The 144179-nt window shown below is 41.2% G+C and overlaps 2 protein-coding genes across 3 annotated transcripts; both read left to right on the plus strand.

Annotated features, from left to right (window-relative positions):
* The first annotated feature begins 48696 nt into the window (after positions 1-48696).
* Positions 48697-61560, plus strand: CNEP1R1 (CTD nuclear envelope phosphatase 1 regulatory subunit 1). Its single transcript, XM_081274026.1, has 6 exons — positions 48697-48837; positions 49919-49990; positions 52886-52959; positions 56314-56423; positions 56547-56601; positions 60208-61560. Exons 1-6 carry the CDS (start codon positions 48813-48815, stop codon positions 60247-60249), a joined length of 378 nt encoding a protein of 125 aa, XP_081130152.1. The 5' UTR covers positions 48697-48812; the 3' UTR covers positions 60250-61560.
* A 13210-nt stretch (positions 61561-74770) lies between these two features.
* HEATR3 (HEAT repeat containing 3) lies at positions 74771-109359 on the plus strand. Of its 2 annotated transcripts, none has more exons than XM_081273771.1 (15): positions 74771-75086; positions 75214-75386; positions 77266-77353; positions 79727-79839; positions 81741-81850; positions 84874-85014; positions 86646-86923; positions 90896-90986; positions 91086-91243; positions 91498-91580; positions 92340-92476; positions 98878-98966; positions 103029-103172; positions 105554-105636; positions 108513-108649. In XM_081273771.1, the coding sequence occupies exons 1-14, from the start codon at positions 74955-74957 to the stop codon at positions 105605-105607; spliced, it is 1791 nt and encodes a 596-aa protein (XP_081129897.1). In that variant the 5' UTR covers positions 74771-74954; the 3' UTR covers positions 105608-105636; positions 108513-108649. The 2 variants fall into 2 exon arrangements, with proteins under 2 accessions (XP_081129897.1, XP_081129896.1); XM_081273770.1 differs by having other exon boundaries at positions 74772-75086; positions 105460-105636; positions 108513-109359.
* Positions 109360-144179: the final 34820 nt, after the last annotated feature.

The following is a 144179-nucleotide window of genomic DNA, read 5'->3' on the forward strand; positions in this document are numbered from 1 at the left end:
ATGCATTTGCATTACTACGAAAGCTTTTAGCAAATTGAGCCACGACAATAAAATCTTACCTTAGCATGTCTTCACCCTCCTTTAAGTAGCCCTCTTGGGGAGAATAAGAAGTTGGCAGAAAAGGTTTATATGGCTTATTGCTAAAAAGAAAAAGAAAGAAAAAAAAACAGACAAAATTACACCTGAGAAGAAATTATTTCTCAGATTTCATACATTAGCTTCCACAGCTCTGCTATACTCAAAGGTGATTAAATCTTCAGTTAAACTGAGTTTCAAAAACTCGAAAATGGCTTTCTTGAAGTTTTTTTTTTTCTTTCAGGATCTCTATTTTGTAATACCTATTTCTTTCTTTTTTTTTTTTTTCTCAGTGTGTGTGTCCAACAGCTTTTGCACAAGTGACATCTGAAGGAACAGATTTGTCACAGGAAAAGACCATTATAATTCACCAATAGAAGGGACTTCTGCACACTGAATCCGATTTGCCCAACTGAACCGAACTACGCCTAGAAGCAAATATGTAATGCTGGCCATATTTGGCAATTATAAAAACAAGAATCACTGATTTTATTTTAAGCTTCTTTTTGATAGATGCTCCACCAACCTCACCACAGATTTTCATGGATTACCTGCCACCTTTATCTGTATCCAACCCGGACCCCACCATGGAGCTGGTGAAAGACACATTCTTCAGTGATCTGTGTGCATCGATCCCCAGTGCTAAGCATCCTCCAGGGAGATCACTGTTGCAATAAATATTAACACACCAGAGACACTTTGCACACTCACAACCACCATCTCCTCCTTTCAGCACTGCACGATTAACGTAGTCAACGTCTAAGACAAAACGAAGAAAACGTCCACTCCAGATTGTTAGCTGGAGCGAGAGGGGGCTCAGCAAGATGGGCTGCTAGGGATTGGGCTGAGAGGGTTAAGGAGTTGGTAGGAAGCTTTCCATTTCCAAAAAGGATGAGCACAGATGCTCCGCTCGACCCTCTTCTCCACGATCCTGGCCAAGTTTGGAGGCCATGAGAAGGAACAGCAGATGGTTCGATGTGAGTGAGTCAAAAGGAAGTTGCTGTGCCGTCAGCTCCCTAGCAACTGAACTACAGGATGCCAAGAAAGCCAGGCGGCTCTAAGGAGCAGTGCGGCAGGGTGCTGGAACCCAGCGGTCAGGAGAGCAGAGAAGCCTGGAGACCCCCACCCGGCAGGACGATCCCGTGCCCACCCACACCCGCCCTTCCTGTCCCCCCTGGGTTCCTGTGCCAGCCTACCTGACCGTACTAATGCCAGTCACCTGGCTGCTCATTTCAGGATCACCTTTCGAATTCCAGTGACACAGCTGAAGAGCATCCTGGCCCAGAGTCAAAGAATAACACCCCCTGCTTCCCGGGAGAAGGCCCTCAGCTCTCGACACACTTGGACCAGCTGGACAAAGGACTCTGCAGGCCAAGAGGCAGCGTCCCCGCCACCCAGGGTCAAAGGAGGCAGCCCAAATGGTGAGACAAGCAGGTGGCACACACTGGCCAGGACTCCAGAAGCCTGGGGAACATCCCTCCTGGAGCCATGGTGTGTTCTGTTCTCCTGCTTAAAAACCAGCTTAGTGGCCAGCAAGGAGGCTGGGGATTCCGGATGGGCTGCACCAGGAGTCACACTCTGGCAGGAATGCCTTGGCGGAAGTGTGTGAGTTTACCCCGGGGACACACCCCACTACAGCTCAAATGGCCAAGGTCACCCTGAGCCTGGCAACTCACTGGATTTTGCCATATTCTCATGAATCCCCTCTAACTGGTGGCACCAGTAAGACGGCAGTTCCTCTCCTCCTCACTCTGTGGGTCCATCACTGTCCGGTAGAAAATAGAACTCACGGTGGCAAAGCTAGCTGGGAAATAAACACGGCCTCCAGGTATCCAATGAATGAAGCTGCTTCAGAGCATTGTATTTAAACATTTATAACAATAGCACCAGTTGGGCAATATCAACTTCACACACGTTTTAAAGACAGATGAGGAAACCGAGGCTCAGGTTATGTGACCTCTCACACAGCTAAGGTGTGAAGCCCAGATTCAACTCCAGGTGGATCCGACTCTAAAACCTTGGCTCCCTTTAACAACAGACAGCCCAGAAACTTTGAGCTTTACCCAAGAAAACAAAGCAAACACAAAGGAAGAGCAGTGAAAGAAAGAAAATAAGAGCTGGGCACGGGGCACGCACCTGTGATCCCAGCAGCTTGGGAGGCTGAGGCAGGAGGATCACAAGTTCAAGGCCAGCCTCAGCAACTTAGCAAGTCCCTGCCTCAAAATAAAAAAAAAAATAATTAAGTTTAAAAAAAAAAAAGAAAATATGGGCTGGGGATGTGACTCAGTGGTTAAGTGCTCCTGGGTTCAATCCCTAATATCAAAATAAATAAATGAATAAATAAACAAAACAAAGTAAGAGCGGGAAGATACTGTCATTCTAAATTTTATGAAAAGTGATTGTACGCGGGCATTAAAAAAAGAAATTCTCACATGAAAAGCATGAGGGAGGATCCAAAGTGACACAGTGCCCATTCATGCCTTTCCTGGCCACGTTGTAGCAAGTGATGAGCCTTCTGGTGAACTCCTCAGTAAGAGCAACTTGAAACTCAGGCCTCAAGACTGAGATGGAGGAAATGGAACTACAATGCTGCTGGTGGGAACAAAATATGCTACCATCATCAGAAAAATTCAGCAATTTCTTAAAAAGTAAAACACACACCTCACAGCCAGGCTACCCCTAGGTATTTACCCAATAAAAACAAAGGCTTGTTTTCTCATTGCTGTAATGAAATACCTGAGGCTGGGTAACTTCATAAAGAAAAGAGGTTTATTTAGCTCAGTTTAAAAAGCTGAACGTCCATTAGCATAGCTCCATGGCAAGGGTCCCATAATAAATGGAAGGAGCAAGAGTTTACGTGGCCCAAAGGAATCGAGAGAGAGAGAGAGAGAGAGAGAGAGAGAGAGAGAGAGAGAGAGAGAGCGCATGAGCGCATGCCAGGTTGGGCTTAGGCATTCATAACAACTGACTCTCACCAGCACTCATTCCAAGAGACCATCTGGTCTCAGTGTTCCCAATGACCCAAGCAAGGGCTTTCACTAGACCCCTGCCCTGGAGGGCAACATTGCCACCTGGGAACCAGGCTTCTCACACTTGAACCTTTGGGAGACCCTCAAGCCATATCCAAACCCCAGCAGACATGACACTCCAAGGCTTGGACACGCCTGGGCTCAGCAGCTTTATCTGTAGAAGCCAAAACTGGAGAAAACAACCAGAATGTCCGTCCACGGGGGAATGAAAATACAAAGCGCAGTGTGTCCAGGCCTGGGTTGGCCTGGGCTGCCCAAGACGCCGCAGGCCAGGAGGTTGGAACAGCAGAAGTCTGTCTTCTCCGGATCCTCTCGAGGGCTGTCTTCAAGCTTCTCACTGTGTCCTCACTCAGCAAAAGGATCTCTCTCCCCCCTCCTTCCCCGCTTCTGCTAAGGCCACCAACCCTGTAGGATTAGGACCCATCCTTATGACCTGATTCATTCTTAATTACCTCCTAAAAGCCCTGTCTCCAAATACAGTCACCGTGGGGACTAGAGTGTCCACAGGAGTCAGGGGGTGAGGGCGGGGACACAATTTAGTCCACAGCACCCGACCACTGACTCGGCAAGAAAGGAAGGGACCGATCGTCCCAACTTCATGGAGGACTCTCAAAATAATTATGCTGAAAAAAAGCCAAAAAAACTACACCGAGAACATATTCTATAAGATTCCCATTTACATATTTTCAATAAAATTATATACAACGTGTATATAGATGTACGTTCACATGAAATTCTATAGTGCAAACTAATTTCAAGTGGTAGCAGTCACATTTCAGCTGTTGCCTGAGGCTAGAGCGAGGGGAGGCTGGGTTACCAGGAGGCCCAAGAACACTCTGGGAGGTGACAGGTGTTCATTATCTTGGAAAGACAGTTTTGACATCCATAGGCCCAAACTCAAATTTTGCCTTTTTAACATGCACATCTTATTATCATAGACCCATATTATAGAACAATAGTTATAAATTCATCATTTTATAATTTAAAATTATTTTAAAAAACCGGAATAAAAAAGACCACTTCAACCTCTTTCCTATTCTGTTTTTCCCCCCTCTCCTTTGACATCAGTAATAGGCTTGAGTGTGTTTCAATCTTTTATGCTGGTCAGAAATAATTTAGATTCTGATGTGGTTACAAGGAAGAACCAATATGTACCTCTGGAAAGAGACTTCGCTGAAACGCTCCTCGAAGTTTCAAATTGAATGTACATGTCACTCCCAAAGCCTCCAGGAATGCTAGTATGACTATTTTTAACTTTTTACTGTTGTATCTCAATTACCTCAACTTCTAAGACAGCTGATCTATTAAATTCTCTGGGTAGGACTCTCTAGGGATTCACTGAAAATTAAAAAGATTTTTAAAGATCTACTCTTAGAAGTTCCATCATAATTTCAAATTTCCCTGAAAACAATTTGAATTTTAACACTCCTCTAGAGAAATTTCCGCCAAGCCTCCAGAAATAGCAAAGAGTAAAGTGGAACTGCCAAAGGGTCACAGACCTAAAGCAGCCACAGTTCCCTCCCTTAATCTAGAATAAAGCTGGGGTTGATACACAGCTAAATGTAGTCGTTCCACTATGCCAGTTACACTCCTAGCTACTTACACAATGGATGTGTAAACTTATATCTAGGGGGGAAAAAACCTTGCAAAGTAATTTTTATATCAGCTTTATTCATATGCAGAAACTGGAAGCAACGGATGCCCTTCAATGGGTAAAAGGATAAGCTGTGGTATATCCATTCAGTGGAATATTACTGACTGATAAAAAGAAATGAGCCATATGCCCCCCCCCCCAAAAAAAACATGAATGAGTCTTTAATGCATGCTATAAGGTGAAAGAGGCCAATCCAAACAGACTACGTGGTGCATGATTCCAATTAGACGACAGTCTAGAAAAGGTAAAACTATAAAGATGGGGAAAAGATTAGTATGTGGCTGAGGGGAAGAAGAGGAGTTGAATGGGTGAAGCACGGGGCTGTGGTTTGGATATGGTTTGAGGGTGTCCTCAAAGATTCATGTGTTGAGGACCTGGTCCCAACAGTGTGGCAGTGAGTGCTAAGCGGTAGTGAGATCTTGGAGAGGTGGGACCTGGTGGGAGTCCTTAGGTCACTGGGGGATCAAGGTAGCTCTATGAGACTTCCAAGTTCCCAAGGGAGAGCTGTTACAAGAGCAAGCCCAACGCTGAATTGCTCTCTGGCTCCCTGTTTGGTGATGTGATCTTGTCTTCCCACCACCTGCCACATGGTTTGGGTTTGTTTATCTGTTTGAGGTGCTGAGGCTGGAACCCAGGGCCCTGCACATGCGAGGTGAGGGCTCTACCTCTGAACTACACCTCGAAGCCTGCCAGGAGGCCCTTAAGAGAGCCAAGCTGATGGGGGCACCAGTGCCCTTGAATCTCCATGACTATGAGCTAAGTAAACCTCTTTTCTTCACAGTTAGCCTGCCTTAGGTATTTCATCACAGTAACGGAATATGGACTAATAAATACAGGGTGGGGGGGGGTGAAATTATTCTGTAGACACAGTAATGATGAGCACATGACACTACACGGTTACCAAGGCCCATTGACCTTGATAGCACAAAGACTCAATCTTGATGTATGCGATTTTTTAAAAGTCATTTTGGAAACTAGGAGGATCCCAGGACAGAGTAACGCACATACAAACCAATTACAAAGTGTGTTACAGATGCATGAAACCATCTCTGAGCAGGTGCAGGGAGGCGGGTGCCTTGCACACCTTTGTAGAAAAGCCAGAGGCAGGTGTTGGCCCAGAGGCTTGGTTTCGGCCTCTGCTCTGAAGCCTAACAATGTTCTCTAATGATTCCTTCAGAAGCCTGTGGAAGGCGGGCTGTGGTGACTGGGGCTATGCACCGCAGGAAGAGGGCCAGACCCACGACTTGGCGGGCATCTGGCTCAAAGGCCCAAGTCCTCAACAGGACGTAGAAGGTTCCCGATGATCTGAAGCCTTGGTGTTCCTCCCCTTAACCTTCACTAATGCCACCTCTCTGACCTCATTCCCTACCTCGACCTCACTCTCCCAACTGTCTCACAGTCTCCCCAGTAGGACCTTGTCCTTGCTGTCCCCTCTGTCATGAACAGGTGTCCCCAAGATACCACATGGGATGCTCCTTCCTTTCCACCTGAGGCCCTACCCAGATGTGACCTTCTCAGTAGGGCTCCCTCCTGGCCCTCCACCCAGGCGCCCTCCCTGGCCCGGCACCAGCTGCGCTCAACATCTGACTTACAGCACACACAAACCCTGGTCCTCAACAGAGTCCGTGCTCCGTGCAAGGCTCCTGCTTCTACCGAGTGTCTTTCTTCTCACTCAGGACAGCATGGCAGCTCGTCGCCATGCCTCCTTGGGCTTTCGGCTGTGGCAGCTTCCGGGGTGTCCTTGGACGACCTTGGCAGCCTGAAGAGCACACATTTTCCCATGTTTGTTACCTCATCCCTGGGGGAAGGAACACTCCTAGAGGGCGGGGACGTGTCTGTTCACTGCTGCTACTGGTAGCTGGAGCAACGCCGGCCCCTCCCGGGTGTGCAAGATGTGCAATGCACAAGTGTGGCAGGAGCATGTGGCTGGGGGGACGATGTAGATCTTCAGGTTTTGGAGCCTGCCCTTCTCATGTTGTCCACGAAGACAGCTAGGTCTGCAGGGGTGCGGTAACCTGCTCCTTAGAGGAATCAGAATGGGAACCTCCTTGACCTGTGGCTGCCACATCCAGAAAACCCTCACCGCTGGACCACGCCGGGACCCTGGACCGCCACCAGCCCCACGCTTCCATCTGCCGCCCAGGGAGATGCAGACTCAGCCACTGACAGCTTTTTCTGCCCAACACAGTTTATTTGGGTCACTGACTTGACTATTTTATTACATTTTGTCCTTATTATTTTGTAAATATAAGTGGAAAAAATAGAAAAAAAAAAAAAGATGTGCTGACGCTAGTCGTTGGGAGAAGTCATCCAGGGAATGCAGAAGATGAGCAAGAATTGGAACTTTCTGGACAAATCACGTACTGCTGAGGCCCTGGCAGATCCGCTGAAACCTGTGAAAAGTGCTGGAAACCCCGCCCAAGGCTGGGGATAAGTGGGAGGGGTGTGGACAGCGTCAGACCATCCTCTGAAACCCCCCATTGCGTAAGATAGATGGACGGGTCTACTTTTTACTCATTCCACCTTCAAGACACCTGTGTGAGCTGGAAATCCAATTTTATTAACAAATAAGTAGAAATAGTGGCTGAGCATCAAAAATCTACTGAGCATGTACTTCAAAGTGTGTCCCCAGCACGGTCTAAACACACATTCACAGAACACGTGGAAAAGGTCACTGCTCCAACAACAGAGGCCTCCACTGGCCTCGAGACAAATCTGCATATTCCTCTAAAATTCTAACCTTCAAAAAAATCATCAAATTGACATAACTAGCCCAGACCTTGATCTTAATTATATCATATGCCATAATTAAGAGGTGTTCTAAGTGGGAATTTTAATGCCTTTCTCTCCAAAACTAAAACAAACAGTGAAAACTACTGCAAGATATTTTTTTTTTTCTTGGAAGGAGAAAAACAATAGAACAATTCAAACCTTTATCAGAAATGAACAATGTGGAAAGCATCAGTGGGATCAGATTACTCCTTCGCTGAGTGATCTTAAACATCAACAGAGCTGGCTACTGGGTGGGACTCTGGCTCAGTGGAGGAGCACTTGTCTAGCACATGGGAGGCAGTGGGTTCCATCCTCAGCACCACAGAAAAAAATAAAATAAATGTATTGTGTCCATCTACAACAACAACAAAAAGAGCCAGCTACTACACCCTTCTCTGCTCTGTTACACATACTACAACAGGGTGTGTGACTTGAGTCTTTAGCAAGGACACTCAGTTTTCTGTAAGGTAAAATTTCCAAGCTTCACTGTAAATATTCAGTTTATTCTATTCAGGGTGAACTGTGTCTCCCCTCAAAAGACGTTGAAGTTCTACCCTCTGATATCTGGGAATGTGACCTTACAGGAATCTCCACTTATCTGTGGGAGATTTGTTCCAAGACCCCCAGTGGATGCCTGAAACCAAGGATGGAAGTGAACTCCAAATGTACCAGGGCTTCCCTGTACGTATGCACATATCCATAAAGTTTAATTTATAAATTAGGCATGGTAAGAGGTTAACAACTGTTTTAGCCAGCTTTTTGCTGCTGTGACCAAAAGACCCAACAAGAACAATTTTAAGGAGGAAAAGTTTATTTGGGGCTTATGGATTCAGAGGTCTCAGTCTGTAGATGGCTGACTCCATTCCTCAAGGCAGAACATCACGGTGGAAGAAGGTTGTGGCAGAGAAAAGCAGCTCAGGACATGGAACCAGGAAGGAAAGAGAGAGAGAAGGAGAGAGGAATGGGGGGGTGGGGGGAGAGAGAGAGAGAGAGAGAGAGAGAGAGAGAGAGAGAGAGAGAGAGAGAGAGATGTGTGCACAAAGAGAGCTCTCCTCATCATGACAAAATATAAGCCCCAAAGGTATGTTCCCAATGATCCACCTCCTCCAGGTACAACCTACCCACCTATAGTAACCACCTAGTTTTAATCCTTATGAAGGATTAATGCACTGATTGGGTTAAACTCTCACAACCCAATCATTTCACCTCTAAACTTTTTTGCATTGTCTTGCACATGAGCTTTTGGAGGATACAGTATATCTACACCATAATAACAACAATAACTAATAAGAAAAATAGAACAATATTACCAACATGCTGTAATAAAAGTTGTATGAATGTAGTCTCTCTCTGTGTCTCTGTCTCTCTCTCTCAAAATACCTTATTGCGCTTTCACCTTTTCTATTAAAGGGAAGCCTTTTACAACTTCTCTTTGGTATATCTGAATTGCCAACATCACTACTCTTATACTTTGGAGTCAATATTAACTAAAATAAGGGTTAATTGAACACAAGCACTGCAATACCACAACAATCAACCTGATAACTGAGACAGCTGCTCCGTTACTACCAGGGGAGTAGTATATCTAGAGTGGAAACACTGCACAAAGGGATGATTCATGTCCTGGATAAGACAGAGGAGGAAGGGCTGAGATCGCACCACACCTCTCAGAATGTTGTACAACTTGAAATTTATCAATTGTTTATTTCTGGAATAGTCCCTTTAGTATCTTTGGTTCATGGGTAACTCTGAGTAACTCAAACTGCAGAAAGCAGACCACGGATAATGAGGGTGGGAAGCACAACTCCATTTGAAAATAAGATCTTTACAGGTGTAATCAAATTAAAACAAGGTCCTTCTAGATTAGGTTGGGTCCCAGTGCAAGGACTAATATCACTAAGAAATCTGGACACAGAAACAGGTGAACACCATATGACAGTAGATCCTGGAGGGAGGCAACTGTGAGCCAGGAAACACTAAGGATGGCTGGCATCAACTAGAAACCAGGAAGGAGGATGGGACAGATTCTCCCAAGGGAACCGCCCAGCCAACCCCCTGATTTCAGACTTCTATCTCCCAGAAGAGTAAGAGAATACATTTCTATTGTGATGTGCCACCCAGTTATGGTTGCCCTAGGAAACTAACGTACGAATAACTAATTCAGGGTCCTGTGGGTATTGGAAAAAAAATAAAGATACTAAAACGAGACTGGAGGGGTAGAAGATCTGAATACCATGTTCTTCAAACCAGTTAATATTAGCTGAACAGTTGCTTCGGCATGTTTGACTTACAAACTCTCCCTTCATGAATCATTGTAACTAGAAATGATTCACGTATACATAAATATACGTGTGTATGTACACACATCTACTGTATTCAGATTAATCTAATGAAGAAAATCTCATTCAAGGGCACTGAGAAGTATTTGAGGAATACACACCAGGGAATTTGTCTTGATGGACAATTTCTGATTCTGTAACTTCTGATGTCAGAAGATTTCCCAGGGAAACTCGTCACTGTCGTTTTAAGATGGCCAGTGTGAAAGACCATGCCAGGCTGAGGAGGCCCCAGGAGACAGCTTGACTTTGGTGAAGGTCCCCACAGGTCCTCCGCTTTGCAAGTTCAGGAGCCTCCGATTTTCTCAAATCAGGCAGGTGTGATCAAGTCCAGGAAACCAATTCACCCAACCCATAGAGTCAGATTGACAAAACAAAGGATCAACCTGTCAACTTCCAACAAACTTTTCAGTACCCAGAATACTGTACAAACTTTTCAGTACTACAGAATACTGTAGGTAGCAGTACCTGGAGGTCTCTCCCTTCATTCCTGATGACAAATTACCAAAAAACTAAAATGAAAATTGGGAGACGGCTTGGTTAACACATAACAAGGAGCTGATGGTTCAACCTAGAATCCAGAACATTCTACCTCCTAGGTCAATACAAGACTTAACCAGGACTGTATGATATTTTCTATCCACTATTCCAACTCTTCTCACTACTACCCTGTGGGGTCCACACTGTCATCTGTGTTTTTCAGGTGAGAAACCAATGCTGAGAGAGGAAAGAAGGTAGTTGATTCATTAATTAAACCAGTACTTAGGAAGTTCCAGGTCTCAAGGTAAGTAGTAGGCAGCACTTAACTCCACTCTTCTGACCCTCAGTCGAATGCTCTCTTCACTGTAAGCCGCTGAAATTTTGAAACATGACTTTCCAGGAACCTAGAATAGTTACATCTGCCAGAGTATATGTCTCTTTCTCAGAAAATGCTGCATAAATATAGAAAGGCTGCTCTGTCCGGGGCTTTTATTCTCCTCTTCTTCCATATATAACATGCAGAGGTCAATGTATTAATACCTTTCCAATAACTAAAACAAATTTTAAGAAGATCACAGGTGACCTCATACTGTTTACATTTTAGTTTCTTTGAAGCGACTTAGAAGACTCTCTTTGGACAAGAGAATATACTCTTAGGTTTCATCAGCAACACATTTATCAATTTTGCATGCAGAATCTTAAACATTTGTTGTTGACCTTATTAGTTTAAACCATAGGTCTCTCCAAATCCTAGCAATACAATAGTTAAGACTTTGCTACCCACTTAATATGTAATAAATAAATATCTGCTTTACCCCATCCAGCTGTCTTGGTGACATTTCTCAAATGTGGGAATTACTCTAACAACCCACGTATATTAAAACCCTCCCTTGGGCTGGAGTTGTAGCTCAGTGGTAGAGCTACATGTGAGGCACTGGGTTCGAACCTCAGCACCACATAAATAAATAAAATAAAGGTATTGTGTCCATCTACAACTAAAATATTTTTTTAAAAACCCTTCCTCAATCCTCAGCACCACATAAAAATAAATTTAAAGAAAAATATTGTGTTCGTCTATAACTTAAAAAAATTAAAGATAAATGTCTTATCTTTCAAATTGGAACTATATTTTAGAGAAACTAGAGAATTGATAAAGGGTATTAAGAAGTAGGCTGACTGATAAATAATAGAAGAATAAATAGATTATGAAGCATCTTCAACTCAATGAATTATGACGTGCTCCACCCTGCTGTTTGGGTGACATTTTTCAAATGTGGGGGTTATTCTGTCCAGTACTTTAAAACAAGATATTTTAAAAAGAAAAAAAATTAGGGGACCTCTAGATTAAGAGGGCTTTCTTACCTCAACCACTGCAGAACAGCGTCCCCACCAACAGCAAAACACACATATATAAAATGCTCATTGAACACTCTCTGGGGTAGACCACATCCAGGCCCACAGACAAATTTTAGAACATTTTATTATTTTTTAAAAACAGTCTAAAACACTGAAATCACATAAATTGTCTTTGATGATTACAATAGAATGAAACTAGAAATCAACAGTAGAAAGAAAACCCACAAGTATGTAGAAATTAAATAACGCACTCTTAAACAAGAAGCTAAAGAGAAAAATCATAAGGGCAATTAGAAAATATCTTGAGACAGAATAAAATAAAAATGGCACTTATCAACACTTAAGGAGATGCAGTAAAAACAATGCTAAAGGGAAACTTAGAGCTGGAAATGTTTACACAAGAAAAGAAAGATCTGAAGTCAACCTCCGTTCACACCTGAAAAAAACTAGAAAAAGAAAAGCAAACAAAATCTAAAAATAACAGAAGTAAAGAAATCATAAAGATGTAATAGGCGATAAATAAATCAAAGCATCGAAAAACATCATCAAACCAAGAGTTAGTTCTTCAAAAAGATCAACAGAATTGACAAAGCTTCAGCTAGGCAGACAAAGGAAAAAACAGAGATTACACAAATAACTAAAATTAAATATGAAAAAGAGACAATAAATACAAATCTTGCAGAAGTAAAAAGAATTATAAGGTAGTACTTTGAACAACTGTGTATCAAAAAAACTGGATGACCAGCCAGGCACCGTGGCACATGGTCTTTAATTCCTATGGCTCAGAAGAGTGAGGCAGGAGGATCGAAAGTTCAAAGCCGGCCTCAGCAATATAGTTAGGCCCCAAGCAACTTAGCAAGACCCTGTCTCAAAATAAAAAATAAGGGGCTGGGGTTGTGGCTCAGTGATAGGGCACTTGCCTAGCATGTGTGAGGCCCTGGGTTTGATCCTCAGCAATGCATATAAACAAATAAATAAAGATTCATCCACAACTCTGTGCCAGGCAGACAACCAGATAAACTCCAGGAATGTAATGGGGGCCAGTCTGAGAGTCCAATATGTGTATCCAGATCTATAGCAGCACCTACCCAGACTGGCTTTTATTATAAGTAACCTGACTGCTATGGAACAACCAGCCCAATGTCCCAAGCACCTGCAGCTGTGCTTAGCAGGCTGCAAGGTTTCCCAGAGAGCTGGCACCAGCAATTTGATGGTGCAAGATTTTTAAAATGGTTCCAAGACTTATAACACGAGTCACCTGAGCTAGGTTGATTAGAAATGCAGGTCCCTGGGCCTCAGGCCTTTAAAAACAGCAGGGCTGGGGCTCAGGAAATTGACTTTGGCAGGTGGTGGGGGTACCAGGGATTGAACTCAGAAGGGCTCAACCACTGATCCACATCCCCAGTCCTATTTTGTATTTCTTTAGAGACAGAGTCTCACTGAGTTGCTTAACGCCTCACTTTTGTTGAGGCTGACTTTGAATTCTCAATCCTCCTACCTCAGCCTCCCAAGTTGCTGGGAAGACAGGCATGCGCCATCATGCCCAGCAGAGAATTGCACTTTTAAATCTCTTCCCAGGTGTTTCTTAGGCATTCTAAAGTTTGAGAAGCATGCCACAGTGGGGTGGTGGGCCCAGCTTAGGTTCTTTGGGAGCAACTAAGTTCTGAGTGAGGACCACAGAGCTTGTAAATAATGTATAAAAACAATACTAAAAATATTTGATGGTATCTACTTTGGCATTTGCAAGAGGTGAATGTTAATGCACATTCATAAGAAATGAAGCTTGCAAACTCTCTTCAAATAGGAGAATGGATGATTCATCTACAAATTTACCAACAGTATAATAAAACTTTTGAAGCAAATACACCAAGGGTTGGGGATGTAGCTCAGTGGTAGAGCTCTTGCCTAGTATGCATGAGGCCCTGTGTTCAATCCCTAGTACTTTGAAACAAAAACAAAACCCAAAAATCAAACTGTTAACCCTGGCAAAAGTTTAAGACAGGTGCAGAGAGAGAATAATGTGCTATTTTCTATTACCCATTCAGTGTTGCTACCTCTTTTGAGTCTATAATTATTCCAAAATGGAAAGTTCTTTTAAAATGTGTGTTACTTATGCCATCAGGAAAGAATTAAAAGATGTCAGTTTTCTAATTATACAAACTAAAAATGAAATCAGCAACAATTGCCAAAATTAAATTTTGATATGTACATGTGTGTCTTCACCTAAAAACCAAGACATACATTTAAAGAATATTTTGCTTTACCTTTTAACTACGGACTGTCTTCCATATTGTCTTCTATGGAGCCTGGCCAGGGAAGACATCTGACGTCCTAGGGAAACAATATTTTTTTAGGATTAAATTAGAAAACCATTTTCTCAGTATCAGCAGCTCTGGGAAGCATTAAGCGATGCTTGCTTCCAACCCCGTCTCCTATCCCATTATAGCCAATTTACAAGCAAACATACAACCAAGAGACACCTTGCCAGCTCTAGCTCTCTCCTGGGAGCAGGGGTCTAGCGCTGAGGATGTGGCTCCGTCGTAGAGCACTTGCCTAGCATGCACGAGGCCTGGTTCAATTCTCAGCGACATGAGAAAAGGAAAAAGAAAAAGTTTAAGTCAAGCAAACCATTGAAGGGCTGGGTGTGGGTGTGGTGGTGCACACCTGTAATCCCAGCAACTCAGGAGGCTGAGGCAAGAGGATCAAAAGTTCAGCAAGTTCAATACCAGGCTCAGCAACTCAGTGAGACCCTGTCTTTTTTTTTTTTTTTTTTTTTTTTGTGTGTGTGTGTGTGTGTGTGGTGCTGGGGATGGAACCAAGGGCCTTGTGCATGCCAGGCAAGCACTTTACCAACTGAGCCACATCCCCAGCCCCAAGTCCCTGTCTTAAAATAATAATTTTAAAAAAGTGCTGGGATATAGCTCAGTGGTACAGTGCTCCTGGGTTCAATCCCTGGTACCAAGGAGGGGTGGAGAATTTAAGGAAGATCAAGGAAACAGGGGCAGGATGTCACAAGGATTGGAAAAGAGGTAAGGAGGAACTAAAAAAACATGTAAATTAAAGACAAAAAAGCACCATAGGGTGTAGCTCAGTGGCAGAGTGCTCGCCTAGCACGCACGAGGCCCTGGGTCTGAACCCCAACACAACAACAAATAATGACACACTTTTTTAAAAACGGGTTTTACTTGACTGATTTCAGTTCCCCTTTGATACCTATCCCTTCCTTTAGCAGCACCATATGTCTGGCATCTCTGCCACCAAATAAAGGAGCCAGAAAAAAGCCAAATCACTGGTATCTGGGGCCAGCAGGGATGTTTTTGGCTTAATGAATTGATTTATTAACCAACCTCCTGAAAGACGCTGAGCTCTTTAAGACTAAAAGGTAGAAACAATAAAGGGAGTGGGGAGGAAACACTAAGTTAAGGAACATTTTTTAAAAGGTAAATTTTATGGTATGTACCCTTTAGTACATTCATGAAGTTGTGCAATCACCCCCCCACACCAAAAAAAAAAAAAAAAAAAAAAAAACTAGTAACAATCACACTCAGCCTCTGACCACCACTGATCTACCTGCAGGGTCAGGCACTTGTCTACTCTGGACGTGTCGTGTAAGTGGAATACACCAAACGTCCTCTCGTGGGTCTGCTTCTTCTGTTTAGCACATCAAGCTCGTCCACCTCGGGGCTGTGTTTGTCAGCCTTCCATTAATGTGACACAACACCTGAGACACTCAACTTGAAGAAAAGTTTATTTGGCTTAAGGTTTCAGCAGTTGCTAGTCCATCATGGCGGGAGCACAGGATGGAAGAGGCCGATCCACCTCGTGGTGGTTAGGTTTCAGAGACATGGGAAATGTGGGGCTGTAAGGGTCCGGCGAAGCATCAGAGGAAGAGACCACACAAGAGACTGACTTCATGCAATCGGCAAAGGGGATTTATTAATTCAGCATGCTGAGGTTCCAGGCTCACTCAGGAAGATAGAGCAGCCCAGAGCCCAGAGCAGAGGTCAAGCAGAGCTTAAGTACACTTTTTGGAGAGGGCGGGGGGCTTTGCATACATCAGAACAAATCATCATGAGGCGCGGGAAAATTGAACAACAACTCTGAGACATGATTAGTACATTCATTGGCGGGAACAGGCTGGGCAGGGGTGATTGGTCACTCCTAAGCGGAGTACATATTCAAACTGATTGGTTTTAGGGCCTCAAGGACTACGTGACATACTACACAGAATCCCAGGTTATTAGACAACCAGTGGAAACAGTGGAAATATTTACTGGGCAGTTCCAGTATTGTCCTAACAGCTACAGGGATTACAGATTTTGGGGGTAGCAGAGGAATTTTAACAATACCTAGTCTTTTCCTTTTTAACCCAAGCCCTGCAGCTTGGAAACTTTACAATGCCCGGTTTCTTACACTTTAACTCAGGCTTTGCAGCTTAGAATCAGCTTAGAAATTTTACCTTTACAGGGCTTCCAATAAAACTTTTAGGGACACGCCCCCAATAACTGCTAGGCTGCAGGTCCCAAGGGTTCCACAACCTCCCAATAGAGCCACGGGCTAGGGACCAATCAGCACCTGGGCTTCAGGGAACATTCAAAATCTACAGCACAAAATCTGTCTTCCTTGGAAAGGCTAATACTCCACTACATGGCTATGCACCCTCTGTCCATCCACTCACCAACTGGAGGTCATTTGGTTGTTTCCTCTTTTGCTATTATGAATAAAAGCTGTTGGGAACACTTGCAGGATAATTCTTTCTTTCTTTCTTTCTTTTTGGTGCTAGGGATTTAACCAGGTGCGTTACCACTGAGCCACATCCCCAGTCCTTTTTGTTTTTTTAATTTTCAGACAGGGTCTTGCTAGGTTGCTTAGGTCCTCACTAAGTTGCTGAGGCTGGCTTTGAACTCATGATCCTGCTGCCTCAGCCTCCTGAGCTGCTGGGATTACAGGCATGCACCACCGTGCCTGGCTGTAGCACAATTCTTTGGGTGAACATGAATTTTCACTTTTTGGGGGTGTACATTCAGAAGAATCCTGGGTCATGTAATAACTGTATGTTTGACTTTCTGAGAAATTGCCAGAGTGTTTTTCACAGGGGCTGTACCATTTTACATTCGCACTAGCAATATAAGAATACCAATTTATCCACATCTTTTTTTGAAATCGTTTTTAATGGTCAATGGATCTTTATTTTATTTACTTATTTACTTTTATGTGGTGTGGAGAATTTAATCAGTGCCTCACACATGTAGACACTCTACCACTGAGCTACAATCCCAGACCCTCCACATCTTTAACAACACTGTCATTCTCTGTTTTATCATTACTATGGGCAAATGCTTTGTGTTGCTACAATGTTGAAACCTAATCCCCAAGGTGATGGTGCTGAGAGGTAGGGTCTTTGGGAGATGATTAGGACTTAGTTCCCTAAAGAGACCCCAAGAACTAGTAGCCCCTTTACCATGGGAGGACACAGTGGGAAGGTACCATCTATGAACCAGGAAATCAGGCCCTCTCCAGACAATGTGTGTGTGTGCTGGTACCTTGTTCTCCGACTTCCCAGCCTTCAGTACTGAGGGAAATAGATGTTTGTTGTTTAAAAGCTACCCAGCATGCAGTATATTGTTATACAAACTCATATTATCATTATTATTATTATCATTATTACAACCCCAACAGGTGTTAAGTGGTATCTCATTGTGGTTTTGATGTGGATTTCTCTAGCCACTAATAATGCTGGTCATCTTTTCATGTGCGTATTGACCATTTGCATAGAGAAATGTCTACTCAAATCTTTTGTTAATTTTTTTTTTTGTACTACCAGGAATTTAACCCAGGGGTGTTTTGCCACATCCACATCCATATCCACAGCCCTTTTTACTTTTTTATTTTGAGACAGGGTCTTGCTAAGTTGCTTAGGGCCTCACTAAGTTGCCCAAGCCAACCTCAAACTTGCAATCCTCCTGCCCCAGCCTCCCGAGTCTCTAGGATTACAGGTATGCACCAGGGAGCCCTGCTTTTGCCCATTTTTAACTAGGGCTGTTTTCTTTTGGTTGTTAAGTTTTAAGAATTCCTTATATTCTGGAGGCTAGACTCTTTTTAGATATAATATTTACAAGTAAATATTTTTTCACATTCTATGGATTGCTTTTTCACTTTCTTGATAGTGCCCTTGGAAGCATAATTTTTAAAAATTTGATGAAATTCAGTTTATCTACTTTTTCTTTGGCTGCTTATGATTTGGGTGTCATATAAAAGAAAACACTGTCTAATCCAAGGTCACAGCTCTATTTTCTTAAATTTTTGGTCTGAGTTTTAAAAGTCTATAATGAAGAATATAAGTGAAAGCCTTTTTTAAGTCCTTAAACCCTAAGAAGAGCACCCATTTCTTAACTGTCAGCTCACCCCATTAACCTGGTAGCTCCTGGGAACTCTGGAGCCAGCTCAGGGCCTTTGCACATGCTGACACCTCCACCAGAAATGTCTATCCATGCACCAACTTCCACTCATACCTCATTGCCCTTCCTTCAACTCAGCTAAGTCTCGTCTGCTCAGAAAGGCCTTCCCATCCCTCCCAACAATTCAGGGCACTTTCTCTTCTGAGAGTTCATGTTACACGAGTTTTATGTACCCAAAATTTTCCATTTGTCCATGTGACTATTTAATAACACTATCTCTTCCACTGGACTGAATGCTCCAGGAAGGGAGAAATGACCTATTTCTTTGCTTGCCATAACATCTAAGTGCCAAATGCAGCACCTGGCATATAGCAGGCATTAAACATTTGTGGTTGAATGAACGAACGAACGAACGAATACAGATTTAGGTAGCAAAACAAAAGGTCATGTGCAAGGTTGTTTTGGGGAGAGATGAAGGAACACAGAGGTGCCCGAGGGAAATCAGTGCCTGGAAACAGGGATACCTGAGCCGGATTTTGATCTGCAGTCTTGAAGTGGGCACGCAGTCCTCAGGGTGGGAAGACCTTCTGTGGGGTTCAGGAGCACACCTCCTGAGACGACAACCAACGCAGACCCTCCGCTTCCATCAGGGCTCGCTCCAAACCCAGCCAACGCCAACAGGCTGAGAAAGGACCAGCAACCTCCTTCTCCTCACCCCACTGTACAAAAGAAAGACCCGCCTCTCACTGCTCAGAACAAGATGAAAGAAAGTGGAGAAGGCAGAGTAAAGCAAATGTGTTCAGCCAGAAGTGCCGCTGGGAACAGAGCCTTATGTCACCAGTGCCTATCGCATGAAGGTCCATTTACCTGGGGACTGGAGCGCTCTTCATGAGAATGGACACTGACAAGTCTGTTTCAGCTACAAGTAAGATCACACCCTACACAAAAATCAACCCAAAATGCATCTTAGCACCGGGCCACTGTGGCCTGTGCCTGTGATCCCAGAGGCTCAGGAGGCTGAGGCAAGAAGATCACAAAGTTTGAGTTCAGCCTCAGCAACTTAGTGAGAGCCTGTCTCCACATTTTTAAAAGAAAAGGGCAGGGGATGTGGCTCAGGGTCACCCCTGGGTTCTATTCCCAGTACTACAAAATAAATAAATTAATCATAGATCTAAATGAGCAAGTCAAACCTCTTAGAAGAAACCACAGGAATAAATATTCATAGCCTAAGGTTGGGAAGATTTCTCATATTGGCAACAAAAACAAACATTAAAAAAAATCAACAAGTAAAAATTCAACAAAATTTCAAAACTCTGTTTCAAAAGATACAATTAAGAAAATATCTGTAAATCATATATGTGATAAAGAACCTGTATTCAGTGCAAGCACAGTAAGTTAAAAATGAGTCTGTTTTATGATACATAAAATAATACCTCAATAAAGCTTTCTTTTAAAAAAAAAAAAGTCAAAGCAGGGTACGGTGACACATGACTATAATCTCTGCTACTCGAGAGGCTGAGGCAGGAGAATTGCAAGTTAGAGACCATCCTGAGAAAGTTAGCAAGATCCCACCTCAAAGTAAGAAATAAAAAGGGCTGGGGATGTAGCTCAGTGATAGAGTTCCCTGGATTTAATGTCTGGTACAAAAAAAAAAAAAAAAAGAAGAAGTAGAAGCCAGACTTCTGGATTCGACAGTAAGGCCTAAGGCCCAAGTTAGCCAATTAGGTGCTTGGCCAGACAATTTTTATAAACCAACAAACTAAATCTGCAACTTAGATTTTGCTCAAAATATAGTTAAAACATATATGCGATAAACAGAATAGGTTGGTACGGATATCCTTTGCAACTCTTTAGAACTATAATGAAAAAAATACTTCAGCTGTCAATTTACAAAGGGAAAATTTGTTTTTCCACCAGGAGCTTGGGAAGAGGGGCACCCCACCTGTCAGTCCACGGCCTCAGAACTGGCAAAATGAGACCTCCTCCTAGAAGACAGTGATGGTCATCTGCCCAAGAGCATATGCCGCAGATTCTAGCACATTCTGTATACCGAGGGAAGCCAACACTGAATTGCACATTTCCTCTTTTCTGCTCTCATTCTCACTATGGAAAAGCCATGGCAGGGGCAGTCTTAGCTTCTGCTGCCTCTGAGAGTGCAGCAAAATACAAAGATAACAAAAACATTTTTTTTTTTTAAATTGGGAGGCTTTCAAGAATCCAGGTCTTTCAAGAGTGATAGTGACTTGATAGATTCCTTCAGGCATTTAGCTCCAAAACAAACCTAACCCTGCTATACCTGCTGAAATTACTCTTTAAGACTGGGCAGAACCCTCAAGCTCATCTCTTAACCCAAGAGCAGCCAACACTGGCCTCCAACGCCCCAACTCAGGCACGGTGCTAGGCGCTAGTTCAGAGTGTGCACAGCTATCCTTGCTCTGAACTTTGCTTTGTCCTGCTTTCCCGGAAAATAATTCTGTGTGTGTGTGTGTGTGTGTGTGTGTGTGTGTGTGTGTGTGTGTGTTGCTGGGATCAAACCATCCCCAATCCTTTTTTATTTTTATTTTGAGACAGAGTCTTACTAAATCGCTCAGGCTGGCCTCAAACTTGCGATCCTCCTGCCTCTACTTCCCAAGTCATTTGGGTTAGAGGTGTGTGCCACCATGCCCTGTTTGCTCTCCCTTCTCCTTCTCTTTCTCTTCCTCTCTTCCTTTCTTGGTTTGGAGCTCAGGGCCTCCCATACACACTCTAGCACTGTTCTGTACCCACCCAGCCTCCTTTGCGTGTTAACTTTTCTCTTCCCTGTCTATTTCAATCACTACTTTCCCTTCTTTCGTTTCATTTCCTTTGTCTTTTTATTTTCCTTTTTTTTTTTCCGCAATCAGATCACTCTCTCATTTACTCAATATTCAGTATTTGTGTGCCAGCCAAGCAGGCAAAGGGATGCACACCCGTAATCCCAGAGACAGGAGGGTTGCAAGTTAAAGGCCAGCCTGGACAACTTAGCAGGACCCTGTCTCAAAATAAAAAATAATGGGGAGACTAGACCCAATAATAGGGCGCAATGGAAGGAAGACCACGAAGCAAAAGGGAATGGGAATGTAGTTCAGTGTTAAGTGCCCCTGGGTTCACACCCCAGTACCAAAATCAATTGTGCACGTGTGTGTACATGTGTGCAGAAACTGTTCAAAACGTGGAGTGTATGGCAGAGAAGACGAAATTTCTGCACCTGTCAGCTGATGTTCTGACATCAGAGAGATGTCCCCAAAGCCGTGGCCACCATCCACGGTTGCTAGAGATCTTATGTCACTCCCAGGACACACACAGATAGATAAATATACACATGCTCATGTTTTGCAAATCAAGGCTTCCCTTGAAGATAGTCAGTTCCTCAAAAGACTGCCAGAAAACCTGTGATCAAGCAAAGGTAGCTGCGTTAGATCTTCTGTGGTAATGGAGAAACCATACCTTGCCAATCTTAGCAGTTTCTCATAAGGGGGAGCGGGGAGCAAAGAGAAACAATTTATAGGGTTGGGTCTGGGCTCAAGTGGTTCACGGCAGTCTTTCATGGCAGGAATTCATTGGCATTGGCCAAATTTCATTGCATGATATTTTAGGATTGGTGAACACAGCAAGGCTGGGTCTTAAAGCAAGTCTTAATAAGTAAAACTGCTGTTTGATGGGCAGCTATTTTCCCCAGGAGCTATCTATTGTCCTGATAGGAGAGCTCATTCAGCAAACTGTCCAGACAAATTGGTTTGGATGAGTTCCCTAAAGCAGAGAGTTCAGTTATTGCCTGGTTTACAGCCCTACCTTACAGCACACGACGATCATTATGGCCCTACTCCATAGATCAAAGCATCAGCCAAGACTCAAGAGAAGGGGACGTAGACCCTGCCCCTCGATGTAAGGGATGTCAAAGACGCTGGGGCCATCTTAAATTCTGCACATCCTGGGGTTATTTGGAAAATGAAGAGTTCTTTTTTCCTGAGCTAAAGAAATGAGGGACCAGGAGGAGGAAGCCCCATGATCTGGCAGCTAAGCTTCCTTCCCGTGTGAAACCTGAAGCTAACTTGTTTTGTGTTTGTGTGGACGCAGATCTTAGGACTGGGTCTAGTCTCTTTCATTTCCTGGGAATCACACTGTCAGATGGATCAGGCTGGAGTTTCTATGATTACACTGACCTTCAAAGAAGAGCTTTTTGGTTTATTCCTGCTGCCCGTATGTCCTCCTATCTAAGAGGGTGAGTTCTTGGTCTGATTGGGGAACAGGCACAATGGAAGGAAGACCATGAAGCAAAATGGAAACACACACAGAGCATCTGTTGCTTTTGCTTTCTTTTTTGTTGTTGTTGGTTTGGGGTTTTTTTTGGTTTTTGTTTTTTAATTTTTTTAGTGTTTTTATTTTATGATAATAGTGATTTGTGATTGCCCCCCCCCCAGGACTGGCTGTTGAATCAGCTATTTGTAACCAGCTATAAATATCACACCCAGAAAAAAAAATAAGCATTGAAGTTCTTAAACCTAGAAGAAAGGTTAACATAAAAGAAATTCTTTCCATCTCGACCATAAAGTAAGAGGACAGACAACAAAGAGCAGAATGACAGAATGAGCCAAAGAAGCTTTTAAAAGCAAAACAAGAATGACGGGGGAGGTTTTGATCCAGAATTTTGCACGGAAGCTATTTTGCATCTACTCAAACTGATAGCCCTGCATAGCTATTCCCCACCCCCACCCCACCACCGCCTCCTGTTGTCTGTTTCTGGATGAATCTGAGCATCCTCCAGGGCCTTCCAACAGTCAGAGGGTGAAACCGTCTTCCCAGCTGAGAGATGTGAGTCTAGGGATGGGTACCCGGGAGTTTGTGCAGTGGTCAGAAGCACCTGATGGACTAAGAGGACTCAGACCCATTTCTCCCCACTCCTCCCCTCTAAGCAGAACTGTAATCCCTGGAAATGACAAAAGAGGCAACCGAAGGAGGACTCTGAATGGTAGGAAGGCCAGTAGATGGGGGATTGCAGTTCCTCCCAGAGGTAACCTAGACCTGGCGTTTCCCTCAGACCCTGCTACGGAAAACAGCTCAGGCGTGCTCTTTTCTCCCCCAGACTAAGCAGGCCAACCTCTAACCACACCAAGTGAGCCCCACCCACCAGCAAGGGGGTAGATGGGTCCCCAACAAGTGACCAGGTCTTATTGGTTTGAATATGGCTTGTCCTCCCAAGGTCCATGTGTGGAAGCTGAATCTCCCACGTGGTGGAGCTGAGCTGACGGAAACTCTAAGAGAAGGGGCCTCATGGAAGTAGTTAGGTCCTGGAGGTGCACCCTCTGGATGGATTAGTGCTATTTTGCATGGGTCAGCTCTCTCAGATCTCACAGGAGTGGATGCATTCTCTCCAGAGCACGTTGTTTATTAAAAAAAAAAAAAAAAGCTAACCTGGCCACTCTCTGCTTCCTCATGGCACATGTGCTCCTTTCTGCTTCTGTGTACAATATCCACCTCTCCACCAAGCCCAGGGGACCCTCATCAGACACTAGCACCAGTTTGTACTTTTTAGCCAGCAGAATCATAAGCCAAATGAACCTTTTTTCTTTATACCCTCAGGTTATACAGAATCTCGGGTATTCTGTTATAGCAATGCAGAATGGACTGAGACAGAGGCCACTTTCTTCACTGAGCCTGAGACTGGCCTTTGTGGCCAAGAGATACCAAAGCATGCAGCAGGGACCAGACACACACACACACACACACACACACACACACACACATACACACACACGCAGTCTGAAACAGGAAGCCTCTTTGTCCCAGAGGAACTAAGACTCCATTCCCCTACAGAGACACATCTGGGCAAGAATGAAGAAGAAGGACCCAGCCAGAAAAGTCTCTGGAAGCCTCTAATCTCGTGTGTCCAACACCCCCCACCCCTGACCAGAAGAAACTCTGAGGCAGCCCTGGCAGGGGGATCCCCGCACAGCACACCCCAGCTCAGGAGAGACTCTAGTACCCACAAGCAGGTGGTGTTCTCTCCAGGTGGCCTTCCAGGAAAGCGTTTGTCCCATGAGCTGAGATGTCCCTCTCCTGTCCCCATAGGCCACACCAGCAGTCACTAGGGGCAGCTCCAGTGGCAAAGAAAACCAAGCAGCTCTCTAAGACATGGAAAATCAGACCATCGTCGAAACCACAGCCCGTGAAGTCAGGCCAAGACCTGGGTACTAAATACGAAGAAGAATGACCGCCGCTAAATGAAGGAGTTAAACAGGACCCAGAGTTTTCTAATACGATCTCTGGTTTACGGTGCAAAGTCACCAGTCACACCAGGAACCAAGAAAGGCCAATTTGGATGAGAAAAGACCATCAACCGACATCAGCACTAAGGTGAATCAGATGCTGGAACTATTCAACAAGGATTTTAGGCAGCCAACAAAATCATAAAAATTCTCTTAAAATAAATGATAAAAATTTTTTAAAAATCTCAGCAAAGAAATAGAAGTTACTAAAAAAAACAAACGGGCTCCCCTCTGGATGTACACAAAAGGAGGGAAAGCCCAGAGTGACATGGTGGCATTGAGTGCATACACATTGTGTCACCACCACCATCTCCAGAACTCTTCCTTTTACAAAACTGAATCTCTTTATGCATTAAACAGCAGCTCCCTGTTGTCCTCGCCCCATCCCTGGCAGCCACCATCCCATTTTCTTGGTTTTTGTTTGGTTTAGTACTGGGCATTGAACTCAGAGGCACTTTACCACTGAGCCACATCCCCAGCCCTTTTTTATTTTTTATTTTGAGACAGGATCTTGCTAAGTTCCTTAGGACCTCACTAAGTTACTGAAGTCGGCTTTGAACTTGAGATCTTCCTGCCTCAGCCTCCAAAGCTGCTGGGATTACGGGTGTGTGCTATCACACCTGACTCATTCTATTTTCTGTCTCTATGAATTTGACCTCTCTGGATACTTCACATAAGTGGAATCATTCAATGATTGGCCTTTTGTATCTGGCTTATCTCAGCATCACATTCTCAATGTGGTTCAGCCATATTGTAACCTGTGTCAGAATCTCCCTTTTTTTGAAGCTGGATAATATTCTATTGTACATTGCGATGGACTGAGGGAATGAGTCCTGGTCCTTTGTTCAGTGAGATTTTATAGGTTTTGGGGGGATACTCTATGCTTCACAACATCACACAGCAGATCATTCCATACTGTGGGAAAATAAAAAACAACTCTTAACATTGATTAGCACATTCAATGGCGGGAACAAGTTGGGTAGGGCTGATTGGTTAGTACAAGAGGAGGATTCATTTGAACTGATCGGTTTAGGCCACGAGGGGTGTACGTGCTAAACTACATGGTTTCCCAACATGTTATCAACCACCATAAACTACTGGGAGGTCATCTGGCATCCCAGGTATTTTCCCTGTCTCATGCTGATTGGTGGTTGCTAGGGGGTTGCTATGGGTCCTCACCTAGCCTGACTGAGTCAGGGACACCTGGCACAGCCGATCTCTCCTGTTAGTTGTAGACAAACAACTCAGCAGGGTGGGTATATGCCTAGGAGTGCTCTGTGGGTTTTTCCAAGGACAAGGGTCACGCCCCCTTTCTTTGGCCAGGCCTTGAGGTAGAAGCTGCTGTTATTTATTTTTTTCAAAAATGGAGTCACATCAGTTTCTCAGGAGACAAAAGGAAGGACAGTGTGGAGGTCTCTAGGCTCAGGATGGGATTGGCACGGACAGGGCCTAAAAGAGACAAGTCTTAAATTCTTCACATTTTTCATTTGCCTGGACCAAGAAATCTTTGAAGGAAGCAATTTTGAAATCTTAGTTTCTTTTGGAAGCTTCCACATAACAATGAAAAACAAATGGAAATGATTAGATGATAGAGTTTGGTTGCCTTTGGGGTCTGAGTCCCTTTTTGCATGGTGGGGTTGTTGCTGGGGATCAAACCCAGGGCTTCCCTGTGCTGAGCTGTGCTCTGCTAAGTGTGCTCTGCCACTGAGCTCCACCTCCAGTCTGTCCCCTTTTCATTCTAAGTTCCCCAAAATGGTTCAAGTAATTCTAAGAGCCCATTGAAATTCTAAAGTCTCTGGGTAAAATTATAGTATTTAGAAAGATAAGCTCAGAAAATAGTTATGTTGTAAACACACGCAGAAGACAACGACCAACCAGACTGAGATAAGCTCAACAGTCGCAGGTTGCTTTGGAGAACCATCTAATGATTGGCTCTCTCCCATCGCGCAGATCCATCAGTTATTCATCTCTTGGAGAATAAAAGGCTTGGAGAGAAGATTTTTCCCAGAACCAGACTCTCATGTAAAATCAAGATAAGACTTGGGAAACTGAGGTTTTCATAGGTTAAACTAAGACAAAAACGTACCTATAAGGATGCCATCTCACCAACTTTCTCAACTGGTCGGCCCTCCTGGCCAGCCTGAGAGCAGAATTATCAGACCTATGTTTGTCCTCTTTTCTTATGAACTTTCTCTTACAGGCTGACAAAAAGTGACGGCAGTGGGCTCCATGGTGCATCCCTGTAATCCCAGTAGCTCAGGAGGCTGAGGCAGCAGGATTCCAAGTTCAAGGCTGTCCCGGGCAACTTAGCAAAACCCTGTCTCAAAATAAAATTTTAAAAAGGTATGGGATGTAGCTCAGAGGCAGAGCACTCCTGGGTTCAATCCCAGAACTACAAAAAATAAAAAGAAAAAATGTGATAAGATAATTATAACACAGTAAAATTGTCAGTAATAAGGAAGGTTTCCACCAAGGAGAGAAAGTTCAAATAGGGTCCTAATTAGAATAAGATATGCTCCTTGGGGCTGAGGTTGTGACTCAGTGGTAGAGCACTTGCCTAGCATGTGTGAGGCACTGGGTTTGATTCTCAGCACCACATATAAGCAAATAAATAAGTAAAGGTCCATCAATAACAAATACAAATATTTTAAATATATATATATATATATATATATATATATATATATATATATATATATATTCTTTGCTTGTATAATTCTATAAAAAATCATCCTAATCATCCTGCTGTCATATATAACTAAAAAGAGCCAAGAAAATAAAACTTCTGAAACTGTTTTCTCATTCCAATGAGACAAAATAAGTTCAACATTTAGGAACTCAACAAAAGGAAATCAGAGTTAAAATCCATTGTAAGACAGAGGTGACTGTCAAGGTTGGAAATGCTCCTAAGCAACAGAGACCTTGGGAGCATACATTGCTTCCTAGTTGAGAGTTTGAAATTCTGCTGGAAACTCCAGAATTATTGAATGGCAGTCTTGAAATGACCACCAGAAAACACGTTAACCAAACTTGAGGATCACAAGTTCAAAGCCAGCCTCAGCAACTTGGCGAGGCCCTCAGCAACTTAATGAGACCCTGACTCAAAATAAAAAATTAGAGCTGAGGTGTGGTTCAGTGGTAGAGCCCTTGCCTAGCATGTGTGAGGCACTGTGTTCGATTCTCAGCACTGCATACAAATAAATAAAATAAAGGTCCATCGACAACTAAATAAATATTTAAAAAATTAGAAATTAAAAATGTCTAAGAGGGGGCGGCGCTGGCTGCGGAGGCCGCAGCGGAGCAAGGCGCAGGAGCCCAAGGCTGAGACTCACCAGAGGGAGCAGCGCGAGCGCCCTGCCATCATCCCGGGGCAGAGCAGAGCCACCACCCGCGCCCGGAACAGGCCCAGCGACCCGCCGGTGTGGTAGTCACGTCACCCCAATTGGAGTAGGGGCAGAGCAGAGCCGCCGCCCGCGCCCGCAAGGTAGGCAGACCTGCGACCGACCGGAGGAACAGGCCCAGCGGCCTGCTGGCATGGTAGACTCGTCACCCCAATTGGAGTAGGGGCAGAGCAGAGCCGCCGCCCGCACCCAGAACAGGCCCAGCGACCCACTGGCATGGTAGACACGTCACCCCAATTGGAGTAAGGGCAGAGCAGAGCCGCCGCCCGCACCTGCAAGGTAGGCAGACATGCGACCGGCCGGCAGAACAGGCCCAGCGGCCCATCAGCGTGGTAGACAGATCACCCCAATTTGGAGGAGGAGCACAGCCGCTGCCCACCCTGCAAGGGAGACTTTTCAACTATACAAGAGCAATATAAATATATAGGGGGAAAATTCAATAACACAACAGTTTCACCAAGCAGAAAGAAACGTGAGCAGTATGAAAAGACAAGGAAAGAAAGGACCACAAGCAATGCAGGTCAACTCAACTTTAGAAGAGGTAATAGCTGCAGCAGATGGAATGTCAGATAAAGAATTCAGGATATACATGCTTCAGATGATCTGGAGTCTCAAGGAAGACATGAGACAGCAAAATCAGACAATGAAAGATCACTTCAACAATGAATTACATAAACAAATCCAAGAAGCAAAAGATCAACTATACAGGGAGATAGAGGTTATAAAAAACAAACAGAAATCCTAGAAATGTAGGAAGCAATAAACCAACTTAAAAACTCAATTGAGAATACTACCAGCAGAGTAGAACACTTAGAAGATAGAACATCAGACAATGAAGACAAAGTATTTCAACTTGAAAAGAACATAGACAGCTCAGCAAGACTGTTAAGAAACCATGAGCAGAACATCCAAGAAATATGGGATAACATAAAGAGACCAAACTTAAGAGTCATTGGGATACAGGAAGGCACAGAGCTCCAAACCAAAGGAATAAACAATCTATTCAATGAAATAATTCGAGAAAACTTCCCAGACTTGAAGAATGAGACAGAATCCCAAATCCTAGAAGCCTACAGGATGCCGAATGTGCAAAATCATAAGAGATCCACACCTAGACACATTATAATGAAGATGCCCAATATACAGAATAAGGAGAGAATTTTAAAAGCTACAAGAGAAAGGAAGCAGATTACATTTAGGGGTAAACCAATCAGGATAACAGCTGATCTTTCAACACAGACTCTGAAAGCTAGAAGATCCTGGAATAACATATTTCAAACACTGAAAGAAAATGGGTTCCAACCAAGAATTGTGTATCCAGCGAAATTAAGCTTCAGGATGGAAAATGAAATTAAAACCTTTCACAATAAACAAAAGTTAAAAGAATTTTCAGCTAGAAAACCATCTCTTCAAAACATCCTCGGCAAAATATTATAGGAAGAGGAAATGGAAAATAACAATGAAAACCAACAGCGGGAGGTAGTACAGTAAAGGGGGGGGGGGAAATAATCAAAGAGGAAAACAAACCATGTTTAGTAACATAAATAAACAAATATGGCTGGAAGAACAACCCATATCTCAGTAATAACCCTAAATGTTAATGGCTTAAACTCACCAATTAAGAGACACAGGCTAGTAGAATGGATCACAAAACAAGACCCAACAATATGCTGCCTACAGGAGACCCATTTGATAGGAAAAGACATACATAGACTGAAGGTGAAAGGTTGGGAAAAATCATATCACTCATATGGAAACAAGCAGGAGTGTCCATACTCATATCAAATAAAATAGATTTCAAGCCAAAGTTAATCAAAAGGGATAAAGAGGGACACTACATACTGCTCAAGGGAACCATACACCAACAAGACATAACAATCATAAATATATATGCCCCAAACAATGGTGCAGCTATGTTCATCAAACAAACTCTTCTCAAGTTCAAGAGTCTAATAGATCACCATACAATAATCATGGGAGACTTCAACACACCTCTATCACCACTGGACAGATCTTCCAAACAAAAGTTGAATAAGGAAACTATAGAACTCAATAACACAATTAACAACCTAGACTTAATTGACATATATAGAATATACCACCCAACATCAAGCAGTTACACTTTTTTCTCAGCAGCACATGGATCCTTCTCAAAAATAGATCATATATTATGTCACAGGGCAACTCTTAGACAATATAAAGGAGTAGAGATAATACCATGCATCTTATCTGATCATAATGGAATGAAACTGAAAATCAACGATAAAAGAAGGAAGGAAAAATTATGCATCACTTGGAGAATGAACAATAGGTTACTGAATGATCAATGGGTTATAGAAGACATCAAGGAGGAAATTAAAAAATTCTTAGAGATAAATGAAAACACAGACACAACATATCAGAATCTATGGGACACATTGAAAGCAGCTCTAAGAGGAAAATTCATTGCTTGGAGTTCATTCCTTAAAAAAAGAAAAAAACCAACAAATAAGTGATCTCATACTTCATCTCAAAATCCTAGAAAAAGAAGAGCAAAACAACAGCAAAAGAAGTAGAAGACAAGAAATAATTAAAATCAGAGCTGAAATTAATGAAATCGAAACAAAAGAAACAATTGAAAAATTGACAAAACTAAAAGTTGGTTCTTTGAAAAAATAAATAAAATCGACAGACCCTTAGCCATGCTAACGAAGAGAAGAAAAGAGAGAACTCAAATTACTAGCATACGGGATGAAAAAGGCAATATCACAACAGACACTTCAGAAATACAGAAGATAATCAGAAATTATTTTGAATCCTTATACTCCAATAAAATAGAAGATAGTGAAGGCATCGATAAATTTCTTAAGTCATATGATCTGCCCAGATTGAGTCAGGAGGATATAGACAACCTAAACAGAGTAATATCAATTGAGGAAATAGAAGAAACCATCAAAAGACTACCAACTAAGAAAAGCCCAGGACCTGATGGGTATAGAGCAGAGTTTTACAAAACCTTTAAAGAGGAACTAATACCAATACTTTTCAAGCTATTTCAGGAAATAGAAAAAGAGAGAGAACTTCCAAATTCATTCTACGAGGCCAACATCACCCTGATTCCTAAACCAGACAAAGACACTTCAAAGAAAGAAAACTACAGACCAATATCTCTAATGAACCTAGATGCAAAAATCCTCAATAAAATTCTGGCGCATCGGATACAAAGACACATCAAAAAAATTGTGCACCATGATCAAGTAGGATTCATCCCTGGGATGCAAGGATGATTCAATATACGGAAATCAATAAATGTTATTCACCACATCAATAGACTTAAAAATAAGAACCATATGATCATCTCGATAGATGCAGAAAAAGCATTCGACAAAGTACAGCATCCCTTTTTGTTCAAAACTCTAGAAAAACTAGGGATAACAGGAACATACCTCAATATTGTAAAAGCTATCTATGCTAAGCCTCAGGCTAGCATCATTCTGAATGGAGAAAAATTGAAGGCATTCCCTCTAAAATCTGGAACAAGACAGGGATGCCCTCTCTCACCACTTCTGTTCAACATAGTTCTCGAAACACTGGCCAGAGCAATTAGACAGACGAAAGAAATTAGAGGCATAAAAATAGGAAAAGAAGAACTCAAATTATCACTATTTGCAGATGACATGATTCTATACCTAGCAGACCCAAAAGGGTCTACAAAGAAACTATTAGAGCTAATAAATGAATTCAGCAAAGTGGCAGGATATAAAATCAACATGCATAAATCAAAGGCATTTCTGTATATCAGCGACAAATCCTCTGAAATGGAAATGAGGACAACCACTCCATTCACAATATCCTCAAAAAAAATAAAATACTTGGGAATCAACCTAACAAAAGAGGTGAAAGACTTATACAATGAAAACTACAGAACCCTAAAGAGAGAAATAGAAGAAGGTCTTAGAAGATGGGAAAATATACCCTGTTCATGGATAGGCAGAACTAACATCATCAAAATGGCGATATTGCCAAAAGTTAATGCAATGCCAATCAAAATCCCAACGGCATTTCTTGTAGAAATAGAGAAAGCAATCATGAAACTCATATGGAAAAATAAAAGACCCAGAATAGCAAAAACAATGCTAAGCAGGAAGTGTGAATCAGGCAGTATAGCAATACCAGACTTCAAACTATGCTACAGAGCAATAGTAACAAAAACAGCATGGTACTGGTACCAAAACAGGCAGGTGGACCAATGGTACAGAATAGAGGACACAGAAACCAATCCACAAAACTACAACTATCTTATATTTGATAAAGGGGCTAAAAGCATGCAATGGAGGAAGGATAGCATCTTCAACAAATGGTGCTGGGAAAACTGGAAATCCATATGCAACAAAATGAAACTGAATCCCTTTCTCTCACCATGGACAAAAGTTAACTCAAAAGGGATCAAGGAGCTTGATATCAAATCAGAGAAACAGCATCTGATAGAAGAAAAAGTTGGCTACGATCTACATACTATGGGGTCGGGCTCCAAATTCCTCAATAGAACACCCATAGCACAAGAGTTAATAACAAGAATCAACAAATGGGACTTACTCAAACTACATCCTTGGAACAAATCTTTACTCCTCACACTTCAGATAGAGCCCTAATATCCAGAGTATACAAAGAACTCAAAAAATTAGACAATAAGATAACAAATAACCCAATCAACAAATGGGCCAAGGACCTGAACAGACACTTCTCAGAGGAGGACATACAATCAATCAACAAGTACATGAAAAAATGCTCACCATCTCTAGCAGTCAGAGAAATGCAAATCAAAACCACCCTAAGATACCATCTCACTCCAGTAAGATTGGCAGCCATTAGGAAGTCAAACAACAACAAGTGCTGGCGAGGATGTGGGGGAAAGGGTACACTTGTACATTGCTGGTGGGACTGCAAATTGGTGCGGCCAATTTGGAAAGCAGTATGGAGATTTCTTGGAAAGCTGGGAATGGAACCATCATTTTACCCAGCTATTCCCTTTCTCGGTCTATTCCCTAAAGACCTAAAAAGAGCATACTACAGGGATACTGCTACATCGATGTTCATAGCAGCACAATTCACAATAGCAAGACTGTGGAACCAACCTAGATGTCCTTCAATAGACGAATGGATTAAAAAAATGTGGCATTTATACACAATGGAGTATTACTCTGCATTCAAAAATGAAAAAATCATAGAATTTGCAGGGAAATGGATGGCATTAGAGCAGATTATGCTAAGTGAAGCCAGCCAATCCCTAAAAAACAAATGCCAAATGTCTTCTTTGATATAAGGATAGTAACTAAGAACAGAGTTGGGACAAAGAGCATGAGAAGAAGATTAACATTAAACAGGGATGAGAGGTGGGAGGGAAAGGGATCGAGGAGGGAAATTGCATGGAAATGGAAGGAGACCCTCAGGGGTATACAAAATTACAAGAGGAAGTGAGGGGAAAGGGAAAAAATACAAGGGGGAGAAATGAATTACAGTAGAGAGGGTAGAGAGAGAAGAGGGGAGGGAAGGGGAGGGGAGGGGGGATAGTAGAGGATAGGAAAGGCAGCAGAATACAACAGACACTAGAATGGCAATATGTAAATCAATGGAAGTGTAACTGATGTGATTCTGCAATCTGTATATGGGGTAAAAATGGGAGTTCATAACCCACTTGAATCAAAGTGTGAAATATGATGTATCAAGAACTATGTAATATTTTGAACAACCAACAATAAAAATTTAAAAAAAATTTAAAAAAATCAAAAAAAAGAAAAAAAATGTCTAAGAGGGCTGGGGTTGTGGCTCAGCAGTAGAGCACTCACCTAGCACTATGAGGCCCTGGGTTCGATCCTCAGCACCACATATACATAAATAAATAAATAAATAAAATAAAGGCATTGTGTCCAAGTATAACTAAAAAATAAATATTAAAAAATGTCTAGGGATAGAGTTCTAGCTAGCAGGAAAACAGGTCAGGGAGAGAGGTGGGGCAGGGAGTGGAGGAACCCAGAAGGAGGGACGGTGTGGAATCTCGGGGCTCAGGATGGGATCGGTGCAGACAGGGCCAAAAAGAGACAAGTCTTAAATTCTTCACATTTTTCATTTGCTTGGACCAAGAAATCTTTGAAGGAAGCAATTTTGAAATCTTAGTTTCTTTTGGAATCTTCCACATAACAATGAAAAACAAGTGGAAATGATGATGATGGAGTTTGGTTCTCTTTTGGGTCTGAGTTCCTGGATTTGATTTGATTCCTGAAACACCCTGGATTCAGTCCACAGTAAAAAAAGAAAAAAAAAAAATAAGACCTAGTGGGTGGCTGGGGATGGAGCTCAGAGCTCAGAGGCAGAGCCTTGCCTAGCGTGTGGAGGCTCTAGGTTTGATCTCAGCACTGCACAAAGAGGGGCGATGGGGAGAAAGAAGGAAAGTGGAAGGTTTTTACCAAGTTATGATCAGGGCAGGGAGGAGGGCTAACTTACATCTTAAACATACAATAAGGTAACTGAGCATGTAGCTCAAGTGGTACAGTGTTTGCCTAGCATGTGTGAGGCCCTGGGTTTGGTCCTCATTGCAGCAACATCAAAGCAAAAAGAGAAAAAAAAAATCCTGGACTGGAGATATAGCTCTGTTGGTAAAGCGCTTGCCTTGCATGCACAAGGCCCTGGGTTCAATCCCCAGCACCATCAAAAGAAAACAAAAAAAATATCCTACAGTATGGTCAAGTCATTTCTATAGGACTTTAAAGAAGATCTAAATAAATGAGATTACTGATGGAATAATCAATATCATAGAGATGTCAATTCCTCAAAATAATTTCCAGAGTTAGTGCAACTCCTGAGTTTTGACAGAGCTTCTCATGAAACTTGCCCAGCTGAGTCTAAAGTGGATATGAAGAACAGAGGGCCGCGATTACTCAAGATGCTCCTTAGCAGGAGTGTGATGTTGGACAGGGACAGACACATGAACAAAGGGAACCACGTACGGTGCCAAAATGGACCTATGCACTCCGATATAACGCTTTTATAGCACTCATGTGCACGGGCACTTGGCATGTGTCACCCCAGACAGCCCTCAGGACAATCCTGTAAGCAGGCTTCTTGGCTGCTAAATGCCACAGTTTGGTCCCCCTGCGGAGATCCTGTGCTGCCTGGGAGAGTGACAAAACCAGACATCAGAGCTCAGCCTGAGGCCGACTCACCTGAGCTAGTGGATTAGGACGCAGCCTCTCAGAGCACTCCAGCCTTGCAGGGTCTCCTGGGACTCCCTCCCTGTCCCTCAGTCCCCTAGGAGGGTGCGCCTGCCAATGAGAAGTAATGGTGGAGTATCAGCCACCGCCTCTCAGGAGCCCGCAGGCTCAGAATAAGCTTTTTTTTTTTTTTTTAACAAGCAAAGTCATTGAATTTTACTAGGTGACATCAGTGTTGTTTTTTTAACCATGGTGAATATACATAACATAAAATGTATATATAAATTTACCATATTTTTCAAATTTTTAAAATCTAAACAATTTTTGTTTTCACTTAAATTTATTTTTAGACTGAAAAATTGTACATATTAGTGGGAAACTTTTTTTTTTTAACTCTTGTTTTTGTTTTTTGCAGTACTGGGCATTGAACCCAGGGGCACTTTATCACTGAGCTACATCCCCAGCCCTCTTTACTGTTTATTTTGAGACAGGGTCTTACTATTTGCCAAGTCTTATGATCCTCAGCCTCCCCAGGTGCTGAGATTACAGGTGTTTGTCACCACATAAGGCCAACATTTGATGTACCAATGAATGTATACTTTGTGTAGTATTTGAATTAGGTTAAATATGACTATTTCCTCTAATATTTACCATTTATTTATTGTAAAAACTTTCAAAATTCTTTCTTCTAGCTTTTTGAAATATAGAGTATATTATTGTTATTTATGATCACCCTCCTCTTCAATAGCACACGAGAGCTTCTTGCTCCCAACTGTGACATTGAACAACCTACCTCACCTCCACCCTTTCCAGCCTCTGGCAACCACCACTCTGCTCTCACCTTTTCTATAAGGTCAAATTTTTTTTTTTTTAGATTCTACATATTAGTGAGATCATGTGTCACATTTGTCTTTCTGTGCCTGTCTTATTTCACGTTATATAATGATCTCTAGTTCCATCCACGTTATTGCAAACAACAGGATTTCATCTTTTTTATGACTGAATAATATTCCACTATATGTATATACCACATTTTCTTTATCCATTCATTCACTGATGGACACTTAAGCTGTTCCCATTTCTTAGCTGTTGTGAATGGTGCTGCATGAACATGAGAATGCAGATGTCTCTTTGCCATACTGACTTCACTTCCTTTGGAGATACACCCAGGAGTGGGACTGCTGGGTCATATGGTAGTTCTATTTTTATATTTGTTTGTGTTCTTGCAGTCCTGGGAATCAAATCCAGGGCCTCATGCATAGGAGGCTTGCGCTGTACCTCTGAGTTACATCCTCAGCCCTATGTGTAACTTTCTGGGGAAACTCCATGCTGTTTTCTATAGTGACTATTCTACTTCACCCTTCCGCCAAAAGTGTGTAAGGAAGTCCCCTTCCTCCACATCCTCGCCAGCACTTGTTGACCTTGGCTGTTGGTAATGGCTGTCCTTACTGGGGTGAGGGTGGTATCTCATTATGGTTCTGATCTGCATTTCCCTGAAGATTAGTGATGTTGAATATCCATCTTAACCCTTTTTTTCTTTTCAAGATTTATGTTTTTTTCTTTTTCAAAATTTATGCTTTTATTAGTGCTTTATAGTCTTAAATAATTGTGGGGTTCATTTTGACATAATCGTGAATGCATATAACATAATTTGCTCCATTTCAATCCCCAGTACAATCCCTTCTCTTCCCTCCTCCCTCCCTCCATCTCTACCTCCACTCTATTGGCATTCCTTCTATTAATTTTTTTAATTGATGCATTATTACACATAAAAATGGAATATATTATCCTAACTATTTTTAAGTGTGGGCTCAGTGACATTAATTACATTCACGTGCTTGTGTGGTCATCAAGTTCCTGAGGGACGTAAAATAGATCTTGGCCTTAAAGCAGTCCACATTCGCACTGGAGAGATGGACATTCAACATGGAGGAAATTCATGTGATTCTATCAGATATTCACAGGTACTAAGGGGAAGGGGGACGGGGCAATCTTTACAGATAACACAAAGCACTTATGATGATCTAGAAATGATCGCGGGCCTGGCAAGGTATCTCCGCAGTCCTTTGAGGATGGCACCTGACTCTATTTTGTGGGAGAGAACAGTGAGGCACAGAGACCTTCAAATTCCACAGCACGAAGTACTGAAGCTGGGGCCACCCAACGCCTCTTTGAGGAGGGTGCCCTGAGCCGAAGCCTGGTTACATGAACAAGCCGGACAAGGAAGGGCCAAACAGATCAACCAGCAAGTGCAAGATCCAGAGACAAGCACGGGTCTTTCAAGGAACCCATGGGGCTGGAGCCCAGCAAGCCTGGGGGGGCAGGTGGGTAGGGAGAAGAGGAGTAGGCGGGGCGGGATTCACAGGGCAGGTAGGATCAGAGCCTGCAGGCCTGGAGCAGAGTGACCAGCTGTTCTGGTTTGCCCAGGACAACTTGGTCATTCTGCAAGGTCAGATATTATTCAGATTTTATTCTAAGTGCCAAGAAAACAATGGGAACTGAGGAGGGGCAGGAGGTCACTGGGTGAAGGAGGATTAGCAGAGGGACCAGAGGCAACGTGAGGAGACACTATTGGAATCTTCTAGGAATTAGATATGGAAAATGACAAACCCCCAAATAGTCAGGCCTGGGAAAAGGGGAGTGAGAAGGAAAGCTGGACATGGAGAGCATAGATCCCTTCCCAGTACATTCTTTCCCGGTGACAAAGCCCTAGGGAGGAGGTGTCCATCAAACCTAGAAAGGCAGCCTCTGGGAAGAGGCCAAAGCATAGATCCTTCCCTAAACAAATCCTTTCCCCAGGCCCTCCACCCGGTCCAGTAAGATAACTCCCAGAGACTGACCGCTGACCCCAGACCCCACTCCCATTTCACCCAGTCAAACTGACCCCAGTGTTCCTGAGTGCCCAAGCTGACTGCTCACTAAATAAGTCACCTCTTGGCATAACTATGTAATCCAGTCCCCTCCTTTGTTCAGTAACTCGTCTTCCACCAGGATGGCGGGTCCACCAGAGGCATGACTCTGCTCCTGAACAAAGGCTTTTGGCTGATCCTCCGTCCGACCTGGTCCTTCTGTGCTGACCCTAGGCAACAGTGATCGTCGGAAGCCTGCACTGAGGTGATTGTGGGGGAGGTGGCAGTGACCAGCTGTGGGATTGATCTGGGATGTAATAGAATCATGCATGTGAGGTTAAGAACGGAAGCAAGGACAACCCCTGGGTTCTTGCTGAGGGACTGTCAAGATGCTGGGTCATTTACTAAAACCATGAAGATGGGTGAAGAGCAGGCTTAGGAGACTTAAGCGCCATGTCCTTTGAGATGGCTTCCCTGGGCCTCCTGACGGAGGGAGGGAGGAAGACCATGACTCCTAGATCCTGCCCTCTGGGACCTTGGGTCTTCCACTGCCCCGTCACAACCCCCTTTGACTCCACAAGAGAAAGGCCCCCTCTCACCATGACTGACGATGGGGCCCGGCCCTGGTCACAGGAGAGGGGACCCAGCTGCAGGAAGAATAGGACATCTTATTTGATGGACACCTTCAACCCATCCATCCTACATCCGTGGTCTACTGGTCTGGTACAGATTTTCTGTTAGGAGCCAAGAAATTGCTTTGGAGACGAACAATTTGGGCTCATGTAGATTTTCATGGGGATTTGTATCGAAAACTGAAGCAAAATTTCTGACAAAAACAAAGTCTGATTCCACTGACGGATTTGACGATAAGGACTGGCTTTGCCAATTAGAGTCTATGGTGAGCAGTGTCTATCAATTAAATGAGCAAAATCAGCTCCTTCAAGCTTTTGATGAAAATATAAGACATAAAATACGACTGGGTTGTAGCGGAGGGGTAGGGTGCTTGCATGTGCAAGCCCATATGCTCAGGAGCAGTGGGGAACACTGTCATACTGTGACTTAAATGCATCTTTGCTAACAGTTTTTTGGAAGATAAAAAGCATTCATCTTATGGGTTATCCCCCCGCCCCCTGGTGCTGGCTCTAGAACCCAGGGCCTTGTGCATGCTACACTCTTTCTATCCCTGAGCTACATCCCCATCCCTTATCCATGTTTAAACCTAACAGTGGTATCAGAGACATGTATAGGGTACAACCATCACCACTGTTTATAGGAGGCATTGGTTTGGACTGAGCTTCTGCACGAGGCCCAGCAGAACAAAACGGAGTCCCTCCTGCTAAAGTTTCATGTCACCAAACCAAAACAAGTTGGTTCTCTGACCTTCTGAAAAATCAGGAGGATGAGAGATAACAGCCCTATCAGCAAGCAACGCAATTTCAGCGCGCCTGGCAGGTCCTCCCTACTTTAGCCTTTCCAAGGATAACAACTTCCAAACAACCAAGCTAGTTTCTGTTCTCTGTTTCTGCCTTCCTCAGCCCCTTTCTGTCTATAAAACCAAACTCCTCTGCTCAGCTCATCAGAGCACTCATTCTATTTTATAGAGTGAAGTATTCCTCTAGTCTAGAACCACAAATAAAAGCCAAGAAAGATCTTGAAATCTGTTGTAATTTTTGTCTTTTAACACCCATGTCCAACCAGAGAACGCTTTTCTTCTTGCAAAACTGAAAGTCTACAGCTATTAAACCATAACTCTCCTCTTCTCCTGCCCCTGGCAACCTGCATTCAATTCCTATCTTCACGAATTTGAGGACTCTCTAGGTCTTTGGTGCAAGGAGCCTCACACAGGGTTTGTCACCTTGTGACCGGATTATTTTACAGAGCACAATGTCCTCAAGGTTCGTCCATGTTGTGGAGTCTCCAAAGAAGGGTCTGAGGAGTTCCCAGACAGAAGGGGGAACGAAACTCAGAACCAGTGGAGTCCTTGGCTCACCTGATAGAAAAGAATTTCAGCACGCACCAGTCAGAGGCATAGACAGAGGTTTATTTAGGAAAGTAGATTCCTGTTAAAGAAGAATGAGGGCATTCTCAAGAGAGAGATGCCTTTTGGGGTAAATTAAGGAATACACTCATTCAAGGGAGAATGAGGGCCTTCTCCACATGGAGAGATTCATTTTGGGGGGTTCCAGGCTCTTTTTTAAAGTCAACCTGATATAGTGAGAGGTGGGTATGGGAAGGTATATAGGAAAGATATCAGTCTGGTGGTCTCAAGAGGATTTATGGTGGTCTGGCCAATCAGGATCTTCAGTTGTATAGACAGGTCTTCCTTATCTGATGGATCATTTTGTAATGTTAGAAATTCCCCTAAATTATAAGTTCCCCAAGATATTGCATCTTTCTTCCTTTAATCTATTTGTTGGTGGGGGTGATTAACAGTGTACAGATAGATTTACTGAGTTTCCAGGAATTTGGGAGCAACAGCCTCCAGGAAATACTGTGGCTTAGGGAGTCACACTGGAAAATGATGTGGAACTTCTGAATTCATATCTCATTACCTTTACATCTCCCCTCTACCTATTTCTTATTCCTTCTATCCTACCTCAGTAGCATCGGCCAAAACTTCTTTTTATTGCTGAATAATATTCCATTCATTGGCCTGTGGACATCTGTTCTACTTTTTTACTATTAGAAATAATGCTACATATTAGTCTTTTTTGTTTGTTTCAATTTTTGTCAGTGTTGGAGATTGAACCCAGGGACATTCTACCACTGAGATACCCCCAATCTCTTTTTATTTTTTATTTTGAAACAGGGTCCCCACAAAATTGCCCAGGCTGGCCTTGAACTTGAGATGCTCCTGTCTTAGCCTCCTGAGTCACTAGGATTATAGGCATGTGCCACCACACCTGGTACATGTAAGTCTTTGTGTGAATGTATGTTTTGCTTTTCACAGGTAGGTAGGAGTTGGATTGCTGCGTCACACAGTGATTTTATGCTTAACTGTTTAAGAAACTGCCAAACTATTTTTTTCAATGAGGCTACACCATTTTAAATTACTAAATGCAATATTTAAGTGTTCCAATTTCTTTATATCCTCCACAACACTTGTTGTTTTTTGTTATTTTCTTGTTGTCACTATAATACTCATCTTAATAAATATTAAGTAATATTTCACTGTGTTGTAATTTGATTTGCATCTCCCTGATGGTTAATGATGTTGAGCCTCTTTTCATCTGATTGTTGGCCTTTTGTACATCTTCTTTTGAAGAAATATTTATTCAGATTCTCTGTGTTTTAATTGGGTTACTTGTCTTTTCGTTGTTGAGTTGTATGAGGGTTTCTTTTCTTTTTTAAATAAATTCTGAGTGAGTCCCTTATCAGATGCATGATTCACAAATGTATTCTCAGATTTTGTGATTTCTATTTTCTTTTTCTCAGTGAAAACCTTTGATGCACAAAGTTCTTAATTTTTTCCCCTAGTACTTGGTATTGAACTACAGGTTAGGGTTAGGGTCAGGGTTAAATGTCCAGGACAGATATACCCCCCTGTTATTTTTTATTTCGAGACAGTGTCTCACCAAATTGCCTAGGCTGGCCTTCAATCTGCAGTCCTCCTGCTTCAGCCTCCTCAGTCACTGGGATTATAATCATGCACTGTAGTGCCTGGCAAGTTTTAACTTGGTTGAAGTTCCGTTTATGCATTTTTCTTTTGCTCCCTCACTTTTGGTATTGTATCTGAGAAAGCTTTGCCCAGCTCCAAGTCAAAAAGATTTACTCCTAAGTTTTCTTCTAAATGACTTATTAGTTTTAGCTTCTACTTGATCCACTGGGCATTGACTTTTGTGTATGGTGTGAGGAAGGGGTTCAACTCATTCTTATGCATATGGACATTCAGTTGTCCCAATATCAGTTGTTGAAAGGACTATTCTTTCCCCACTGAATTATCTCTGCACTCTTGTCAAGAATTAGTTGATCATAAATACAGAGTTTGTTTCTAAACCCTCAAGTCCATTCCATTGATTCCTATGTCCAGCCATACATTTGCATGGTACAGGCCAGCACCACAGTCTTGATTACTATAGCTTTGTAGTAAGTTTTGAAATTGAGAAGTGTGAGACTTCCATCTTCATTTGTTTTCTCCAAAATTATTTTGGCTGTTTTAGATCCCTTGCATGTCCACATGAAATTTAGAATCAATTTGTCAATGTCTACAAAACAAACGAAAAAATCTTATGTTTTAATTGGGATTGCACTGATCATTTTGAGGAGCAGTGCCATCTTGACAATGTCTTCTAATCTAGGAATGTGATCTGCCTTTACATTTATTTAGGAATGGTCATTTTCTTTCAGTGTAATTATAATGTTTTTGTAGTTTTGCCTTTCTTTTGCTAAATTTACTTATTTTTTTATACTGGAGTTTGAACCTGGGGTGCTCTATCACTGAACTACATCCCGATCCTTTTTATCTCTTATGTTGAGACAGGGCCTAAGTTTTACCAAGGCTGACCTCAGACTTGCAATCCTCCTGCCTCAATTCCCCAAGTTGCTGGGATTACAGGTGTGTGCCACCACTCAATTCATTCTTTTTTTTTTTTATAAAGAGAGAGAGAGAGAGAGAGAGAGAGAGAGAGAGAGAGAGAGAGGGAGAGTTTTATTAATATTTATTTTTCAATTTTCAGCGAACACAACATCTTTCTTTGTATGTGGTGCTGAGGATCGAACCCAGGCCGCACACATGCCAGGTGAGCACGCTACCGCTTGAGCCACATCCCCAGCCCACTCAATTTATTCTTAAGTGGTTTATTCTCAGTGATGACAAGAATTTTTTTGTTAATTTCATCTTTGGACTGTTCATTGGTAGTGTAGAGAAATGCAATTGATTTCGTGTGCTGATCTTGTACCCTGCAACACTGCAAGTTCATGTGCTAGTTCTTATTTGTTAATTTCTTGGGTTTTATAGAAAAGATCATGTCGTCTACAGAGTTTTACTTCTTTCTTCTGATCAGAGTTCTTTTGATCCATTTTCTTGCCTAAACTACCCTGGCAAGAACCTCCAGTACAATGTTGAACAATAGTGGATAATCTTGTCTTGTTCCTGATCTTAGAGGAAAGCATCCAGTCTTACACCTTAAGTGTGAAGCTAAGGGCTAGGGTGGTAGCTCAGTGGTAGAGGGCTTGCCTAGCACACGAAAGGCACTAGGTTTAACACTCAGCACTATATAAATGAATAAATAAAATAAAGGTATTTTGTCTACCCATAACTAAATTTTTAAAGTGTGTTGCTAAGTGTGGGTTTTATAGATGTCTTTTATCACATAGAAGAAGTTTCCTTCTATTCCTACTCTGTCAAGTGATTTTTTTTATCATGAGAGTTGGATTTTATCAAATGATTATTCTGCAGCTATTAATATAATTGGGAGATTCCCCCCCATATTTAAAAATTGAGATATAATTTACAAGCCATAAAATTCACCCTTCTAACGTGTACAATTTAGTGGTTTTAAGTATATTTATAAAGTTGTGCAACCATTTTGTCTATGTAATTCCTGTACGTTTGCATTCCCCTGGGAAGGAATCTATTACTCTTTGTCAACATTCCCCATTTTCTTTTTTCCCAAATGGCTGGCAACCATGAGTCCACCATCTCTGTGGACTTACCTACTCTGGATATTTCACATAAATGGAAACATATAGTATGTTGTCTTTTGTATTTGACCTCTTTCACTTACCATGCTTCCAAGGTTCATCCATTTAGCAACATGTATCAGAAATTCATTCCTTTTTATTATTGAATACTATTCCATTGCCTAACATGGAGCTTCATGTGTTCATCCATTCATTAGTTGCTGAACATTTCAGTTGTTTCCATTCTTTGGCTACTATAAACAGTTCTTCTCTACACATCCACAGCTGAGTTTTTGCATGAATGTGTTTTCAATTCTGCTGGGTATATACATAGGAGTGAAATTGCAGGTTCATATAATAACTGTGGGTTTATCTTTTTGAGGGACTGCCAAAGCGTTTTCCAAAGTGGCTGCACCATTTTAAATTGATATTAGCAATGTATGAGCGCCCCCAATTCTTGACATCCTCATCAAATCATGGGATTGTTGTCCTCTATTCTGTTGCTATTTTGAATGACAAATTTTCTGATGCTAAACCAACTTTGCATTCCTGCAATAAATCACATTTCACTGTGGTGTATAATCCTGCCGCAGGTTCAAACAGCAACTCTTTATTCCCGAACTCTCACCGGCAGTCTACACACACTTCCCGGGAACATACTCCCTCCACCGGGCTCTGTGAGCCAATTCTCTCACAACGCCCCCCCACCCCAGAACTCCACAAGAATTCCAAAGTAGCGGCACCTGAGGCAGCAGGATCCACCCTAATCCCAGCAGGATCCGCCCTAATCCCAGAGCAGGGACACCTTTCAACCATTCCCTCTAGCAAAATGCCAGGCATCATTCCGACTAAACTGTGGCTCTTAACATAATCCTGTTTTTATATTGTTAAAGTTGATTTGATAACAGTTTTCTAAAAGGGTTTTTGTATCTATATTCATAAGACATAATCATATATATTCATAGACATAATCATATATTTTTAAAGGGATGATGGTTGATATCAAATTGCCATAGTGTTTAGATGCCTTTGAATACTTCATAAAAATAATAAAATCTGGGGGCTGGGGATATAGCTCAGTTGGTAGAGTGTCTTGCATGTACAAGGCCCTGGGTTCAATCCACAGCACTGCAAAAAAAAAGAGAAAAAAAATGAAATTGCTTTATTTCTGAAAGTCAGTATCTACCCTGTACCAGAAATCACATCTTTTTATAAATTTTGAAATCTATGATGAAATTTTTAGATGTCACCTAAAAAGTGTGTGAGGAGTTTGTCAAAATTATTTTATTTAGTTATTTATCTGCAGCACTGGGGATTGAACCTAGGTTTGTTGTTGTTGTTGTTGTTCTTGTTGTTTATCATGGAGCCACACTCCCAGCCCTTCTAATTTTTTATCTTGAGACAGAGTCCCGCTAAGCTGCTTAGAGCCTGGCTACACTGCTGAGCTTAGCCTTGAAATTTCCATCTGCCTGCCTCGGCCTCCTGATTCAACAGGATCACATGCATGCAGCACCAGGCCCAGCTTGCAAATTTTTTTGAGGAGGAAAACAGTATGATAAAACATAGTCAGAGTAACTTTGCAGAGCCAGTGAGGGAGTTCTAAGCTGAAGAGAGAAACAGTATCTTTTGGTGTTTTACAAACCACTACTGGGAACAAGGATGGAAGCGGAGGACCAGTGACAGGCCCTTGTAGTAATAGGACCTATGTGGTGGTGTGGTGGCCGCAGTGCTGGTGGTAAGAAGGGATAGAACATTAATCCGCGTGGAGGGTGGAGCCCACTGACTGTTAGACCAGGACGCAAGAAAAGACCACTGACTCCATTTAAAATCAAATTAAAGCAAGTTTATTATGTCTACCGGCCGGCCTGCCTCTCCCTCCCAAAACGGCGGGAACAAGACAGCAACCCCAGCTTTCCTGCAGCCCAGCTTTATAGCCCAGAAAGTTACACAAAGGGGGTTACAGATAACAGAACTCTGAGGAGCAACACACAAATGGTAGTTTACATTTTTGTTGGCCCCAACATCAAAATTTATGAGGACCATTAGAGCCTCAGAGAGGGTCGTTGTCTGGCCAGGAAAGGCCAATATTTATGAGGTGTCACTAAAGTTTCAGAGAGGGCTGCTATCTGGTCAGAGAGCCAGGCATGGGTGAGGTCAAGGCACGGGCAGGCATTCCAAGCAGGTTCAGAATTTGCAGTAATTTATAGTAAAGCCGAAATTAGCTTTTCATGGCTTTGTGGCGAGATGGCTCCCAATTTTAAGAAAAGATCAGGTTGAGTCTATCATTGACCTTCTGCACCAGGTGGAGAAGGTGGATGAGAAGAGCTCCAGCTAGGGGTTTGGGGACTAGTCAACTCATTTGCTAATCTATCCTTATCTCTGAAGTGGTGTGATAGCACCCCGTGGCCACAGAGCTCCCTCTCAAAAACAGAGTGCCAGACCCCCCAATGAAAGATCACAAACCTTAGCTATTTCTTTAGCTGTCCCTCTTAGAAGCCTACTTTCATCTTACCACCAGGGTTCAAGGTCTTTGGTGTTTGGTCTTGGTGTGTGTCTGTGTGTTTTACTGGGATTGAACCCAGGGGCGCTCAAACACTGAGCTACATGCCCAGCCCTTCTTATTTTATATTTTGAGACAGGGTCCTTTTAAGTTGCCCAGGCTGGCCCTGAGCTATTGATCCTCCTGCCTCAACCTCTCCAGTTGTTGGGATTACAGGCAGTCCTAGTACCCTCAGCTCACATCCCAGGGTCTGGAACTATCTTCTTGTGAAATCGTATCAATATGATGTTTCTATAAATCTGTTCCCTTTGGTCTCCCCATTGCTATAGGTTCCAAATTCCTTAGTGGGACTCTGGGTTCTATTTTCCTCTACTCCTCCCCTACTCAAGTCCTATTGAAGCCAGATTTAAAATTAGGTAGTCAGTGTAGTTAGGTAAATCGGGTCTAATATCGAGTGAAATCTAAAATGGAGGCCATGTTGAGAATGAATTTCTGGAAAAGTTAAGCAACTTTCGGAATGTTAATGAAGTCCAGGAAACAGCCCCCAACAGATTTGAAGATATCCCATCCCAAAGAAATGTTAATGAACAGCAAACTTGACTCAGAAGTGCCCAGATTACTTCTTTGGCCCATCTGTGTCCCAACCCTTCCGGCCTTCCCACCTACATTCCATCACCAAAAACTATAAAAAGGGGAACACATTCATCCTTCAACGGATTACACCTCTTGGGTCCCCTTCTTCCTCCGGGAGAAGTCTTTTCTGCTGTCCTTTAATAAACTTCTAATTTTCCACTCTGACCTTGCCTCGGCGTGCTTCTCTGGTGTTATTCTTCAACATTGGGGAAGCAAGGACTCGTCACCGGTCAACAACGGTCACACTATGATCCATACAGATAGAGGTCCATGATGGGCTAATAAAATTCACCTCTGCAAAGGCAATGCTCAACATTTGTTTGAGCATAGTTGAAAACAAAGAATGGAGAGGGAAGAGGCCAGGAGACAGCCCTTCCTCTTCCCTCTCTTATCCCAGGCTCTTGCTCAAAATTTGCACACGCCACTCAGGCAAACAAAAGCCCTGCAAAGATCACAGTTGCCTCTTTTGAAGGCAAATTAGCAAACCTCCCACTTATCCTCTTCCTCAGTTTGTCTCACTGCTCACCTCCCCAGCATCTAGCCCAGGTGAGCCTGTCATAAAACGGATGTTCAATGGCGGTTCTCTAAGCACTGCTTGGTGCCAAAGAGAAATGTGATGAACTGGACTTTGAGATAGAGAAATGGAACATTGAGCAAGAAGTCAAAAGGGGTAGTTTGACTTAAGGCCTCCATCCGGGCTATGATGGTAATTGTAAGACCTGGGCTCATTTTGCTTTTCTTAGTGGTAAACTGGCCTATGAATACCTGCCTTTCAAATTTTCAAAAAACCTTTTGTTTACTGGAACCCTCAGTTAGGTATATACAATTTACGTTTTGATAAGAACACAAAGCCCTATACACACGGCTAAAACAAATGACCAGGAAACTAAATATGTCCTCATTACCGATGATGTTACTTTAAAATTTTAGTTTAGTTCATTAAAAAATAATGGTTATGGGTCATTAAATGGATTTCTTGACCTAAGGGGTTTGACCCACAGTTTAAAAAATATCACTGTGCAAGTTTAAATAAGATAATGCACGAAAAGGGTTTGGTCCAGAGGCAGTCTCCCTAAATGGAAAACGTGGAAAAGTGCTACAGTAGAGGAACCTACCAAATGAAATAATAGTGGGTATGTCAATGAATGCTGCTGGAAAGGGAGGAAGTAGAAAGTTGAGAGTGAATAAAATACACAAAATACCGGTAGTGCGGGCGGGGGAGGCCAGCTGCTTCGAACCTTCTTAGTCCTCATCTTTGCACGGCTGGATACTTCTCTGTCATCTTGGTGTTCTCAGTTCAAATACTACTCCTGTTAACCTACTTTATCTCATATCTTATTCCCCTGCTATTTCCTTCATAAAATTATCCTTATCTGAAATAAATTACTTATTTACATGTTTATTGCTTGCTATAACTCCTACACTTTGAGGGCAGGAATCTTGTCTATCTTGCTCATAACTGTATAAAGTGCCTAGCACGTCATGCAATAAATCACTCTTGAATGAATGAATCATCACCATGAAATAGGCAAGAATGCACAGTCATCAAATATAAGTGTACCCAACCCCTTACAGATCTTTTTTTTTTAAAGTTATAGATACTGAGATTTCTTTATGGCTTATAAAAGATAGGTGACGTCAGAAGAAAGCAAGAAAGAAATGCTTAAGGGGTTGGGTATCTGGGAAAGAGGTGCCATAATTAAGAGAATCCACCATTTGGAGTTCTACCTAGTTCTGTGCATATTTGATTTCTCCTTGAGCTCCTGGAGGGGAGGGGAAAACCTGTGGATTTCTATATCCCTCCATACCGACCAGAATATTGCCCGGAAGGTAGTGGGCGATCAATCGCTATTTGATGAATGAAAGAAGCAAGCAGGGAATTAGGAAGGAGTGTAAGAATGAACGAAACGATTCGGGTAACTTGCAGTTCCTCCCCGGGGCAGGAGGCGGCATCAGCGTTACATCAGTCCGGCCTCCAGCAGTTCTTGGTCCCTCCGGCGGACCGTCCAACGCTGGATCCCGAGGCTAGTGCGAAAATTAGCCAATAGAAAATCGTCTTAGTTGGCGAGTCGGGCAGAGGTACCCAATGAGCGCAGCGGACCTAGGTAAGGGGCGGTGCGACGGGGAGGGGTAGAAGGGAGCGGTTAGAGGTGGGAGTTGGCGCTGTGGGCCGGGCGGGGGCCGCTGGGCTGCGATGCGGACGGGGCAGCGGCGGTGACCGGAGTTGCCGCCCGAAATGAACTCGTTGGAGCAGGCGGAAGGTAAGGCGGGTCACCCAGGATGGTCCTGGGGCTCCTCCCGGTAACCGGCGAGGCTCGGGGGTGGGGGCGGCGTCGCGGAGACCCCCCCCCCCGGACAGCGGAGGCCGTGGAGGATGGAGTGATGCGGCCCGGAGCTTCTGGGGGTGCGCAGGGGCCGGCGAGGTGGCCCCACGCCGGGGGCGGCGCGTCAGCTCTCTCCTCCCCCGCGCCCCCTCTCTGGCCACCCCGGCCACCCCGGCCTGGACCGCGGAGCTCCTGCAGGGCGGTACTTTTATTTTCTGTTCATTGGCGAATGCTTCCCCCTCGCAGGTTACGGGGTGCTGACTCGGTTTCATTCCATACCCGATAACCTCACGAGCTGAGAGCAGAATCCCTCGTTGGTTCCGTGGTTTCCGGTAACTTTCGGGGTTAGGAAGTGCTTCGAGGTCTGAAGGTTTAAAAACACCAGCGTGGAAATGAAACCCTATCTCTTTTACAGAGCAAGCACCTCGGGCGCCCGGTCTTAGAGCAAGGTGTAGGCGCTTTGATGGTGCCACCCAGATCACCTTTTAACCCTTGCAGAGGGATAAGGATAAAGGCTAGAGTCTTTACACACACACACACACGCGCACACACACATACATACATACATATGCACGCACACACACGTTACAAGTGTCAATAAGTCTAGTAAAGAAATAGACTTAGAAGGCGCAACCGGATAATGGCAGTCCTCGAAGGTTTTGGTGGTGTTCTAGTAGAAAGTTCTTGGTTCCAAGAGAATTAGAACTTGACAACTTCTTTTTAATTCTTTGATTTGCAGCCTTCCGCCCTTGGGTTTTGGTGCCCGTTGAAGTTGCTGATTTTCCACCTACCAGTTTTTGAAGCTTCTAAAAGTGAACCAGCCAATTTCCTCAACGTGAAATTGGAAATCTAATGTTTTTGTCACGTGGTTAAAACTGTTACAGTAAACAAACAGAGCAGTGATACACATAAGTTGGTGTGTGAGATCTGAAGCACTTAGTCTATCTAAAATTTCCTTTTGATAGATTCAAAAATAGTTGGAGTGGCTAATTAGAGAACCGAAATCTTTTTAACCTAGATCTCAAGGCTTTCGAGAGGAGACTTACTGAATATATTCATTGTTTGCAACCTGCCACTGGACGTTGGAGAAGTAAGTTCCTCAATGTTTTGTATGGGAGGATAAACTGATAGTTGATCTTTTATCCCTTAGAAGGACTGATTTGCTTTTACATAAAACTTCTGATTAACAAATGCTTGCTTTACTAATTCATAAGATTTTTCTTTAAACAATTTTAAACTTTATTTAACATCACAAACAATGCATTACAAAGAAATATTTAAGAAAAGTAACATTATAACTGGCTACTCTAAAAGAACACTATATTTTTTATGGATGAATTTTAATTTTTCCATAAAAATACATACACTTTAATTTGTTATAAAAGATACTATAACTATTTAGATAAGAACACAAGTAATACAAATTTTATTACCCTTTTTAACAGTTTTACAATTTGCCTACAAAGTATTGAAATAAATTTTAAGAAAAGGCAGCTGGGTACAGTGGAGTGAATTTGTAATCCCAGCTACCACCAAGACTGGGACAAGAGAACTCAGAGTTTAAGGCCAGCTGAGCAATATCATGAGAACCTATCTAAAAATGAAAAGGGCTGGGGATATAGCTCACTGGTAGACTGTTCCTGGGTTCAATCCCCAGCGCTCAAAAAAAAAAAAAAAAAAAAAAAAAAAAAGCTTGATAGAGTGGCACACACCTGTAATTCTAGCAACTCAAGAGGCCTAGGCAGGAGGATCAAAAGTTTGAGGCCAACCTCAGCAACTTAGCAAGCTTGTCTCAAAATAAAATGAAAAGGGCTGGGAATGTAGCCCAGTGGTAGTGCACCCCAGTTTCAATCCCCAATAGTAGAAAAAGAAAAACTACATTTTGGCTGGAACTTATAACTTAGTGGTAGAGTATGTGCTTAGTTTGTGCCAGGCCTTTGGTTCAGTCCCCAGCATCAAAAAATTTAAAATCATAATATTAAAATCATAAAGTGTGTATCTGCCAAGATTATTAAATTTCTTAGTTGAATTTTACTGCATAATTGCACTGCTTTGGAGCCTGACCCAGACAAGCAATTCACATTATTACTATCTATTCATAAATATCAGTGCTGCAAAATATTATTTGAATGAATTATAGTTACTGCCCCATTTAAAAATACTATGTAGGAAATATGGACAAATACATAAGTGAAGAGATATCAAACAAAAAGCTTTGCTAACTTGTGTTAGGACCAGTTCTTTTTTTTCAGTGGGGTCTCATGTTATCCAGGCTGGTCTCAAGTGATCCTCCTGTCCCTGCCTCTCTAATAACTGAATGTGCCACCATGCTGGCTGTGGACCAGTCTTAATTCATTAAGTACTAAGTTTTCAAATTCTGTATAAGACCACGGGACATAATGAGCTAATATCTTGGATGTTCACAATTGAAATTTAATTCCTGCCTAGAAGAAAGTACAGTAGCATACATTGAGGTCATACTTTTTTTATGGTGGTACTGGGGATGGAACCCAGGGCCTCAAGCTTGCTAGGCAAGTACTCTACCTCTGAGCTATATCCGCACCCCCAAAACACAATTCATTTCTAATTGTAACTTAGTTTGCAGGACCAAAAAAGAAATGTTGAAGTTAAGGGTTTTTCCTTCCACATCAGAATTTTTTATGAAATTTTTATTAGATCTATTTGTGAAGTTTTAATCATATACTTCAATTCTGGTAGGTCAGAATCCTGAAGTAATGATTTTATCATATTCTCTGGTTTAACTAGGAATTGCTCCACAAAAAATTTGTTTCACTGTTATTTGAGAATCTTTTAAAATGCATATGATGCTGCTGTTTTATAAAATGATACAATGAATACACTTTACTCTTCCTCTGACATGTGTCTCAGTGCTGAAATATAAAAGACATCAGATCTTGGTTAATGCACCAATCAAATAAAAAGCATGTGTATGAGGTTCTTTCTGGTATTTTAATTTTGGTTTTACTTCATTTGAAGAAAATTGGGTGATATTGTATATTTGTTTCTAGAAATACAGAATTATAAGAAATTGAGTTTAATTAGAATAAATAAAAAATAAAATATCCACATTTAAAAAAAGAAATTGAAATTTCTTTTAGCTCAGAACATAAATTTGAAATTTTGATTTTGTTATTAAATTAATTTTTTTCAGTGATTTAACTCTTCCAACTCTGGAAGAAATAAGGTTTTAGTATTTTTTTTGATCTGCATATTTGAAAGTTTTATGTATCCTAACTGAAAGATATGCAGCTGTCCTCACCTTCAGAATATAAACTAGCTCTTCATGCCCATTTACAGTTCTTTAGTAACACCATTCATTCTTAAGTTTTATTTCTGATCTATTTAGAATTTCTAAAATAAGTCTAGCTTAGTAGGAAAAAATAAACCTTTTACAAGCTCTAAACTAGCTGTAATTTCTATGCTCACTTTCCTTTAAGTCCTTATGGGAAATCTGATATTGATTGGTCTGCTCCACGCTGACTCCATACTTCTAACACTGACCTTTGTTAATTCAACAGCAGGTAGTTGTCTGCAGGGCAGCACCCTTTAAACAGAATTCTCAGTGCATTCAAAAAGGAGTCTTTGGCTTGTTTACATTAAAAAATGAGAAGTTTTTGGTTGTTTATCAGATCTGCAAAATCAACACAAAGCACAGTGAAAGTTATATAACATAGAATCTTATATTAAAGTTTCACCATCTGGATTCTTGGTTTTAATTTCATTAATCTTCATTCTCATAAATTTTAACTAATAAGGAAGTTGTTATCAATTACTGAGGTTCAGAATACTTAAGAGAATTCCTCAAGGTCTTGTGGCAATTCTCCTAATTCTTTAATCCAATCAATGAATTTTCCATTTAATGAAGTGCTACATTCTTTGACTGTCATTTATTAGGAACTGGTGGTTGTAGTGTCATGTATTAAGGGTACATTTGCTTACTAATTTCGTGTTTATCTTTCATCAGTGCTGCTTATAGTGGTATCTGTCTGTACAGCTACTGGTGCCTGGAACTGGTTAATAGATCCTGAGACACAAAAGGTAGAAGTTTTGTTTTAAAATCTTTAGTAGATTAAATGAGATATAGTAGTTCTTTGTTAATTGTAAAGTATTATTAATATGCTACCTGTAACTACTACTAATGATATTAATCATTCTATTAAAATATGCCCTACATTAATTTGCTTAAGGAAAACTTTGACTGTTGTGAATTATTTTTACAAGGGAAAAGGCCTAAGAAATGTTACTCCATTTATGTTATTTCTCAATTCACTGCTGAGTTTGTGAACAGATTTTCCATTTTTTTACATCTCATTTTTGTTTATTTCAGTGTGAACATCTCTGTCCTGCTTTGTTTATTTAGTGTCATCAGTGCCAGCTTTTATAAATTATATTTTCTTCTGAGTTATCTCTGTTAATACCTTTCTTCATCCCATAAAGCTTTTGGGGTGATTTTATAGGAAACATGACAAAATAGCAAACTAAGTGTGATTAAAAACCCGATTAGCGGGACTGGGGCTATAGCTCAGCGGTAGAGTGCTTGCCTAGAACTTGTGAGACCCTGGCTTCAATCCTCAGCACCACATACAAATGAATAAATGGAATAAAGGTATTTAAAAAAAAAAAAAAAAACAGACCAGGAGGTCAAAACCAGGAAGGAAACCAGGTTATTGGTATATAGGCTATGTAACCCCATACAATTACCAGAATTGAGTTATCGATTAATCTGAGTTACCTAATCAGTGAAGTCACAGGTTAATTCGACACTTTTCGTTGTCTGTGAGGAGAATACATGTATCAGTCCTTGAGCTAGCAAAGTTTTTCTTTCTCAGCATTTATCTGTAAAAAATTTCCTGCCTGGAATTTAATATAGGAAATGCCAAGAATCTCCCATTGGGCACTGTGCAAGAACATTTCTACACCAAATGCAATAACAGATTTCATAATGTTATTTCTTGAAGCATTCTTTGATGAAAGCTGATAAAATGTTTCTCAAATTTCTGCCTCTTTCTACTATATTGTGCCTTAATTTCAAACTTTGGCTTTTTTATTAGAGAAGCAGTAGTCTTCAATTTTTCATGAACTTTTTCCCCCAGTGCAGTTTTTATTTAGATAATATCAATGTTATAATTTTCACAAATCTTAAAAACCCCTTTCCCCTCTTTAAAATTTTTAATTTATTCTTATTTTTCTAATTGTAGATGGATGCAATACCTTTATTTATTTATTTATTTATTTTTATGTGGTGCTGAAGATTGAACCCAGTGCTTCATATATGCTAGGGAAGCATTCTACCACTGAGGTACACCCTCCCCCACCCTTAAACTCTAATTAGAACACTACTTCTTGTAAATTTTATTTATAAGCTTTTAGGTTATACAAGAGAAAAACAGAGTAAGGCTTTTTGTTATCAGTTTAAATTTCAGGTGGCCAGGGTTTATTTAGCATGTAGTCTCCCTGACTATTCACCAAAGGGGATATATAAAAGGATAAGGAAGTAAGGGAAGTTGGTGATGGAGTTTTATGTTAATAGAGGGGTTTTATGGCAGACAGGAAACTCTCCTGTGTGTTCATTTGTAAAATTCTGATCTCAAGGCTGCATTTGGTACTCATCTTTAGGGCGAGAGTAGAAAGAGGCTGGCAAGAAGATTGAAAAAGATCTATCTTGGGAAATGAGTCTGACTTCTAATTGGGAAAAATATAAGCTGATTTCAGCTAGTTGAGATCTTAATAAAACACAGAATTAAATGTAATTTGAAATAGAACCAAAACTATGTAGTTAATATAATTTTCTAAATTAGGTGAGAATATAACCATTAGCCTTAGGGTTGGCTCTTTTTATTTCAGTATTTAATAACCCCAGACCTGACAAGAGTCTTAACCAGCAGTTGTGACTGAAGCAGGAGTTGCGAACGCAGAAGCATATGCTAGCTGGAAGAGACTGTGAGAGAAGGGATGCAGCAGATGCCTGGTCAAAGGGGACAGCTGCTGTTTGGAGGCAGTTGATTGTTAATATGGAGGAAAAGAGGCTAAAACTGACTGACATAATTAAAATTAAAAAGTAAAGCATTATATCTGCTAACTGTGCAGACCACACAGCTGGCTTACAGGAATCAAAACTGTCCTCAGAGGTTTTAGGAAAACACTCCTCTGGAATATTAGCCTCTCGTTAGGATCTCATCTTTTTGGGTGCTTCTTCTGTCCTGATATATTCAGCTTTTCATCTCTTTCCTTGGCAGATTTTTTTTAAATATTGCCTTGCTGAACCATCTACCTGGTGCTTTTCTTTGTTTTGAAATGTGCACGTGTTTACTTCTCTGTCTTAAAAAATAGGACTCATCTTCCTGTGTTCATGTAAGACTACACAACCAGTGAAACTTCACATTATGTACAACCACAAGAATGGGGTTCTAATTAGAATAAGTTACACTCCGTGTATGTTATGTCAGATATACTCTACTGCTATGTATATTTAAAAAGAACAAATAAAAAAATAGGACACATCTGAAGTGGAGTAGGGATGTGCTTAGCTTGAATTTATTAGTCCCATCTGGTTAACTGATCCAATTTGATTTCTCCTAGATTCTCTTAAATGCTTGTTCTCTCTCTCTTCAGCCTGCTCTATTCCCCAGTCATGTGTTTTAGATGCCCTCTCTTATTCTAATCATAGGTCCTAAACTCTTGTCCCTCTGCATATCTTAGAATTGTGTGTTGTCCCGTTTTCTACTATCATCTGAGATTATACTCAGATCTAAAAAAAAGTCTTTTCTTTCTCTTGAATTCTAGTTTTATTCAGATAGCCATGAATCATTTTTTCTCTGCTTGAATATTCTGTAACCATTAAAAATCTCAGTAGTTTCAAAACCAAACTCATTTTTTGCCTGGAGGAAGAATGGTGTTGCTGAAGCTGAGCCCATAAGGGTTTGTGTGTAGGAGTTAGCCACTTAGGGAAGGTAACGTGTGAGGAAGTGTGGCAGGGGTTAGAGACTTGACCAGGACCAGGTTGTGAATGTCAGAGATGGCCCCACTCTTAAGGAAATTTTTACAGGGAAAGTAGCTAGATCACATTTAACTACAGGCCTCATCTTCATTCACTGAACACAGAATTTAGTAAATATTTGATTATAGGAATGAATTTGTAATGGTTCAAGTATTTGAAATGAATAGACTGGATATTGCTGTATTGTCTTGCTATATTGAGGCTATATGTGTATCTTATACACATCATTTTCAGTTTTACAGAGTAGCAATAAAGATAACTAGGATTATTGGAAGTCATCAAATTCTTGTACTTTAGATAATAAAAATACTACATTTATTTCTGTACAAGTGGGGAGGTTGCAATCAATATCTTAAGATTTTAACATTTTTATATTTCACACTTTTCTTTTACAGGTGTCCTTCTTCACGTCATTATGGAATCATCCGTTTTTCACAATTAGCTGTATCACTCTAATAGGCTTGTTCTTTGCTGGAATACACAAGAGAGTAGTTGCACCGTCAATGTATCCTTTACCACCAATTGACTTTATTCTCTGAACAAAACTAAAGCATTTTCTCGGTTATCTAGGTGCTTATTAGAAACTTATTTTTAAATGAGAAATTTTTCTTTGACCACATTTCTTCAGTATAGCAGCTCGATGTCGAACAGTATTAGCAGAGTACAATATGTCTTGTGATGATGTAAGTATTCTTTTTGTTAGAAAATTGTAGAACTACATGAAAGAACTCAAGTGTTTAGCTTTAGAAAAACATTTTATTAATAATAAATTATCTCTGAAATTAATAGAATGTCTCTTATAGTGTTGATTCTAAGACACAGTTTTCTACATTTTAATATCTCTACAATTGAGGTACATGTAATAATCAATAGTATCAATTAAATTGGCAGAGTTGACAGTTTAATCATTATTAATGGCATGCAGTCATGTCCTAAAATTGAAGCCATCTTAGATTCAATAAAATGTGACAAATATTGGCCCCAAATAGCTCAAAACATATTGGTTTATATCTTGTGATATTCAGTATCTTTGTAAAATAAGGCATACATTAATTTGTGGGCTATAGATAGATGGCCTGCTGTGTTTTAAACAGTAGATCGAGGACCAGTGCATTACAAGTGTCTCATGGTTTTGATTGTTACCTTCTATTTGCTTGTTTTATTTATAAAAGTATTTTTACCTCCATTTAAAAAATTAAATAATACCTGTTCATTATATAAAATTAGAATAAAAACTCAAAAGAAGCACGAGGGGGGTGGGAATGTAACTCAGCAGTAGAGCATTTGCCTAGCACGTGTGAGGCCTTGAGTTCCATTCCCAGCACCACAAAAAAGGAAAAAAAGGCAATAAGGCAAGAAAACAGCTGGATCAATAGAGAAGAATAAAGACTGAACACACATTTTTTTTTTTTAGAATTAGAGGATAAAAGATAGTATTTCAAAGTAAGAGAAAGAATTGGCTCTTCATTTGGAATAAAATGAATTTAGCTCTCCCCTTGCATCAATAAAAAAACTGAATTCCATATAGATTAAAGTCTTAAATATGTTTAAAAAGACATTGATAACTGGTCACAATGTCACATGCCTGTAATCCCAGCTACTCCAGAGACTGAGACAGGAAGATTACTTGAGCTTAGGAATTTGGGGCCATCCTTGGCAGCATGAGACTAGACATTTTTATGAAGGAAATGCAAAGTGAAATAGTTCCATTTGCTTTACCTGTCTTATCGGCAAAAGTTAAATACCCTGATAACTCTATTACTAATGGTAAAATGGATGTACCCATATATTGCTGTGTTGGGAATTTAAATTGGTTCAGCCATTTTGGAGAGCAGCTTTTCATTATTGTTATACATTGTAATGTGCAGGCTTAGGCCTCCAGATGTATCCATTCTACCCACCTGGTGGGGAACCATTGCACTTGGAAAGAAGGAAACAAATACAAGGTTGTTAACTGTACATCTTTTGCAGTACTGAAAAAATGGAAACAATCTTTGTTTCTTAACAAGGGAGTGGTAAAATTGACTGTGATGTAGCCATGTCTTAGAAAATAAATAAATCTAAGGGAGATTTCCAAAACAGAATGTTAGGCATAAAAAGCAAATTACCAAACAATATGTATAGTATGATACATTTTTTAAAGTTTTAATTAAGGAAATGTTCCAATATAATTAAAGAGAAGAGTATAATGAGCTTCCATGTACCTAGTGTCAGTAATCAACTCAAAGCCATTCCTATTTTATATGTTCCTTTGCCTACATTCTTCTCCTGATTATTTTTAAACAAATCCCAAGTGATACATTTCACCTGTAAATATTTTCATGTATGAGACATGAAATTTTTATTATTTATATTTGTGAATATAAATCCATGCTGGAATTAGTTTCTGGAGAGAATTAGAATTTGAGTTAGGTAGAAAGTGTGGCCTTAGCGTATCTGTATTGATTTTTTTATATATATATAATGGGATTGCATTAATATCTTATGATTAAAAATAGATTTAAAATAGGCTAACCCTGTGGATAAATAAATAGTGGTATGTGCATGCAGTGGAACTCAGTATTTAAAAGGGACAAATTGTGAAACATGAATTAACATGGATGAAACTCAGAAATACATTGAAAGAAGCAGATACAAAAGAAGACATGTGATCTAGTTTATTCACAGATCAAATACGGGCCAAGCTGAAAGTGGTTATGGCCCTGTGGAGTAGGGAATAGACACCATTGAAATAGGGCACAGAGGATTTTTCTGGGTGGTAATGTTCCATAGCTTGCTCAGAGTGGTGGCTACATGAACATCATGTTTATCAAACTCAAAACTATAAGATTCTTTTCTGTTTTTTGTTTTGTTTTGCTTTGGTCATTGTTGGTTGTTTGGGTGTATGTTCACTCTGAGCCTAAAACCTAGTGCCTCACACGTGCTGGGCAAATGCTGTACCACTGAGCTATACCCTCAGCCCTTTGCACATTTTCTTGCATCAAAATTATGCCTCAGTAAAACAATGGAAAAAGTATTCTAAGATATCAAGAAATTACCAAAAACTAAGTGATCGAAATTTAAGTGAAAGAATCAAGAGGTAAGCAAAATCCATACAGTTTAACACATTTAAACTGAAGATAAAATAATTAAAACCACCTGAAATTTCACCAGTGAAGATAACCACCATGTTTTATATTCGCATTGACTTGGGGAGCGGGAGTGCTGGGGGCTCCTGATTGAACTCAGAGTCTCATGCATGTGAGTAACCACCCTCTACTGAGCTAAATCCCCAAGTCCTCTTATTGACTTATAAAAGGAATGTGGTATAGATTTTTCAAATTTGCTTCTTTCACCACCAGTTATTGGGCAATAATCACATGCAGGTCCTTTATCTCATTTTTGGTCTTGATTTTTTTATTTGCATATTGTCCCATTTTTATGAATCATAATTTAATCCCCCATTGGACATACAGTTGTTTCCCTACTTTCCATACTATATGTGCTTGTATTCTATGATGGAACTTAAGCTCCATGATGGTAGGGGACTTGGTCTAGTTCATTACTGGATCCCAGCACTTCACACAGGGCCTGGCACATAGTAGGTGTTTGATAAATATTGAATAAATGCATTGTTAATAGTATGTATATCTGTGCACTTGAATCTAGTTTCCATAAGATAAATTCCCAGAATTGTTTGGATTATGTAGCATGCACTTAACTATTATTTTTATTGATTTTTTTTTGTAAACTTGACTCAGCTTACACAGTTTTACCAGCATACTGAGTAAAACAATGGAAAAAGTATTTATTTATGAAATTTCAAACATAATTAAAGAGCAGTGTGTAAATGTTCATTGTTCTAAACCATTTTACTTTTTTGTGAGGAAATTAAAACTTTTTTTTTTTTTTTAAGTTGGAAAGGATAAATGTTTTTTGTGTCAGACTTTGGTAAGAAGTATAAATTGTACCAGTTTGGCATTTTATCAAGTGGATTGATTGGCTGGTTTCTAGGTAACCAGTGGGCAGGGTCTTCAAATAAAGATGTATATGTGTGGTTTTATTTTTTATGTTTCTGATGCTGGAAATTGAACCCAGAACTTTGTGCATGTGTGTTAAAGTAATAATTCAGTCCACAAAAAGGAAACTTTGAAGACATAACAATTAATTGTTTAGTATTGACTAAGTATAGAGAAGTATTTCTATTTTTAAGTATTTCTGATTTCCTGTAAATGTCCTTTAAAGCTTATAAATAAATGGTGGTATGTTAATAGAACTATATTGAAAAAAATTATTTTTCTTTTTTCCAGACAGGAAAACTAATTTTGAAACCTAGGCCTCACGTTCAATGACAATCTGCACTCATTGTTATAGGACCTAAAACAGTCTTTTCTTCAAATAAGTGATACAGCAAAAAGCCATAAAGGATTCCTTTTGCAGCTGGATATGTGAAGGTTATAGAACAACTGACAAGAAGTGTGCAATATATACCCAAATTATCCTGATGATGGTGATGACTCAAGTTATCAGTGCTTTGGTACCTTTGATTACCTGTGTTCAGTATTAGTGTCACTTTAGTACTTCAGCACCTGCGAAGATTTTTGCAGATGAAGTATGTATGTATGTTACTAAGTTAAACTTAGAAACAGAACCTCATTCAGTTTTTATAATGTATTTTTGCAAACTACTGTAAATAGCAAATCAATGCCAATGTTAAAAGAGGAAAATGTTGTGTGGACTTTGTTCTCCTGTACCAGTGTTTTCAGGAACATCTGCTTGCCATCCCCACAGCTCTTCAAAACCAGCTATTATGTGTGCCTTTCATTCGTGACTCCTCTTTTAATTGTACTGCAGGAAAAACATTGGATTCCGCTTAGACTGAGGAAAACTCATCTCCATTATGTTGTAAGAAATTATAGATGTTTTGACAATTTTTGTTAAACCAGATACTGACCTCTCACAACTATTGTCATATTTTTCAGTTCACTGTTTTCATTTAATGCTAAATATACTTTATATTTTTTTAAGAATTTTAAGAACACCCAAAGTCTTCTGAATGTACAATTTTAGTTATAAATTATGTATTGTTTGGGGATTTGATAGTCATCGCTTTAGATAATTGGATTGAATGCTGTGGTGGATGTACTGTTACACTAGTACTATACAGGTGTGACTGAGTGTCCTGCTCCATTCCCAGGATAACATAGGAGCAGTGCCACAAACTAGAGTCTACAATTCTCACTGTTTAGAGAGCGTTAATGACATACTGTGTATGTATAACAGCCACATGTACTATAATAACCCTTAAAATTAAACTATTGGGATTGCTGTAAATATTTTAAAGTACTGGAGGTGCCTTTTACCTGTTTAATAGAAGATTTTGGAAGTTTAAATTATTTCATGAGCAATCTTTTAAATTTCATTTAACATAAAGCTGAAATTTCAATAATAAGAAAAACTTTTTAACAAGGCTGCCATTTAACATAAATGTATTCATCTTGGCTTTCACATGTAAAAAATTTATTCTTCGAACTGCAGCAATAAAACCCTCTGCTCCTAAGAAGTCTTAGAGGGTATTCTATATATTATGCTTTGTTTTATTTTCTGTAAATTTTGTAGGTAAATATGTGCATAAAAATAAATACTTTATATATAACTAGTGATTAGACTTTTTTCTTTGCTTTATTGTAAGTATGTAACTCTGAAAAAAAAATATTTTAAACATACTGTCTGTATCAGATAAAGGCCAATTCCAAATGAGATAATTTACCTTAACTCTGTATCCAGTAGAGCAAATTTGAAGCATTAATTGTAGGTACCTAATTTATTAGGTTATTGTTACCTTTAATATGTCTTATTAATCATAACCTAGTAACATTTGGCTTTTAATCAGAAAGTGCAGGTTTTCTCATGTTGCTTTTTATAAACTTAGATTGCCAGTTTCCTCCAAGACTATAAAGCTGAAAAGGGACATTATAGGTCCTTAAATTGTTTTTGGAGTTATGAACTCTTGAATATTTAATAAAAATCTTGACTCTTCTCCCCTAGAAAAATATGCCTGTATGCATTTGCATGCACTTGAAAGGTATATCCTGATGCCAGACTACTTGGAGTCCATTGGCTCCAAAAAAAAAAAAAAAAAAATTCTGTTACCCTTCCAGAGAGTTTCTTCACTTTATTTCTACCAGAACATCTCATTTCCCAAAAAAAATTTTGCTCCAGATGAAATGGCTCAAGGATCCCTGCCACATGTGTTTCTCAACACCACCTCCATCCTCTCCTCCGTCCTTCCACACTGTTGGGAGAGTTACAGTTGAACAGTTCTCTAATTTTACAAGTAGGGAAAGCAGTCTCAGACTTGTGATGACCTTACTCTGGGTTCCCAGGATTTAAAGAGCCAAGCCAGACATGGTGGTATTCATATGTAATCCCAGTGATTTGGGAGGCTGAGGCAAGAGGATCACAAGTTCCAGGCCAGCCTCAGCAACTTAGTGAAGCCCTGTTTCAAAATAAAAACAAAAATAAAAAGGCTGGGGATATGCACAGTGGTTTAGCACCCCCAGTTTCAATTCCCAACATCAAAACTCAAATCTCTGACTTATAAATTTAAGAGTCTTTATAATATGGTTAAGAGTGTAGGCCTATAGGTCAGACTGGGTTTTGAATTAGGTTTGCTGCTTGCTAGTTTTCTAACAAAGTCAAATTATGTAACCTTAGTTTCTTCATTTATTAAATGGCCATAATACCAATATCCTAGATAAAGGAAGATGGATATATAGGATGTAGGTCTTTTTTTATATATATTTTTTAGTTGTAATTGGGACACAATACCTTTATTTCACTTATTTATTTTTATGTGGTGCTGAGGATCCAACCCAGAGTCCCACACTGAGGCAAGCACTCTACCTCTGAGCCACAACTCCAGCCCTAATGCCAGTCTTTCCAAGTTTATTCTAAGTATTGAAATCTTCATTCATGTAAAACACTTAAAGCTGTGTGGCTGAGGGTCCGTTCTCTGTAAGATTAGTTGTCATACCAAATCATCAAAGTAAAAAAACTAAAAATAATTGTTGTAACTTTGCAACATTTTAATTTCGATAACCAACATTTTTAAATGTGCTTTAAAAATCTTGATGGAATGCTTTACACTTTCCACAGAACAGAAACTAAAAATATTCTTACAATTAGTCACAAATACAGTCCTGGGGATTTTTTGCCAACATATGTGAGCATTGTCTAAAAAGTTTTCTGTAGCAGCTAGGCCCTGCCACACTGTGCTTGGCTCAGTTTACAAATGTGCTCTAACCTCTAGCTTCACTGTCACTTCTGTGGTTCCCCTCTCCTGCTAGGCTTGTTTTCTGGCAGTAATTAAAACCTGTGACTTCCTCGGCTCCTGCACCTGCCCACCAGAGCCACCTTGGTTTCATAGTTTGACAAAGTATTGACCTCTTCCACCATAAGGACCAGAGCTGCTCCCTCCAGTTAACTTCAGTTTAAGGTTGATTGTTGTAACTGCCAAAATCATTGTAGTGTCCACCACCTCCAAACTGCTTCTGTCCACTGCCACCATATCCAGCTCACCATGGTTGACATCAAAGCCAGCACTGAAGTTTCTTCTATTACCAAAATTGTCATTGTCTCTAAAGCTGTCTCTATGATCATCACCAAAGTTTTCAGAACCACTTTGACCTTTTTGGCCACACAAAGCACTAGCCATCTCTTGCTTGGCAGGGCTCTCCTCACTTCCTAGTTGGGACCCAGACTCCACAGTATATTTTTGAGTGACAATAATCTAACAGCGTGGTCATCCAAGTTCCACTGCCTCAGTCTGTTGTGATTTTAATCACTTCTATTTTCCCAAATTGTTCAAAATTAGCTTTGTAGGTGATGTTCTCCAGTGCCATCTTAATGCCACCAACAAAGATTGTTTTCACAGTTAAGTAGTCCCTGGTTTTTGAGGGTCTTTGGTTCCACACTCTTCCATCTGTTAGGCCTTATGTTCATACTGCATCCACCCCCTCCACAGTGGCAGGAGTGACAAACCCAAAGCCCCAGGAGCACTTAGTGTTCAGACCTCTCATTACCATGTAGCCCCAGAGTCTTCTCCACTGCTCAGAATGGCTTCTCAGACTCCGATCAGTCGTTTGAAAGTTCAGCCCTCCAATGAAGAGCTTCCACAGCTGTTCCTGCTCTGGAGGAGACTTGACAGACCTAATGGCAGCGCAAAGGGGGACTTCAACAATGCTTCCTCTGTGGCATCCTTGGGCAGGAAGCTCTGCTTATGTTTTGAACTAAGCAGATTCCTGAATAGTGGATTAAATGAATATTTGGCCTCTAATGAAGAAGAAACTAAAGTGGCATCTTGATGTTCAGGTAACCTCACTGAAAGCAATCAAGCTGGTGACTACCTGGCAATGCTGCTTTTTGAGAGTTTTTGCTCCCTGAGAACTGGCCTCTTAGATGGCGTTTTGTAGACTAAGTTTCCTCTGTGACAAAGGCTCAGCCTTCGCCAGCTGAGTTTAAACACTCCTTGTCCTGTTGAAACAGAAATTTCTTGTTTGCCCTCAGAATCCAAACTCTGTTTATCCTTCTATAAGGGTAAGAACATTCTCTATCTTCCCTCTCCTTTTCCTCCCCCATTAAAAACAGGAAATCCACCTTGTCTGCTTCATCATGGAGCACAAACATTTTTAAAACGGATGTTTCGGGTACAACTGATGTTTGCTGTGTAAGTTTGTGTCAGAGGCAAAAAAAGAAGAGGATATTTGTTACTAAGTTTGGGGTTGGTTTGGTTTTGTGGCACTGGGGATTGAGCCCAGGAGTGCTTTATCACTGAGCTACACCCCTAACCCTTTTATTTTTTGAGACAGGGTCTGGGTAAGCTGCCAAGGCTGGCCTCCAACCTGTGATCCTCCTGGTCACACCAAGTGATGGCCTCTTCCTCTTAAGAATCCCTCACGTTCTAAAACACTCCTGGGGGCCCTGTCATTGTGTGCCTGCCCGTTTCCTTGCTGTTTCATTGAAGACTTGTTATCATTCATGGTGAATCCAGATGTTGGACATGGTTTCTGTCTGCCCAGCTCCTTTTGAGTGGCCTCACTAGGTTTGGGAGATGCCAGCAGTCAGTCCAGCCTCCCGGTGACAAACAGAAAACTTCCCCAGCACCCTTGCATTTGGGGCCCAGGCATGTTGCTGGGCACTCAGTGATGTTCAAGGATGTGCCATCACTTTCCTCCTCAAACCAGTTGTATGGAAAGGCTTTGGACTATTTTTTTCTGAGAGTTTAATCCTTGAGCCAATCTTTCTGGACTCCAAAATTCTAAGGTACCCAATATGTTTTAAATAATCTGTTTTATCAGGCAAAGCTTTCTGTTCACCTGATTGCTGGAGTATTGCAACAGAAGTAGTGTTCCAAGGAACATACTTTTTATTTTAATATTTTTATTGGAGCTTTATAGTTATGTGTAGTAGTTGGGTTCATCCCAACAAACTCATACATCATGGAATTCGATTTCAGTTCATGATGCTCCTTTTCCCCTTCCACCCTCCCTCCCCTCTCCCATTTTCTTTCCTCTGCTCTACTAGGCTCAAGGGTCACACTTTGAGGAGCCCTGATCTGTATGCAGACTAGGAAGCTGCTTCCAGACAGCCCAGCGCTAGCTGACAGGTAAGAGGGTGTAGGGATGCGTGTGGCGGAGCCCCCCAGCTTGGCGCACTGACTTGGATTACAGTCCTGGTTCCCTCCATCAAACACTTGGACGAGTGACTTGTTCTCTCCAAACCCTACTTTCTTCACTTAGGTCTATTCATAGCTATCTTTCAGAATCATCTTAAGGGATAAATTAAGTAGTATATGTAAGAAATATAATTTTCCATTTTTTAAATTACAAATTTTTATTTTGAGTCCCTATTCTAAATTCTTGTCATATATGTATCTTCTGTGGTTTGAAGAAGTGTTCCCCAAGACCCCTGTATTGAAAGCATGATCTCAGCCCATGGTGCATGAGGGGTGGTAGAACCTTTAAGATACACAGCCTAGTGGGGGTTCTCCCAGTCATCAGAAGCATGCCCTTGATGCAGGCACTAGAACCCCAACCCCTCCTTCACATCCTGGCCATGAGGTAAGTAGCATTTTGTTCCGCTACACACTCCTTGCCATGATGTGCTGCCTCGCCACAGGTCCTAAAGCAACTGACACCTACAAAACTGTGTTAAAATAAACCTGTCTTCTGTTTAAGTATATTAGCTCAGGTGTTTTGTTATAGTAACAGAAATCATGATTATCACGGTGTCTTTAACACACAGGAGTACCTGGCATGTGGGAAATGCTCAATTACTGTCAGTTGAATGAATGAATAAATCTTGACTTTGGTATTTAAATTGTGTTTGTATATGAATACACTACATCATAAAATTTTATTATATCATGTTGTTCATATAGTTTTGGGGGTTCTTTTTGTGTAGATGGGGGATTTAACCTAGGGCCTGTATATGCTAGACAGGCACATTACTACTGAGCTACATCCTCAGCCCTTTTTATTTATTTATTTATTTTTGAGAGAGAGAGAGAGAGAGAATTTTAATATTTATTTTTTTAGTTCTCAGCGGACACAACATCTTTATTTGTATGTGGTGCTGAGGTCAAACCCGGGCCACACACATGCCAGGAGAGTGCGCTACCACTTGAGCCACATCCCCAGCCCCTTTTTATTTTATTTTATTTTATTTTTTATTTTTTAAAGAGAGAGTGAGGGGGGGGGAGAGAGAGAGAGAGAGAGAGAGAGAGAGAGAGAGAGAGAGAGAGAATTTTTTAATATTTTTTAGTTTTTGGTGGACACAACATCTTTGTTTGTATGTGGTGCTGAGGATCGAACCTGGGCTGCACGCATGCCAGGCGAGCGCGCTACCGCTTGAGCCACATCCCCAGCCCAGCCCTTTTTATTTTGAGACAAGGTCTAAGTTTCCCAGGCTGGCCCTGAACTTGTGATCCTCCTGTCTCAGTTTCCCAAGTAACTGGGATTATAGGCAAGAGCCACTGCACCTGGCTTGGTATGTGTGTGTATGTGGGGGCGGGTTCTTGAAAGGTTTGTAGTTTAAATAACAGTAGGAAAAATAAAATAAATCTATAAGTTTAGTCAATAAATCAGAAGAGAAATATATCCTTGCTAGGAGTTGATCTTTAAATTTTAAATTTCCTAAAATTATGTATTAATATCAGACCTTTTTTTCCCCTGTTCTACCCTGAACACCATTTTAAAAAGCAAACCACAAAGTGTTATGGAAATTTTTGAACACATGTAAAAGTAGAGAAGATAATATAATGGGCCCCCCAACTATTATAGCAAGTCTTATTTCTTATATGCACCCTATTTTTACTTATTTATTCCCTCAGTCCCACAAAGGATTAATTTGAAACATCCCACACATCATTTCATCTAGAAATATTTCAGGAAATATTTCCAAAAGACAAAGACTCTTTTACCATAATCACAATAACTGTATCACATACACACAAAAAAAACCCCAATAATTTTATATCTTCAAATATTCAGCTCAACCTTCCCCAACTATCTCATAAATCTGTCTTTCTCTGTCTGTACTGAGGATCAAAACCAGATCTTTGCACAAACTTAGTACATGCTGTACCACTGAGTTATACTCCCAACCATAAATACCTCTTTTCCTGTTGATTTGTTTGAATTAAGATCCAGATAAAGGAAACTCAAATAGTAATAGTTCAGGGGAAACACAACGTAGGAGCTAGGTTTTTGAAATCTCTATATCTGATGACATTTGTGCACAAGGAACACTTTTCCAATAAGTAATGTCCAGTGATTTCTGCCAAGGTCTCTACAGCAAACCAGCACTGTGAACCAGTGTGAACTTCAGTACTGCCTCTTCATGTACTAATAGCCACACAGGAAATGGGGAATCCGACACATAAGCCACAGCGAAAGTCCAGGGCAAGTGCCATGTAGCATCTTTAGATAGCACCCAGTCCAGGGGATGTGGCTCAGTGGTGGAGTGCCCCTGAGTTCAGTCCCAATTGGAAAAAAAAGCAAAAAACCAAAAAAAACCAAAAAACTGGAGAGCACTCAGTCCAATAAGAGTGACTCAGGGGCTGGATTGTGACTCAGTGGTAGAGCCCTTGACTAACGTGTGAGGCACTGGGTTTGATTCTCAGCACCACATATAAATAAATAAATAAAGGTCCATCGACATAGACCGTTCATGTTGAAATGTGTGTGTGTGTGTGTGTGTGTGCGTGTGTGCGTGTGTGCGTGTGTGTGTGTGTGTGTGTGTGTGAGAGAGAGAGAGAGAGAGAGAGAGGGGGAGAGAGAGGTAGAGAGACTCAGGAGGGAGACCACCAGGAAAACCTTGGAATAGATATGTTTGAAAGTATGGAACATATTGTTGATAGATAAAGATGTTAGACTTTGGGGAAAATAATGACATTCATGGGAAAACAGGATAATGAAAAAAATCAGTTATTAACATCAGGAAGGGCTGGGGATGTGGCTCAAGCGGTAGCGCGCTCACCTGGCATGCGTGCGGCCCGGGTTTGATCCTCAGCACCACATACAAACAATTCTCTCTCTCTCTCTCTCTCTCTCTCTCTCTCTCTCTCTCTCTCTAAAAAAAAAAAATCAGGAAAATGAAGGATTGTGCAGGAAACGAGTGTGGTTTGGTGGACTTCTTAGTTCAAAAGTGAGAAATACTTATATTAACCTCCTAATTTAAACAGTGACAATCTAATCAAGAACCCCTAGGTGTAGTGGTGTGCACCCATAATTACAGCTCTTTAGGAGGCCAAGGCAAGAAGACTGTTCATGCCCAGGAATTGGGCACCAGCCTGGGCATCGCAAAGACACCCTGTCTCAAAAAACAAACAATAAACAACCCACACAAAATAAGATTCATGTTGAAATAAGCAAAAATGAGATATGTTTAAAAAAGGGAGAATCTGTACACAAACTCTGAAGTGTGACTGTGTAGGTAAATTCTGTCTTTGTCATTGACAAATCATGTACTCTTAGGAAAATCACTTAACTTCTGAACCTCAGTCCCCTCGCATCTGAAGGGGACATTAACGTTGCAGGGGATTGTCAAAGCTCTTAGAGCAGTGTCTGGTGCAGTGAGGGATGCCTACTCTCAAGAGGGAGAGGGGAGACCTTTATGATTATTAATGAATCTGGAGAACCAGTCAAAGAAGGGATAGATTCTGTGAGCTTTTCTTTAATCAGCTTTGGGGCTGGGGTGTAACTCCTAGGTAGAGCACTAGCCTACTATGTGTAAGCTCTGGGTTCAATCCCAGCACAAAATACACACAAAACAATCAACTTTATTTAGGTTAATTTATATGTAATAAAATGCACCCAGCGTAATTGTACAGTTTGATGAATTTTAATAAATGTAGTGCCCATGTAACAATCACCATAAGCAAGATACAGAACATTTCTGTTACCTTGAAAGACTCCTTTGTCAAGTTCTGTCCCTAACCCCTGGTCCCAGGCAATTTCTGCTCTGCTTCTGACTCTATAGATTACATTAGTCTTTATTCTAGAGTTCCATGTAAATGAAATTATAGTATAATTATATAATACCATAATTTTTTTGGTCTTCTTTTTCTCAACATGTTTTCGAGATTTTTATCTATGTAAATACATATGTTAGTAACTTGTTCCTATTTATTTATTTATTTAATTTTTTTTAGAGAGAGAGAGGGAGAGAGAGAGAATTTTTTAATATTTATTTATTTTTTTTTTAGTTTTCGGTGGACACAACATCTTCGTTGGTATGTGGTGCTGAGGATCGAACCCGGGCCGTGCGCATGCCAGGCGAGCGCGCTACCGCTTGAGTCACCTCCCCAGCCCCAGTTCCTATTTATTTTAAAAATTTACTTATTTACCTATTGATGGGCATGTGGGCTATTTTCAGTTTGGGGCTATTATTAATAAATCTTCTGTGAATTGTCTTGTACAAATCTATGTGGATACATTCACCTTTCTTGGGATTATCTTGGAGTGGAATTGCTGGGTCTTAGGCTAAGTATATGTAGCTTTTATTTTTTTGGTACTAGGAATGGAACCCCGGGCCTCTCGTAGGCTAGGCAAGTGCTGTACCACTGAACCACATCCTCAACCTGCATATTAGCTTTATCAGAAACTGCCAAACTGTTTCCTAAAACAATTGTGCCATTTTACATCCCCATCATCCATCAGTGTTTGAGAATTCCAGTTGCTACACACCAGCCAAGATGGCTAGAATGAGGAAAGCCGACAATACCAGCATTGGTGAGGATGCAGATCAGCTTAAAGTGTTTCCTCAGCACTCCAAAACAAAAATAAAAAAGAAAGAAAGAAAGAAAAAAGAAACTAATGCCTGTTGAGAGAGTTAGGATTTGGGGCAATTTGAATTAGAAATAAATCCATTCAAGCAGATGCAACATGACCATCCCAGGTATTCTCTTTTACAATGTCCACTTGGTCCAAACAATCACAAAAACAAGTAATAGATTGCAAGGACAAAGATATATTCCCTGTCTCAAAACAAAAAATAAAAAGGACTGGGTATGTGTAATAAAGTGCCCCTGGGTTCAATTCCCCAGTGCCAAATAAAAGATTCAGAAAGAAAGAAAAGAAATCTTCTTTAATTCCACTCAAAAGCAAACACAGGTGACATTTTGGTATATATACTTTCTTAAGTTTTTCTCTTCATATGTAAACAAACAAGGTCCCTTTTGCCCACCGTGTAAGACACCAATCACCAAAACAATGTATCGTTCGTTTGGTACTAGGGATTGAACCCACAGGTACTTTACCACTGAGCTACATCCCCAGTCTTCTTTATTTTTTATTTTAAGTCAGGGTCTCACTAAGTTGCTTAGAGCCTTGCTAAATTGCTGAGGGTGGCCTCAAACTTGTGATCTCCTGCCTCAGCCTCCTGAGCCACTGCCGCAGTCTGCCTGGGCACAAATAACTGAGCCGCCACAAAGCCTTGAAAGTATGGAACATATTGTGATCTCCTGCCTCAGCCTCCTGAGCCACTGCCGCAGTCTGCCTGGGCACAAATAACTGAGCCGCCACAAAGCCTTGTAGGTTCAAACAGCAACTCTTTATTCCCGAACTCTCATGGGCACTCTACACACACTTCCCAGGAACACACTCCCTCCACCAGGCTCCTTGTGCCAATTCTCCCTGAATCCCCTGCAAGAACTCAACAGAAACTCCAAAGTAGCGGGCGCCAGTTTATTATTAAGGTGGCCAAGCTTGAAGATCAGAGACCAACTCTCAAAGCCTCCTCCCTGAGATTCATAAGATAAAGAAGCTAAGTGGTTTTAGGAGGGGGAAAGGTGATTGGAAGTGAAGTAACCAGTGGTCTGTGAATGCATAATCAGTCTTCACAGCTCTTCCTAGGGCACATGGTCAGAAAATGGCAGCATTACCATGATCTGAGGGTGGAATTTTCAGCCTCCTGATATCAAAGAGGTCATCCACTGAACACTTACACAGGCCCAAGTGAAGAGTCAGTGGTTTCACCACATCAGCCTTCAAGTTCATGAAAAGTAACCAGGTGACCATTACCATCATGATCCACACGTCAGAGGTGCCATGGATGGCAAGGCTCATGCAAAATTAGTAATACATGACCTCCAAAATTAGTGAGTGTGAAATTCAAACTAAAAGAAGTGAAATTAACGGACTTATTCAGGATCTCCCTCAGTTTCATATTTTACTCTGGAGTAGCAATTCTCAACCAAAGGTGATTTTGCCTCTCAAGGGACATATGGCAATCACTGAAGACATGTTTGGCTAATCACAACTGGGGGTTGTTCCTGGTATCTAGTGTGCTGTTGAATATGTTAGAATACACAGGATGTCCTTCCCAGCCCACCATGTCAACCATGCCTGCCTCTACCTGTTAGATGCCAGTGGCACCTCCAAAGCATCCCCAAACACGGCCATCTTTCCTCTGGAGAGCAAAATTTCCCCTGGTTCAGACCCACTGCTCTAAAGCTTTGCTTTACTAATCTGGAGCCACCATTGAAAGTAAAAGAGCTGTTTAAAAATTAAAATTAATTAAAATTGAAAATGGTGCTCCTCAGTTGCACCAGCCACATTTCCAGTGCTTGATAACCACATGTGGCTTGTGGCCACTGTACTGGACAGGGTAGAGAACAATTTCCTCATTGTAGAAATTTCTGCTGGATAGTAGTGCCCTGCAGAATCCTTCAACAGGTCTGTCAAACCCTGGGCCCATTTAAAAAATATGCAATCATCTTTTTTCATCACTTCTAAGCTTGGGATAATCTTCCTTAACAGTTCACTTGTATAGTAGCTGTGTTAACATCAGAGACTGGGTCTTAATTATCTCCTTATCCCTAGCACCCCGTATTGTGCCTGACACATAGGAAGCACACAGCAGTAGATATTTATTAAATGAATGAATGAATGATGTGACATTTAGTGGGCAGCAGGTCCCTTTGCAGTGGATTTTCTTGGGCTAGCTATCAGTAATCCCGTTATCATCATACCTGCCATGGCAAATTGAGGCCCAGATGGGAGGTCAGCAACAATAATGTCTGTCCCACATGCTCAGGAGGCCGTCAACATGCAATTTTCTTTCCAAAAATAATTTCCTTTTTTTCCCCAAAAAATGATCAAAATGGTTCCCAGCCCTTTGATATTTTGAGACCCCTCAAAGTCTTTCTGAATAGAGAAAGCTTCCCTCGGTCATTACAGTTCATTGGTGGCAGATCTGGAATAACCAGAGTCCATCATCTATCTTGCAGAGGACTGACAGCAATGACATTCCTTGCTGATGACTGCCTGGTCATTTTGTGTAGGGCCAGCTGAGACAGAGGGCAGTAACCATACAGCAGGAGTGGACGCCCCAGGGACTTTCATTGAGCTGCGGGTGCTGCTAATACAAACGCTATCCATGGCCCTCCTCCCAGGAGCTCCCAGGCTAGTGAGGGCAGCACTCAGGCATCCCGGGTGCATGCTGCCTCCCAGCCCCTACATACATACTTTAAAAAAACAACAAAAAAATGTAGTTGTAGATGGACAACACGCCTTTATTTTATTGTTTATTTTTATGTGGTGCAAAGGATCAAACCCAGTGCCTAACAAGTGCTAGGAAAGTGTTCTGCCACTGAGCTACAGCCCCAGCCCCCTACACCCACATCTTTGATGACAATTCATGGACAACTCTAAAAAAGAGAGTCGCAGAGGACATGAAATACATGGAGGGCCCAAGCGTGGTATATCTAATGGAACAGCAGGGAGGGTAAGGACAACAGGCCAGGTCCAATGGGCTGGCCATCTTTTTTTTTTTGTCTCCCTCCCCTCCCACAACAAGTCCCTACAATTGTAAATAGATCTGAGACTGTATACCGGGAAAGTGGAAATGATCCATGTCAGAGGGAGCAGTGGAAGTTTGCTGAGCTCTCCAGTTCCCCAGGCTTAGAAAAAGAATGGTCCAAATGTGGTTTGGGGAAGGCTGAAGAGGCTTCTCTGGCTGGAGATGAGGAGTTGGCCCTACATAGCAGGGTGCTGTGGCCACCTGGATTCTGCAGCCACAAAAGGGACTGTCAGGTTTTTAGGAAGTGGTGCAGAGTATGTTCTGCAGAGCAGGTCACATTACAAACATGTGAAGGGGGAGAAACAGAAGTCCAAGGTAGTATTTAGCTTTCTTTCTTTCCTGATTGAACCCAGCCAGGGACACTCTACTACTGAGCTACATCAAAGCCTTTTTATTTATTTTTTTTATTTTAATACAGGGTTTTGCTAAGTTGCCCAAGCTGGCTTGGAACTTGCTATCCTCCTGCCTCAGCCTTCCAAGTACCTGGGATTACAGTGGTGCATCACCATACCAGGCACCAGTTATGGTTTCTGAACAATTTTTTTTCTTGCCTATCCCCACAGAGAAAAGCAGGAATTTGGTTTTATCTCTTCAAAATTCTTATCATTTTACTTCATCTACCATCTAGATTTCCTGATTTATGTAGTCTCCATTCATTCAAGAAGTTGTATGCCAATTTTGTGCCAGACCCTGGGCTAGTGTTGGAAATACAGTGATGTGTGGAAACTGTTCATTTTGTCCTCACAGAATGGTGTGGTGTTAAGCTGGTAACTGTACAGCTACACAAAGAAACTGTGTTTCACAACTGTAATCTTGACCTGTGCTTTGTAACAAAGGAACAAGGTATAAACTGTTTCAAGAGAGACCTGGTTCTGGGGATATAGCTCAGTTGGTAGAGTGCTCCCCTTGCATGCACAAGGCCCTGGGTTAAATCCCCAGCACCAAAGATCTATCCCTTACCAGAAAATCAGTGGAGGTGCCTATGGCCATTGAAAGATTTTTAAGCAAGGGAGTGAAAATAAAGAGAAAGTAGAGGGATATTTTGAAAATGTCACACAACTGTTCTGTGGATAGGGGGTGGGTAGGATGGAAATGGAGAGACAATGAAGACAGTAACTTGGACTAGGAAGACGCAGAACCTGTGGCCAGATAAGAGAGATCTAGGGAAAAATCCTATCAACATAAATTGGTAGCGCCAAAGTTTCCTTATATTTAAAGGAGATCTTTGCTAGGCCTGCGTTTCTGTATGGGAACTGCATCTCTGGAATTATTTTCTAAAATATGTTTTGGAAATATGTTATTTCCCTTGGTAGACAGTCAACTCCTGGAGGATAGGATTACCGCGAGATGGAACTTTCCTTCCTTACAGAGCTCACTTAAAAGCTATGCATTTATTGGATGGAGGCGGAGACCCTGACATTCTCAGGAGAAAGCACAGGACTCCGCCTCCTGCCAGGGCTGGCCCCGCCCGCACTCTCTCACACGCCTGCGCAATCCCCGTGCCAGCCCCCTCCTCGCCGCCAACGCGACGCACGCATGCGCGCTCCTTCTCCATGTGTGCTCGGGCCGTCACCCGGCCCAGCTAAGCAGAACACGAATACCCCTCAGCGACGAGGCCTTATCACGAGCCCCGCAGCCCCCACAGACTGCTGTTGCCTTCCTTTCTCGGTCCGTCCCCACAGCGCGCGTCGCTATGGGAAAGAGCCGGACGAAACGCTTCAAGCGACCTCAGTTCTCCCCTACCGGCAACTGTCAGGCCGAGGCGGCAGCAGCAGAGAACGGAGAAGAAGATGACGACGGGCCAGCGGCGGAGCTGCTGGAAAAGGTGAGTGAGGCGAGAACACCGCCAGACCCGGGGAGGGGGTACTGGGCTGGGGCAGACCGAGCTCCAGCGCCAAGCCCCGGGCGCGCGTGCGCACTGCGTCCCCTGACACCTTGCTCCTGTCCCGCAGCTCCAGCACCCGACGGCCGAGGTTCGCGAGTGCGCCTGCGCGGGGCTGGCCCGCCTGGTGCAGCAGAAGCCGGTGCTCCCGGGTCTGGCTCGCCGCGATGCTGTGCGCCGACTCGGGCCGCTGCTGCTCGACCCCAGCCTGGCTGTTAGGGAGACGGCGGCCGGCGCGCTGAGGTGAGCCGGGAGAGGGTCCAGGGTGGTGCCCACCGCTGCTGTCCTCTGAGCCTGGGCTCACAGCGGTCAGCCAGCGCTTTATGTTTGCCAGGCACGCACTCTCCCTGATTCATTCCCAGGCGCTTGGAAGGGCGAAAAACCTGCTCCTGGTCGCACAGTGGCAGGAGTCTGGGGATGTGAACCTACGCTCCATCTAGACTTCAGAGGACACCAGGACCCCCGCATTTCATCTGTCGGTTGGCAGCAGCCACCTGGCCAGGCTCCTTGCCTTCAAACCTGGCTCTCATTTCTTCCTCTCCTTGAACCCTCCAGAGAGTCACTCAGTTGCCTGACCTCTTCCAGTTTGTGCTAGGAATTGGTCTAAGTGCAGGCAGGGCGTTGAGCATGACAGCCAAGATCCTATCTTTGCAGGAGCTACGTTGATGGGGAGAGAAAACTAGTAAAATGATAAATAGATGATATTAGATAAAAGTGCTCTGGAAAAACATGAGAATGATGATTTGCCGGTGGGAAGTTTAAATTGGGTGCTTTCTAGGGACGTTTGTGAACTGAGACCTGAAGAATGAGAGAGCCAGGCATGGGGAAATAGGGGGAAGAGCATTCCCTATGATAGGACCGGCAATAGCAGAGAAGTGAGGCAGCATAACGGCTTGACTGATGTGGTTAAACAGCAGAAGGGTTAGTGTGTGGCTCAGTAGGGGAATTGTAGGAGCCCTGGTGGGAGAGCTGCATAAGGTGGAGAGTATTGTGGAGCCAAAGGACCTACTCTAAGCAGGGGAGTGACATGGTCTTTTTACTTTGGTGGCTGTTTAAGAATGGACTGTAGGGGGGGCAAGAGTAGAAGTAATGACTTGTTGTTCTTACATTTCGGTGTATATGTATTATTTATGTTTCCATCACTGACAGCAATTTTGTATCACATGCCTATTATGTGCCAGGCACTGGCTAGGGTCTGGGCATGGGGTAATGAGGAAGGCAGACATAATTTCTTTACTTAATGAATATCTATTGAGGTAGACAAGCATTAACCAAACAATTACATTAAGTGTGCAATTCCAATCAGTAGGAAGTGCAAAAGATGCTTTCTTTGAGAGGATATAACTAGTAGTTCAGGGAAGAAAATCCTGAACCAATGTTTGAGGTGAGATTAAGGGATGAGTGGGAATTGCCCACTTGATAGAGGGTGGTTGAACATCCTACCTCTGGGGAGAAAGTGGTATGTGGAAAGCCCTACCATTCCTCCTAATACAAACCGGGAGCACCTGAAATATTTTAAGGGCATCTTCTGACTTTATTTCTATGTTTTTAGAGCTGGTACAAAGCTGTGCATTCAGAAGGCAAGCAGTGTTTTCTCAATTAAAATTAAATGTAGCCAGGGCTGCTTCAGACTGTGTAATTCCCAGTAGCCTCACCTGCTCTTGCCCTTGTAGTCTTATTTGGGCAGTTCTGGGGATCATACCCAGGGCTTCCTACATGACAGGCAAATCTTCTACAACTAAGCCACACCCCCAACCCCTCTTGCAGTCTTGATTGCAAGAAATGGTCCCTTCATACAAGATGTAATTTATTCACTTTCCTAAAGTCTTCTCCTTTTCCCTTTCCTTTAGCCAAGCACCTGTGTGCTACCTCAGTTAAATTACTAAATAATAAAGTCATCTAGTAGAATATCTAGTAGAATAACTAGTGGTTTACATCTAGTAGAGTAAGGACGAGAACAGGTGGAATTCTGTGGATTGGTTTTGCAGCATATGACAGAAATAATGAAGATTTCCTTTGGTAAAATGTACATATGGTTAAAGGTAGAAATTAATATGAGGGCCTAATAGTATTTTGTGGCTTGTGATATGAAAGTAAAACATGTTTTAAACTTCTTATGTAGAAACCTCAGTGCTTGTGGAGGCTTTGAAATTTGCGATGACATGGTAACTAAGGACATCATGACTCCTCTGGTGGCACTGCTAAAAGAGGTATGCAGTTTTTAAGGTATCTGAATGGCAGCTTCCAAACGTCGCTTTTTGAAAGCAAGCTAAGATGGACTTTTTTTTTTTTTTTTAAAGTATTTTGGTGTTCTTTGTCTTTCCTTAAAACATCCTACAGAAATTTTGTTTATTTTCTTGGAAACACTGATCTACTCTCATCATTGATCCCAATCTCTCTTATTTTGACCCTGTTTCCTTATATTTATATGATAGTTGGAAAAGACCTTCCTAAAACTACGCAGATACCTTATATCCACTTTTTAGACTTTAAATTTTATACAGTGAAAATAGTTTAAGAGTGTGTTGATTGCATCTTATGTACCAGGTATTGTTTTTATGTTGTGCATGTTAATTTAATCCTCACAGCAATCCTGTGAGACAGGATTCTTTTTCTTGCAGTGCTGGGATCACACCCAGGGCCAGTGCATGCTAGGCAAGTGCCCTGCTGCTGAACTGTACCCCCAGGCAGCAGCCGTGGATTAGTCAGCTTTTTGTTGTTGTAACCAGAATACCTGACAAGAACAACTTAGAGGAGGAAGAGTTCATTTTGGCTCTCAGTTTAGAGGTCCAGTCTATAGTCAGCGGGCTTCGTTGTTCCGGACCAGAACATCATGCCATGTTGACCACTCAGTCCATTCAAATTAGGATGGACTGATTAGCTTATAACGTTCATAATCCAGTCATTTTACCTCTGAATATTCCTGGATTAACACAGGAGTTTTGGGGGGATACCTTATATCCAAGCCATAATAGGCAGGTATTATTATCCCCATTTTATAGATGACAGAGCCAGGACACAGACTTTATGAACTAATGAAGATCGTATTGAGTTCTTATGTTTAATATCACACCATTCTTATCACATGGTACAGTTTGGTTGTTAAGGAACACCCACTTTCTCACACACACACACACACACAAACACACACACACACTCACACTCTCTCTCACATTCACCCAGGGCCTTGTGCCTCCTACACAAGTGTATAACCACTGGGCTACATCCCCAGTCCACTATTCTATATTAACTATTAACTTTCATTTAAGGCTACCTAAATGGCAAACTAGATAGAAAACATTATTTTTAAACATATTTTTAAAACCTTATTTTTTTAAGATTTTTTTTTTCATAATACCTTTATTCTATTTATTTTTTATGTGGTGCTGAGGATTGAACCCAGGGATTGACACGTGCTCTGCAAGTGCCCTACCACTGAGCTGCAGCCTCAGCCCAAGATTTTGTTTTGATGCCAGGCATCAGTATTATTTCTGTTAGAGCAATGATGCTTGACTGGGGGTGATTTTGCTCCACAGGGAACATTTGACAACATCTGGAGACATTCAGATTGTCACAGTTTGGAGGGGAGGGGTAAGGGTTGCTGCTGGCATATAGTGAATAGAGGCCAGGGATGTTGCTGACCCTCCTTTAACGCAGGGGGCAGTCTTCTCACAACAAAGAATCATCTGATCCAAATATGGGAATGATAGAGGAGACCTAGATTGAGAAGCTCTTGTTATGGGCTGCGGTTGCAGAGTGGTAGAGCGAGCCGGCTCTGGACCGGCCTCACCACATGCTAAGCTGCACCTTCAGCAGCCTCCCAGCGCCTCAGTTTCCTAGCCATCTGATGAGGTTAGGCATGCTAGTCATCCACCTCCAAGGTTCGCTGTGGGGATTAAATGACTTAATTGATATATGTCAGGTGCTTAGAATGGTGCCTCAAGAGGTGCTATACAGATGCTAGCTCTTAACATTTCTTTGCCTTTCTTACTGTTTTTTTCACATAAGCTACAATACTTTATCTTGGTTTTATTCTTGCATTTTATTTATTTTTATTTTTTTTTTAAGAGAGAGAGAGAGAGAGAATTTTTTAATATTTATTTTTTAGTTTTCGGCGGACACAACATCTTTGTTTGTATGTGGTGCTGAGGATCGAACCCGGGCCGCACGCATGCCAGGCGAGCACGTTACCACTTGAGCCACGTCCCCAGCCCCTTTATTCTTGCATTTTAAAATGTGAATGTTTTCTATCTAGTTTGCCAATGATTTAAGAACCTTTCTTGTCCGTATTTCTTATATATATTGTAGTTGGACACAATATCTTTATTTATTTTTATGTGGTGCTGAGGATCAAACCCAATGCCTCACATGCGTGAGGCAGGCGCTCCACCAATGAGCTTCCGCCGCAGCCCTCTGTCCATATTTCTTGCCAAAGGGATGCAAGGTTGTGGGAGTGGTAGTGCTTCTGAGAATGGATAGGCTTGTTAACCACTGTCGTTTCCAATGTTTTGTTTTTTGTGTTTCTTCACTATTTGTTTAATTATTCTTTTGAACCAGGCGCTAATCATGATATTTGGTTGCAGTGTAGTGCTGGACTGGACTCAAATGAGATGTCTCCACAGGAGAAAAAAGATCAGAGCAAAAATTCTATTGAGAACATAGCCAATGAGGCTGTGAACGTGCTGTGGAATATATGGTAAGATGCTTTTCAAGTGTGCTGCTCCTGCTGCCAGGCTGCTCTGTGCTGCTCCCCGGGGTTAGGCCAGTGCATCCATGACGTATCGGGTGACCTGAGATCAGCCATCCTGCCCTCCTCTTCCTCATAGCTTCTGTGCACCTTTTTTCATTTTATATCTCATCCCTCCAGTTATCGCTACTGACTAAAATAAGAGGAATCATCGCCATTAGCACCTGATGTTCCTCTCTCTGCCTCAGCTCCTTCCTTCCTGTCCCAGGCCGCAGTTGCCTTCACACTGTCACCCCAGTGCCTACCTGCTTTGGTGTCAGGAATGAGAGGAGGGCCACAAGCTTTGGTGCCTGACTCCTCTTTCCTGGCAGTGATCATTTGAGTGTGAAGTACATACACAAGAAGAGTCCTTTGGCCCCAGTGGGAAGAAGACACTTTCCATTCCGTGATTTTAGTGCCCTTGGGGTAGAGCATACCTGCTGCTAGGAATGAAAGTGGCTAGAAACAAACTGATTTGCTTTTTCTCCCCCTTTTTATGACCATAATTATAACAGGTTTCTGTCATAGTTCCTTATTTCAGAAAGGCACAGGTGTTTCTTAGAATACATTAAATTGAATCCTGTAAAGCTGGTCTCCGTAGCAGTCTGAACTTGGCCTGTGATTTATCCTAAACCTGCCACGAGAATCCCAACAGAAATACTGGGGGATAGGATGTAAGGAAATGGCACTGGAGCAAACTGATGGGGGCTATTTTTTGTGCACCAAATAATTCATTGGTTGATTGATGCTGGGTACTGAACCCAGGGTCTGGAGCATGCTAAGCGTGCCCTGTACCAGGGAGGTATACCTCCAGCCCCTGTAAATCATTGACATGGAAAGATTTTTTTTTTTTAATTACTTAGAAAAATAGCCTGAAATAGTCTAAAGTGATTTCTCTTTCTCAAACACCTATGAGCCCTATCTTTATCATTTTGCAATAGAGATACTTACTCTCATAAATAATTACCTTTGAGTTAATACTTTTGTTTCATAGATTCTGTTTCACATTATCTTTACTCATGTCTGCCTTGTTTTCCTGCCTTAACTTCAGTGCCACAATAATTAGAGGGAGGAAGGTAAATAGACAGACAGAAAATATTGTTCTTGGAGAACAGCTTTAATGTAATAATGCAGTCAGCTCTGTCGGCCCCATCAGCATGTCCTGTGTGTATGTGGTATGTACAGAGGAAACATGGGTAAGATTATTATAATCAGCTCTGTTTACCCTGTATTTAGTGTGTATGCTCATTAGTAACATTGATAGCTCTCTGATTCTTTTATTAAAAGGCAGTGTAATTTCAAATGTAATTATTTATTAGAGTAATTATCTCTGTTGCAGATTGCATATTCCACTTGATGAGATTATAATTGTAGAAGAAATGGATAAAATATAAATTTCTCTTAAATCTGTGCTTTCTCTATGAAAAGAAACCTTTCGTCCTTATGTGAGCTTTTTTTTATTGTGCTGGCATGGAAAGAATAGCAGGCTGGACCCAGGAAAACTGGGCCGTCACTGCCACTAATGAGATGTGTGATCTCCAGATAGATCCCTTTACCTTTTAGACCCTGGGTTTTCTCATCTGTAAAATGGAGAGTTGCATTAAATGATTTCTAAATCTCCTCCAGTCTAAACTGCTGTAAGGGAACTTCCATGGTAAAGAGATAGACTAAAGTCCACCCATGATGGAAGTAAACTAGACAACTAGTTTTCATGGGCAGCGAATGTGAATGGGCATTTGTTACTTCATCTATCAAGTGGGGGGTTTTGATGCCAGCTCTTTGGTTCTGTTTTTCTGTGTGGGGGTTTTTGTGGTTGATTTCTTAATGTGAAAATGTGAATAGTAAAACTTTTTTTCTCCCCTTCAATTTAGTGAATGCAGTAGTAGAGCAGTATCTATATTCAACAAAGAAGGGTGTTTGGAGATTGTATTAAAGTATTTAAGTAGGTTTTCCACCAATGTTGACCTGGCTATTTCAGTAGGTAAGTGAAGAAAAGGTGACATTTATTAAATATATGTGTAACCTTATTCAAAAATTTGTACTCAGAAGCAGCATGCTTATTCTGCAGGAGCAATTTGGGTCTCATTGCATATGAATGTGTGGCCGAGGAATTCTGCTCTGAATCTTTTTAAATCTGTGATTAATTCTTTACTTACTCATTTAATTCTGCTTTTTGCTGTGAAAGGGAGGAAGATAATTATACGAGCATATGTGGTTTCTAGACTGTTATTGCTTAGAAGCCTTTATTAAATTTTGAAGTTTTATCTCCAGTTATGAAAAACAGTAACCCACAACTTCCAGGCCTTTGATCCAAAGTTAATTGGAGTCTAAACTTACTTAAATGTCTTGTAGCACTGTCTCGCACTCCGGGCAGAAAACTGATAGCCTGTGCTGTTTTGTTTTGTTCTTTTTGTTTTTGTTTTGCTTTTTGAGAGAGGAATAGAATGATTGAACTTTCACTCAGGCCTGCCCCTTTCATGGGGCAGGAGTACGAAGTCCAACAATTTCAACTGCCTTGGTCCCCCACCTTCTGTATGTTGGACTGGAGCCATGAGGGACCCTTGGCTCAGCAGGGTGGGCAGTTCTACAGAATTCTGGGTGAGAGCTGATGAAGAGCTTTGCAGGTATCCAGCTGTCCTTTAACTCTGCCTTTCTCCTGGCAAGGAGAAAAGCTCTGCTTCTCTTGGCTCTAATGGATAATACACACGCGCACACACACACACACCACAAATACATACATATACATATGCACGCACGCATGCACACACACATACTGGAAATTGAACCCAGAGGTGCTTTACCACTGAGTTACATCCCCAGCCCTTTTTTAGTTTTTTGTTTGTTTGTTTGTTTTAAACTGGTGATTACACTCAGGGGCACTCAACTACTGAGCCACATCCCCAGCCCTATTTTTTTTTTTTTAAGGCTATTTTTTTTTAAATATTTATTTATTCTTTTAGTTTTCGGCGGACACAACATCTTTCTTTGTATGTGGTGCTGAGGATCGAACCCGGGCCGCACGCATGCCAGGCGAGCGCGCTACCGCTTGAGCCACATCCCCAGCCCCCCAGCCCTATTTTTAATTTTATTTAGAGACAGGGTCTCACTGAGTTGCTTAAGGCTTCGCTATTGCTGAGACTGGCTTTGAACCTGCAATCTTCCTGTCTTAGCCTCCTGAGTTGCTGGGATTACAGGCATGCTCCACCGCACCTGGCCTTTTTTAGGTGTTTTTTTTTTTTTTGTGTGTGTGTTTTTTTAATATTTATTTTCAGTTTTTGGTGGACACAACATCTTTATTTTTTTATTTTTATGTGGTGCTGAGGATTGAACCCAGCGCCCCACGCATGCCAGGCGAGCACGTTACCGCTTGAGCCACATCCCCAGCCCCCTTTTTCAGTTTTTAACACAGGGTCTCACTAAGTTGCTTAGGGCTTTGCTAAGTTGTGGAGGCTAGCCTTGAACTTGCAATCCTCCTGTCTCAGCCTCCTAAATCACTGGGATTACAGGCATGTGCCATCATGCCTGGCTCTAAGAGAAGAGAAAAAGGGGGAAAGAGTATAAATACTTTTGGAAAAAATTTAAAAATGAACTTTTCAAAATGGAATCTGGTAGGAGTAATTTTTTGTTTGTTTGTTTATTATTTATTTATTTATTTATTTTGTGGTGCCGAGACCCAGGCCTTTTACATGCAAGCACTCTACCAACTGAGCTATATCCTCAGCCCTTTGGGGTAGTTTTATAAGTAAAATGAGGGTTTCAAAAAACAGTTAAACTGTTTAGGAAATCTGTAGGTAATTTAATCTTAGGATGGTTTTTATTATAACAGAATTTTAAGAAAATGAATTTTTAAGTTTTTTTTTTTTTTTTTTTTTTTTTTAAGAGAGAGTGGGGGGGGAGAGAGAGAGAGAGAGAGAGAGAGAGAGAGAGAGAGAGAGAGAGAGAATTTTTTTTTAAATATTTATTTTTTAGTTCTCGGCGGACACAACATCTTTGTTGGTATGTGGTGCTGAGGATCGAACCCGGGCCGCACGCATGCCAGGCGAGCGCGCTACCGCTTGAGCCACATCCCCAGCCCCTGAATTTTTAAGTTTTAAAAGAAAAACTATCTTTGTACTTTTACTCTTGTAGAATTTTTGTTTGTTTATTTTGTTTGTTTATTCTTTTTCCTCTAGTGGGCTTTTTTGAATGTGTTGGAGTAAAGTTACTCTGTATTTTATTAGACTGTTTTCTTTCTGTATTTAAAGTCATGATTATTTTTTAAAAATGTCTTTACTTTTGTTTTAAAAGCTAAACAAGGCTTAGATGTAATAAAGTAAATTTATAAGATCCTATCCTGTATATTAATATAGCTTCTTTTGAACTTGTATTATGGTAGCAATAATGTTTTGTAATATGCAAGTTGTAATCCATTGTTTTGTTTTAATGTAAGGGAAGAAGTGCTAAATGAAATACACAGCAATTAATGTTTTACCCATCTCTCAATTTGCTCATATTTTTATGAAAAATGATTTTTTTTTCCTCAAAGAACTATCATTTCATTAGAAAGCATTTTAGCTTTTAAGATCATGATGAATTGAAAGGAAGCCAGAGTTTCCCAAAATTTAGGGTTTGTTTCAAAAACACAGCTGCAAGAATTTGATCCATAGACTGGCATTTGGTCCATAAGCTGTGTGCTACTGATCCATGATAAGTATATGAATTGAGGTTAAACCATTAAAAACATTTATAATTATTAGAAATTTGCTACATTTAAGAGCCTTTCAAATTTTATTTAATTAAAGTATACATCTATAAAGAATTAGGGAAAAAAAGATCGTGTACTGCAAGGAGAGTTTGGAAGGCTTCATTTGCATTTCCCATTCTTGAGGTAAAGTGTATGTATCCTACAAAGCTACATATGTCTACAGAAGCTTTAAAGATGCACACTTTTGATGAGTTGTACTGGTTTAAATTATCCGAGTCATAATTCACTTGTTTCTAAGTATCGCATTTTTTGTCTTCTAGCACACTGTTTGCAGACAGTGACTGAAGATAACCCAGAGCTCCTGAAATCTTTCAGTGCTACAGCGTTGCAGGTGCTAGAATCGGCAATGCTCTGTCCTGTCAGTTCCATGGAATACATTTTATTAAAGACATTGGTAGCAGGTAACATTTAGCCAAATGAGACAGTGTGGGTTTTCTTGGTAACTTTTGATAGAGGTGGGACCCAAAGTTCAGTCTTTCTTTCATTTCACCGCATTAGGGTTTTCTGTGCTTACATCTGTCCTGAAGTTGTATATTTAAGTGAAGACCCTTAATTCACGTAGTTGCCCATAGTTATGAAGTCTGTTAGAAGAGATTTGTTTTGATTGTGACAAACTGCTGTTGTCTGATAAAGACATGTTCTATCAGCACCTCCTCTTATGCACCGATGCTTTAAGAGATTGACTCCAGGGGCTGGAGATGTGGCTCAAGTGGTAGCGCGCTCACCTGGCATGCGCGGGGCACTGGGTTTAATCCTCAGCACCACATAAAAATAAAAAAATAAAGATATTGTGTCCACCTAAAACTAAAAAATAAATATAAAAAAGAGAGAGAGAGAGATTGACTCCAGGTATCCAAGACACAGCCACTTACTTTTCCATAAGTTCTTCTGCCCCTCCTTTTCATCCCAGTATCTCTGAATACGGCAGTAAGAACTGCTCCGAGGCTCTGTTGAGTATTAATGTATTGCATACAACGTCTGTATGTGTTTCCTTTTGCCCTTTGGTTTTGCAGAGGTCATTTTATCTTAGAGGTTTTTTTGTGGGTTTTTACATTTTTTTTCTCCCAGTTCTGGGAATTAACTACATCCCAAACTCTGTTTATTTTTTATTTTGAGACAGTGTCTTGCTAGGGTATCCAGGTTGTCTTGCCTTAGCCTCCTGAGTCGCTGGGAGTGCACCACCACATCCAGCTGTGTGTGTGTGTGTTTTGTTTTGTTTTTTTTTTTTTTTTGAACTGTGGTAAAATGTACATAACATAAAATTTACCATCTTACCCAGGCATGGTGGCAAACGCATATAATCTCAGCAACTGAGGAGTCCGAGGCAGGAAGATAACAAGTTCAAGGCCAGCCTCAGCAACTTATTGAGGCCCTAAGCAACTTAGGGAGACCCTGTCTCAAAATAAAAAATATAAAGGATTAGGGATGTGGCTCAGTGGTAAAGCACCTGGGTTCAATCCCCAGTAGCACCAAAAAGAAAAAAAAAAAAAAAGACAGGGTCTTGCTAAGTTACGAAGGCTGGCCTCAAACTTGCAGTTCTTCTGCCTCAGTATTCTATTGCAGTCATTTTTCAAAGACATTCATCTGACTACTTAATGGCAGCTCCTGTTCTGTTTTGGTAAGCAAAATGCCAGGAACCTGCTTTCTAGTTTGTATGTGAGATCTTGGAGTTTTGGTGCATTCCGTTCCACTCTTGGAATATAAAAAGCTGCTCAGGAGAGCAACGTGGGTGAAAGAACACAAGGCGACTCGGGTTTTCATTTCACCAGAAACCTGGTAGGCCTTCTCTGGGTCTGCTGATAGGTCTGAATTAGAGAAAGGCCTGTGTGCCGAGGCAGGAAGTGAAGGTCAAGGGTCCTAACAAAGGTGCCGCCTTTGTTGGGGACCTTTTGACAGTTAGTAAAAGCTGAACAAAGGGACTGGGGTCCAGACATCTCAAAATGACGCCTGAGCCTGGAGAACCAGCCTGTGGGACCTGAGTCCCCGTAAGACTCACAGGCGAGGCCGTGTCCTTGTGCTCCTTTTTTCACAGGCACAATCTGGAATCTGAAGGACGTCATTCCGTCTAAGAGTCAGGCAGAGATCATAAATGCCATACTAAAGATCTTATCCGAAGTCTTGGAAATGGATGCTGGCGAAATAGTTATTCGGATGAAGGAGGCTGAAACTCAGAGATTAAAGATTGCGGCAGAGACTGAGGAAACGTTAAAGAATGTTAATGGTGATGATTTGATTGAAGACGTTGAAATGGAAGAAATTCCTCACAAAAGAAAAGTCAGAAGGAAAAATTTTGTTTCCGATTTACTTCCAGTAAGTCAGATTGATGCTCCAAAACATGGACTAATACAGCAGTTTTCTTTCAACAGGTATCCTTAGCTTTACAGAAAAGTACTGTAGCAAAGTGAACTTCAATAAAAGTTAGTCATATTTTCCCGTTGATTCTCATTAGAACATCAGAAGTCTCTCCCAAAGAGAGGAAAAAAAAAAAAAAACTTTTGCCTAAATGAAATTTGCATACAGGAGAGAATCTCAGATGAGACAGACCAATTATTTTGGAATGCTTCAGAAATAACCCAGTTATTGCAGGGCACTGTGGGGTACACCTATGATCCTAGTTACTTGGGAGGCAGAGGTGGGGAATTGCAAGCTTGAGGCTAGCTGCAGCACCTTAGTGAGGCCCAAACCAACTTGGCGAGACCCCCTCTCAAAGTAAAAAGGGCCTGGGGCTGTGGCTCAGTGTTCAAACACCCCTGGGTTCAATCCCCAGTACCAAAAGAAAAAAAAAAAAGGTTGTCTTCCTAAATCTTCTGCCTCTCTCTTTGGTTCCACATTATCTCCCAGATTGTCTTCAAACTAAAGGAATTTGTTCTTTGCCAGATTGTCCCTTGTTTTCTGGTCTCTCTTATTTAAGTGTTTAGCCTTAGTAGAATGACAGGCCAAACCTCTACCCACTGCTGACGAGCAAAGGTTGGACGACTGTGGTGTGCCTCTGCTGGTGGGCATGTGTGGGGGTGAGGGTGAGTCGGGGTCAGGAATCATTTCAGCCAAGAGAAACCTTCAGCAGACTTTGGGAGAACATTTCTCTGGAGGAGGAAAGAAAATGGGCTGGAGGACAGAGGATTGAGCTTTATTCATGCTCTATCCTTGACTGTGCTCCTGATGGTGAGGATGGATGATTAAGACATGGTTCCTGTCTTCAGGGACCGCTCCTCCAACTCAGGAAGACAGAGCCACACAGCTGTGGTCGTGAGGCCTGTGCTGAGAACAGTGACAGAGCTGGGCCTAGATTTCTGAGGGAGTGGTTTCTGTAGAGTCATGCGTCTCATCCCTGCCTGGAGCAGAGGAGGCGGCTGGCTAAGAAGGCTTTGGGGACAGAGTGCCTGCGCTTTCTTAGAAGGCAAAGAGAGCAGCAGCCTGGTGAAGGCCCCTGGCATGGGTAGGAAGAGGACATTCCAGTGTGCTGCTGCCCGTCTCCATCCTGGCTCCCAGGGACTCCTTAAGGGAGTAAATATTGTTACGTAGAGCATTTATTTTTATATGAGTTTTGTTTGTTTGTTTTTTTAATAGAGGGGCTCGGTGGTAGAGAACATGCTTACCATGTTCAAGGTCCTGGGTTCACACACACAAAAATGTGCTCATAAAGTGCAGTGTTTCCTTCAGCAAAACTTGCCTTTTAAAGTCTTGACCTACCTGAGTGGCCTAGCTGATTAACATGCTGGCGGTTCAGCGAGCCAGCGCCAAGTGCCAGTGGGGTGCTAGCACCATGCTCACGCGTGCCAGGAATACAGATGTGGAGTCAGCTGTGGTCTTTTACGCTGCCTAGTGGTTTCTGCTGGAGTCTTTTAGAATTAAAACCCTTAATCACATCATTTAATAGCATAGCCACAAATATATAAAGAAAGCTGTTTAATGTGTTTTTTTTAAAACACATGCCAAAGTAGAGTACCCCCTCCCCCACCCCCACAGTTATCATTGATCCTGTCGTAATCTGTTTGATTTCATCTGTTTCCCACTCACTCTCCCCTTTCTCTGTGGTTACTTGAAAGCAAATCTCAGATGTCATAACATTTCATCTAGATTGATTCTTTTTGTCAGCTTGATAACAATAAGCACAGAAATGTTCTGAGTAGCAGTTACATAAAGTAGAACCTAATTTCCTTCTAAGCCTCATCTTCAGACATTCTACATACATGAGAAGAGGGCAACAAGTCTCTTTTAGCTTGAATATACTCTGACAAAGGTTTGTTGAGTTGAGTATCACACACACATAAAGAGGAACAATTTTATTTATATTGTTAGTAGTAATAAATGGAACACAAATGTAGGAATCCATGAGTTACATCTATTAAATTAGAAAATTGCTGTTTTTTTTTGTATATGTGTGTGTTTATGTGTGAACGTGTGTGCATGTGGTGCTAGGGATTGAACTCAGGGCCTTGTCAGTGCTAGAAAAACACTCGTATCACTGAGCTACATCCCCAGACCTTTTTTAAAATTTTATTTTGATTCAAGTTCTCACTTCTCACTAAGTTACCTAGGCTGTCCTCAAACTTGGGATCCTCCTGCCTCAGCCTCCTGAGTAACTGGAATTACAGGTGTGTGCCACCCTGACTGACCCCCTCCTCTTCTTTAAAAGGACATAGCTTAAAGTTGCAGTTAAATTCTTGGGCAAAGAAGTTGTTAGTGAGGTTTTTAAATGAATGGGAGCATCCTGGAAAGGAAAATGGGATGGTGTCTAGGACTTATCAATGTGCTTGTACCCTTGGATCCAATATGTCTGTCTGAGGAATTAAGATATCCCAGTCCATTTGGCCATCTGTATCCACAGGGGATCAGTTGGTTTCAGGACCCTGCTTGGATTTCAAAATCCTCAAATGCTGGAGTCCTGTATATAAAATGGCATCATTGTTGCATACAGCCTACACATGTCCTTACGTGTGCTTTCAGTAGTCCTTAGATTATTTGTACCACTCGGTATAATGTAAATATTGTTGTTCTTGTTTAGGGGATATTAACAAGGAAAAAGTCTGTGAATGTTCAGTATAGTACAATTTTTTTTTCCCAAAAAAAAATTTTAAATAATTTTTTTAGTTGTTGATAGACCATTATTTTATTTATTTACATGCGGTTCTGAGACTCAAACCCAGTGCCTCACTCACACCAGGCAAGTGCACTACTGCTGAGCCACAGCCCCAGCTTTTTGATCCAAAGTTGGTTAGGCAGGCACAATGACATGTGCGTGTAGTCCCAGCTACATAGGAGGCTTAGGCAGGAGGATCAGTTGACCCCAGGAATTTGAGACTGGCCTTGGCAACCTAGTGAGAATCTATCCAAAAAGAAAGGAAGGAAGGAAGGAAGGCAGGTAAGTAGGTAAGTTGATTTGGCTAAATCTACAGAGGTAGAACTGAGAATCTGAAGGGTTATTGTAATCTGAAATATTTCATGCTAGTGGAGTGAGTGCTTAGTAAGTCACAGTGTATCCATTTAATGGACGGTTACACAGCCATAAAGATGATTAGAACACTGCTAAAATTTAGAAACATTTCGACAATAAAGTATACATTGTCTTTAGTGGGTATAGTCTTTTGGAATATCATTGTGTCTATTTCACTTTTCCATTGGTTATTTAAGAATTTAGGTTGTGTAAATTTAAGTATATAAATTTAAATACCCATTTTAAGAAATGTTAATTGGTGAAGTTAAATTGATGCTATATATTTTCAGAGAAAAATGTCTTCCTCTTTTTTTAATCTTAAAGGAATATTTATTTTCATCTTCAAAAACAGCCAGGAAGCAAGCTGTTTGCTCCCTGGCGAAGCTCTGTTGGTCATTTAAGGCTTTTAGCAGTGTTATTAATGCAGTCTTTCCAAGAGGAAGTCAGTGTCCTAAAGCAGGTTTGCTGTGTTTAAGTGCCTGGCGTCTGAAATGAACTTTTGTTTTAATCTTAGTATTTTTGACTTCTTAACACATTAGATTAAGTTTCAGGGTGAATTTAGTTCAAAATTCCTGAATACCTATCTGTTCTCTCCAGCTCACTAAGCAACGCTTTAGAGAATAACCATGCAGATAGATGGAATCCCAGTTAACAGTGGCCTGCTTGACCGTGCCAAGGGAGTGAGAATGCTTGTTGGTACTTCAGTCCTTCATAGCTTTTCTTCTACCTACCCCACCCCCATATTCTCCCTTCCAAGTGCAAAAATCTTCTAGTGGGGTTTCGCTAAGAAAATTCATGCAAAAATAATTTGGCATCCCCCCTCTCCTTTTTTTTTTTTTTTTTTTAAGCCCACTGACAAGGAACTGAGAGAAACCATAGCAGTGCTGACAGCTCAGCAGACGGCTCTGGAAATTGTCGTCAACATGTGCTTCAGTGAAGGTTTGCTCCCAGTTGACATGTAGACCTTTCCCCCAGGCGGGGCGGCTTCCAGGGGATTTCCTTTAGCATCCAGCTACAGGTGGTCTGCACTCTTCCCAGATCCCTCTGACGACGAGTGGGAAGAGCTTTCCAGCAGTGACGAGAGCGATGTGTGCATGGAGAACTCCTTCAGTGAGTGTGGGGGGCAGCTGCTGTCCCCACTCTGTCTCTCCCATGAGATTCACTCTGCTCTCACCAACTGCCTCATCCCAAAGAAGGTAAGCCGCCTTCGTTCTGGGCTCTGACAGAGTGTGGGGAAGTCTTCAGAGAGCTGTGCATCCTGTGTGCATAAGCAGTGAGCACACACTTCCAGCTTGAACAGAACCAGCAGGCCTGGAAATGAGCCAAAAGATCATTCTTTCTTGATCATCCTCAACATTTTACTTGGAAGTAATGTGTAGACGTTTCATAAAGAAATCGTGTGTAAGATGAAGATCTCTGACCTTTGCCCTACTGCCTTTTTTAAACCTAGGTTTTTGAGAAAACTGCCTCCCCAAACAATGTTGCACTTGACATATGTTCAAGGAATCCTACGTGGAAACCTTTGATTAGAAAGTAAGAACTTTATTTTTAAATTTTTTTTTTAAATATTTATTTACTTTTTTCTTAGTTATTGGCGGACACAACATCTTTGTTTTGTATGTGGTGCTGAGGATCGAACCCGGGCCGCACGCATGCCAGGCAAGCACAGTATCGCTTGAGCCACATTCCCAGCCCCTTAAATTTTTTTTTTAAAGAACTTTTCTTTTTCAAAAACGTTGGTCATGGGATGGGGCTGTGGCTCAGTGGTAGAGCGCTCGCCTAGCATTTGCAAGCCCTGGGTTTGATCCTCAGCACCACATAAAAATGAATAAATAAAATAAAGGTATTGGGTCCAACTACAACTAAAAAATAAATATTAAAAAACAAGTTGGTCGGGGCTGGGGCTGTAGCTCAGTGCTAGAGGCCCTGGGTTCAATCCTCAGCACCACAAAAATAAATAAATATATTGTGTCCATCTACAATTAAAAATATATTTTTACAAAAAGCTGGTCATTATGTGAAGTGTTAGAACATTAAATAAAAATTTCTAACTCCTCCCAAGACCCAGAAGTTCCTTATGGCTCAGGAAACGGTGTACAGCAGAACCCTTCTGTGCGTGAACAGTTTGATTAGCAGATTAACAGCCCACTTTACAATTCTTTGTGACCTGCCCACGGACCCCCTTGTACTTACAGATATTCCCAGTCAGACCTTGAAGCTTAGGTTAAAAGTTAACACTGAGTTCTGCTGGATAAATTTTAAAGAGGCAGCATCATTTCTCTTCCTTTGCAGAATGAACACTATTCAGTGTAGAGCCCTCGTGTGTCTTCAGAGTCTGGTGTCACTCCTGGATGTGGACCATCTGGGAGGAGTTCCAGCCCTCCAAACACTTGCACAGCACCTGTCACAACTTCTTTTTTCTCAGCCAGGTAAATATTTAGGAATTGATCAGAAAGACTACTGGGACAGAGCAGAATTTTTAAGGGGCAGACTGTGGACTTCGTGATTGTGTGTTGTCTAATCATCAATCCTGCAGAAACCTTCCCAGTCACTAGCAGGCGTGTGTTTACAGTCACCAGTGGTGAGAGTCAAACCAGGCGTGCCAGCAGGGATTGGGGGGGGGGGGGCGGCGTTTTTTTCTTTATTAGAATTATAATTATTTCCAATTATGTCAGGACAATTAAGGCTGAAATCATACATAACATCAGGTCCTCATTAAGATATTTTGGCAATTCTGTATTTTTTTCTTAATTATAGGAATTTAAATTTGACTGGGTAATACATACATTGTATGTGGAACAAAATTCAAAAATTATTAGAGGATGTAAAGTGGACCATGTTACTCCTTTGTCCCAGTCAGTTTCTCTCCCAGAATCAAGTCACCATTTTCTTATATTTGGTTTCAGAAAGATTCTCTGGGACACTTGGGGAAAGGAAAGAGGTGGGAAATGGTATAAAATCACACATAATTCTATACCTAGCTTTTATCAAACCCGTATCTCTCTCCAAACATTTTTGCAGTGTAGGAATTGAATCTTTTATTTACAGGTCTCTGATAATGGATTAATTTCATTTGTACTCAGAAACCTAGATAGGATAACATACCATGGTTAAACTTTTTTTTTTTTTTTTTTTTTTGTGGTATCAGAAATTGAACCCAGTTCCTTGTATATGCTGGGCAAGTACTCTACCATTGAGGAAAATCCCAAACATATATATTTTTTAATTTAACAGGATTTAATTGGTCCAGTAATGAATTGAGTAGCCCTTAGGACCAGTACAGATTCTGTAAGACTCCCTTATTATTTTTTGGCACCAGGGATTGAGCCCATAGATGCTTACCCACCCAGCCACATCCCCATCCCTTTTTATCTTTTATTTCAATAGAGTGTCTCACTAAGTTGCTTAGGGCACCGCTAAGTAGCTGACTTTGAATTTGTGATCCTCCTGCCTCAGCCTCCCTAGTCACTGAGATTACAAGCGTTCTTCTCCATCACACCTGGCTGATTTATTAAGTGACCTGTCTGTATCGGGTTTGATACATGTTCTTTTAACAGATTTCATAGTCTATTATAGTAGAATCCCATTTTAACTCAATCTGGTTCAGCTGGAGGAGCTCACGCAGTCCCTCTGAGCAGTGGCATATTGAGAGGCTTGTCAGCCTGAGCAGGCCCAGCAGTGACTGTCGCTTTGTATTTCTCTCCCAACCTTCATAGAGACCTTGCATGTGGTAGGGGACGCTTTCACTGACCTTTGCTGGCATTCTGCTTCCCATCAGTCCAGCAAGATGTCCCGTGGGGTGGGAAGGAGGAGCCCATATTGCTGGTGCCCACAACCATCCACCCATTCTTATGGTCTGAGCAGAGGGCAGGACTGAACAGGGAAGTCCACAGCCAGGGCCTCGGGTGAACAGGCCATACCCCAGACTTTTACTGCTTCCAAGCCCTGCCCAACCCTAGATCTACAAGCTGCCCATCTCTTGCCTCCAAGCCATTTCTCAGTCCAGTCAAGGTGCCCCAGTCCCATCCCCAGCAGCAGGAGGAGTTTGTTTCAAGTGAAGTAAACGCACCTGCCTCAGCCGGACAGGAACACTTGGATGTGTTTGTCCTGGCTTGTCTGGCTGTGTGCACTCATTGAGCTGCACATTCATCAATGCACAGACCACAGGAAAACCACACCAAGCTGAGTCCTGGAGAAGAAGGGAGTGTTTTGAATTGTGGGGAAATATAACTAAGCACTTTGATCTTAAATTAATTCCAGTTTCATGACTTTTCGTTTTTGTTTTTTTGTGGTGCTGGGGATTGAACCCAGGGCCTTGTGCATGCAAGACAAGAACTCTACCAACTGAGCTATATCCCCAGCTCCATCTTTAAAAGAATAATAATAATCTTTAAAAAAAAGTTAAGAAATATGACGTGCTGCTAGGTTAAGAACGTTTTAATATTTCCTGAGAGCTATAATGTTATTTTTATATAAATCACCTACTGCAGGTCACTGTCACATCAGTAGTTTTGAAAAGCTCCCTATCTAATGATGTGGGCTCCATTATTCCCAGTGATTTGTAATTTTAATTGATCTCCCATGTATGAAAGGGTTTGGATTGCAAACAGGGAAGGTTGTTGCTGGGGAAAGATTGCCATTAAAATGCCTCTGGACTGTCCCCATTGCTCAGAGTCTATCCTTGTATACTATCTGTGGCTTTTGTATCCCTTAACATTGGTATTCAGAGAAATGGAATTAAGAAGTGGTTCAGAAATAATAATAGAGCTGGGTGCAGTGGTACACACCTGAGATCCCAGACCTCAGAGGCTGAGGCAGGAGGATCGCAAATTCAAAGCCAGCCTCAGCAACTTAGTGAGGGGCTAAGCAACTCAGTGAGACCTGAAAGGGCTGGGGTTGTGGCTCAGTGGGTAAGTGGCCCTGGGTTCAATCCTTGGAACCCAAAACAAATAAATAATAATAGTTGTTATTTGTTTTGGAATAGAGTAAATTTTCTTAGAATGAAATCTGATTTAAAAAACAATCACACAGTATTGAGACAAGATATTATAATGTAGTCCTTCTAAACCTTTGGGATTTATTAAATAATGTAATCCTAGAGATTCTATATAGATACTATGAACCGTTATTGGAAAAGCTTTGGTGGAGAGGACAGGCTAAATTTCTCTACTTAGAGTTAAAGGTAGGTATGAGGTTCATATAACTCTAACTTATCCCCCCCCCCCCCGGCTAAAGATGGGCACAGTAACTTTATTTATTTATTATTATGTAGTACTGAGCCTGGAACCCAGTGCCTCATGCATGCTAGGCAAGTGCTCTACCACTGAGCTACAATCCCAGCCCTTCTTTTTTTTAAATGTTTTTTTAGTTGTCGATGGACCTATATTTTTTATTTATGTACTTATATGTGCTGCTGAGAATCGAACCCAGTGCCTCACACTTGCTAGGCAAGTGCTCTACCACTGATCCACAACCCCAGCTCTTCTATCTAACTTGTTTTAACTTTTGGTTTTGGTTTTGGTTTTTGCAGTGCTGGGGATCAAACCCGGGCTTTGTGCATGCTCAGCAAGTGCTCCTCCACTGAGCACTACAGCCCCAGCCCTGGCTTGTTTTATTTTTGATACTAAAATACAGAATACAGACCTGAATAGCTACAATATTTGTGATTCTCTGTACATACCTACATTATATTTGTGGCTGACATCAAGGATAAGAAGTGTTTTTGTAGTATCTTTGTCTCCTTCATTAAAAGCTGTTGATTTTCAAAACATCAGATCCTTAGCTATGTTGTGTCTTTGTATTGGGTCAGTTGGTCAGTTTTTGCTCCATTACATGAGTTCTAAAATCATTTAGGGTTTTCTGTTTTCCCAGATTCTGGTAATTAGAAAGTTATTTTTTTGGTTAGAATGGTGGTATCCCATCTAGGATGCCTTTTCAGAATGCTGAAAGTAAGTCTGAAAAACTCACAAATACAATTTGCTTCTTGATTACTCCTAGGCTGATTATTTACCTACATTTAGACCTGCTACACATTCTTAGATATTGCGTAGCATTCTTGAGGGGGAAGGACATTTTGAATTAACCTCTTGTCTACCTTTTGTTGTTTACCTAATTTCCCTGACAACACCATATCTGTTGACCTTTTACTGAAAATTTAGCTGAAAAGCAAGGAGGTTTAAAGTGCCTTCCCCAAATCTGGATATTTGGCCAAAAATATGAATTAAATAAAAATCGCCCAAGCATTTTCCGTAAAGTGCAAATTATACATAATGTAAAATGGTGTTTAGTTCAGATTATCATTCTAGATCTAAGATAATGTTATTTTCCTGAGAAAGAATGAGAAAAGATTGAATCTGAGATTTGTTTTTTTTGTTTGTTTGTTTGTTTGTTTTTTTACTGAGTAAGTTTATCATGACACAACTGTAGCTTAATTGTTTTATGTGGAGTTTGTGAATTTCTAGGGCTACTCTTGGAGCATTGAACCAAGAGCCAATATGGTAACTTCTTAAAGTTAAATAGTAACAACCTCACATGAATTTTCAAGAGCCTATAATAGGTGCCAAATGTTGGGAAATATACTTTATTGTCCCCTTTTCCTGGAGAGGAAGCTGAGATTTAGAAAGGTTACGGGGCCTCTTCAGATCATTCATGGTTTGGCATATGTTCATTGAGCACTTACTTTATGCCGTACACTATCTAGGTCCTAGGAATAGTGGTCTGAAGAGTTAGGCAGGGGCACTTGTTTGTGGAGCTTGCATTCTGACATAATGTTTAATGTAATTTCAGCTATAAAGAAAAATTAACAGCAGAGTGGTGTGAAGTGCTGGGCTAAGCAAGTGCAGAAGTCCTCTCCGAGGAGGTAACATGTGACCTGAGACCAAAGTGAAGTGGCAAGGGTCACATAATGTCAGGCAGGACTTCATCCCCGGCCCATCTGATCCTAAATCTATCTTGTTCTATGGCCTGTGATAATTACAGGAAATCCCCTGCTTTGGTGCATAATATATATCTGAAAATGAAAGGACCAAAAAATTAAATAAGCTTTAAAGTTTGTGGGAAGGAACCAAGCATGGTGGTGTCACCTATAATCCTCTTGAGTCAGGAGGCTGAGGAAGAGGATTGCAAATTTGAGGACAGCCTCAGCAACTTAGTAAGACCCTAAGCAACTTAGCAAAACCCTGTCTCAAAATAAAATAGGCTAGGGATATAGTTCAGTGGCAAAATGCCCCTTGGTTCAATCCCCAGTGCCCCTGAAAAAAAAAATTGTGGGAAGTCACCTCTTTATCTCTCACCCAGGCAACCTAAAAGGGGGTCGGGACTGGGACAGGGTCCCAGGCACCACAAGATTTCTATTGCTATACGTATGACAGACTACCCCAAAATGTTATAGCTTAAAACAACAATAATCAAGCTGGTCATGGTAGCTCAGGAGTTCAAGACCAGCATGGGCAACATAGCGAGATCCTGACTCAAAAATCAAACAACCAATTTGTTATTTCACTGTTCCTCTGGGTCGCCCATTTAGGGTACCATGGACATTGTCTCCATTGGTGTCTAAAGCAGTGAATCTCGACAGAGACAATTTTGCACCACCACCTGCAGGGACATTTGGCAGGTCTGGAGGTATTTTCGATTGTTACAACTTGGAAATTGCTAGTGGAATCTAAATTATTTAGTCCAGGGATGTGATAAACTTCCTACAGTGCACAGGAGACCCCTGTGCCTACATGACAGAGCATTAGCGATCCTGTCCTGAGTATCCGTAGCGCTGAGATGGAGGAAGACTAATCTAGGGCCTCTGCTGGAAACCTTGAGGGCTCGGGGCCGCATCATCGGAAGTTTTTTACTCGTTTGAAATTTGGTGCTAGAACTGGGAGGCAGAACACCCACAGATGACCCCTTCATGTGACCAGGCTTCCTCACAACATGGTGGCCCAGCTCCAAGAGCTAGAGTTAAGGGAGAAGAAGGTCATAAAAGCAAATGACTTCCATCTGACACACACGAGTCATTCGCTTTTAGGCCCCATCCTGTCATTTGTATGTTTCGTTTGTTGAGAAATCAGAGAGTCCTACCCAGACTTAAAGAGTAGAATAACAGACTCCACATCTTTATCGGAAGTGGCAGGGCTCCAGGAGATCACGCAGAACTGGGAATACTGCTGTGGCCGTTTTGGAAAGTACAGTCTACAGCACCAAGGGAATTGCTTTCCTTTCCTATAAGAGGGGACGGGGAGCCAGCTTGCTGCGTGACCCTCCCTGGCCTGTATGTGGCTGTGTTGGCACAGTTGTTTATGGCTGCTCTTGGGTCTATCCTGCATGGCCAGAAAGAACAGCTAGAAAGAAGTGGTGACGAGGAGCAGGAATGTGAAGGAGAAGGTGGGTCTCTGCGCAAGCAGCAGTTCTTCCCTCCGCTGTGTCCTCGGTGGACAAGGAAGCACTGGACAAGGAGGTGACTGTACCACAGGCATGCCCAGCACCGTGACGGGGCTCTGCAAAAGGCTGGACTCAGTTCAGGGCACTGGCTCAGGCTCATCATGTGCCAGAACATGGATAACATGAAACCAAGAGCCCACAAGTCGAGGACCGTCTGTGGGACACACCCTTGCTGTGACAGTTCCACCAGGCCCTAGCTTGTCATTTATATGTTTCATTGTCAGAATTGGTGCACACTGTACATCTGGGCTTAAATACCTAGATTATTTTTATTAATCATAGCTGATGAATTTACTTAACATGTTCTGTTTTGATCCTGTTTCTTTTTCTACAAAATAGCTTGTCCTGGAGAAAGAGAAGACTTACATTTTATCTTCATGTTTTGTTTGTGTTTTAGATTTTGCTAAACACGATGACTTTCTAGAAGCCATAAGTGGTGCCTTGCGGGCCCTTTTACAAACAATGGCCTCCAAGAACATTTCTCAGGTAGGGGTTTTAAGCTTTTTTATGTGAAACTTAAGAAGATTCTGTATTATGAAGGTGAAATTAACTAATTTTTTAAAACCCTTATTTCTATTACAAGAATAATGTACAATCTTTGTAAAAAGAAAACAAATGCTTGAAATAGAATGTGAAGCAATACACACAGGTGCTTTTTTTATTGATTTAAGTTCTTGTTGGATACATATGTTGAAAATATTTTCTGAATATCGTTGGCTTTTTTTTTTTTTCTCTTTTCCTTTTGTGGTACTGGTGATTGAAGATTGTGATCTTAGGGTTTTTAAAATATGGATTCATGTTTTTCTTTTATGCAAAAACCAATCTTTACATGATAGGAATCCCTTCAGATTGGTTTCTGTGTCTCTTTGACATGGACTCTACATTCAAATCCTAGATTTTTTATCATTTTTTGCTTTTCAAGTTAAAGAAAATGTCTCAGACTCAACTTGTAATTTTCCTGCTTAAAACGTGAAAATATTTTTCTAAAAGCCCTGATTTCTTTAGTGGAAAACTGAATTTTGGGGGGTTTATGGCCACCATGTTGTCATCACTTTTAAGCCTTTTTGTTGAAATAGCCAGGGAATAGCAAAATAAAGTTCACACTGGTATTTCCAGGTTAAAGAAGAAGGGTATGATGTTTTGCTGTGTGTGTGTGTGTATGTGTGTTTGTGTGTTTGTGTATGTGTGTGTGTGTGTGTGTGTGTGTGTCTGTGTTGGTGGTGCTAGGAATGGAACCCAAGGCCTTGTTCATGCTAGGAAAGTGCTGTACCTCTGAACTACCTCCCCACCCTAGAGTACTGTGTTTTAAAGTTGCTTGAAAGAATTCTGTGTATGCTTATAATAAAGTTAGCTGTAGTTTTCACCTTTATAAATAAGGGGGGAATATTACTTTTGTGTGTGCTTGTGTGTGTGTGTGAGACAGAGAGGGGGGGCAGGGATTAAAGTAGGCATGCTCTACCACGGAGCTACATCCCCAGCCCTTTTAATTTTTTGTTTTGAGACAAGGTCTCACTTAGGTTGCCCAGGCTGGCCTTGAATTTGCAATCCTCCTATTTTAGGCCCAAGTAGCTGAAATTATAGGCATGCACCACTTTGCCCAGCAAAAAGAAATTACTTTTTTGTTAGCTTTGTTTTTTTCTTTTTTAACACCCCTGGATTTAATTAAAAAAAAAAAAAAACTTTTTTTAAAAACCATGAAATAAAAAACAGAATGATAAAGACTAAAAAGGTAGACTATACTAGGCACGTGCTTTACCACTGAGCTATGCCCCAGCTTTAAATATCTTCTCTTTTTTTTGTGGTGAAACATCAAATTTGCTGTTTCATCCATTTTTAAATGTACACTTCAGTGGTGCCAAGTGTGCACTACTGCGTACCCATCACCACTGTCTTCACACGTTTTTCACTTTGCCAAACTGAAACTGAACCCATTACGCACTGACTCCCTTCTGCCCTGCTCTGGTAACCACTGCTCCCCTCTTGTCTGTGATCAGGTAGTCTGGGTGCGGTTTCTCCATGATACAGCTGGCATATATTGGAATCTCACTCTTTTTTTTTAATACAGTACTGGTGATTAAGTCCCGGGGCATTCTACCACTGAGTTACACTGGCAGACTTTACTTTTTCAAGATTTTGAGATGAGGTCTCCTAGTAGTGCAGCTCTGGGGCCTCCTTTTCTCCAGGGACCTTGTCTTTGATCCCTCCAAAGCCACCCTTTAGAGCAGTGCTTCCCAAACCTTATCAGAGTTTAATGGGAATGATGTTTTACTATTAAGTATAGCAGGTGCTATTGATTTCATGTTAGTATTGTATTCTTTATTATTTAAAAAGGTTTCTTTGTATGTTTGAGGATTTTTTTCCAAGGACATAATTTTGGGCCCTCACTTTTTATGAAATGGAAATGCTGATAATATATAGTCCGCCATATGGCTTTTGGTGGGGATCAGATAACCTTATAACCTTATAGGAATACAAAGTGTTTATTGATTTTTCCATATTGTACAGGTATCATTTTCTGCATCAGTCTGATAATTAAAAAAAATTACTCAGTTTATGCTCAGTTAATGGTAATCGTTCATACATATTAAGATCTTTAATTATTAGATTAGTTGTTGTAGTCAGCTTTTCATTGCTGTGACCAAAAGTCCTGCCAAGAACAATTATAGAGGAGGAAAAGTTTATTTGGCACACGCATGGTTTCAGTCCATAGACCGCTGGCTCCATTGTTCTGGGCTCAAAGTGTGGCAGAACATCATGGCAGAAGAATATGATGGAGGAAGGTGGCTTAGAATATGGCATCAAGAAGCAGAGAGAGACTCCCCTCACCAAGGACAAAATATATATATACCCCAAAGGCTAACCTCCAGTGAGTCACCTCCTCCTGCCACACCTTCTGTGCCTGTAGTCACCACCTATTGGGATTAATGCACTGATGAGGTTAAAATGCTCTAGCCCAGGCCTTTCACTGCTAAACTTCTTGCATTGTCTCACATATGAGCTTTTGAGGGACATCTCATATCTAAACCGTAATGTATGTATACCACACATGAGCATAAAGTGTTCAAATCGGAAGAACTCTGACTCTCCCAAGCTTCGTAGGGAGAAGAAACCAAGAGCTTGGTTTGCTGAGTGCCAGCAACCCCCCTAGAATTCAGCTGTCTTGCTTCCTGTCCGTTCTTTACCTTGTTGGTTCGTACACATTCTGCAGCTTCTTCACGAATCACCTGTAGTGGTGCAGCTTGTCTTTATGATTCACAGCAGCCTCGTCCGAGCCATGAGGAACCTGTAGTGCTAGCTTAGTTGTTGTGTTGGTCACTTTCTCACTGCTGGGACCAAAAGTCCTGACAAGAACAGTGACGCCGCTTTTGACTTATGATATTTTCTGAGAGCCTGGCCCATAGTCTGTTGCCCGTAAGCAATGCCCATGATTGAGAAATGAGTATGAGATTTAGAATTTATAAAATTTACAAATAATAACTAGTGAGTGTTTTACATGCATCATTTACTCCTGTCACAACTGTGATGAAGACTTTTATCACCCTCATTTTACCAATGGGAAAATGGACTGCCAAGTGGGAGTGAAGCTAGGATTGGAGCCTGGAGTGTCTGGCTCCAGATCCAAGCTCTTCATCACCACCCTGTGCTGCTTCTCACCAAAGATTGCCTATGTCCCGACAGTCACGCTCTTTCATGGTCCTTGTGCCTAAATATGTGCTCATATTAGATTTAACTCCTAGGCACAACGGCGCATATCTGTAATCTCAACAACTCAGGAGACTGAGGCAGGAAGATCACAAGTTCAAGACCAGCCTGGGCAATCTACAAGACCCTGTATCAAAATTTTAAAATTAAATAAATAAATAAAGGACTGGGGCTGGGGTTGTGGTTTCGTGGTAGAGCCCTCTCCTACCTTGTGTGAGGCACTGGGTTTGATCCTCAGCACCACATAAAAATAAATAAATAAAATAAATATGTCGTGTCCCTCTATAACTAAAAAAATGTCTAAAAGTAAATGAAAAGGACTGGAGATGTAGCTCAGTGGTAGAGTACCTCTGGGTTTACTCCTCAGTATTGAAAAAGAAATTATATTAAACTGAAAATTACCACCACTTGGTGGAAGCACTATGTAATATCAGTCTTTAATACTTTATGACAAAACATATTAAAGTTCTTACCTTGTATAGGTTCAGCCTATTTTTTAAAACCTACATGATTCTGTTATACTGTCAAAACCTTTATGATCAACATTAAAAGGGAATTAAGATCTTAGTCTGTGTACATCTGGAATGAAAGTCTTCAATGAAACTAATAGGACCTGAAGCCCCTCTTGTAGATTGGATAATGACACTGATATGAACGGGCTCGTCTTAGCTCAGAATTGCCAGCTGTATTTGGGAATGATCAGAATACGTAATAACTTCTCAGCCAGGCGTTCCTACCGCTCCCGGCGCCATACAGCTATAGAAGAGATGCCATCAGCCCTGGCTTCATGTGCTCCTGGATTTGGTTGAGTCTAACCCTGGGAATGCTCCTCTGCTCTTCCAACAGTGCATGACACCTGATCAGCTGATGGCCTTCTGCAAGGCAGGCATTCACAGTAGCAACATTGGGGTCAGAGTGAATGTTGTTAGCATTTTAGGAATCACAGGCAGCGTCCTCGCCAAAGAAGCTGGTACACTTGAAACTCTTAAGGTAAAACAATTTGCTTCTAACCTAAGATGTTAAAATTTTATAAATGGAAGAAGTGTATCTGTTGGTGTAGGATTTTTAAAAACTTCTGTAGCATGATGAGAAGATATCATATCAGAAAGTTGCTAAGTTATATTACTAGAATGTGCCCTTTGGCTTGATCTAGCTATGGGTATTAGCTAAGTGTGTAAAATGTTGAGCCTCATTTTGTCATTTAACTTTACTCTGGAGATACCTTTTCAAAAATAAATTTGTCTTCAGTGAAAGACCAATTGCAGAATTTTTAAAGATGTTATATTTTCCTGCTGATGAAAATCCACCTAATACATTTCTGAGAAATACAAATAATTAATCACTCCACAAATTACAAACAGCAACTCTGGTAGCGCCAGCACACTAGGAATTCACTAGACATGTTTGCTTTCAGCACTCGATCTCAGCACAGTTGCTCAGGAACTGCCCTGCTAGAGGTACGGCATCACTCAACGGTCAGCAGTAGTAAAATGACCCTTCATTGCACTAAAAACTGCTAAAGTGCTGATTGCTGACTAATGGTTGATAAACTGTTTATATAAAGCACCTCTTAACCTGCTAAAAACTTTATAGTGATGACTAATTATTTTAAGCAGCATCCCTTCAGAAAAATGATACATGAACATAGCAAGAAATTTCAAACAGTACAACAGTATATAATGAAAAGACTGACCTCCACTTCTAACAGTGTCCCCATTTGCCACTGTTATCTGTTCCTTCTGTATCCTTCCAGAGATGTTTGGTAAATGTGCACACAGGTGAGAGTGAGCCAAGCTTGGCTACGTGGCATGTGTGTGCAACACACAGATGAAATGGGGGTGTGGGGTTGCTCCTTTGCCCATAAAACTGGCTGCCGAGGTCCATTCTAGTTGAACAGCAAGTTTTTCTCAAATATAAAGTTTTAAAATGTTCTTATTTAGTCATGTTTCCAAATATGGAGGATGAAGGGTAAAGAAAAAGTACAATGAGTTGTGTGCCCACAGCAGAGTTAACAGTTACCATTCAATCCTGTGCTCGTCATGGAGTCTCTGCTGGATACGTTAAAGTAAATGAAAGACAACATGGTATTTGGCCCCTGTGGCTCAGTAAGCATCTCTTAAAAATAGGGATAGTTCCTTATGTCATTATCATGCCTCATACAGTTAACAGTTATTTCTTTTTTTTTTAAATTTTATTTTACAGTTATTTCTTAATATGTCTAGTATCTGTTCTGTGTTCATAATATTCCAGTTGTCTTGAGAGAGACCTATTTAGTTTGTGTGAATCAGTAAATTCCATATGTTTGATTTGGGATCTTCTCTGTCTCTGTTGATCCAGAACAGTTCTCCCAGCACTATCTACTCTCAGCTCCTGGATCAGTTAACAGTGTTCAGTTTTCTTGATTTATCTGATGGTTTTCTCACGGGATTGGGATTCTTCCTTTATCCTCTGTATTTCCTGGAATTTGGAGCTAAAGCTGGATTCTGTTCACATGAATTGTTTTTAATAAGACGGCTTCATAGGTGGTTCTTTGTGCTTTGTGTTACATTCTAGAATATGACATGTATACACTCTCTTAGAGGTTATGTAGACCTTGTAAATTTAGATGAGAAAACTGAAGCCTGGCGAGGTTGACTAACTGTCCAGCAGTCACCCTGTTACTTAGGGCACAGCTGGACTTTGGGCTCAGTGTCCTGAGCATTTCTGTCCCCTCCCCATAATGCTGAATTGCACACCACCCTCGAGGCATAAAGGGTGATGCAGAGTAGCCAAAGTAGAGTGAGGTTACCCTGGGACAGTCCTTTGCGAGCTAATCATGCAGGGAGAAGGAAAGAATGGATGCTAAAAATCAACAGTAAATAAAGCAAAATGAGATGAAGTGTTGGGTTATTTTTTAAATTATCCTAGTGTTTTTTACATACTTTTAAAAGCAGATTTTTTTTCATTACAGATAAGGTTTCTATGTATTTTAATATCATAGAGAATTGTATTTGAGAGAGGGAAAGAGAAATTTAATGATTTTCAAAGTCAATTTTTCATATATCATTTATGGGTCTTCATTCACTTTACCTAGGAACCATAATATGTTTAGTTTATCTTGCTGGTGTTATAATTGGTATATTTATAAGTATTTGTAAAGTGTTTGGTCCTTTAAAAGTTTTCATTTCTCCCCTGGTGTTTTATAGAAAACAGTGTGTATGAATCATTGCCTCATTTGAAGTTCGCGTTCATCTGGAGGCTGACCTTAGTCATGTTGTAATGTGTTTGCTGTTTCCAGACCATTGGGCACTTTCTGCTTGAGGTTGCCACCAAAGATCCTTCCCTTGTGGTAGCAGGAGAAGCTCTGGATGCTCTCTTTGATGTTTTTGCAGATGGTGAAGAAGCTGAAAAAGCCTCGGTTCAAATTAAATTGTTATCAGCTCTGAAAGAGTTCCAGCCAGTCTTCAAGATGAAGGTTTGTAGCTGTCTTATATGAGTGCACGGGTCTCGGCATTCTCTGGGAAAGAGGGTGTGTGTAGTTAGCACCTTGCAGTTTAGAGGCCTGTGCCTGTCGAATTCCTGTAAATCTCAGTGATTAACATTGCAGTTCATCCCCAGTACTTTGTGAAATGCTTCTTGACTGAGTCATAGCTCCACACCGACTGTTGAATCACTGTAATTGGAGACAGAATGACATCTGACAAGTTCCTCATTTCTTTAACACGTTAGTACGGTTAAAGTACTTTATATAGCCAGGAGTGGTGGCACACGCCTGTAGCCCCAGCTACTTGGGAGGCTGAGGCAGGAGGATTGCCAATTTTGAGGCTAGTGTGGGCAGTTTGGCCAGACCCTAGCTCAAAAAAAAAGTGTTTTTCAAAAGGACTGGGGATGTAGCTCACTTATAGAAAGCTTGTCTAGCATGTGTGAGGCTCTAGGTTCAATTCCCAGTCTGCAAAAGGGAGGGGGTCTTCATATACATAAATGCTGTAGTTTATAGCTAACAAAGCACTTTCATGTACATTTTAAATGTATTTCATATCATACAGTACATCAAATCTTGATTTTATTATTATGGAAATTTTCTTTTGAAAAGAGGCAAACTCAAAGTCCTCCTATCCTGGAGAATGTAGCTATTACTACCTTTATTAGCAATTTTATCTATTTATTATGTTTATAACAAATAACAAACCTAACTTTGAATCAAAAATAATTTCAAAAACCTTTGGGGGGGACAGGTAGGGCAGCAGCCAGGATCTTTGTGTATGTGTGCATGTGGGAGCGCTACAGATTGAACCTAGAGCCTCACTCATGTTAGCAAGCACCTGCTCCTCCACTTTGATACACCTCCACCCTGTAGGCATTTTAAAAACAAGTTGAATCATGTGTCAATTTTTTATCTAAATTTCAATTTTAAAATTATGTAATTCTGAAAAAATACAAATATTTATCATTGTATATTTTAGGGTGGTTTTTTTTTCCTTTTTCATAGTGCTAGGGATCAAACCCAATGCCTCAAGCATGCTAGCATGAAATTCTAGTACTGAACACATTTCCAGCCCAATATTTTAGATTTTAAATTAGACATTTGCTTCTGTCTGTTCAATCTATTGTTCAAATTGATTTATCTACTTAGTCTGCTTTGCAGCGGTAATTACATTTCTCACTATTTCTTTTCTCAAAGGTATAGAGCCCTAATGAAATTTTTTTTATTAGCTGGAAGGCTAACCTACAGTTTTGGGGTTTTGTTGTTTTTTGTTTTACAGTGCTAGGAACTGAACCCAGGGCCTCGTACATGCTGGGCAAGTGCTCTACCCCTGAGCCACATCCCCAGCCCCCACCTGCAGTTGCTTATGTGAAGCCCTTTTGTGGGAAACCAGCCACAGTTGCATTGAAAAATGTTTAGTACCTATTTAGCCTCAAGTTGCATTTAAATATAATACCACACATTCTATTAAGAACTTCAATAGAGCAGTGTTTCTCCAAGGTGCCCTCTTTTTCTTTTAAATATATGTTTTTTAGTTGTAAACAGACACAATACTTTATTTTCATGTGGTGCTGAGGATTAAACCCAGTGCCTCACGTGTGCTAGGCGAGTGCTCTACCTCTGAGCCACAACCCCAGCCCCCAAGGTGCCCTCGTGAAGGTACCAGCAGCACCAGCAGCACCAGGTACCTTGTTGGGAATTTTTTTTTTTTTTTACCAGAAAAACTCTTTTTTTTTTTATTGGTTGTTCACCACATTACAAAGCTCTTGACATATCATATTTCATATATTAGATTGAAGTGGGTTATGAGCTCCCAATTTTACCCCAAATGCAGATTGCAGAATCACGTCGGTTACACATCCACAATTTTACATAATGCCCTATTAGAAATTGTTGTATTCTGCTACCTTTCCTATCCCCTACTATCCCCCTCCCCTCCCCTCACATCTTCCCTCTCTACCCCATCTACTGTAATTCATTTCTCTCCTTGTTTATTTTCCCATTCCCCTCACAACCTCTTTTTTTTTTTAGTTTTTTATTGGTTGTTCACAACATTACAAAGCTCTTGACACATCATATTTCATACATTAGATTGAAGTGGGTTATGAACCCCCAATTTTACCCCAAATGCAGATTGCAGAATCACGTTGGTTACACATCCACAATTTTACATAATGCCATATTAGTGACTGTTGTATTCTGCTACCTTTCCTATCCCCTACTATCCCCCCTCCCCTCCCCTCCCATCTTCTCTCTTTACCCCATCTACTGTAATTCATTTCTCTCCTTGTTTATTTTCCCATTCTTTGTTGGGAATTTTCAACCCCACCCCCAGACCCTCTGCATCAGGAACTCGGTGGATGGCCCACCAACCCATTTTTTTTTTTTTTTAAGAGAGAGTGAGAGAGGAGAGAGAGAGAGAATTTTTAATATTTATTCTTTCAGTTCTCGGCGGACACAACATCCCTGTTGGTACGTGGTGCTGAGGATCGAACCCAGGCCGCACGCATGCCAGGCGAGCGCGCCACTGCTTGCCACATCCCCAGCCCCACCAACCCATTTTTTTAAACAAACCTTCCGTGTGATACTGTTACACACTAGAACTTGAAAGCTATCTGTCTAGACCAGAGGGGAGACTTGTCTCACATGCCGTAAAACTCAGTTTTTAAAAGTCTAGAGTTATTTTTAAAAGTCTTGGTTATTTTTGTAACTATCATTTTAAAGATGTACATTTTAAATTATCTTTATTCTTCATGTTCTGTTTACCTTGGAAGTAAAACTGTTTTACCACATTCTTGCAGCGGTCTTATTCAAAAAAATGATTTACCCCAAATGAAATACTTTATAAATAAATTTTTTTTTCACAGATACGAAAAGAAGGGAGAGGTAAATACAGCCCAGATCAGCTATGTGTTCTCGACAATGTGAAGATGAATTTGAGAAGGTTTGTTGCTTATCAAGAAACTATTGAGAAAAGACTAACTTCTTGAACCACGGGAAGAGAGATCCGGGCTAGAGGATGGAGCTCAGTGGAGAGCACTCGCTTAGATGTGCAAGGCCCTGGGTCCCTCTCTCCACTGCAAAGAAGAGAGAGGGGGAACGACAAGTTCTTCCCCAAAGTATTTTTGGCTGAGAATACTAAAGAGATTCCTTTATATGTTTCTTAGAGGCCTTTTTTAATGCCTTTATTCTGAACATTAATTTGAGGTTCAAATCCTGTCAGAAACTCCTGGTTAAGCCTTGAGATCCCCGAGCATTTCTGGTGTGCTCACTGTTGTCCCCAGTGTGTTGTCATCACTCGAAACAAAACATGGAAATGCAGCTCAGCCTCAGGTGGAACGAAACCTCAATATCATTGTCCTTGAATTTTGCAAGAAAGGAAAGCCCAGATCATTGCTTGGGTATTTTATTAAAGCCTGTATCACTTTATATTAGCTGAATCTATAACTGAAATATGAAGACAAACTTTGCAAAGTATTTTTTTGGTATGAAGTAGTATGTACCAATTATGAACTTTTGTGAAGAAATTAATGAATTGTGTTTGTATGTCACCCTCCAAAGATTGTACTGATGAGCTAAATGAGGTGATCGCCATCCTCTTAAACAGGAAGGTCTGATCAGCTATTGTTTTGTAACACTGCCCCTTGATTTAATTTGATAATAGAATGAGAACTGGTAGAAAATATTTTTGAATAAATGACTTTTTAATTGAAAGCTTTGTGTCTTACAAAACCTTTTTTACAATCTTTTTTTCACCAAATATTCCTATTCCTGGGTGGTTTGCTTGCTAAGGAATATGGCCTCAAATATATGAGACCTGAAAAAAGACTGACAGCAGGACTTTCCAGTATTACCTCTCAATATCCTTGAATGACAGTGGGACAACAGGGGATTGAGGTGGAAATTTCAATGCACGTCATTGGGAGGAGCCCGTGGCGCATCTCCGTCACCCAGCCATTTGCCGGATCAGAAGAGTCGCCAATGGAGATTTGAAAATTTATCATTGATGTATATATGTTTATATATATTTTTTAAATCATCCAGAACAGTACCTTAGAAATACACAGCACTGTGTGGGGGGAGGAACTCCGTGGTGATTCTTTGTTTTAGAACTTTTTTTTTTTTTTAAGATTGAGAGTCTTGCTGTGTGGTTCAGGCTGGCTGGGTCCTCATGGGTTCAAACAATTTTCCTTCCTCAACTTCCCGAGTAGCTGGGACTCTAGACAGGCACTGCTGCACCTGACCAAGGATTTGGGGGTTTTTATTTTTTTAACTGAGTGTAATTTTTCCAAGCGTGTGTACATTGTGTAACACTTAAATCATGTTAAACATTTATTTTCTCAAGCATTCATCTTTTTTTTATCTTAAAAACCTATGAAGTCCTTTCTTCTGGCTTTTTGACAAGTTAGGATGCAGTGTTGTGTTATCTGTAGTCCCCTGCTAAGCAGTGGCATACCAGAACTCCCTGCTCCTATCTGATCAGCCTTCCCCATCCCCCTCACCCCTCAACTCTCCACAGCCTCTGATGACCACCATTCTGCTCTCAGATTCTATGAGATCAACTTTTAAGAATTCCACATGAGATTATGCTATACTTGTCTTTCTGTGCTTGGCTTATTACACATAATGATCTCCAATTCCATCCATGATGTTACAAACAACAGGATTCCTTTCCATACTTTTTTTATGGCTGAATACTATTCCTTTGTGTATATATAGCACATTTTTAATTGTCAGTTGATGGGCACTTAAGTTGTTTCAATTTCTTGGCTCTTGTGAGTAGTGTGGCAGTGATCATAGACATGCAGATGTCTCTCTACCATACGGGTTTCATTTCCTTTGGATATATATCCAATAGCAGGACTGTTGGATCATGTGGTGGTAGTTTTTGGTTAGTTTTGTTTTTAGTTGTTTGAGTAGCCTCCATACCATTTTTCCATAGTGCCTATAGTAACTGACACTCCTACCAACGGTGTGCAAAGAAGGGTTCCCTTTTCTCCATATCCTCACCAGCACTTGTTTTTAGTGTTTTGAGTAGTACCTATTCTTACTGGGGTGAAGTAATTTTGTGTTTTTACATTGCCTGATGATCAGTGATATTAAGCACCTTTTCATATACCTGCTGTCATTTGTATATCTTCTTTTAGGAAACACCTGTTGAGATCTGTTAGTTTGTAAATGTTTTCTCCCATTCTGTAGGTTGTCTCTTCATTGTGTTCAGTCTCCTTTACTCTATAGAAGCTGGTTAGTTTGATGTGATCCCATCTGTCTACTTTCACTTTTGTGTGCTATACTTTTGGGGTCTTCTCCAAAAAAAAACAACAAAAAAAAAAACTCACCTGTCCCAATACCCTGAAGCCTTTCCCATTTTCTTCTGGAAGATTCATAGTTTCAGGTCTTAGGTAGCTAAACCTTGAAAACATTTAAGTTGGTTTTTGTCACTGTTGAGAGGGACCTGGTTTCTTTCTTCTGCATGTGGATGTCAGTTGTCTTAGTGCCACTCACGGAAAGGACTCTCCTTCTCCAGTGCTTCTCCTAGCATTTTTGTCAATAGTCAGTTGACTGTGGGTGTATGGGTTGACCCTTAGGCTGTCTGTTCTGTTCCATTCATCTGTGTCTATTTTTATGCCAGTTACATGCTCATTTTGATTAATAGAACTAGTAATTTGATTACTAGAACTAGTAGTGGTGGAATGCCTCCTGCTTTATTCTTTTTGCTCAAGATGACTTAGGGTTTTTTAATATACTTTTTTTGTATAAATTTTCGGAATTTTTTTTCCTGGTATTTTGATAGGAATGATGTCAAATCTGCAGATCATGTTGGGTGGTAGGGACATTTTAACCATATCAGTGCTTCCAATCCATGAACATGGGATGTCTTTCTGCTTTTTGGTTCCTTTTCAACTTCTCTCATCAAAGTTTTATGATTTTTCATCAAAGACATCTTTTACTTCTTTAGTTAAATCTGTTCCTGTATGTTTTTTTGTAGTTATTGTATATGAGATTGCTTTCTTGATTTCTATTTCACAAAACTTGTTATTAGTGTGTAGCAATTGCTGCTGATTTTTGTATGTTGATTTTGTATCCTCTAACTTTGCTGAATTGGTTTCTTCTAGTCATTTCTTTTGGGGTTTTCTATATATCAGACTTTGTCATCGGCGAACAGTGACAATCTGACTTCTTCTTTTGGATGTCCTCTATTTCCTTCTCTTGCCTGGTTGCTCTGGCTAGGACTTCCAGCCCTCTACTGAATGAATGGTGAAAGTGGGCGCCCTTGTCTCATTCCAGATCTTAGGAAGCTCACGGCTTTTCCCCCGTTCTGTAGTATGTTATCTGCCCTGTCCTCCTCCATGCGTCACTGGGATGAATCCCACTGGAGGGTGGTTTTTCTTTATTCTGTTTCTGTGCAGACGATCAAACCCAGGGCCCTGTGCATGCTAGGCGGTACATTACCACTGAGCTGCATCCCCAGTCCCTTGTGAATAATCTCTTTAATGGACTGTTGGATTTGGTTTGCATATTTTGTTAAGGATTTTTGCATCTGTGCTCATGAAGGATATTGGCTTGTCATATTCTTTTGTTGTTGTTATTTTATCCTTTTCTGGTTTTGGTTTCAGGGTAATAATGCTGACCTCATAGAATGTGTTTGGAATCGCTTAAGGAAAATTAGAATTAGTTCTTCTTTAAGTGCTTGGCAGATTTCAGCAGTGAGACCATCTGGTCCTGGGTTTTTCGTTGGTGGGACACCTTATTTCCGATTCAATCTTGTTCCCTGTTATTGGTCTGTTCAGGCATTCTATTTCCTCATGCTCCAGTCTGGGTGAGGTATATACGTGTCTAGAGGTTCGTCCATTTCTTGTAGGTCATCAAATCTGTTGGCACATGGTTGTTCATAATAATCTCTAGTGATCCTTTGTATTTTTGTGGTGTCAGTTGTAGTGTCTTGCAGGAAGCCATCCGTGAATTACACGAGGCTTTTCTCTTGGTATGGAAGCCAGGGAGATTTAGGTTTGGCATTGCACGCTATCTGTGACTCTCCCGCAGCAATAGATTGCCCAATGCATGTGATCTTTATCTCCACTCTGCTTGGAAGATACCTCATAGTAGCTCCAGAGATGGGTGTAACCCATTGGGAACTGGACAGCCCACCTTTAACCTTTTTTGCTGAAGAACATTCTAAGGAAGGCCTTTGAAGTTTCTCGATATAAACAAAGCAGGTGTGGGCTCCATTTTGGCCAGAGTCTAGAAGCTCGATCCTTCTGATTGGCTTGCCCACCCTGCCCCCACTTTTGAAACTGCTTTCTGTGTTCTGTGATATTTTTTATCCTTCTGTTTTTCTTGGCTTTTATTTCTCAGCCAGCCCATTCCACCAAGGGAACCCCATTTCTACTGCCTGTGTGGGGCACAGGCGAGAATGTCTCCCTTCTCATTTCTGATTTTACTTATTTGAATTTTCTCTCTCTTTTTAAAGTCTAGCTGAAGATTTATCTATTTGTTTATCTTTTAAAAAAAACAGCTCTGTGTATTACTAATCTATTAAATTACCTTTTTGGTCTCAATTTTTTTTTTTTTTTTTTTTTTTTTGGTACTGGGTGCTCTACCACTGAGCTGTCACAGCATGCCAGTACTTTTTATTTTTTATTTTATCAGTGAATGCTAAGGCTGCCTTGAACTTGCAATCCTCCTGTTTCGCCTCTGAGTAGCTGGGATTATAGCTACTCAGGAGTTTCTGCATTTTTTACATAAACATCGGTTGCTATAAACTTCTTAGTACTACTTTTTGCTGTATCCCATAGGTTTTAATACGTTGTATCTCCATTTTCATTTGTTCAAGAAAATTATAAATTTCGTTCTTGATTTCCTCCTTGATCTATTGCTTGTTCAAAAGTAAGTTAATTTCCATGTATTTGTATAGTTTCCAAAGTTTTTCTTGTTAGATTTCTAGTTTTTTTAACATTTATTTTTGAGTTGTAGTTGGACACGATATCTTTATTTTATTTATTTATTTTTACATGGTGAGGATCGAACCCAGGGTCTTGCACGTGCTAGGCAAGCACTCTACCACTGACCCACACCCCAGCTAAGATTTCTAGTTTTATTACATTGTGTTTATAAACAATAGTTGTTATGATTTCAGTTTTTAAATATTTGTTGAAGACTTGTTTTGTGGATCTATCCTCTTTTTTCCCTTTTATTTCCCCCAAAGCTTTATTAAGGGAAAATTGAAGTATAATAAAACGTACATTTGAAGTATGCAGTTTGATCAGTTTTGACCTGTAGGTAACCAGTACAATCAATATAAAAAGCATTTCCATTACTTTTGATCTGTCCTTCTTGGAAGAGTGTCCCAACACTCTTCTGAGTGTTCCTCAGAACGCACATGAGGAGGTACGAATTCTGCAGTTTGGTGGAATGTTCTACAGAGGTCTGATGGGTCCATTTGGTCTAGGGTGCAGTTTAACTCTGCTGTTTCTTTGTTGATTTTCCAACTGGATGAGTCCATTGCTGAAAGTGGGCTGTTAGAGTCCCCAGCTGTTACTGTATTGAAGTCTGTCTATCATTTTAGGTCTGTTAATAATTGCTTTATATATATTGGGGTGCTCTGATATTCATATATTTTTAGAATCATTTCCTCTTGCTCACTTGACCCCTTTATCCTTATGTAGGAATCTTGTCTCTTTTTACTGCTGTTGATTTAAAACCCATTTTATTTGGTATAAGGGTGGCTACAGCTGCTTCCTTTGGGGTTCCATTTACAGGGAATGTCTTACTCCATGACTCCACCTTCACTCTGTGTGTGCCCTGAGAGGGGAATGAGTTTCTTACAAGCAGCATAGAGTTGGGTCTTATTTTTTTTTCTCCATTGAGTCATTCTTTCTTTTAATTGGAGAATTCAATACATTTAGATCCAAGTAATTATTGATAAGTAAGGTCTTACTACAGTCATTTGGTAACCTGTTTCTGGCCAAAGATAATTTAAATATTCCACCTGCTATAGCTTGTTTACCCAAGGAAGTCAAAACCACTACTTTACTTTTTTTTTTTTTTTTTTTTTTTGCCTTTAAATGGAAACGCTTGGGGCTGGGCTTGTAGCTCAGTGGCAGAGCGCTTGCCTAGCATGTGTGAGGCACTGGGTTGGATCCTCAGCACCACATAAAAATTAGTAAAATAAAGGCATTCTCTCCATCTACAACTGCAGAAAATAAAAATAAAAAATAAGTAAAATGGAAACACTTTATTTTCAAAGAGAATTGATATTTAAATGTCAGTCACTTAATTACATTTCTCTTTTTGCAGTTTTATCTTTTTGTCTTTATTTAGTCTTTAAAAGAAATACCTTTGAACCATGGAGATAGGGGAAAGTCTTATCTCTTCAGTGTTCCTGTTTACCCAGCTCTGTTGTGGGCTTGCTCCTGCCTTGTTGAAATTGCATGGGCCAATACTGATTGAATTTTATCCATATATAGAACATCAACAACTTCAGAACTCTGCCACATCCAGAAATCCTGTGGTAAAGTTATGTAAGAGTATTTTAAAGCATTTACTTTGGAAGGTCATTTTATAAAGAATGAATCTTTAGTTTGTGTGAGAATTCTTTTTTTTTTTTCTTTTTTCTTTTGAGACATCTGTCTCACTCTGTTTTCTGAATTGGCCTTGAACTGCCTGCCTCAGCCTCCTGAGTAGCTGGAATTACAGGTGCATGCCACCACCATGCCAGGCTCCATAGTGTATGTTTAGTTCAGATATTTTATCCCCTTCAAATAAAGTCTGTCCTTGTCTCTATCTTGTTAATGCTTAGATGTGAGTCTTCTGTTTTAAGTAGACTATGACACTATTAGATTTTCTGTCACCAAGATAATTCTGCTCCTTTGGATGCCTGTGCCCCAAGACTTGGAGTGTTGTAGGAGCACTGCAGAGTTGTTAGGTGACCTGAGATGTACATGGTAGTAACAAGGTCTGTGATTGTTATGGTGTTTCTTTTTTCTTCTTTTCATTTTCTTTCTTCTTCTTTTTTCTGTGTGTGTGTGTGTGTGTGTGTGTGTGTGTGTGTGTGTGTGCTGGGGATTGGACCCAGGGCCTCGTCCATTGCTAAGCACACACCCTCACTCTAAGCTACACCCCTATTCCTGGGGCAGCTTCTTGCTAGACCATGCCCATGTCTGTACTGAATCCATACTGAACTGTGTTCCATAGCCTACCTATTTTCAGAACCTTATTCTCCTACCCTATCCTCAATCTCATTTTGTGAGCTCTATACCTTGATAATCAACTCTTTTGTTGTTGTTGTTGAGGTTGTTGTCATGCTGGGGATTGACAACACAACATGCACAGGGCTTTGTGCATGCAAGGCAAGCACTCTACCAACTGAGCTGTAATCCAAGCCCTAATAAACTCATTTTTTATAACCATGATGAATTTCTACTGCTTGTAGCCAAAACCCTGATTAGTAAGTAGCATTCTGGAACTTTTTCTGAATACATTCATATCTTAGTCTGTTTCGTGTTGCTATGACAAAGTACCCAAGGCTGGGTAACTTTTTAAAGGAAAGATTTACTTAGGTTCAAAATTATAGTTCAGATTTGAGGGTCTGCGTCTGGTGATGGCCTTCCTGCTAGCAGAGTCCCAAGGCAAGAGACAGGGAGCAAGTCTTAATTACCTCTTCAAGGTCCCACCATCTCCTAACACTAACTTTGGGAAATTAAGTCCAATACAAATTTTGGCAGGTCAAACCACAGCTAAACCATAGCAGTCCACCTATACATACATACATTGTCATGGAAACAATGTTCTGAAAATTGGCTTTTTTCCCCCCTTTTACAGTAATTCATGGATGTAATACACATGAGAATCATGTTTAGGTCTTAGGATGGATCTTTTTTCCTTGAACACTGGAAATTACTTCATCTCTACTTGCTATTTTGTTACATCTTAGCTTGATAGATTGAAGTCAACTTGTTTTTCTTGGCCTGTTCTTGAGACAGCACTTTGAAACATTCTTTTGAGCCTTCCAGCAGTTTAAAGAATGGAATCTGGCTGGGCTCCATCCATTGGGCATGCCTGTGATCCCAGGAGCTCAGGAGGCTGAGACAGGAGGATCATGAGTTCAAACCCAGCCTCAGCAACTTAGCAAGGCCTTTAGTAACTCAGCGAGACCCTGTCTCTAAATAAAATACAAAAAGGGGCTGGGGATGTGGCTCACTGGCTGAGTGCACCTGAGTTCCATACCCGGTACCCAACAAAACAAAATGTCCTCTTAAAAAAAAAGACAAAAAAAAAAAATTATACACACACACACACACAAACACACACATCAGATTGGGGATGGAGATTACATCATAACAGAGACTGGTCCTTCTCAAAGATCACCTGGCTGGCCTCTCTTTCTCACTTCCCTTCCAGCCTCTGACAGAAGAGGCCGGCTCCACCCCCTCCACCCCATGCTTCCCTGACCCTGCATTTCAAGGTCCCTGTGGATACTTCCTGTTTCAGCACTTACCTGCCTTCCTTTCTGTTAATTTTTCTACATTTTGGACTCCTCCCTCCACGAAGCTCCAGATTGGCTCTGCTGATTTCCCTTTTGGTCATACTGCTGTCCTCGGCCTGCTTCTGAACTCTTCATGTTCCCCAGAGTCCATCCTCAGGCAGGGTCCCCTTCCCTCTCACCCCACTTGTTCTCCACGGTTTCCACTCTAACGCCTGTCTTCAGGGACCTCCTATAGTCAAGGACTCCAGAGTCCATGTTCCAGCTCGGCTCCCCGGAGCACAGCACAGAAAGTCCTTCCAGGGGCTGGGCTCAGTGGTAGAGCACCTGCCAGCACTCGGAGCACTGGGTTCGATCCTCAGCACCCCATAAAAATAAGTCAATCAAATAAAGGTATTGTGTCCATCCACAACTGAAAATATTAAAAAAAAAAAAAGTCTTCCAATGTCACTGGGTTCTTATTCCAAGTTATTACAGGAATATACATTTTTTTTCTGAACACTTGAAAAATGCAATAGTATATTTGCAAATTTCCTCATTCAACATTTGATTTTTTTATAAAACAAATATTGCCCCCATTTTACCTTCTCTCCACATTAGAATAAAAATAATCTATTTTGGGCTGGGATTGTGGCTCAGTGGCAGAGTGCTTGCCTGGGTTCGATCCTCAGCACCACATTAAAAATAAATAAATAAGATAAAGGTATCTGTGTCCATCTACAACATACACACACACACACACACACACACATATACATATACACATATATGTATTTAAAAAAAAAAAAAAGGATGATCTTTTTCAAACCAGGCATGTGGTGCATACCTGTAATCCCAGCAACTAGTGGGGCTGAGGTAGGAGGTTGGCCAAATTCGAGGCCAGCCTCAGCAACTTAGCAAGACCCTGTCTCAAAATTAAAAAATTAAAAGGGCTGGGAATGTAGCTCAATGGTAAAGAGCTCCTGAGTTCAACCTCAGTACCAAAGAAATGATGATAACCTTTTTCAACTTTTAATCCAAGTAAATCCACAATAAATTGCATATATTCATGATGTACAACATGATATTCTGAAACATGTAGAATGGTAAATTCTTTGTGGAATGGTAAATCAAGCTAATTAACATATAAATTACCTTACTCATTTCTGGTGAGAACACTTAAAATCTACTCTCTAAGCAATGTTCACGGCAGTCACCATGTTGTGTAACAGACCCTGTGAACAAACCAGTAACCTTTTTGAAATAAACTTTCTTGCTTTTGCATTGTAGCTGTTCAGTGGTTCCCATTACCCACAAGATGAAGTTCAAAATCCTTCCAGGACCTGCAAGTAGGAAAATCACCTGCCATGTTGCCTGAGATAGTGCAACTACTTTTTTCTCTTTTCTTTCTCTCTTTCTCTCTCTCTTTTTTTTTTTTTTTTGTTTTTTTTGGTGATGGTACTGGGGATTGAACCCAAGGATGCTCTACCACTGACCCACATTCCCAGCCATTATTATTATTGTTGTTATTACCATTTTTTAAGTTTTTTTTTTTTGAGACAAAGTCTTGGTAAGTCGCTCAGGCTGTCCTCAAACCAGGGATCCTCCTGCCTCAGCCTCCCAAGTCCTTGGGGTTACAGGTTTATGCTACTGCCCGGCTCAGCCTTTCTCCTCCTCAGTTGTTTGAATGTCCCGTGCTCCTCCACACATGACTCCCCCCGCCTGCCTTCTTTTCCCACTTCATCTAGTTGATTCCTATTTGTCTTTCAAAATTCAGCTCAGAAGGCAATTCATAAGGGAACATTCTCCAACTCCCCAGACAAGATCAGGAGTCACTGTTTTGGACACGCATAGCATCACGAGAGCATTTATGAGGACCCTAACTTTGTGCAGGCTCACTGATAGACAATGAGGACTCCAAAGTCGGCAAGAATGACATGGTCCTTGTCTATGCAGAATTGATGGCTAGTGGGAGAGACATCATCAATGTCAAATAACAGAAACAGCAAATGCTACAAAGAAAGGGTCTCTGCTGCTCATGCTATAAGAGGCTTGACCCAGTCAGGGAGGTCAGGAACGGCTTTCCCAGAGAAGTAGAGTGGACTGAGTGAAAAGGTAGCGTTGACCTGGAGGGACTCAACAACAAATGGTGAAGGGTTAACGTGAGGGGGAGACCATAAGAGGAACTGTCAAGGTTGACTCAGGTTGTGGCTATAGGGTTTATTGGATGATGTTCCGTTTACCAAAATGAGAGTGGGGGAAGCCGGTGGGCTGATTTTGGGTACGTAGCTGTATCCGTGATAAAAGAAAAATTCTCCTAAGGTTAATTTCAAGGGCCAGAGGGAGAGGAAAGAAGAGATAAGGAAGTCAATTAGTGAACAGCTGCAGGAAATTAAAAAAAAAAAAAAAAAAAGAATGTTTAAGTTGAAACCTGGATTTGACCACCAGGGCCACCACTTGGTTCTGTAGAACCTTCCTGGACTTGACAGTTGACTCCTCCTTACAGATGCCCTGCTGTCCCAGAGCTCCCCCCGTTCTTCCCCATGCCCCATCTCTAGCCAGAGCAGGGCACAGAGCTGTCCTTCCCCAGAGCTCATAGGACATGTCCTTAGCTCTGGTCCTGAGGACGCTCCGTGGTGCCCCCTCACCCTCCAGCTGGGGATCTGCAGACCCTGTCCCAGGACTTGGCCCTTTGGCTGGCTAGCATCGGAGCACTCCATGAACCCTTTTATTTCAGAGATTCCTTCCTCCCAAGAGTTTTGGTTTAATATCAAGATGATTTTGAGGGCAAATAACAAAAAGTGCGGTTCCATTATCTTAAATTGTTAATGAATTTGTTCTCTTACAGGGAAAAAAAAAAAAAAGGAGAGAACTGGTTAATCTAGCGACTCACTGGTCTCACCAAGCGCACGGATCCTCTCTGTGTTCTCCCTGGGCCTCCATTCACACACGGGCCACTCCCTCCATGGCAGGAAGATGTGAGCAGGAACTTTTCTTTTTTCTCATTATGCCGCTCTTTCACTTTCCCCCACCTTCTGGTACTGGGGGTTAAGTCCAGAGGCGCCTTTCCACCAAACTACCTCCCCAGTCCTTTTTATTTTTATTTTGAAATTGTAAGGCTGGTCCCACCTCCGTCCTCTGGAGAGCTGGGGTTACAGTAGTTTGCCACCACACCTGGCCTTGACTGTCCTTTTTTTGGTACTGGGAATTGAACTCAGGGCTGCTTAACCACTGAGCCACATCCTCAGCCCTTATTACTTTTTATTTCGAGATAGAGTCTCACTAAGTTGCTGAGGCTGGCCTCAAATTTGCAATCTTTCTGCCTTAGCCTCCTGAATTATTGGCAAGACAGGTGTGTGCCACCATGGCCAGTCAGTAAGCATCTTGTTAAGAACTAAATATGTTTCCTAGAATCTCTTCCAGAGAAACCACTTGGTTTTTGTCATGGTCCCTAATGTTATGTTCTATAACAAACAACCTGAATATAAAGTAGCTAACCCAATGCACATTTATTCCCCATTCAAATCACAGTCCTATGCAATTTGAGTCTCTCTTTGAAGGATCTAGGAACCTTCTTTTGCAGGCTTCTGCCACCTTGGAGTCATTCTTATAGCCTCGTGGTTGGGAAAGTAGAAGAAAGTGACTTAATGATCTCATTCAAAATTTTGGAGCCAAGCTGGGTATGGTAGCACATGCCTATAATGCTAGAGACTCAGGAGGCTGAGGCAGGAGGATCCCAGGTTCAAGGCCAGTCTGGACAGCTTAATAAGACCCTGTCTTAAAAGAAAATTGAAACAAAAAACAGGACTGGGGTTAGAGCTCAGAGGTAGAGCACCCCTGGTTAAATCCCTAGTAACACACACACACACACACACACACACACACACATACACTCACACATACACTCACACACACTCACACTTGAAGCCAAGCTCCAAAGTGGCAAACACTGTTTTAGTTTACATTCTGTTGGCCAAGAACTAGCCTCTCACCCTAACCTGACAAGAAGGGAGACTGAGAAGTGTGGTCTCAGTCTGTGCCCAAGAGGAGCAGAAAGGATTCCACAGCAGCGGCCACTGAGCTATTCCTGGCATATCAATGGCCAGGATTAGGTCAGATACCTTTTCCTACTTCTACCACTAAAAAAGGGAGTGGGGTTACTATGACAGCATTTAGAGTCTGTGTGAGGCTAGGTCTCCCTCCTCGACTTCAACCAAACCAGGTGGGGCTGGGGATGGAGCTCAGGGTAGAATGTGGTCCAGTGGGTGCCCAGCCCAGGGTTCAGTCCCCGGCACTGCAAAAGCAGATCCCAAGAGCTCAATGCAAATATTGCATTGCCCCCTTTTCAGGCCCAGAGAGGATTTTGCCACTTCATCATTAATTTTTTTTTTTGAGAAAAAATTTCATTTTCATTCAAGTCCATTGATTCCTTTGTTGTATAAAATGAAAGTGAAAACCAGACGACCATCTTGATAGATGCAGAAAAAGTGTTTAACAGAGATCTAATACTCTTTGCAAACTGGTAACCAGTCTCAGCCTTATAAAGATCTCCACAAACTCACAGCTAACGGTACGCTTAAAGATGAAAGACTCGAATTAGGTCTGCTCAAGATCAGAAACAAGGAAAGGATTTCCATTCTCTCCTTGTTTATTTATTTGGACTGGGATTGAATCCAGGGTTGCTTTACCACTGAGCTACATCCCCAGACCTTTTTTTTATTTTTTGTTTTGAGATAGCATTTCTCTGAGTTGCTGAGAGTCTCCCTAAATTGTTGAGGCTGGCCTCTAAGTTGGGATCCTCTTGCCTCCCAGCCTCCTGTGTTGTTGGAATTATAGGCATGCACCATTGCACCCAGCATCTCACCACTTTTATTCACTATTATAGTAGAGATCATAATTGGTGTAATCAGGCTAAATAAATACATAATGGAGAGATATACCATTGGAAAATAAAAAGCCACACTATTTATAGTTGACATTATTATTATTGGATGTAGAAGATTCTAAGGAACATTCAAAAAAGCTACTAGAACTAGTAAGTGAAATTAGCAAGGTCACAGGTGATAGGAGCGATATACAAAACAGTAAGTTGCACTTCTATATGCTAGCAATGCACAATTCCAAAAAATAATTATAATAATTGTATCTGAGTAGCATCCAAAAATACATGTAAAAATAAATTTATAGAAAATATACAATATCTGCACATTAAAAACTACAAAACAGGCCGGTGAAGTAGTGCCCGCCTGTAACCCCAGCTACTCTGGATGCTGAGGCAGGAGGAGAAAAGTTCAAGGCCAGTCTGGAAAACTTAGTGAGACTCTGTGTCAAAATCAAAATATTTTTTAAAGGCCTAGGGATGTAGAGCACCTCTAGATTTGATCCTCAGTACTACAAACAGAACTACAAAACATTGTGGAAAGAAATCAAAACCTAAATAAGTGAAGAAGTATACCATGTTCATGGGTGGGAAGATGTCGGCTCTGCCCAAACTGATCTGTCTTGGGTCTTGTTGCTCTTTTTCATTGTGGGGAGTTGAACACAGGGCCTTGCCCAAGTAAGTACTCTAACAATGGTCTACAGCCCTAACCCCAGATATCAACCTATAGGTTCGACACAACTATAGGCTTTTTAGAGGAATTAACAAGTCAGTCTAACTTCACATGGAAATGCAGAAGGCATGGAATATTCAAAACGACTTTTTTTTTTTCAAAACAACCTTCATTGCTTACAATACTGGGGATTTAACCCAGTGATGCTGTACCATTAAGCTATATCCCCATTCCTTTTTTTATTTTTTGGTAGTTGTAGATGGACAGAATGCCTTTATTTATTGTTATTGTTAATTTTTTTAATGTGATTCTGAGGATCGAACCCAGTGCCTCATACATGCTAGGCAAGTGCTCTGCCACTGAGCCCCAGCCCCAGCCCCCGAGTCCTTTTAAAAATACTTATTTATTTAGAGTTGCCCAGACTAGCCTCGAACTCCCAGGCAGCTGGGATTACAGGTCCACGCCACCGCAGCAGGATCAGAACAACTCTTAAAAACTAAAACAAAATCGGAAGATTCACATTGCCTGATTTTATTTTATTGATTTTATTTGTACAAAGAATCGACTTTATTGGCCATTCTGGGCTGCTCTTCTTCTTGCCCTTGCCTTTGATCTGAGGACCACAGCTGTTGTCTAATACTGAGGAGAGGAGATTTTATTGATGTCCCACAGACCAAGTCTGGGGAAGATGGAGGTACTGACGCAGACTCCGTGGATGAGTCTGGATACAGAGAAAAATGCCGATTGAGGGCAAAGAACTCTGGGGAAGAACTCTGGTTGGAATCCTTTGCCAGATGAGATTCTGCAGATCATAGAAGGCAGTAGTAAGGAAGATGAGCCTGTAGCCAGGCAGGCCCTCTGTGTGCTGAGTCCCCCAGTGTAGGCCTGCTGGCAGCTGAACATCTGCATTCCAGCGGGGAGTAGCAGGGACAAGAGGGAGGGAGGGATTGGCTCCAAGGTGCCCAGACCCACCACCATCATGTCCTGCCAGCACTCCCAACAGCACCCCTGGCAAAGAAAGAGGGGAGCCTCCTCTATACCTGTTGCATGCTATGCACACGCACCCCGCTGCCTGATCTTAAAACTTACTATGAAGTGAGTGAGTCCATGTGGCATTGGCATAAGGAAAGACACAGAGATCAATGGGACAAAATTGAGTCCAGGAGCAGACCCCTAATTATATGATCCATTGATTTATTTTTAATTAAGGTACAAACTAATTCAATAGAAAAATAATGGTCTTTTCAAAAAATGGTGCTAAAATAACATATCTATATGGGGAAAGACACAGACTTTTTTTTTTTTTAAAGAGAGAGTGAGAGAGGAGAGAGAGAGAGAATTTTTTTTTTTAATATTTATTTTTTAGTTCTCGGCGGACATAACATCTTTGTTGGTATGTGGTGCTGAGGATCGAACCCGGGCCGCACGCATGCCAGGCGAGCGAGCTACCGCTTGAGCCACATCCCCAGCCCAAGACACAGACTTAAGAGTCAAGGCTTAATAAAATGAATTTTTTACATGTGTGAGGTGCTGGGAATGGAACCCAGGACAGGAAGGAGCCTGGAACCAGATACAGTCTTCCAGTTCATCCTCCGGTAGTTCCCTGGGTCCCACCTCCTAGAGTTCCCTCCATCTCAAAATAATCCCATCAAGTTACAAATTCATCAATGGATTCATCCCCACCTCTGAACACTGCTGCTTTGGGGACCGAGCCTTCCACACACAAGCCTTTGGGGGACACTCCATATCCAGACCATAACAGTGAGAAAGAAACAAGTACAACTTGGTGCCACCAACAGTTTAACCCATGATTGCTTTGGTGCTCAAGGTACAAAACACTGACAGACAAACAAAGCCAAAACCAAAAACAGGCAAGAAGCATTTCAGCATGGCTGGGAAAATAGTCTCGACCTTGTGGGCTCCTTGAAAGGATCTGTGGTTGGGCACAGGCCACACACCTGTGATCTCAGCTACTCAGGAGGCTGAGGCAGGAGGATCTCAAGTTCAAGGCCAGCCTCAGCCACATGGCAAGACTAGAAAAAGTAGGAAGAAGAAGGAGCATTGAGGTGAAGCCTGGAAGAAATCGAGTTTTTAATGGCCTAGAGGGAGGATGAATTTGAAAAGAAACAAAAAAGAAGTAACCTGAGAAGGAGGAAGAAAAAACACCAGTATAGTCAGGGAAGTAAAGAAATGTTTCCAGGAGGAAGTGGCCAACAGGGTGTGCTACAGTTTGATCTGGAATGTTCCCCAGAGGCCCATGTGTGGAAGGCTTGGTCCTCAAAGTGGTGCTATTGGGAGGGGATGGGACCTACTGAAGGGAAGTGTGGAGTTGCCCTTGAAGGGAATTTGGGCATCTCAGCCCCTTCCTGTCTCGGTACCGGGCCTAGCAACCTCTGAAACTGTGAGCCAAGATGAATCTTTCCTCATTTAAGTTGATTGACTCAGATGTTTTATCATAGTGACAAAAAAAAACTAACTTTGGAATTCAGACCAAAGTTAAGAGGAGATGTGACTTGGATGTCACCAGTGATTTAGCAAGAGCTGTTTCCATGGGTGACAAGATCATAAGTCAGATCAGAGCAAGCTAGAGTGGGTGAGGTGAGGATTTGGAATGGACGACAACAGACCCGACTTCGCAAAAATTTATGAACAAGAAAAAAAGACCCTGGGCAGTCGCTGGAGGAAGGAGTCACATTGTCACTGTCCCTCTTACTGAACCGCGGAGTGAATGGGCCATGCCCTGGAGAGAGAGCAATGGAAAATTCCACGAGGCCTGGCTTTCCAGTGCGAGGTGTTAGATGAACAGTGGGCTGTGTGGGGAGAGGGGAGGCAAGGCCCAGCCAGACAGAACCCCCCTGTAGCTGGCCCTGAGGAGGCACTCATCCATGAATTCTTAATTTCCTTTTGAAGGAAGTTGTTGGATTTTTTTTCTTTTCCCCAAACCTCGTAGGCTGCTTACTCTTTCTGTTATTTAAAAAACATGGAGAGTTTCAAGGTCTTGGTTAATGCTCATTTTATCTTTTCCCTCCTTTGAGTTAAAAGCATCCATTAGTGTAATTATCTAACCAAAAAATCATATGTCTTCATATTGGGGAAGATTCTCAAATTTTGCCCAATAAGAGATTTATTTCTTTAATTGGAACTATTTTGGTCCATTTTACTGAGCTTTTTTTTTTTTTTTTCCTCTTTTTGGTGAACTGAATTAACTTGAGTCTTTTTTTTTTTTTTTTTTTTTTAGGCAGAGAGAGAAATTACAAGCAAGTTGTTTTCACTGTTTGCCTCGATGTATTTTTATCCTCCTTAATCTTACATAGGAATAATTCTAATTATGAGAACAGAGTTGCCCTGAAATTTTAATGCTTTCAGCAACATTCATGAAAAGAACAAATTCTTTCTGATTAAGGAGCTCTTGGCTTCAATTACTTCCATTTAGCAAGTGTGAAACCAGGAAAAACACTTTGTTACTCTCCTTTGTAGAATCCAATTTCCCGAGTTTGTTTAACATAAAGATAATTAAAGTTATTTAAGTAAAATAAGAAGAAATAAAGATTCTTTGAATGAATGTTGTTGAATTAAGGGAATAACACATTTGCTTTTAGAGCCATCAGATTTTAAATTATATATAATGGAACAGGTACGGAACATGGAGAGAGAAGATTTCACAAGACTGTTTCAATTAATTTTGATTTCTCCCTTTTTTCATTTTTTTTAGAAAAAGAGTATTCAAAGATGGAAATTAAGTTAAAAGTGATTATTGTCTTTAACACATTATACCCTTCAATGAAATCGACAACTCCACATTATGCAATGATTTTCATTAAAACTTGCACAGGAGCCCAGTGGCACATGCTTGTAAGAAGCTGAGACAGGAGGATCACAAGTTCAAGGACACCTTGAGCAGGTTAACAAGACCCTGTCTCAAATTAAAAAATAAATAAATAAAAATAAAAACTGTTGGGGATGAAACTCAGTGGTAGCGTGCCCCTGAGTTCAATCCCAGTGCCGCCCAAAATATTATTTTTGGTTTATCAGGATATTTTATCAGGATGTGAAATGCATTAAATTCATGTGCAATTTTTGTTTCTGTACCACAGATTGAACCCAGGGGTGCTTTACCACTAAGCCACATCCCCAGCCCCTTTTTTATATTTTATTTAGAGACAAGGTCGCACTAAATTGCTCAGGGCCTCACTTAAGTTGCTGAGACTAGCTTTGAACTTGTGATCCTCCTGCCTCATCCTCCAAAGTTGCTGGGATGTGCCACTGCACCCACCTTGATAAACTAAGTAATATATATATATATATATATATTTTTTTTTTTTAAAGCCATACTAAGCAAGGCTGGAGTTGTAGCTCAGTGGTAGAGCGCTTGCCTGGCATGTGTGAGGCCCTGGGTTTGATTCTAAGCACCACATATAAATAAATGAATAAAATAAAGGTCCATCAACATCTAAAAAATATTGAAAAAAGAAAAGACCATATTAAGGAATGGAAATCTTTTTTCACATTGGTCTTTGACTTTCACCTTAAATTACAAAGTAAAACAATTTCTCCAAATGTTCCAAAGATGACTTAATTTCTATGCCTCAGTTTGCTCATCTGGAAAAAGGGGATAATGACAGCACTAGGTACTTTACAGATTAGTTGTTGAAGATGAACTTAATATTTGTAAAATACAGATAAGTACCTCAAACATATTAAAGGCTATAGAGATATAATGCTTCTTGCATAAGTACATGTCCAAATTATTTTGTCTTTTGGACTGATAGACAATACTTTGGTGAAAATTCTAGGGAATATCTATGCACTAGATCCTAGAATTTTAATTGTTAAAGGGTAAGAAAAATAGATAGACTCAGGGTTGGGGATATAGCCCAGTGGTAGAGCATATGCTTAGCTTGTGCACGGTTCTAGGTTCCATCTCCAGGAAGAGTTAATATATTTCAAAAGAGAAATACTGCTAGACATGGTGGTGCATGCCTGTAATCCCAGCAACTGTGGAGCATGGGGGAAGAGAATTGTAAGGCTGAGGCCAATCTGGACAACCTAGGGAGACCCTGTCTCAAAATAAAGTGGGCTGGAGAGGTAGCTCAGTGGAAGAGCACTTGCCTAGCATGTGCAAGGTTCTGGGTTCCATATCCTGCACCTAAATAAATAAATAGAAGTGAGAATGTAGCCCAATGGTAGAGTACCCCTGGCTTCAGACCCCAGTACTGCAAAGCAACAACAAGAACAAAAGAAATACAAATAGCCAACAAATATATGAAAAAAAAAAGTTCAATGTCATTAGTTACCAGGAAAATACAAATCAAAATAACAATGAGGTCTGGGGGTATAACTGCTGTAGAGCACTTGCCTAGCAGGTATGAGGCCCTGGATTCAATCCCTAGAACCATAAAAAAGAGAGATATGTTTATCACAGTCAGAGGAACTGCCAAACAAGTTGGTGGCACGTAAATTAGTATAGCCATTATGGAGAACAGTGTAGAGTTTCCTCAAAAAGCTAGAACCCAGCAATCTCTTTGGTATACTTGAAATCAGTACCAAAGAAATACCTGCATATCCATGTTTACTGGGACATGATTCATAACACCCAAGGCATGGAATCGGCTTAGGTGCCCATCAACAGATAAATGGATAAAGAAAATGTGTGTATCCACAGTGGAATAGTGTTATTATTATTCAGCCGCAGAGAAGAATAAAATCCTATCATTTGCAGCAAAATGAGTGAAATTAGAGTGAAATTAGTGAAATAAGCAAAAGATAGCCAAGTACCACTGCTCTGTCATATGTGGAAGCTAAGAAACATCAACCTGGATGTGCAGAGTGGTTGATAAAGGTTGGAAAGGGGCAAGGGGAGGGTGGATAACAGGAGGGCAGATTTGATCAGTGACTTCCATGTGGTTAAAATTAAAACATCACACTGAATCCCAGCACCTCAGGAGGTAGAGGCGGGAGGATTGCAAATTCAAGGCCAGGCTCAGCAACTAAGCGACACTGTATCTCAAAATAAAAAATCAAAAGGGCTGGGGATGTAGTTCAATGGTAGAGCATCCCTAAGTTCAATCACTAGTCCTGTCAAAAAAAGAAAAAGAAATATCATGAACCCTATTAATATGTACAATTAATACATGTTAATAAAAATAAACTATTTTAGGGGTGGGGTTATAGCTGAGTGGTATAGCACTTGCCTCGCATGTGTGAGGCACTGGTTTCGATCCTCAGCACCACATATAAATAAATCAAAGAAAGGTATTGTGCCCATCTACAACTAAAAACATTATTTAAAAAATCTTTAAATTAAAAAAAAACTATTTAAAAAGGAATATATATATATATATATATATATATATATATATATATAAAATGTCCATTTAGCAGAGAGACTTCCCATACCCCTCATCTAAAATAGCTATTCAATTGGACACAATGGTGCATGCCTATAATCCCAGTGGCTTGGGAGGATGTGGCTCAATGGTTAAGTACCCCTGGGTTCAATCCCTGGTACCCCAAAGAAAGCTATACAGAGCCGGGATAGCTCAGGGGTAGAGTTCTAGCCTTGAGAGTGCAGAGCCTTGGGTTCCAAGACCAGCACTGCAAAAGAAAAAGCCAAAACAAATAAACAGCTATGCACACTCTGCACCCCCTTATTTTAGTCCGTATCACCATTTGACATACATTTATTTAGAATGTTACATTTCCAATTCCATAAATTGGTGCAGATTCCTTCTCTTTACATTTGAAAGGAAAATAAGAACCAGAAACCTAAGAAACTGAGACACTCCCCCCCGCCGCCCAGTGTTCTTGATTTTCTCACTGTTTTAAAGAAGGTTCTAGAAAGAACAGGGCATCTGGAAGCCGTGTGTTATTTAGCACTCACTCCTTTCCTGCTTTCCAGGGACTTGCCGACGGATCCAGAGGCCAGGCCCTTCTGTGATTTGGGACGACATGGGCAACGCATAAGTTCTGGAGGACACAGGAGAAAGGCAGCAGCTAAGCTATTTCAAAGTTGTCAGAAGCGAGACGTGGTAGATGCTATCAGAGTCTTGCTGGCCACCCTCATTCTTAGAACTTGGACCTTTATTGTATTTATTTATTTACATGCGTGCTGAGGATCGAACCTAGTGCCTCACACATGCTAGGCAAGTGCTCTACCACTGAGCCCCAGCCCCAGCCCCAGCCCTTCCTCATTCCTACTACTTGGGGAATACCACTCAGACCTCCAGCTACCAAACCCCCTGCTTCCTTGCCTGAGGACTTTCTTTGGACGCATGTGGTCTTTTTTCCCAGGATGACAGGTTAGAAGTACAGGGAATGGATAAAACTAACCTCTCCTTCTTCCATCAGCAAGAGAGGGTGTATAAATACCAGAACTTTAGTCCCCTGGATAGGATGACTTTGGGGTGCATGTTCTACATTGGCACCCAGAGTTCTCCCATGGGATCATGTTTTAGTAATGCAGAAGTACGTGTGAGGCACTGATTTCTTTATTTTAATTTTTATTTTTTTTTTAGTTGTCAATGAACCTTTATATTATTGATTTATATGTGGTGCTGAGACGAACTCACTGCCTCACAGGTTAGGCAAGGGCTCTTCCGCTGGGCTACAACTCCAGCCCCAAACACCCTTTATTAATGCCTTTCCTTCCCTGACTTGCCCTCTTTCTGAGGGTATTTCCAGGGATCACCTCTCACATAAACTGGTTGCTCTTGAACCCTTGCTCACTGACCGGTAATCCGAAGCAGCACAAGACATATTTGAGTTGTATTTAAATTGTGCTTTAAGAGGGTGTGTAAGAAATAAATATTTGTAAATCCAGACACTTACATTCTGGGTGACAGTTCCATATATTAGTCACACCTGTAGAGCAGTGCTTGTCAATACAAAGAGTGTTTATCTTAGATTTCTTGCTTTGGAATAGAAGATAATTCTTGTTTCTATTTATCAAACTCATTTCCTTCTACAGAACCAGAAATTATTTGTCAGACCAAATTTCTGTTTGATGGAAATTAATTGGATCCTGGATTTAATTATATTTAGATGTATTTAAGATTAGAACAACACAGTCCTTTGAATTGAAAAAAATATATACATTAAAAATGCCAGTGGGAAAATACACTGTCCCTCCCCCACTCCTGCCACAAAAGTCGTTGTCAATTACACGGTAAAGAAATTCAAGAGAGAAACCTTTCGCCCTAAAAATCAAAATTGCTGGTATGTTCTGAGATCCAAAAAACTAACTTCAAGGCTAATCTGTGAATCGTGCTCTATGAGTGTGTGGCTGGAAATACTCCAAACCACAGATGAAAAGCCAATGGTCAAGTCTTGCCTAACAGGAATGACATAAAATGAGATACTGAAAAATCAGAGTAGTACTCTCTAGTTTGAAAAAAAAAAATTCATTTTCACCCAGGAAAGACAGGTATAAAAAATACAGGAAGTTGCTTATCCACACTGTGCCTCCATTTCTGCGTCTGGGGTTGAGGGGTGGGTGCAGAGGGCAGGAATCACCACTGTGTTAGCTTTTCATCCCTGTGACCTAAACACCTGGCAAGATCAATGCAAAGAAGGAAAGACTTATTGGGGCCCATGGTTTCTGAGATCTCAGTTCATGGTCGACTGGCTCCATTACTTTGGGCCGGAGGTAAGGCAGAACCTCATGGCAGGACAAAGCTGATGACCTCATGGTAGCCGGGGAGCAGAGGCAGAAACAGGAGGGGATGGGGGACGAGAAACACCTTCCCAGGGCTCGCCCCTGGTAGCCTACTTCCTCCTACCATGCCCTACCGCCTATAGTTTCCGCCACCTTGGGAGCCCATTCATTGATATCCACTGACGAGGTCAGAGCCATCATGACCCCATCAACTTCCTCGAAGCCCCACTTCTGAACATGGCTACATTGGGGACCAAGCCTCCAACACATGAGTCTTTGGGGGACATTTCAGATCCAAACCAAAACAACTAACATCATGATTCCTTGGATGGGCATTGAGGATTCATACATTTAAAGCAATGAAAATAAAGTTATTAAAAGACCTATTTTTAACAGGTAAAAATCATTTGAGCTTCTATAAGAATTTCCCGACAGCAGTGTTTATAATAGTGAAAGACTGCAAACATGTTCATCTACAGAGGTGTGGTTAAGTCGCTACCATATGGTGTCATGATGGAGTTCTGCTGGAGTTAAAGGAAGAAAATAGCTCTGTGCATGCTCACATGGAGAGATCTCTAAGGGATTGTTTGGAGATCAAACCCCAGAGTCTCCTGCATGCTAAGCACACACTCTACCACTCAGCCACATGACCAGACCCGTTGAGATGGCTTTGCGAAAAGAAAATTGCAGAACAAGAGGCATTTTTTAAAAAGATACGTGTATGGCTGGGTGCAGTGGCATACACTCGTTATCTCAGCAGCTCAGGAAGCTGCAAGGAGGATCGTGAGTTCAAAGCCAGCCTCAGCAAAAGCAAGGTGCTAAGGAATTCAGTTAGACCCTGTCTCTAAATAAAATGCAAAATAGGGTTGGGAATGTGACTCAGTGGTCAAATGCCTCTGAGTTCAATCCCTGGTACCCTCTCCCCAAAAGAAAGATCCCTGGTACCCCCTCCCCAAAAGAAAGATACATGATATCTTTCTTTTGGGGAGGGGGTACAAGGGATTGAACTCAGGGGCATTTGATAAAAAAAAAGATACATTCTTTTTTTGTTACAATATATGCAACATAAAAGTTACCATTTTAAACTTTTTTTTTTAAATTCAATACTGAAGATAAGTCTAGGGCCTCCTAAATGCTAGGCAAATGCTGTACAACTGAACTAGACTCCCAGCCCAATATTTTCTATTCTTTTATGATAGTTATCCAGTAGTGGGCTTTTAATAAACAAACAAGTAAACATCTCTAAAATCAAGATAATTGCTACTTATTGCATTGAGTTTTGCCTAAGGATATTAAGGTTATCAAGAGACTACATATGTCCTCTTGAGATGCAGTGTTTCAGCTTAATTCAACAGCAAGAACATTGGAGGGTCAATTTTATATGGACATCTAACAGATCCAAGGTAAATATATTGTTAAACCCAAATTACTGCTTTAATGAAGATAAATAATACCAATGGTCAATGAGAGACTTATTAAAAGAACGTTCAAGATCCTGTCCTATGTGTTCTCATTCATGACATGTAATTATGTTTAAACACAATAGAGAGGTAATATTCATTCTCAAAAAATTAAATGTAGAATTCCCATATGATCCATTCCCAGGTATGGACCCAAAAGAATGAAAAAACAGGTATTCACATAAAAACTCACACAGAAATGTTCACAGCAACTGGGCATGGTGGTGCATACCTGTAATCCCAGCAACTTGTAAGGCTCAGACAGAAGGATTGCAAGTTCAAGGCCAGCTTCAATAATTTAGCAAGGCCCTGAGTAACTTAGAGAGACCCTGTCTCAATTTTTTTTAAAAAAAGGGTTGAGAATGCAGCTCAGTGGTAAAGCACCCTTGGGTTCAATTCCTAGTAACTAACACACACACACACACACACACACACACACACACACAGAGTATTTTTTACAAGTACTGTCATAAAAATAATACCTACACACACACATGAGGGTGGGAAAAATTATAGTACAGAGAGTATAAGAAACAAATCCTTTCCCATGATCCAAATCTACCCCTTCAAGGTAATGAGTGCCATTGTGTGTGTGTATTATTTCAGAAAATGTTGGTGCTTAAGATTTTATTATGATTATTACAGAAATTGGATCATAGTGCACATGCTTCCTTACACCTTGCTTTCTTCACTTGAAGTATTTCAGCAAGTTCTTCATATCAGCGTGTTGAGTGCTGGCTCGTTCACAGCAAAGCCTGTGTGGTAGTTCTTCGTTGATTGAATGGGACTTAATTTGTATAACTGGTCCCCTCTCGATGGATGCTGAGGTTGTTTCTAGTCCCTGGTTGTTGCAGACAATGTGACTTGAGGCATTCTTATTTAAAGATTTTTGTGCATATATACAAACATACATGTAGGATAAATTCCTAAAACTTGATTTACTGGTTTTATGAATAAAACTGTGTCCTTCCCAAATTCATCGGTTGAAGTCCTAACCCTCAATGTATTTGGAGGTAGGGTCTTTAGGGAAGTATTTTTTTTTTTTTTTGTACCAAGTGCGCTTAACCACTGAGCCACATTCCCAGCCCTCTTTTCTATTTTTTTTTTTTTTTTTTTTTAGAGACAGGATCTCACTGAGTTGCTTAAGGTCTGGCTAAGTTGCTGAGGCTGGCTTTGAACTAGAAATCTCCTGCCTCAGCCTCCTGAGCTGTGGGGATTACAGGTGTGCAGCACACCATGGGGTATTGGGGCGGGGGATTAAGGTCCTAAAGGTGGCCCCTAATCTGATAGGACTGGGGACTCATATCACAAGAAGAGGATGAGACACCAGATCTCTCTTTCTCTGCATGTGCACAGAGGACACAATGAGTCACGAGGACACAATGAGCCGGTAGCCATCTACAGGCTAGGAAAAGGCCTCACTAGCCACCAACCCTGATGGCACCTTCATCTTGGCCTTCCAGCCTCCAGAACTATGAGAAAATAAATTTCTTTTGGTTAAGTCACCCATGCTATGGTATTCAGTTAGGGAAGCCTGAGCAGGCTAATATATTTGGTCAAAGCAAATACACATTTTTTTCCTTTTTTTTTTTTATTCGTGCATTATAGTTGTATACAATGATGTGATTTGTTGTTACATATCCGTACATGCACATATATGACAACATAATTTGGTCACTATCTTTCCCCAGCATTTCCCCCACTGTCTCCCCACCTCCCTCCTACCAGTCCCCTCCTCTATACTGATCTCCCTTCAATTTTCATAAGATTCCCCCAATATTTTCCTTTTCTTCTCTAGCTTTCACATATGAGAGAAAAACATATGACATTTGACTTTCTGATTTTGGTTATTTTATTTAACATAATATTCTAAGGTTTCATCCATTTTCCTGCAAATAACATTATTTATGATTGAATGCAACTTCATTGTGTATGGTGTTCATTCATATATACCACGTTTTCGTTATCCATTCATCCAACAATGGATACCTTGGCTGGTTTCATATTTGGGCTATTGTGAATTGTGCTGCTATAAACATGGGTATGCATGTATCACTGTATTTTGCTGACTTAAATTCATTTTTTTCTCTTTCTTTCTTTCTTTCTTTCTTTCTTTCTTTCTTTCTTTCTTTCTTCCTTCCTTCCTTCCTTCCTTCCTTTCTTTCTTTCTTTCTTTCTTTTTTTTTGTACCAGGAATTGAACGTAGGTGCTCTCAACCGCTGAGCCACATCCCCAGCCCATTTTTTACTTTTTATTTTGAGACAAGGTCTCCCTAAGTTGCTTAGGGCCTTGCTAAATTACTAAGGCTGGCTTTGAACTTGCGATCCTTCTGCTTCAGCCTCCAGAGCCACTGGGATTACAGGCATGCGCTACAATGCCCGGCTGACTTTAATTCTTTAGAATAAATACTGAGGAGAAGCATAGCTGGGTCATATGGTGGTTCCTAGTCTTTTGAAGACCCTCCATACTGATCTCCTTAGTGGTTGTACTAATAGGACGTGCACATTTATTTTGATTGCATCAAAATACTACCCCGAATCTTTTTTTCCACTTTTCCTTCCCCACAGAGCAAACAAGACTCTTCTCTCCCATCCCTTCACATCCCTTCATCTTTGACATCTGCTAGACACAAAAAAGGTATTTAATTTTAACATAGTCTTGATGTTAAGCTTTTCCTAAATGTTTATGTGAAATTTAATGAGGAATTCTTTTGTTTTTGAGTTTATTTTGGTGGTGCTAGGGATCAAACCCAGGACCTCACACATGCTAGGCAAGCACTACACTGCTGAGCTACATTCCCAGTCCATAATGAATGAATTCTCTATTGCTCCTCTCTGTTCCTGGAAGTCTCCTGTGCGCTATTACATGAGAGCTTGTTTCATTCCACAGGGGAATTTCAAATAACTTTCTTATTCACTTTCCATTTTCTTTTGCTTCTTTCATATTTTATTGGTTGGAATGGCTATAAAAGAAATAAAGGTAAGAGAACATTATTTTGGGGTCTCATATTTGGTGGCAAGATATTTAATTCACAGTCACTTGGGAAAATGAACTATAAGTTATATAATATCATCAATGAGCATAAGCTTACATGGGTGTCAAATTTTCTCAAGTGCCTGATCAGAGTGTGAGACAGATTTGAACAGTTTCAGGACAGAAGTTACTACATGTGTCCCTATTGTTGTTAGAAAGATTGGGAGAGATGTCCAATATTTGTTCTTTGACATGTGTTGAGCTAGATTCTTCCTGATCATTTTTCCTTTGTCCTTCTCATCACTTGGGAGTCAGAGAGAATCTCACCAGGACACTCTGCTCCAAGGGGCTGCAGGTTTCCCATTAAGAAATGCATCCTTCAGTGGCACTAGAGCAGATTATGCTTAGTGAAGCTAGCCAATCCCTAAAAAACAAATACCAAATGTCTTCTTTGTTATAATGAGAGCAACTATGAACAGAGCAGGGAGGAAGAGTAGGAAGAAAAGAGTAACATTAAACAGAGACATGAGATGGGAGGGAAAGGGAGAGAAAAGGGAAATTGCATGGAAATGAAGGGAGACCCTCATTGCTATACAAAATTACATATAAGAGGTTGTGAGGGGAATGGGAAAATAAACAAGGAGAGAAATGAATTACAGTAGATGGGGTAGAGAGAGAAGATGGGAGGGGAGAGGAGGGGGGATAGTAGGGGATAGGAAAGGTAGCAGAATACAACAATTACTAATAGGGCATTATGTAAAATTGTGGATGTGTAACCGACGTGATTCTGCAATCTGCATTTGGGGTAAAATTGGGGGTTCATAACCCACTTCAATCTAATGTATGAAATATGATATGTCAAGAGCTTTGTAATGTTGTGAACAACCAATAAAAATAAATAAATTAAAAAAAAAAGAAATGCATCCTTCAGGACCCTCCTGCCAGAGCTCCAATTCCAGCCCATAGAAAAGGAATTTGACCATGATTACATATTGACTAGGACACACCTGTGGAACATTGGACCCTAACTTAGGCCACTTTGTATCCCAATGTTAAATATTAGTAGAATGAATGAATGAATGAACGAGAAATTCAGCTATTTAGTCAAGTATCCAGATGCTTCTTGGAAAAGATGTTATTTTGACCAAGAGGCCAAGCCCAGCTTTTGGTCTTCAGAGGGTTCAAAGTCATGACCTTGTAGCTACATTGGCAAGATGTGTTGCTTGAACAAAATGAACAATGAAATAGATGTAGCCATACTGTCACTTGTAGTTTTACTTACTTACTTACTTACTTACACACACACACACACACACACACACACACACACTCAGAGAGAGAGAGAGAGAGATTTAAGAAGCTATTCAGAGATATTTTACAACTCACTGTTTTTTAGTCATCAATTCATAGATATTGGTTAATCATTGAACATTAATTATGCTTGTGTGTTTTCAGATCCAGTTTTAGAACTTTGAACAAAATCAATAAGATTTTTTTTGTGTGTGTGGTCAAGGTTCCTCACTAATTAATTACTTCGGGTAAATAAGTAATTAATGAGGGAACTAGGTTCCCTCCCCCCTCAGAACAATATCTAGAGAATATTCTACTCGCTGTGTCTCGAATACCCTCTCCTACCCTAAGAGAACTACTTTTTGTCATGTCTTACGTTGGTTACATAGGCTAATTTCAAAACAGATTAGGGGTTAGCCATTTGGAACAGCTGCTATTTCTGGCCCAAGTGGTGCCCCTTCCCAGGGCTCTGGGCCCTACCACTTTCTAGCTCACTTTCTCTTGCTATCTTGCTATGAATGGGTTCTGTCCATTTGCCCTCTGCATGAAAATTTTCCTTTGGATTTTTTTCACATCGATCAAACAAATATAATAATTGCCCCATACCCTGATTATTTGGACCATACTTTTCAAAGCTTACTATGAGACCATCCCAAAATTTCTAGGTAAATCCATAACTTGTATCATTCAAATGAAATGTCTGCTATGCTGGTTACACAACAGCAGGGGACGGCCTGGCACCCTCTATTTAGCATTTTAGGCCTGGATAGGCCCTGTGGCTTGGCTTTACCCATATCTGGAAACGAAATTTGCCTTTCTGCTTCTCTGCAAGGTAGTCAGAAGCATTACGTGCAGGTGGATGAGTACAGTGTGACTCTGCCTGTGGCTATTCTTTTATTAAAGATGCTCACCACAAAACATCCTGGGGGATTTGGTAGAAGTGACCAAAGACCAGGATGCTTTTTGGAAGGCAAAGACAGAGGACTGAGGAAAGCAGAAAGAGCCGAAGAATGATTTCATTAGGAAGTCTTAAAAGTTTGAAGTTAGGGGCTGGGGTTGTGGCTCAAGCGGTAGCGCACTCGTCTGGCGTGCCTGCGGCCTAGGTTCGATCCTCAGCACCACATACAAACAAAGATGTTGTGTCCCCCGAGAACTGAGAAATAAATATATAAAAAAATTCTCTCTCTCTCTTTAAAAAAAAAAGTTTGAAGTTAGGGGACTACTTTGTTTTGGTGTTTTGTGTGTTGAAGTGATATTTATAGAGTTTTTTTTTAATACAAAAAGCCCACAGTCCAGAGGGGTATAAAGTGAAGGTTCCTCCTTTCCCTGGATTTCTAAGTCTCCCGTTTCCTTTACCTGTCACTGTCTTGTATATCCTAGAGAGATTCTGCATTTACGCAGACACACACACACACACACACACACACACACACACAAATATAATAACATTATAACAGTTGTCTACTTTGTTTGCTCTATTTGCTTTTCAATAACAATACATTCATTCAACAAATATTTATTGAACTGCTAATGTGCTGGATTCTATTCTAAGTACTTAGGATAAAACTAAGGACAAAAATGTGCTAGTTTTCCATGGCTGTATAACATATTACCGTAAATTTAGTGATGTGAGACAAAACAAAAGTTTTTTTCCCTCTTCCTAGTGTTGGGGATTGAACCCAGAGCCTCATGCAAGCTAGGCAATCATCTTATTTCTGGGCTACATCCCCAGCCATCTCTCTGATATTGTGGGTCAAGAGTTGGGGGCTCTGTTGCACTGAGTTATAGTAACATTATAACAGTGTTATAATGTTACTATATTTGTGTGTGTGTGTGTGTGTGTGTGTGTGTGTGTGTGTGTCTCAGGTTCTCACTGGGCTAAGCTCCACATGTCAGCAGGACTTCCCACTCATCTGGATGCCCAGTTGGAGACAAATCTGCTTAGGAGCCACTCCAGCTGCTGGAGGATTGTCTCCTGGTGGTGATAGACTGACAGTTCTGGTTTTTAACCAGCTGTTGGCCAGAGCTGAAGCCTCAGTCCCCAGCGGCTGCCTTTGGGCAGGTCACAAATGGAGCTCATTTCTTCCAGGCCAGAAAGAAGTTAGAGTAAATCTGCCATCAAGATGGAGTCTTCCACACACAACACAGTCATGGGAATGAGAGCCCATCCCTTGGCCACAGGTCCCACCCACCCTGAAGGAGAGGGAATGGCATAAAGATGGTCACTGGGGAGTGGAATCGTGGGAGACCGTCTCAGAGTCACGGCAAACCAAGGCCCTCTTGCCATGGAGCTCCATTTCCAGGGGGAGCAGGGGCAGCAAATGAATAGACAAATACTAGTATGTCGGGTTCTGGAAATCAGTGCTGAAGCAGAAGGGTGAAGTTGGATAAATGCAGCAGAAAAGACAGAGTCAGAAAGGCCTCTCAGGACGGCAGCATTGGAGCAGAGACCCAAAGGAAATGAGGGGCCTGCACAGAGTTGGGAGAAGGGTGTTCTATCAGACAAGGAGAAGCACACAGGCCCTGCCTGTGAGCACACCGGAAAGTTCTAGAACAGTGAGGGGACCCAGATGCCCAGAGCACAGAGGTCACGTAGCAGGATACAAGGCCACACAGGAGACAGGATTGAACCAGGTAGGGCCTTGGGGATGTGTTAATGATCTCGAGTGTGAGGCAGAGTCACTAGGAAATTTAAGGCACAGGAGAAAAATGGTTTGGCTTACCTTTTCAAAGCGTCACCTTGTTGCTGGGTGGGAATAACTGGAAGGGAGGCTTGGGGGGAAGCAGGGTGGCCAGTCCTAAAATCTCAGCGAGAAACTATGGTGTTTTGAGCCCAAATGGTGCATTTGCTGGGAAGAAGGTGACTGTCACCTAAAGGCAGCTGGGAGCCCCAGTGGTGGGACGGACATGTGGCGGGAAGGAAGGAGAAAGTTCAAGTTGATGTCAAGGAGTCTGGCCTCAGCCACTTGAAGAATGGAATCACCACGTAGTGAGATGTGGAAGACAATGAGGGGAAGGGGTTGGGGGGACAAAAAGAAATCTAGAGTTTGATTTTATTATACACTTTAAGATAGTGACATGTTCAAATTGGTGGTTTGGGAAGTCTAGCCTGGTGCTGGAACGAGGGTTTGCAGTGTGGATGGTCCTTGACCGACAGATGGGCAGGTCTGTGGTGGCCTAGGCGAGGACTGAGCAGGCAGGGAGGTCAGGGTGGGCAGTGAGTAGGTTTACTATATGTTCTGGAGGCACGTTGGGGACAGGCTGGGGATGGTGTGAATGTGGGAGGAGCAGGAAGATAATAATTGACTTAATAAAATAGAAATAAGGAAAGAAAATATAAATGGAAAATCCAGGTGTGATGGTGCACAGCTCAGTCTCAGAGACTCGGGAAGATGAGTTGGGAGGATCACTTCAACTCGATTAGGTGAGACCCCCATCTCAAAACAAGGGGAGACAAGAAAGAGTAATAAGAAGACTGTGTGTCATACCTGGGATTGGAAAGTCGATTTTTCATGACCCAGTAACTCATCTTTAAGACGAAGGTTTGCCCTGCATTTCAAGCGATGTAGGCCTTAGCAAGAGAATGTCCTGGGGTAAAACTCAGAGGAGCCTTCATCTTTATAAATGGAATTTTGCTGCTTGGATTATTGAATGACAGGTGACATAGCAATTGTCCATGAGCACCTTCTAAGGCAAGGCCACCTTGTCTGGGGTATTCTCCAGCCTCCAGTCTGCAAGCCAGGGATGTGTTTGAAAGATAAAATAGTAAAATGCACCACTTTCAGGGGTTGGGTCTTGGTGGGGTTTCTGAGTGTGTTCTCCAGTGTGGCTGCCAGGGACCATCACTACTTTGTGTGCACTGCTTAAGGGTACTGCTTCCTTCTTAACAATGAAGTTGGGGGCTGGGAGCTGGGTGCAGTAGAACATGCCTATAATCCCACCAGACTCGGGAGGCTGAGAAAGGAGGACCACAAGTTCAAGGTCAACCTGGTCAAATAACCAGACACTGTTTCAAAATAAAAAAAATAAAAAGGGCTGGATATGTAGCTTAGTGGTAGGGTACATTTTAGCATGAGCCAGGCCTGGGTTTGATCTCCAGTACCACACCAAACAAACAAAAATGATGGTAGAGGGAGTCCCCTTAATAGCTTTATGGAAACATGAATCTGAAAAATGCCTGGACTTTTATAGATTGGCCAAAATTATTAGACAATGTGTTCTTTCTCAGTCTAACTTGCTTTTCTCCCCTCCCCTTCGGTCATTAGTCTGGGCTAGCAATTTTGTGGGACATAGGGTACCCACCATGTTCAAGTTCTATACAAATACCAGTCAAAACAGAGATTATGCAGAAAAGGCAAATCTAGAGAAGGTAAATTGTGGCTTCCTGGGGCTGGGGTTGGGAAAAGTGATTGACTGCATGTGTGCCTTAAAGATCTTCTGAGGGATGGAAGTATTCTAAACTTGGATGATGGTTATGGTTGCACAATCCTGTAAGTTTACTAAAAATCATTGAACTGTATGCTCCAAATGGGTGAATTTTATAGTATGTAAATTAGACTTTCACTAAAGTGTTTATTTAAGTTTTTAAAATTTTGGTGCTGGGGATTGAAACCAGGGCATCACGCATGCGAAGCATATGCTCCACCACTGAGTTATGTCCTCAGACCCAATAAAGCCTTTTTACAAAATTTGAAATTGATAAATAATGATTATATTTACCTATGGGTCATAATGTCATATTTTGATACATTCATAATGAAATCACTGAATCAAGTTATTAACGCATCCATTACCTCACATACCCAATCCAGGGCCTCATGCAAGCAAGACAAGCACCCTGGCACTGGGCCACATCCACAGCCCTTGTTAAATTTTATTTTGAGATAGGATCTCACTAAATTGTCCAGGCTGGCCTTGAACTTTTGATCCTCCTAACATCAGCCGCTGAGATTACAAGCCTTTGCCTATAGAGTGAACATTTAGTCCACTCCCTTAGCAATTTTGAAATACCTATTACATTGTTATTAGCTGTATTTACCATAGTGTTCAATAGATCTCAAAAACTTTTGTCTCCTACAATAGATCTCAAAAACTTTTGTCTCCTATCTAATTGAAATTTATTCCCTTTGACCAACATCTCCCCAATTCTCCTGCCAATAAAGCACTTCACACACACACACACACACACACACACACAGTATTAGGATTTTCCAGAGAAATAGAATCAATAAGATCTCTATTATTATCTATGATTTATTATAAGGAATTGGCTCAGAAGCTTGTGGTGGCTGAGAAGCCCCCCAATCTGCCCAAACTGCAAGATGGAGACCCAGGAAAGCCAGTCTTGTATTCCTGTGAATCTGAGGGCTGGTGTTCCTAGTTCAGGTCTGGAAAAGTCTGACGTCCCAGCTCAGGCAGTTGGGCAGAGATCAAATTTCACCTTCCTCAGCTAATTTTGTTCTATTCAGGCCCTCTGTGATTTGGTTGCTGGGATTGGGTGATGCCCACTCATACTGGGGGAATCAATCTGCTTTACTCAGTCACTGATTCAAACGCTAATCTCATTCAGAAGCAGCCAGCCAGGCACACCCAGCAATCATGTTTAATCTGGGCACCCTGCGTCCCAATCAAGTTGACACATAAAATTAATCATCCCAAGTTCACCACTTTCAACATAGGACTTTGGCCCATCTCCTTAAACCATGCTTAATCTCTAAATAAAGGCAATAACAAGGCTATAATTCTGCCTAACATGATTCACTTATTCTGCGTAGCACTGAAAATTCACTAACCCCTTTCCCAGGAGAGATGTGTGTCCCCCCTGCACCCCTATACATCCATGAGGAAAAGGCTTGCTTCCCAGTGTCAGGAGGTATCGGAGCCTTTAGGAGGTGGGACCTACTACTGGGAGGTCTTTAGGTCATGGGGGGATGAGTCTTTGAAGAGGATTTTGGTGGTGGTGAGGACTAGGGATTGAACTCAGGGGCACTTGACCACTGAGCCACATCCCCAGCCCTATTTTGTGTTTTATTTAGAGACAGGGTCTCAAGGAGCTGCTTAGCACCTTGCTTTTGCTGAGGCTGGCTTTGAATTTGTGATCCTCCTGCCTCAGCCTCCTGAGCTGCTGGGATTACAGGCCTGCGTCACCTAACCTGGCCCTGAGTGGGTTTTTTTTTTTAATATTTTGTTTTTCAGTTGTAGTTGGACATAATACCTTTATTTTATTTATTTTTATGTGGTGCTGAAGATCAAACCTAGGGCCTCGCACGTTTTTAGGTGAGCACTCTACCCCTGAGCCACATCCCCAGTCCATCCGTCTCTGAGTGGTATTGATCCACCATGTATTCCCACCATGATGTGCTGTCTCACCACAGGTTAAACAGGGCCAACCCATCACAGACTGAAACCTCTGAAACTAAAACAAACTGATTCTCTTTGTAAGTTAATCTTCTCAGGTATTTATTATGATAGAAACCTGAATGAAAAAGTCCTTGAGTGATATTTACTCTTCTCCTTGATAGTCCATAACTTAGATGCTGTGACGTAAAACTGACACTCAAAATCTCTGATATAAGGTCATCATACCTTCTGGTGCATGATAAAGGGATAAGAGAGTAAAAGAAACACACACTCACACACATATTCATAACAAAATAAGGAGGAAATATTCATGGACATTATACTCTTCATGTCCTTGGCTGGCCTGTGGCCATGGCTAGTATTTATAACTTCCTTCTTCACTACCCATTCTGTGTCCCCTTTGCCTTCAGCTGGCACTCAGCAGGTCTTGGTTCTTCACTTGGTATGGTGAGCCACACCTTCATTCCTAAGGTGTCTGGGCCATCAGTGGCCCTTCCCCCATTAGGTTGTTGCATTTTTTTCCCTACTGAATCTAATCACAAGGTGTGATGTTAATACCAATGATGATGGTGATGATGATGATAAATGCCCTAAGGGACCTCTTGTATTGCAAACATTCTCTTCCTTACCTCCGCTGTAGGAGAAGTCCAAGTTCCCTTTACCATATGGACCATTGGGGAGCATTCGGAGTAGTAGTCCAAGTTTTCCTTGGTATTCGGGATCAATCACTCCAACTATTACAGAATTCCCTTCTATGTCTTTTGACTCAGGGGATTGAGGAGCCC

This window comes from Spermophilus citellus (assembly GCF_964194105.1).
Source record: "Spermophilus citellus genome assembly, chromosome: 18".
Lineage (NCBI taxonomy): Eukaryota > Metazoa > Chordata > Mammalia > Rodentia > Sciuridae > Spermophilus > Spermophilus citellus.

Bases quoted from the DNA above. Each gene is read 5' to 3' on its own strand.
- HEATR3 (XM_081273770.1), top strand. From the start codon at position 74,955: ATGGGAAAGAGCCGGACGAAACGCTTCAAGCGACCTCAGTTCTCCCCT. The intron at 90,987-91,085 runs GTTTGCTCCCAG...CACTCTTCCCAG, and splicing joins CAACATGTGCTTCAGTGAAG to ATCCCTCTGACGACGAGTGG. The intron at 98,967-103,028 runs GTAGGGGTTTTA...CTCTTCCAACAG, and splicing joins CCTCCAAGAACATTTCTCAG to TGCATGACACCTGATCAGCT.
- CNEP1R1 (XM_081274026.1), top strand. From the start codon at position 48,813: ATGAACTCGTTGGAGCAGGCGGAAG. The intron at 52,960-56,313 runs GTAGAAGTTTTG...TTTCTTTTACAG, and splicing joins TAGATCCTGAGACACAAAAG to GTGTCCTTCTTCACGTCATT. The intron at 56,424-56,546 runs GTATCCTTTACC...ACATTTCTTCAG, and splicing joins AGAGTAGTTGCACCGTCAAT to TATAGCAGCTCGATGTCGAA.